At 41.3% G+C, this 121,896-nt stretch overlaps 1 protein-coding gene across 10 annotated transcripts; it reads left to right on the top strand.

Annotated features, from left to right (window-relative positions):
- The first annotated feature begins 298 nt into the window (after window positions 1-298).
- On the top strand, window positions 299-95,693 carry ZNF644 (zinc finger protein 644). Of its 10 annotated transcripts, none has more exons than XM_089668917.1 (9): window positions 313-428; window positions 5,328-5,391; window positions 33,579-33,625; window positions 42,047-42,095; window positions 67,628-70,556; window positions 71,038-71,634; window positions 82,362-82,484; window positions 87,922-88,024; window positions 94,397-95,693. In XM_089668917.1, the coding sequence occupies exons 5-9, from the start codon at window positions 67,655-67,657 to the stop codon at window positions 94,587-94,589; spliced, it is 3,918 nt and encodes a 1,305-aa protein (XP_089525043.1). In that variant the 5' UTR covers window positions 313-428; window positions 5,328-5,391; window positions 33,579-33,625; window positions 42,047-42,095; window positions 67,628-67,654; the 3' UTR covers window positions 94,590-95,693. The 10 variants fall into 10 exon arrangements, with proteins under 10 accessions (XP_089525046.1, XP_089525050.1, XP_089525043.1 ...); XM_089668918.1 differs by lacking the exon at window positions 313-428 and adding an exon at window positions 820-872; XM_089668922.1 differs by lacking the exon at window positions 33,579-33,625.
- Window positions 95,694-121,896: the final 26,203 nt, after the last annotated feature.

Raw genomic sequence — 121,896 nt, 5'->3', positions numbered from 1 at the left:
GTGAAGAAGGCCTAGTGCTCTGGATTGAGAGGGATCTGCTTTGCTCATATTTCAAGGCATGAAGTCACTGGGCTCGAGCAGGCTTTCATAGGCAAGCTGTCCCTGTGCAGCTCTCCTGTTGGGAAGCCCTCAGAATGTATTAGGAGGGCACCGAGCATCCCCTGTACAGCTCTTCATTACCGTCCACGCGCCCCATATCCCGGCCCCCTCGTTGGTGTAACCCCTGCGCGCGCACACGGCTCTATCACACAGCAGGCAGGCGCGCTCCTGCACCTCTGGCGCCACGGGGAACACGGGGGAGGGAGGAGGAAGAGCCGGTCACGTGACGGAGCGTCTGTCTCCACGTCTAGTCCTCCTCAGGTTTGAACTGAAGAAAAAAAAAAAAAAAAAAGTGCAGCCGGCGGTCGGGCCTGTATGTGGGCGAGCAGGTGAGTGAGCCCCGGGATATCCGCCGTGCACAGCTCGTCATGTAGCGGCCGGGTGTAGAAGGGGTTAATGAGGCGGCGGGCGGCTCCTCACACAGCCGGCTTACTGAGAAAGCTTATGTGAGGCTTCGTGCGGCCCACCGGAGAGTAGCGGCTGACGTATTTTCTCTCACGGGGGGGAACATGGCGGGTTGGAGAGTGTGTGAGAGGAAGGAGCATTGTGTGCCCCGGTGTGTGTCGGAACTCCCCGGACACCCCGCCATGCCCCTCCGCCTCACACCACAAAAGGCAGCGCCAGCAATTATCCGCGGACAAAGGGTTCATTTTAGGTTTAGCTGTGACGGTTTTGTTTAGTCACGTGAGGCGGCGCAGCCAATCCCGGGCCGCGCAAGGAGAGAAGGGTAGAAATACCAGGCGGACGGGGAACCAGGCGGCCGCCATTGCTAGGTATTTGGGGAAGGTCTGGGCATGGGAAGTGAGTGGGGAATGGGGCCGCTCTTGTGGGATTGCCATCGCTGGGGTTCGTCTAGGCTGGATGCCAGGCGGGGGCCCTGCCAAGAGGCTGTCTGGCAGCTTCTCAGTGCGGCCTAGTTTGGCCTCCAGTGGTCATCCCAGCAGACAGGGTGGGGGGAGGGGGTGTGCTGCTGGTCTCTGGACCTCCACACTGTTGGCTGCCTTGTACGATGGCTGTTGGCCTACTAGTTATAACTCACATGGGAGTGGACTTGTGTGTCTGCTGCTCCAGTTGGGAAGGTCTGCCATCCAAGGCCACCTTTGCTCTGCCATTCTCATGGCTGTCACTTCTCTCTTCATTCCCAATGAGAATGATGAGGGGCTTCCAGTCATGACAGTGGCGGGCATGTACACCTGTTGTCAATTGCTAATGTTCCAGGGCTTGCCGCTGGTTTTAGGGCCTTTTTACACTGATACTTTTTTTTACCTTGCATGAAAAATGTTACCCTTTAAATCCTATGGGACTCTTCACACCACTGTGCTGCGGGTCCTGTGCGACTTTAAGAACCGCACCAAAAATGCAGCTCCCTATTGTACTGCACCAAAAATGCAGCTCCCTATTGAAATGAATGGAAAACGCAACAAAAACACACCATTTTGTGTTTTTATTTTTTCACAGGTGCAAGGAATCAAATAACTTACCAGAAATGCATCTGACACGCAGTAAAACTGAAACCACAATTTTGCTCCAGAGCAGTGTGTGAGAGGGCCCTTATTCTGCAAAAAGCACCATACACTGCAAAACTATACCCCATGGAAACAAAGGAGTGGGTGACAGGTGGGCAGACCTGTTGGGAACTGCTGTGATCTCACACCAGTGCATGTGATTGTACAGCAGTGCAGTTGGAAAGCTCTCGAGAGCAGGGCCATCCTAACCCTCCTGTCTTGCATTGTAACTGTATTGCTGCCTTTATTTTGCCAAACGCTGTGTAAACTGTTGGCTTTATAAGAATCCTTTTATAATATATAATTCATTATCATTCAATGTAAAACAAAATGGTGCAGATGTCAGGTGTGCAGACGATACAAAATTATCAGTAATCCAAAGTGTTTTTATTGTGATGCCAGCGTCACATAAGGTATAAAGCTGATGTTCCGGGGGCACTTTCTCAAAACAATATGAACAGTGAGCTCACAATAAACATGTGATGTGCTAGGGAAGTTACATGTGTTTGCGTATGGTTCTGGCATGAGACTCACTTTGAGCACCCATCATTGAAATAATTCTAAAGATTGTACTTAAAAAAAAAAAAAAAAAAAAAGTATACTTGCCTGCTCTGTGCAATGGTTTTGCAGCCTGGATCATCCTTTTTTTTTTTTTTTTTTTTTGGTCCTCCACCAAGTGCTCCCCAATAGCAAGTCTCTTGCTGTGGGGGCACTTCAGCAGGCTCACTTCTGTGAATGGACTTTGCACAGCTTTGTGCCCTCCTCCTTCCCCCCATGCCATTCTCATTGGCTCACTGGCTGTGATTGACAGCAGCAGGAGTCAATGGCTCTCAATGAGGAGAGGGAGACCCAGGAGAGCCGCGGCTCTAATGCACATCGCAGGATCAAGATGGGGCTCAGGTAAGTATTAGGGGGGAGCTGCCTTGCCCAACCCAGGCATCAATCCTTAATCTTGACACACATGCAGAAAAAAAAATGCTTCAGAATCACCAGGAACCTGCTTTGCTCAGGTGTAAGTGCAGCATAAAAGACTGAGTGCTGTGAAGAGTGCAGCTTCTATTTGGACGTTATAGGAGTGTGCAGGCCAGTCAAACTGCTAGCATTTTACACCAATGTGCGTGTTACTGTGCAAGAAACATAATCAATGCATGACCATACCAAACAAAAAATCAAAAGATGCAGATGTTAGGTGGTAGACCTGCCGAGAACTGCTAACCATTTATGCCAATGCAGGTGATTTTACTGTGCAAGAAACTACGTGCAATGTATAACCACACAAAAAGATTGTAAGTGACTGATACTCGTGCATTAAAGTTCACCTGATTTAAAAAATAAATGCACATTTTTTAACAGGTAAAAAAAATGTCCATTTAATATTTTTGACTGCAGGAGCCTGTAAAGCATTGTACCAGCGATTAGCAGATCACTGGTGCCATGCTGGTCTCTTGCAGATCTGTCAGTATATCTGCTTGCCCATGCGGGATGTACGAAGAAGTAGATAAACTGGCAGGAAGATTCAATGAACTACAAGCTGACAGCTGCCAAGACTCTCAGGATTTGTAGTTTCTCATTTACAGAGGAATGACACGGCTAGGCAGGCGTAGCCCCACACGGCCACGGATTTTAGGAAATTTGACAGCTAGCTGGGGGGGGGATCCCCCATTAGCTAGTAGTACTGCGTTTGGGCAGCTATTGCAGAGCAGTCCCACCACATGAAAAAGCAAAATGCCTTGTCTCCGTTGTGCTTCTTTCACACCACTGCATATAGTACTTCTTTTTTTTTTTTTTTTTTTTTTTTTAGTGCATTGCAGTTCAAGACAATCCAGTGCTTCTCATTGCGTGGCAGCCAATTGAACTTTGTGAAATGTCTGTGTGACATTTCCATAAGGTTTGTTAAAAAAAAAAAAAAGAGAGCAAATGGACAGTGTAATGTGCTGAGATCGGCGCATCAGCACTTTGGTGATCCTGCCAGACCACACAGCACACTAGCCACTGCTTTGTAACACAATGGCTGGTGTGACTTGACCCTAAAGTATTGACATTTGGGTGATATTTTTAACCTTTATGGCTGATTAGGCCTGGCTCACAAGGGCTTTAGCTTGTATAAAAGCAGTGTGAACAGCATGCTTTTACAGAGCATATGGAGAGCTCTTGGCAAGCTTTACTGAAACGTTTAAAGTACCATTCAGCTCCAGTTTAAAATGTTAATTTTACATTGATGTTAACGTGTGTGCTGGCTTTCACTTTAAACCTCGTGCTAGCAGGCTTCAGCATGACTTAAAGCGGAACAATACTCCCCTCCAATCGTGATGTGCTGTCCACCGCCTGGCCGATGACTTCTTCGGGCAGACAGTTTCGAGTCCCTAACACCAGCCTCCGTCATTGGCCGGGCAGGGAGGACGTCACTCCTGCGAATGCGATTGAAAGGCAAGTGGGTAGCTTTAAGGCAGAAGGGACAAAGCTTGTCTTTTCTGCATTAAAAATCTTGCCTGCCCGCCCATTTTTAATTATTACCTAAAGTTCCACTTAAGTCTTTCTGAAGCCTTCTAGCGGCAGATCTATGCTTAAAGTGGAATTTTACCCATAACAACTTCATACAAAATAATGTTCTTTAGCAAGAAACATACATTCCACGGTAATATTTATTCTGTAAATTGCCTCCAGCATTGTTCCTGTTTCTTCTTCTGCAAGCTGCCTTTTTGCTGAAGCCCAGAGTCCGGAGCAGCAAAAAATAGAGCGCAGCTGATCATTGGCAGAACATGTACAGAACAGGGTGAGACTGTATTACTGGATTTTAAACAGAATAGGTATTTATCAGGTGGACAAACCTGGGATGTTTGTTGCAGAGAACTCAATGCCAGAGTACCTGAGATGTACGGGAACAGGTGGCTGATTTAGTCCAGCAGCATTTACCTATAGCGATTGATTATGGCTGACCAGTACTGTTATATTTTCTCTTGGTAAAATCTTGCAAAATGCTATAAAAGCTTTACTTAGGCTTTACTTAGGTGGTTATATGTGCTGGATAGTGTTCAGGCCTTGTTGGGAAATGAAACACTAGTTCAGGTATGTAGCACAGTTTAAGTATCTAAATCCTGAGCTATTAAAAGAAATAATTCAATCTCCAAATTATCTAATGGTGGCACTATTCCTGTGTGAAATATTTTTTTTGGGAAAGACAGCCACCACACTCCATATTGGGTGATGAAAACTGCATTTACTCATGGATTTTGCGATTCTGCATCACTTCTGCTCAAAGATTGTCCTGGAGTCTTACTAAAATTGCCAGTGGCAGTGTGAGTACCTGCTTTCTGCATTGGGGGTGGCTTTAAAAGTGCCTTGTGCAGCATCCGTGGGTACCCCCTGGATACAATGTATGCTTTTTTTTGTGGAGGCACCAAGGGACCCTCTGGTTGCCGAGAGTCACGTTCCTGTCGAGGCTAACTGTGCATAGGGACATAGGGGGATTCGGTGGTGCGTGCATGGGTTCTGGTGTAGTAACCAACCTGGTGTCGGGTTCACATCTGGGTTGCATGGGTCCAATCAATAGTGCACTTCTGGTTCGTGTCTGGAAGCGTCGTGGCAAGTCTATGACCTCTTAGCTAATGGGGATAGAAGGAAGCAGGAGGCCAGGAACTTATTCAGGTGGGGACAGAGCCAAGGCGTGGCAGAATGGGTCTGCCGCTTTCAGCCAGCATGTGATCCCGACTTTCTCTGTTGCAGGCTGCAAACAAGATGTCGGAAGGCTGCTGCAGATCTGGCTGATCCTTACCATAATGGCTCTAAGGTAGGTCAGAGAATGTAATTTTTGCTAGTTGCTTTCCTGTCACTTTTTATTGTGTGGAGAGGGCACAGGACAAGGTAATTTGTGGGGTTCATGGTGTAGGTGAGGGAGTCGCTTTTTTTGTTCTTTTCACCCTTTCTCCACTGGGTGTTATCTTCCCAGCATAGTGTGCTCACGTCAGTTTGTGTTTTAGGCTTAAGCCCCAGAAGCTAAGAATTCAGAGGAGACCTCCCATAGGAAGAAGTGTGCTTAGTGTAAGTGATCAGTTTCCTGGTCAAAGCCTCTATGTGAGCGATGTTTTGATAAATGTGAAGAGCGAGAATCTTCTTTTCTCTTTTAAAGACTTTATGGATAGTAAGAGGGAAACCGTGTCAAATGTTGTAATGGTCCTACTGGTGTAATCTTCCTATGGAGGGGATAGATGAGCTTCTAAAGGTCATCCACGATACCTTGGGGATTAAAGAGAGGGAGTTACCAGTCCATGATAGATTATATATGGGTCTACGAAGAAAGCAAGCATGCACATTTCCAGTACGTCAGGCCTTGAAGGAAACTCTTACTGCACAATTGGGAGACCACAAAAAATGTTTGGTTTTTTTTTTCTCTTTTGACCAATCTTAAGGGAAGGGTCTCTTTCAAGGACGAAGCTGTCAAATTATGGGAAATGTGTACAGAGTTGGATGCTTCACATTCTAAGGTGTCTAGGAAAAATAATTGTCCCAGGACACAGGCGATAGAACATGCTGCTTTTTCCTGCACAGAATTGTACTGGAATGCAGTAAAGAGCATCAAAAAAGCACTGTACCCCAGTTAAGCAGGGGAAAAAAACAGGAAAAGGAAGCAAAGTAAAAATAAAGATTTTGCAGTTGAAATGACCCTAAAAAAAGCATCTGGAACGTGTCTGGAAACCCATCAAAAATGCACTGGAATGCCTTAAAAAAGCTCATGCAGAAATGTGTCCAGAATGGATCAGGAGGTTGTTTTTGTGGTGTGAACTGGCCCTAAGGGACTTGCTGGACCTCATAGATGTGTATTGGCATCCCCATCACAGGTATGTCAAATGCCTGAGTTTGGCAGGGAAGGGTCCCAGGGAAACATTGGATTGTCAATTTAATGCCCTGCTTTTTGGCCTCCCATCTGCTCCAAGGATGTTAGGAAGGCTAAAACAGGAAATAGAAATAGTATCATACCTGGATGATCTTTTCTTTTCAGACGGAACAATGGAAACCAATCTGGGGATGGTGGTAAACAACGTAAAAGTCTAGTGTGGCTCGTAAACAAAGATAAGTCCTAATATAAAAAGGTACACATTGCTCCTGGTCGGTCCACTGATCTTCTTGCCAACAAACTACTAGGTGCTGGCCCAACTCGTAACTTTCTTTACAGGAAAGGTAAAAGTGGTAGTTAGCTGACTAGCTTTTAGATGTGTGGCCATGATTAACCACTGACTAAGCGCAAAACATGTTGGCTGTTTTCTGTATTCCTTTGCTGTAGCTTGTGGTTGTCTGTTTTAGTTAAGCATCTACAATAAAGGTGGCTCTAGAGAGGGCTCGACAAATTCCAGATTTCAGGTCACCATAGCGACTAGAAAAGTGTGTCCTGGCGCCTGGGCTTTTGTCAGCCTATTCCCAGATACCTAGTTGCCGACCGCGCTATATCCGAATGACAGCTACCGCACAGTCGTCTAGTACTGGGAGATCGTCGTTTGACATCCTCCCAGAACCCCACACATCGGGCACTCTCTGTAATCACTGTGTCCTTAGGACACAGCTGATCACAGTTCGAGGTAGAGGGCCAATCACAGCAGTCCTTTACCATGTGATCAGCTGTATCCAATCACAGCTGATCACTTTGTAAACAGACTTGCCGGTTATCGGCAGTCCTTTCTTCAGCGTGAGGAGAACCAGTAACCAGCAATTTTGAGAGGCATATTTACACTGATAATCAGGGCCCTAATTATCAGTGCAGCCTCAGCAGTGCACATCTGTGAAAAAGAAAAATTACTTATTTGCAAAATTTTCTAACGGAAACTGAAACATTTTTTTTCAAAATGTTTGGTCCTGGTTTTTTTTTGTTTAGCAAAAAATAAAATTCCAGTGGTGATTAAATACCACCAAAAGAAAGCTCTATCTCTCAAAAAATGAACAAAAAAAAATCATATGGGTACAGTGTTGCATGACTGCGCAATTGTAGTTCAAAGTGTTACATCGCTGACTACCATTTTTACCTTTCCTACATGTCCTACTTGTTCCCTTCACAAAGAGCAGGTTTTCTGGGGTATATACAGTGAAGGAAATAAGTATTTGATCCCCTGTTGATTTTGAACGTTTGCCCACTCACAAAGAAATAGTCTAAAAATCAAATGGTAGGTGTAACACTGAGAGACAGAATAGCAACATAAAATTCAAAAGAAATGCATGTCTAACAAATGATGCACTGATTTGCATGTTCATGAGGGAAATAAGTATTTGATCCCCTATCATTCAGCAGGATTTCTGGCTACCAGGTGTCTTTCATACAGGTAACAAGCTGAGATTAGAAGCAGTCTCTTAAAGGGGGTGCTGCTAATCTCATTTTGTTACCTGTATAAAAGACACCTGTCCACAGGAGCAATCAAACAATCAGATTCCAGACTCTTCACCATGGCAAAGAGCTGTCCAAGGATGTCAGGGACAAGATTGTAGACCTACACAAGGCTGGACTGGGCTACCAAACTATCGCCAAGCAGCTGGGTGAGAAGGTGACAACAGTTGGTGCAACCATTCGCAAATGGAAGAAACACAAAGCAACTGTCAGTCTCCCTAGGTCTGGTGCACCATGCAAGATCTCACCTCGTGGAGTGTCAGTGATCATGAGAACAGTGAGGAATCATTCTAGAACTACACTTGTCAATGATCTCCAGACAGCTGGGACCACAGTCACCAAGAAAACAATTGGTAACGCGCTACGCCGACAAGTATTGAAATCCTGCAGTGCCTGCAAGGTCCCTCTACTCAAGAAAGCACATGTCCAGGCCCGTTTGAAGTTTGCCACTGAACCTCTGATTGATACAGAGGAGGACTGGTTGAAAGTGTTGTGGTCAGATTAAACCAAAATCGAGCTTTTTGGCAACTCAACTCGCCGTGTTTGGAGGAAAAGGAATGCTGCCTATAACCCCAAGAACACCATCCCAACTATCAAACATGGTGGAAACCTGCTACGGGGACAGGACAACTGCACCGCATCAAAGTGACAATGGACGGTGCAATGTACCATCATATCTTGGGTGAAAACCTTCTTCCCTCAGCCAGGGCATTGAAAATGGGTCGTAGATGGGTGTTCTAGCATGACAATGACCCAAAACACACGGCCAAGGCAACATAGGAGTGGCTTAAGAAAAAGCACATTAAGGTCCTGGAGTGGCCTAGCCAGTCTCCAGACCTTTAATGACTTGGAGAGGATCTGCCAAGAGGAGTGGGCCAAAATCCCTCCTGAGATGTCTGCAAACCTGGTGGCCAACTACAGGAAACGTCTGACCTCTGTGATTGCCAACAAGGGATTTGCCACCAAGTACTAAGTCATGTTTTGTGAAGGGGATCAAATACTTATTTCCCTGATGAACATGCAAATCAATGCATAATTTGTTAAGACATGCATTTCTTTTGAATTTTATGTTGCTATTCTGTCTCTGTGTTACAATACACCTACCATTCGATTTGTAGACTGATCATTTCTTTGTGAGTGGGCAAACATTCAAAATCAGCAGGGGATCAAATTCTTATTTCCTTCACTGTAGGGCTAGCTTGGCAAAATAAAATTTTGTGGAATGAACTTCACAATGGCATCCTCCATGTTTCTGTCAGGAAAGGCTTTTCCCTAAAGGTAGCTGGAACTGTAGTGGAGAATTTTAGATGACTGTCATATAAATGCGAACGTTTTACACAAGCATGGGCATGTTTTTGGATTGGTGCCACAGCTGTTTGTCTAGGAAGCTGTTGTAAAGCTGAAATATCTCATTACCTTCCAGTTCTTTAAATAGTAATTGTTTAATGGCAAAGCTGTATGTGACCATCAAAGTTCACTTTACTTAAGAGAACATATCATTCCTCCCAAATATTACATGTTGGACTAGTGATCATCGTTTCAGTTGAACCCATTTCCATTATAAAAAAGTAAATATATTGCAGCTTACCAGTGCTTATACAGTGGGGATTGAAAGTTTGGGCACCCCAGCTAAAAATTTGTATTAATGTGCATAAAGAAGCCAAGGAAAGATGGAAAAATCTCCAAAAGGCATCAAATTACAGATTAGACATTCTTATAATATGTCAACAAAAGTTAGATTTTATTTCCATCATTTACACTTTCAAAATAACAGAAAACAAAAAAATGGCGTCTGCAAAAGTTTGGGCACCCTGCAGAATTTATAGCATGCACTGCCCCCTTTGCCAAGCTGAGACCTGCCAGTGTCATGGATTGTTCTCAATCATCGTCTGGGAAGACCAGGTGATGTCAATCTCAAAGGTTTTAAATGCCCAGACTCATCTGACCTTGCCCCAACAATCAGCACCATGGGTTCTTCTAAGCAGTTGTCTAGAAAACTGAAACTGAAAATAGTTGATGCTCACAAAGCTGGAGAAGGCTATAAGAAGATAGCAAAGCGTTTTCAGATGTCAATATCCTCTGTTCGGAATGTAATTAAGAAATGGCAGTCATCAGGCACAGTGGAAGTTAAAGCAAGATCTGGAAGACCAAGAAAAATATCAGACAGAACAGCTCGCAGGATTGTGAGAAAAACAATTCAGAACCCACGTTTGACTGCACAATCTCTTCAGAAAGATCTGGCAGACACTGGAGTTGTGGTACACTATTCCACTATAAAGAGATACTTGTACAAATATGGTCTTCATGGAAGAGTCATCAGAAGAAAACCTCTTCTACGACCTCACCACAAAAATCATCGTTTGCAAATGAACATATAGACAAGCCTGATGCATTTTGGAAACAAGTTCTGTGGACCGATGAGGTTAAAATTGAACTTTTTGGCCGGAATGAGCGAAGGTACGTTTGGAGAAGAAGGGGCACAGAATTTAATGAAAAGAACCTCTGTCTAACTGTTAAGCATGGGGTTGGATCAATCATGCTTTGGGATTGTGTTGCAGCCAGTGGCACAGGGAACATCTCACGAGTAGAAGGAAAAATGGATTCAATAAAATTTCAGCAAATTTTGGATGGTAACTTGATGCTATCTGTGAAAAAGCTGAAGTTAAAGAGAGGATGGCTTCTACAAATAAATAATGATCCTAAACACACCTCGAAATCCACGGGGGATTACATCAAGAGGCATAAACTGAAGGTTTTGCCATGGCCTTCACAATCTCCTGACCTCAACATAATTGGAAATCTATGGATAGACCTTAAAAGAGCAGTGTGTGACAGACAGCCCAGAAATCTCAAAGAACTGGAAGACTTTTGTAAGGAAGAATGGGCAAAGATACCTCAAACAAGAATTGAAAGACTCTTGGCTGGCTACAAAAAGCGTTTACAAGCTGTGATACTTGCCAAAGGGGGCAGTACAAGATATTAACTCTGCAGGGTGCCCAAACTTTTGCAGACGCCATTTTTTTGTTTTCTGTTATTTTGAAAGTGTAAATGATGGAAATAAAATCTAACTTTTGTTGACATATTATAAGAATGTCTAATCTGTAATTTGATGCCTTTTTGGAGATTTTTCCATCTTTCCTTGGCTTCTTTATGCACATTAATACATATTTTTAGCTGGGGTGCCCAAACTTTCGATCCCCACTGTATGTGGTGGCTGCATTAAATTTCTTTAAGCCTCTTTTTTTTTTTTTATCTTTGACCACCAAACCCCCCCAAATGACCCCTTTTTGGAAAGTAGACACTCCAAGGAATTTGATAAGCATGGTGAGTATTTTGCAGGTCTCGTTTGTTACCACAAGTTTTTTGGAAAACGAAGAAAAGAAAAGAAAATCCTTTTTTCTTTTCTATTTTTATATTTCAAACCCTTGTGAGAAAAAATGAGATCTGCAAAATACTCACCATGTCTTTTTTAAAATTCCTTGGGGTGTCTACTTTCCAAAAAGGGGTCATTTTGGGGGGGGTTGGTGCTATCCTGGCATTTCAGGGGCTCCGAAACTGTGATAGCTAGTGAGGAAGTGAAATGAAGACGTTACGCACCTTCATGCTTTCAGAGTGGTCATTGGATTTCAGGCTCCTGTATGTGGCTAGGCTTCCAAAAGGTATCCCCATACTCGGTAGAAGTAGCAGAATATATTTTGGGGTGTAATTCCACATAAAACCCATGAGTTGTGTGAGCAATATATCATTTAAATTACAACTTTGTGTAATAAAAATGTTTTTGGCATTTTTCCAAAAAACTTGTGGAAAATAAAAATAAATCTTCCATGTACTCAATATGCCACTCAGCAGATAGCTTAGGGTGTCTACTTTCCGAAAATGGGTCATTTGGGGGTATTTGTACTTTCCTGGTGGTTTAGCACCTCAAGAAATGGGTAGTTAGAAAGTAAAAGCTGTGTAAATTCCATTATCTATACCATAGTCTGTAGATGCTATAACTTTCACACAAAGCAATCAATATACACTTATTGGGATTTTTGTAACCAAAAACATGTAGCAGAATACATTTTGACCTACATTTATGACGACATTTGCGGGTTTTGGATATTTTTTATGACAGAAATGAGAAAATATCGGTTTTTTTTTAACAGGTGATCAAATACCAATAAAAGTAAGCTCTATTTGTGTGGAAAAAAAGGACGTAAATTTAATTTATGTACCAAATTGTATGACCGCACAATTGTCAGTTAACTAGTTGCCGACCGCAGATAGCCGAATGACGGCTGCACTGCGGCCGGCCAGTTCTGAGTGGACGTCATATGACGGCCTCCCAGAACGCGCTCGCGCACCCGGCGATCTCCGTGATCGCTGTGTCCTACGGACACAACTGATCACGTGATGTGGTAAAAGGCCAATCACAGCGGCCTTTTACCACGTGATCAGCGGTGTCCAATGACACGCTGATCAGAGGGAAATGCAAGTGCCGGTTCTCGGCTGCACTTTCCTCATGCTGTCAGATCGTGAGGAAAGTACTGCCGAGAACCGGCAGTTGTCAGAGCGGGGATCGGCACCGATCATCAGGGCACTGATGAACAGTACCCTGATGATCGGTGCCCAGCAGTGCCACCCGCAAGTTCCGCCCACCTGTGCCCAGCAGTGCACCCACCTGTGCCCAGCAGTGCCACCCACCTGTGCCCACCAGTGCCACCCACCAGTGCCACCCACCAGTGCAGCCCAGCAGTGCTGCCAGTCAGTGCCCAGGGGTTGTGCCAGTCAGTGCCGCCAGTCCCCAGCAGTGATGCCAGTCAGTGCCGTCTATCAGTACCCATCATCAGTGCCGCCTATCAGTGCTGCATATTAGTGCCGCCTATCCTTGCCACCTCATTAGTACTGCCTATCAGTGCCCTTTAGTGCCGCCTATCAGTGCCCATCAGTGCTGCCTCATCAACGTACATCAGCGAAGGAGAAAAAATACCTGTTTGAAAAATTTTATAATAGAAACAAAGAAACTTTTTTTTTTTTTTATAGCGCAAAAAGTAAAGCGCCCAGCGGCGATTAAATAAAAAAATGATCAAAATTTCATATGGGTACAATGTTACATGACCGCGCAATTGTCAATCAAAATGCGGCAGTGCTGAAAGCTGAAAATTGGCCTGGTAAATAAGGGGGTATAAGTACCTGGTAGGCAACTGGTTAAACTAGTGCAGCGCTGCATAGCAAAAAAATTACGTAAATTGCAGTATCTATACCATAGTTGTAGACGCAATAACTTTTACACAAAGCAATCAATATACACTTATTGGGTTTTTTTTTACCAAAAATATGTAGCCGAATACATTTTGGCCTAAATTTATGACCAACTTTGAGTTTACTTTATATTTTTTATAGCCAAAAGTAAAAAATATAGTTTTTCTTCAAAATTTTTCAGTCTTTTTTTGTTGATAGCGCAAAAAATAAAAAGCGCACAGGTGATCAAATACCACCGAAAGAAAGCTCTATTTATGTGAAAAAAAGGACGTAAATTTTGTATGGGTACAGCATTGCATGACCGCGCAATTATCAGTTGAATTAGTGCAGCGCCAAATAGCAAAAAGAGGCCTGGTAATTAACGGAGGTAAATCCTCAGGATGGCAAGTGGTTAAGAAATGTTGGACTGTCACTCGCTAGTTTAAGGCCTTTGTCCAAGGCTTGGCTTAAGTTTCTCCCTCTGGGCGGTCTACTGTTGTCCCCTTGGAACTCAGTCTTGTTCTCACAGTGCTGCAGAAGCCACGTTGGAATTTATTAGGAGTATTTCCTTGTCTGACTGTAATCGTAAGGTTTTCTTTATAGTTGCCATCACTTTTACGTGGAGAATCACTAAATAAGTAAGGAGATTTTCTTAGTGCTGCGCATGGACAACTTTGCACAAACCAGAAGTGGTGTCACCAGAAGTACTTTTCCACTCCGTTTCGTCATTACCGTGCAATGTCACATAGGGTGGAACTTCTGGTGATGTCACTTCCAGTTTGTTGTAATGGATGCTGTGGAACCTGCAGCACCTCCTGTTTCTATTCTATGCATACTCTGCTACATGTGAAATGCTATATATGCAACGTTGTTGAAGTTTGAGATACATAAATATTTTTGCGCTATGGGAGTCTTCTGTTCTGTTTTTTTTTTTTTTCTAATGTAGTCTTTATTTCAAAATAAGTGTTTCATACAAAAAAAAATAAAATGGATCATAACAATCATCGTAACAGAAAACAAGTCTGTGCAGTCTCTGGGGTCAGCAAGAGTGGCAAGCCTAGTGCAATGCAAGTGTTGCGACAATCAACGAAGGTAACAGTAAGCTGCAGCATCTTGGGGTACAGCAAAGCGAACTAAAATAACGAAAAAAGGGCCCATCCGCTGGTAGACGATAGCGCCCTCCAGCGAGATTGCCCTACAACTTTAGAGGTTCAGGGCAGCAAAACTGTGAGTGCCAAGGTCAAGGTGCTGAAAAAAAGAAAAACAAAAAGGGATTGGGGGGGGGGGGGGCACGCAAAAAGGAAAAGGGGGCAACAAGTAAGGAAGGGAAGAATTAACATACCTCTAGCATAAGTGCCAACTTATAGCTTATCTGAGCCGCAGTTGTCTCCAATTAGCTGGCGGCTCTTTAATAATAATAATAATAATAAAAAAAAAAAGAAGTGCTGATTCCAAAGCTGCGACACAGAGGGGAAAAAGAGAGGCACCAAAACCATGCAATGGAAACACTGAGGTATTCTTAACAAGGGCTCTAACTCCAACAGGGCAATATCCAAGCTGGATGAAAAAATGTGAAAATAAAAAAGCTGATGTGATTTTGCCAAGTTGCCCAGACGCCTTTTGAAACGTTCTCGTGTGCCCCTGCAAGTTGCTACCCAGTTCTTGGCCTCCATTATCTCATTCACTTTCCCAATCCATTCCTCCCTACTAGGAAAACAAGCCTATTTCCAATATATAGGTATGAGTCTCTTAGCCGCATTCAGGAGGTGTGGTAAGGAACATCCCTTGTAGTGACTTAGCGGAAGAGTAAGGACATTGAGCAGGAAATGGACCTGAAACAACGGAACATCTATGTCCCCAACTTTTTATTTGGTCATTAATATCAGTCCAAAATGGGAGAATCGAAGGACACTCTCATCACATGTGTAGGAGCGTGCCTTACTCACCACATCCTCTCCAACAAAGACCCAGGACTGAAGGGTGGATGAACGACAATGCTGTGGGCACACGATACCAACGTGTCAGTAACTTATACTTTATTTCCTGAGTCAATGGAGCTGAAGTGTGCCAATTTTAAAATGTGCGCATGTTCGTCCGATGAGAACTCCACCCCAAGGTTATGTTCCCACGCCCGAACAAAAGCAGGTTTTACATCAGCAGAAACCAAGCTCAGCAATTTATACAGTTCTGATATCATATAGGATAAGGATTCTTTTGCTGTAAACATTAGTTCAAACAGGGTAAGTGTAGACAACGCCCTGATAGAGCGGCCATGAGTAGCAAAGAAATGAAGTAGCTGATTGTAGCACCAGAAATCCATGGGGAAACACCCAAAACGGTCTCTAAGGGGAGTAACCTACTCCCCTCCATGAACTTGCCGTAACTGAGGTTACCATCTATAACCCAGGATTTAAAAAAAAAAAAAAAGTCAGGTTTTTTCCAGGGGGGAACCACAAGTAACCACCCAACAGAGCTAGTGGTGATACAGAGGGGGCCAGAGTTACGTTTGTTAAAGCTGTCCCAAATGTGTAAGGCATGGGTTGTCAGGGGAGACATGATGTCAATAGCCCTCTGTATTCACACGGCAGCCATGGGGCTGATTGCGTCCTGCCAGGGATTTCTCCAGGGAAACCCAGAGTTTAGTATGGGTGTGAAAGCGCCAATTTAGAAGCTGCTGGAGAGCAATAGCCCTGTAGTACCTCCGAAGATCAGGGGGGCCCAGTCTCCCCTACCCGTTTGGACCACTGGCACGTTGGAAGTGCCTTACAAAAGTGCTTAAGAAAAGCATAGGAATGTATGGGTAGGCAGTGGGACATGTCAATGAGGAGGTCAGGGCTAACATTAAAATCACCCTCTAAGACTAGAAGGCCTTTTCTGAAGTCTGCCAGCCTGTCAAGGCATCCAAGAAAGTGAGTTAGTGGGTGTTGGGCGCATAAAGCGTTGTAAACGTGAACAACTGACCGGCAATGAAGCCTTTTACAAAAACATAGTGGCCCAGCGGGTCCACCAAGCTATCTGTAAGTTTGAATGGGCAGGATTTATGTATAGTAATCACCGTACCCTGATATTTTGCAATGGGAGAATTGCTAAGATATTGTTGAGCATAAAGGTGCGTGGGCAACTTGGGGTGGGATTTTCGTGTAAAAGTGCGTTTCTTGTAAGAAAAGCATGTGGGCCCCCAGTCTTTTCAACTCCAACCACAGCTTGTTACATTTGTAGGGAGAGCAGCGACCCCACACATTGTGAGTACCTTAAGTGAAGCCATACCAGATAGGAGAAGCGGTCAAGCAACCTAGCAGTTCCAAGAGCCCAGGTAAGGGCAAGGCGGCTCAGGTGCGCCCTAGAGAAAAAGGGAAAACATTAAGTAAAGAACAATTAAGCACTAATGTCAACGAACAATGGACGGATAAGGATCACCAGATCCTTCTGTTAGCTACAACAGGTCAGGCCTCGGGCATTACTCCACAAGGGAGAGGTGTCCAAACACTGGCCTGGTTCCTGTCAGTATGGTGACAACCTATATAAGTGGGGGGGGTAACCTGTGCAAACGTGGGAGACGTGATGGCTCAGCCCCTATCCACACCAACTAAATAAGCTGAAGGTGAGGGAGACATACAAAGGGTGGTGGGGGAGGGGCAAGGGTCGGTGATGGGACACAAATAGTAATAGGTCAGGGACAGTGTCCAAAGAGAGAAGTCCGGCATGGAGGAAAAAAAGACGATCACCCAGCCCTATCAAACTTAAAGCATCAGTTCAAGAGGCCTAGGTGACCCAGAATCACAAGGTGAGGTCAACGAGAGTCTCCAAGGATAACGAGAAAAAGAAGCCTCAGTACTCTTCCATGCTCAGGGCATCAAGGGCCCAGGGCAAGAACCAGAGGAGGGTCATTTGCAAAGATTGGCCCTTCCCCTCGCAGGGAGCCACGGTTATGGTAAAAGTGGGACAGGGATCTCCTGAGAGCAACACCAGTCCGGAAAATCCACAGTTGCCAACTCTAGTGCTTGTAGGAAGCATGTTAGGTCATCTTTGGAGCGCAGTATGACCTGTAAGCTGAGCAGAAAGCCCCATCGATATAGGAGATCTGTGCCTTGGATCGCAGCCAGTAGGGGGCGTAAGGCCCTGCTGTACATGAGGGTGCGCCATGAAAGATCTTGATAGAGAAAAAGGTGGGCCCCATCAAAATCAAATTTCAAAATTCAAATCTTTTGCATGATGCAATCCTTAAGCTTGTATTTGTGGAGCTTACAGATAATGTCCCTGGGGCTCTCTGGATCCTCAGATGGGAGCTGCAGCGCCCTGTGAGCTCTGTCAATCTCCATGGAGGTCGTATCAGGGAACTCTAGTATTTCATGGACTATGCCACGTAGAGCGAGGACAAGATCCTTAGGGGTTGTAATTTCAGGCGAGCCGCGTATGTGAATATTCGCTCGCCTATTGTGGTTTTCAAAATCATCTAGCTGACAGAGGAGGGCCTAAATCCTCTGGTTTTGGACCGAGCATTGGTCCTTCAGCTGAGAGAGAGCAGGCAGGGCCTCGTCAAATTTTTTTTTCAAGCGTCTCAAGTCTATCCCCCAGTTGCGTGGTGTCTGTTTTAAGTTGTCCTGCTTAAAAGCCCGTTCTACCCAGCTGGTGAAGTGCTCCAAGTCTTCCTTGGTAGGGAGAGACCATAGGTGTTGTCTAATGTCTCTATCTCCGCAGAGTTCAGCAAAGTCAGGGCCCTGATCTTGAGAAGTGGGGGGAAGCCGGGGGCAGGGGGAATCACTTACCGACTGGGGAGATGGTATAGGAGACACCGTAGGCTGGTGAGACCATACCTCATGGTGATGTGAGGCTGCGCGATCCGGCGCCATCTTGGATTTCTCGTTCTGAGTCCTCCGGCTCTCTGGGAAGAAGGATTCCAGCGTTTCCTGGGAGTGTGGCCAGATCTGCGTGGCTGGGAGGATGTCTGCCGGCGCTGGGACGTAGCCAGTGGCTTTGGTGTGGAGGGATTGGCCCTGTAGCTGTTGGTAAAGCAGCATTGTGGACAGAGCTGCAGAGCCGAACGTCCTCACTCCTCCATAGTCAGACCATGCCCCCTTCTTATGTTCCTAGTGTTCCCCCTATGTGGATTCAGGCGCTTTGAGAGGTTTTGAAGAGGCATGATAATACTGGTTGGAGGAACATTCAAAAGTGACATTTCCTGACTGGCAACATAATATTCCTGGCTTCTATTCCTGATCCAGTGGTGCTTTTTACAACAAGCGCTGTTTGACTTTCTTCTTAACACAAGAGGTCAATCCAGTCTGATGAGTACGGTGTGTTTCCCTGGGCACATGTTGTAAAGGAGCAGGCATTTGTTTGGATACTTTGAGCACATGGGGAGCACTGAATATTGACTTTTATGTTTATTTTCATATTTAACCTTTTGATAAATTTGGCCATTTGTCATATGTGCTTCATATTATTTGATATTATTTTATGTAAGGTAAAAATGCATTTTGGTTTTAGTTTAACACATTAGTGTTTGTAGCAGCAGCTGTACATTTAATTTGCATAAACGCAGGTGTTTTTGTGTAACTTTCATATGTCACTTTTATGCTCACAGTTTTTACTGTGAAAAAGCCTTTTCTGTATTTGGATAATAAATCTCTTGTTCTCCAGATGTAGAGCGTGCCCCTTGTCCTCTGTGGTGACCTTAAAGTGAACGACTCAACACCAAGTTCACTATAGGAACCACTTATGTACTGTATTTATACATGGTGATCATATCCCCCTATTAATCTCCTCTTAAGAGAGAAATTCTTTTCAGCTAATCTTCATTCATAGCTGAGCTCCTCCATGCCTCTTATCAGTTTGGTTACCCTGGTCTGCACTTTGTCCAGTTCCACTATTTTTTTTTGTTAACTGGAGCCCAAAACTGAACTGCATATCCTATATGAGGTATACTAATTATTTGTACAGGGGCAAAATGATCTCTCTGTCTTTCTCTCCCTCTCCTTTTTTTTTTTTTTTTTTTTCCCTCTCCCTCGCTCGCCCTTTTTTCTCTCTCTCGATTTTGCTCGCTTTGAAAACTGCAGCATGGCATTGCATGCTATTATTGAGCTTATGATCTACCAGAACACCCAAATTCTTCTCCACCATTGATTGCCCCCGTTGTACTACCCCTAGTATGTATGATGCTTGCATATTTTGTGACCCCAAGTGCATACCTTTACATTTATCAACCTTAAACCTCATTTACCACACAGTTGCCCAGTTAAACAGTGCATTGAGGTTGGGTTTTAAGTTTGAGACATGCAGTAGGGATGTCATTCCACTGCATAGCTTGGTGTCATCTGCAAATACTTTTAATCCCAGACACTATCATTTTCTAAATATCTAAAAAAAAAAGTAAGTAAAGAAATCAGATTTGTTTGACAGCTTCTATCATTAGTCCTTGCTGACTATTGCTCAAAATGGTGTTTTTTTTTTTTCCCCTAGCAAAAGCTCATCTAACTGGTCTTCTATTAAACTCTTCATTATGTTTCCAGCTATAGAAGTTAAATTAACAGGTCTGTAGTTAATCGGTAAAGACTTTGACCCCTTTTTAAATCTAGGCACTACATTGGCCTTATGCCAATAAAAGGACATACCTTGTCATTTTAGCCGGCTTCATATACCTGATCATATTCTATCCTGGTATAGGAGATGGCAGGCACTTCTACGTTCTGGCTCTTTGCTTAGAGTCAGATTTATGATGGACACTTGGACATGGCTATACTGTTAGCTGTATTACAAGTTAACATTGGGTTAGAGAATCCTTCCCATAAGACATCTACTTTTAGGCTAGGTTCACATCTATGCAGGTGCAGGACTGCATGTAAATTGCACACTTTCCCACACCCACAGATAAGCTGCACTGCTGTTAGCAGACACACGGGCATGCCATTAATTCTTTATGACACCGCCGTGCACTTTTCTCATGCTGGGATACGCATGGCACTGTGGTTTTCCTGTGGCTGTGATTTTAGAAAAGACGCAGGGACCTTTCCCTGTGTTTCCCACAGGTACAGTTGTCCATTCAAATGAATCAGCTCCTGTGCTCACACAATTGCAGCCACAGGGAAACCAGGCTAGTGTGAACCAAGCCTTAGCCATTTACCTCCGAAAGCTTTTATTCCCCCCCCCCCCCCTTCAAGGCATTGCTTACTATTCAGCACTGTGCTACTTTACCTGTCAATTGTTCGGTCATGCAACACTGTACCCATATGAAATGTATATAATATAATTTTTTTCACACAAATAGAACTTTCTTTTGGTTGTATTTGATCACCACTGGGTTTTTTTAATTTATAAATCAAAACAGTTTGAAAAAAATATTTTCTACTTTGTTCTAAAACATATCTGTTAAAATAAAATGTATGCATACATATAGGCCAAAATGTATTCTGCTACATGTGTTTGGTGGAGAAAAAATCCCAACAAGTGTATATTAAGTGGTTTGTGTGAAAGTTATAGCATCTACAATCTATGGTATATATACTGGAATTTATGCAGCTCTGACTTTCTGGTTGCCTATCACATTTTTTGAAGAGTTAAAATGCCAGGACAGTACAAACACTCCCCAAATGACCCCTTTTTGGAAAGTGGACACCCAGTGTATTTGCTGAGAGACATGTTGAGTCCATGGAAGATTTCAGTTTTTGCCACAAGTTTTTGGAAAATGCAAAAAAAGTTTTTGTTTTTTTACACAAACTTGTAACTTACTCAGAGATTTCTTACACGTCATAGGTATATGTGGAATTACAATTCACATTGGGCATACCTTGCACAATTAACTTCCTTCCTGCCTATCACAGTTTTGGATGCCCTAAAATGTCAGGTATTTGATAAAAGGCATGGTGGGTATTTTGCTGATCGAGGTTTTGAAAAATAAAAATAGAAAAAAAAAAAATTGTGGCAGCAAAATGAGATCTTCAAATACCATGCTGCTGCTTTAAGTTGAATGCATGTGTGACATCCCCATAAATCAAAATATTTGAACAATTAGCAGCACAAATATATCTAATGGTAAACATACCGATGAAATTAACCACTTGCCCTCCAGAGAATTTACCCACCCTTCCTGACCAGGCCATTTTTTGCGTTAAAGCACTGCGTTAATTTAACTGACAATCGTGCGCTCATGCAACGCTGCACCCAAATTGACTTTACGGCCACTTTTTTTCCCCCCAACAAATAGAGCTTTCTTTCGGTGGTATTTGATCACCTGTGTGTTTTTTTTTTTTTTTTTTTGCGCTATAAACAAAAAAAGACCGACAATTTTGAGAATATCCAATAAAATAATAAAAATCAAATTTCAGCATAAATTTAAGAAAAAATGTATTCTGCTACATGTCTGCTAAAAAAAAAAAATCCCAATGTGTGCAAATTAATTGGTTCACATGAACATTATAGTGTTTACAAATGGCGGTGTAAATATACTGGATTTTTTTTTTCACTAGTAATGGCGGCGATCAGCAACTTATAGCGGGACTGCGGCAGGTTTTTTGACACTGGGGGGAACTGACTTGGTGTCACTGTCATGCACAGTGACACCAATACAGTGATCAGTGCTAATAAAAAGCACTGACACTGGGCAGAAACATCTGGGGCGATCAAAGGGTTAACTGTGTGCTGTGTGTGTTTTTACTATAAGGCTGTGTCTGTGCTTTCCACTGTAAGCACATTGCTTTGTATGGCTCTGCTATGCACAGCCATACAAAGCAGTGTGTTAGAGCTGACATGGGAGAGAACTGTATTGTTTACAGACCTCCCCCTAGTCACTGACACCAGAATATATGGCTTATCTTAATACTGATAAGCAAGCACACTTGTAATAAATGCTTCTTATTAATACACTTCCTCCACATCAGCTATAATAGTTGGTGAACATGAGCCCATATAATGGACCCTCTGATAAAGTCACATGGCGAAACGTGTCAGAGTTGGACTGCGCAACATATGAAACAACCGGAATCCACCTTATATCCCCCTTCTGGAAATGACGTTCTGCTTGAAGAGCGAAGTTGGTCGAGTAAGAAGCCGGGTGAAACGCTGGTCAGGCGGCATACCAAGCCATTGCGGGATAACCTACAGTTGCAAGAAAAAGTATGTGAACCCCTTGGGATTACGTGGAATTTTGCATGAATTGGGCATAAAATGTGCTCTGAACGTCAGCTAAGTCACAACAATAGAAGAACACAGTCTGCTGAACATAATACTACACAAACATTAGATGTTGCCATGGTTTAACTGCACATAACATGTAAACATTCACCGTGCAGGGAGGAAAAAGTATGTGAACCTTTGGACTTAATAACTGGTTGACCCTCCTTTGGCAGCAATAACCTCAACCAAATGTTTCCTGTAGTTGCAGATCAGACCTGCACAACGATCTGGAGTAATTTTGGACCACTCCTCTTCACAAAATTGTTTCAGTGTAGCAATATTCTTGGGATGTCTGGTATGAATCGCTCTCTTAAGGTCATGCCACAGCATTTCAATCGGGTTGAGGTCAGGACTCTGACTGGGCCACTCCAGAAGGTGAATTCTGTGCTGTTGCAGCCATTGTTTTGTTGAATTACTTGTATGCTTTGGGTCATTGTCCTGTTGCATCACCCATCCTGTGCGGAGCTTCAGTTGGCGGACAGATGGTCGTACGTTTTCCTGCAAAATGTCTTGATAAACTCTGGAATTCATTTTCCCATCAATGACAACAATCCGTCCAGGCCCTGAGGCAGCAAAGCAGCCCCAAACCATGATGCTCCCTCCACCATGTTTTACAGTGGGGATGAGGTTTTGATGTCGGTGTGCTGTGCCTTTTTTTCTCCACACATAGTGTTGTGTGTTCTTCCCAAACAACTCAATCTTGGTTTCATCTGTCCACAGTCTATTTTGCCAGTAGTGCTGTGGAACATCCAGGTGCTCTTTTGCAAACTTCAAACGTGCTGCAATATTCTTTTTGGACAGCAATGGCTTCCTCCGTGGTGTCCTCCCATGTACTCCATTCTTGTTTAATGTTTTCCTTATTGTAGATGTGTCAACAAAAATGTTAGCATGTGCCAGAGATTTCTGTAGGTCTTTAGCTGACACTCTGGGATTCTTCTTTACCTCATGCAGCACTCTGCGCTGTGCTCTTGCAGTCATTTTTACAGGACGACCACGCCTAGGGAGAGTAGCAACAGTGCTAAACTTTCTCCATTTATAGACAGTCTGTCTTACCGTGGACACATGAACATCAAGGCTTTTGGAGATACTTTTGTAACCCTTTCCAGCTTCATGCAAGTCAACAATTCTTGATCGTAGGTCTTCTGAGAGCTCTTTTCTGCGAGGCATAGTTCACATCAGACAGTGCTTCTTGAAACCAGTAAACCCAAAACAGGTGTGTGTTTTTTAAGGGCAGGACAGCTGTCAGCAACACATCCACTATCATCACACTGATTGGAGTCAAGGTTGGCTCACTCCTGGCTCCAATTAGCTCTGGGAGAAGTCATTAAGCTAGGGCCTCACATACTTTTTCCTCCCTGCACTGTGAATGTTTACATGTTATGTGCCATTAAACCATGGCAACATCTAATGTTTGTGTAGTATTATGTTCAGCAGACTGTGTTCTTCTATTGTTGTGACTTAGATGACGTTCAGAGCACATTTTATGCCCAATTCATGCAAAACTCCACGTAATCCCAAGGGGTTCACATACTTTTCCTTGCAACTGTATGTTGGGCATACCTTTTTTAACATTTTTTTTTTTTTTTCTTTTGAGTAGTTTACTGAATATTCAGTAAATGGTGTTTTAACAATAATACACTATTCGTTCCTTTTTGCTTCCTTTCCTGTGGCGAAATGGCCATTAGAGAGTAATCCCCACCGTTGCATGGGCTTATGTTCACCGGTTAATATAGCCAATGTGAGGAAGCACGTTAATGAGAAGCATTTATTACAGACATGCTTGCTTATCAGTATTGAGATAAGCTATATATTCTGGTGAGTGCCAGTGAATAGAGGGGAGGTCTGTTTCAAGCAGATTGAAGATGCACTATATTGCCAAAAGTATTGGGGCGCCTGCCTTTACACGCACATGAACTTTAATGGCATCTCAGTCTTAGTCCGTAGGGTTCAATATTGAGTTGGCCCACCCTTTGCAACTATAACCGCTTCAACTCTTCTGGGAAGGCTGTCCACAAGGTTTAGGAGTGTGTCTATGGGAATGTTTGACCATTCTTCCAGAAGCGCATTTGTGAGGTCAGCCACTGATATCGGTCGAGAAGGCCTGGCTTACAGTCTCTGCTCTAATTCATCCCAAAGGTGTTCTATTGAATTGAAGTCAGGACTCTGTGCAAGCTAGTCAACAGTAGTCAAATATTAATATGTTCACTTTAAAAACTGCTTACACCACCAGAATTGCAAATGCCTTTTTACCATAGACAAGATTTTGAGGCTGTCCTACTGATGGCACTGTGATTTGACGTTTTGGTGTACTTGTCCAAAACAAATAAAGTTTTGGTTCAGTTTTGTAGTTATTTTTACAAAGTCTGTTTGGTATTAATACCTAAGGATTGTGGACTGCTCTACTGCATTTTCCTTCAGACAGTCTGACAAGACATTAATAACACCTCAACCATATTCGAATACCAATAAAACAAGTGATAGCAAAGGTTTGGTGAGTAAAAAATCCTCAATCTCTATTTGGGAAGTTATGACTAGATTATATTAATTCCTAATAAATAAAAAAAAAAAAAAATATTGACCAGATTTTTAAGATACCCACAATAAATTCTTGCAGGTAGGGCACACTGGATCACATATGTCCATTCTTAAAACAAGTTTTAACAAAAAGATCATGGTCTAATCTCACTTTCCCTTTGTCATCCCTCTCTCTTTTCCTAGTCTTTTTTTTTTTTTTTCTGTTTTTCCTATTTAACAGGAACATGATTCTCCCCTTTGCCATCAAACTGTGCTAATCTCTGAATATTGGACAAGTATATCTTAAAGTGTTACTAAACCCACAACAGTAAAAACTAGTCTATATCTGCACTAAATCATGCTTGTTATACTCACTGTGGAACCAAAGGGGTTAATCTTTCACATTGTGTAACAAGGCTGTTTGATCCGGTCTTCTTTGATCTTCCCCTTCTACCGTCCCCAATCCATCTGCTGATAGTACAGAGCTCTAGGAGTCACTCTGCCATGCTCAGTTTAGTGTGTATTGCTAGTTTTTTTGTCCAGACAGAGGGTCAGGGGCTATGCAACCTCATAGAACAGTCAGAGCAGAATGAAAACTCCTTCTACAAGCTTTAACCAGCAGTCACAAGACTGCTATATAATGCTGTCAAGAAACTGTATTTAGCAGTTTATATTTACTAAAATAATTGCATTTCCATGTTCTGTGGGAGACCATATATAGTTAATGCAGGGGCCTGGTTTTAGTAATACTTTAATACTTTTTTAATGGTATTAACTTATAGCTGAATCGCCATAAACAAACATCCTGCATCATTTGACTACTAGAAAGACTAATGTCATTATCGTTACTGGCCAGCTCTGGTACAAGACATCCCTGATACCCCTATCAGAACAGATTCACACACATGCGGTACTGATTGAAGCTCAAGTTTCACAGCTAGCTGATACAGAAATTGTTCACCGGTTCATGCCATGTTTACGTCAAGTTCAGGACTGGATTAGCTCAGGATCTTATCCTGTTCACATATGCGGTTTATAAACGGTTCCCATAGAAGTCAATAGCCTGTAATTCGCACCTGAACCGGACCGCACTACTCAGAAGTTGTACGTAACTCTTTAAACCGCACTGAATCCACACCGCTAGTGCACCGGACATATGTGAACAGGCACCATAAGAAGCAATGTTTTTTCAGATGTCATGCAGCTCAAACTGCATCCAATCCGCATATATGCTTACTGGCACTCAATGCTCATATACTCATGTAGGCTATGGGTTGGCAGCAGGTTGGCCTTGTAGTTTTTTCACAGATTTCTGTGAATGAATGACGCGGCTGCGCAGATGGAGCCCAATCAGTCGTGCCAATTTTGAAATGTGACAGTGGGTGTAAGTGGGAAGATCCGTTGCCCTCTGTCACAGGGAGGATGTTAGGGCGGTGAACACGGCACCAGCTGCAAGATGTTACATATTACACCCTAAACACAGATGTGACATGTTCCAAAGGTGAATCTATGCTTTAACTTATGCCAGTAAGCTCCTTTCTGAACATGAAATGACCCAATGTGCATAGACACATTGGCCAACACAGAGCTACATGCAGAGGCGTAAAAAAATGCCTCTACAGTGTTTGTTTTTTTTCTGCCCCTATGCATGAGGCCTACTGTTTTGATCCTAATCCTCCTGCCTGAGAAAATTATAAAAAAAAATTCTCATATACTTCTGTGCAAATTTTCCTCTACAGTTTCTCTTCCTGCGTGAGGACCTGAAAACCCCATTTGCTTTTACAACTGGTTTACTGTTATTTATTACAAGTACTTTATTTTGCGCTGTCAATTACGCAGCGCTTTACATATATACACTGTATTGTGAAAACTATTGGGACACCCCCCCAAATTATTGTATTGAGGTGTTCCAATCACCTCCATTGTCACAGCTGTATAAAATCAAGCAGCTAGGCGTGCAGACTGCTTCTACAAACATATATGAAAGAATGGGTTGCTCTCAGGAGCTCAGTGAATTCAGGCATGGTACAGTAATAGGTTGCCACCTGTGTAATAAGTCCATCTGTAAAATTTTCTTGCAACTAAATATTCCACAATAAACTGTTGGTGGTATAACAAAGTGAAAGCAACTGGGAACAACAGCAACTCAGCCACGAAGTGGTAGGCTGCATAAAATGACAGCGGGGTCAGCGCATGCTGATGTGCATAGTGCGCATAACTTGCCAACTATCTGTAGAGTCAACAGCTAAAGACCTCCAAACTTCTTGTGGCCTTCAGATAAGCGCAACAACCGTGCATAGAGCGCTTCATGAAATGGGTTTCCATTGCCGAGCAGCTGCATCCAAGCCTTACATCACTAAGTGCTATGCAAAACGTTGGATGTAGTGGTATAAAGCACGCGGTCACTGGACTCCAGAGCAGTGGAGACGTGTTCTCTAGCCTGACCTCACAGATGCGCTTCTGGAAGAATGGTCAAACATTCCCATAGACCCACTCCTAAACCTTGTGGACAGCCTTCCCAAAAGATTTGAAGCTGTTATAGCTGCAAAGGGTGGGCCAACTCAATATTGAACCCTACGGACTAAGACTGGGATGCCATTAAAGTTTATGTGCGTGGAAGGGCAGGGGTCCCAATACTTTTGGCAATATAGTGTATATATTGCACATTCACATCAGTTCCTTACCCGCAAGGAGCATACAAGCTAAGGTCCCTAACTCTCATTCATGCATACACATACTAGGGCCAGCTTAGACAGGAGCCAGTTAACCTCCCAGCATGTCTTTGGCACATGGGAGGAAACTGGAGTACCCGGAGGAAACCCGCACAAGGAGAACATGCAAACTCCAGTTAGGTGGTGCTGTGGTTGGGATTCGAACAGACGACCCTAGTGCTGTGAGGCGAAAGTGTTAACTATTATATTGTAACATACAGTGTATATGAAAAATAACGGGGGGGGGGTCAGGGGTCAGTAATCACATTTAAACAAAACAATTACAGACTGGTTGTACCCAAGTTGATCGATGGATAGTCCAGGCAGCAGGCAGGAACATAGTCCAAAAAAAGTCCTGGGTCATTGCAGGCAGGGGTATGGTCAGCACAGCCAAACTACTAGTTCAGGTAGCAGGCAAGAACATGGTGCATAAAAACTCCTGGGTCATTACAGGCAGCAGGCAGAGGTATGGTCAGCACAGCCAAAGTACTGGTTCAGGTAGCAGGCAAGAACATGGTCCATAAAAAGTCCTGGGTCATTACAGGCTGCAGGCAAGAGATATGGCCAGCACAGTATTGGTCCAGGCAGCAGGAAGGAACATCAGACTTAGGGCCTCGGTCAAATAAGATCTGGCCACAGGGGTAGAGACTTCGTCCGACCCAATCTCTTCGAAGTCTCCAGACTAACGGACCCTGATCTGGGAATTACAAAACCCGGTGAAAACCAAAAACTGTTTTTCTCTACTCTGAAGTCTGTCACGTATGTGAGACCCCTGTGTTCTCTTGCATCTCACTACTACAGTAGCAGGGCAAAAGATCAGATCAAGCTGCAGGCAAAAAACATGGTCCATTAACAGGCCGAGGTCAGTGCAGGTAGAAGGCAGAAACATAGCTTAGAAACAATCCAGACGGCAGGCAAAAGCATTGTTGGTAAACAGGCCAGGGTCAGTTCAGGTGGAAAACAGAAAAGCAGTTTAGAAACAATCCAGACAGCAGATAGAGGCATCGTCGGTAAACAGGCCAGGGTCAATTAACGTGGAAGGCAAAGGCATGGTAAATCAAGGCAGCAGGCAAATGATCAGCACGGATTTTAGAAACTGGGAAATGGCAGGCTGTTAAAAATAAGGGGAACTAACATTTTAGTGACGTGATAATGTTGGAAGCGGTCTCCGATGCATAGGCCTGGTTGGGAGGGACACTGTGGACAATGAACACTGGTCTTTCCTAACTCCTCTTCTGCCGCATACTCCAAAATTTTTTTTGGGCTCTCCAAGATCGGTGTGTGAGGAGAAGATGGTAACAGTGAGTAATCACTGTGTGTTTACACTTATGATCGGCTGCGACAGGTCACAGCCGATCGTGTAGACACTTATGATCGGCTGCAACAGGTCACAGCTGATCACGTGGTAAAAAGCCAATTTCACTGGCTCTTTACCTCCAGCGGGGAAGCGCTGTGTCCGAGGGGCACAGCCTGACAGGAATGGCCGCGCTAGGCGCCCCCGGGGGGCGCATGCGCAGTGCAATCCACAGGACGTCATGACGCCCAGTCACAGGAAGAAGAGGACCGCCGGCCGTCAATCCGCTATAGGCCGGGCGGCAACGTGCTAAATAGAAGACATTGGAGTGAATTCATGTATTGCATTTATCATTTTGATTATATTCTTGTTGTACTGTTAGATCATGAATGAGTATACAGAATAGATGGCTTAAGAGTAAGATGTCTGTGGCTACTGAGGCTTTCTGCTCTGACTTGGGCTCCCTTTGAAATTCACAGCCTATTTGTCTGTGTGATATTTCTGATGGCCTTCTTTTGGGGCATAGGTCTTGTAAATTTGCTGCCGGATTTGTTTACTTTTTGTTGAATTGATACACTTCTACACTGGCCTTGTTACTTCTACAGTATGCTTTACCCTTATTCATTAACTTGCATGCACAACCGAGTCGGTTTCCTTTATGAATTTATTTTTTTGGTTATATTTAGGTTTTTTGTCCAAGAATATGTACATGAAATCGCTTCTGGGTTTTGTCTGCGGTGGTTTCATCAGCAGAAAATCAAATCCCGGTGCAAATTTCCTCACCTTTGGGCACTGCCATATACATTCCTTGTGCCTGAAACTGGTACTGGCACCAGCAGCATTCATTTACATGCAGTTTGATTTTATGGTTTTTGTAAGTAGAATATTTGTGTTTATTTAGCAATAAATTGGCGATATCACACTATGGTGGATTTCTTATGAGTGCTCTTGGCGGCAAGATAAAGGACAAATTATCGTGACATTGGAATATTTCATCAACCTCTAATTACACCAACAGGATGTATGCAGCTTCATGCCAAATAGACCGCCTATAATTTGGGGTCTAGGAATTTGATAAGAGTCTGGTTAAATCGGTGGTGGATACTATTCTCACAATGCATTGATTGTTGAAGTTGATGAACACTTCTTTCACGGGAGAACTTTAATGATTTCGACTTTTAATTATATGCCTCGTTAGGATGTATGAAACTTAAGTATTTACTATGTTGTTAGTTATTCACTTACAACTGTATCTCCTCTGCTTCTCTTCCTCTTTCTGTTGGGGTACACCAAGGCTCTGTCATTGGGCCCCTCCTATTCTTTCTCTACACCTTTCTAAACCTGTCTAAAACTGAGCTTGTAACATTTCCTCCTCCTCAATTCCCTCCCTCCCTCATGACTATTATTGAGATAAATGGTAGAATTATTAGTGACTCCACACATGGAGTGTTAGCGGTGATCCTGACATTTGTAATCCTAGACTGCTGCCTTAACCTCCAGAATTCTCCCCTTCTTAAATAAAACCACAAAACAACTTATTCACTCCTTGGTTATCTCCTGCCTTGACTGGTTCAACTCCTCTTCGCTGTCCTACCTTTTACGCAGGGTATCCCACCTTCAGTCTATTATGAATGCTGCTGCTAGACTGATACACCTTACTGACTGACCTGTGACTGCTGCACTTCTCTGCCAGTCCCTTCAATGGCTTCCACTAGCCCAGCGTATAAAATCCACAATGTAGCCATCCACAACACTGCCCCCAGCTGTATCACCAATCTCATCCATGGATATTGCCCATTTTGTCCTCTATGTTCCTCCCAAGACATCTTGCCCTCTGGCTGCCTTGTTATTTTCTCCCATGCTCACCTCCTGGACTTCTCCAGAACCTCTTCCATCCTCTGGAACTCACTATCCCCAGTGGTTAGCTCCTACCCCATTCACTTTTAGGCAGTTCTTGAAAACTCATTCAGGGAAGCCTACTGCACCTCCACCTAAAAACGTTTTACTTGAGTCACCTCGATCAGATCATCCCCCTCAGCTATTACTTTTTGTACCATCTCCCCCTTCCTTTAGATTGCAAGTTCCATGAGCCCTCCTATTCCTTCTGTATTGAACTGTATTGTAATTATACTGTCCCCCCTATGAATTGCAAAGTGCTGCACAAACTGTTGGCACTATATAAATTAGGAATGCACCGAAATTTTGGTGGCTGAAACAAAAAACAAAACACCAGTACAGGTGCCGAAAAAAGCCCGCACGCCGCTGCTGCCAGCGGCCACTGCTCGTTAGTTCTCAGCCTTACCTGAGAAACCATCGATCTCAGGGCTGGGCATAGAGATGAGTGAAGGAAAGATGGCTGCCACTCATCTCTATGCCCTTGGAGGACCGGAGCGATGTCACTTTCCTTTCCGGCCATTTGTTTTTGTTTTTTTTATAAAGCACTAGATCAGTGGGTTTTTTTTTTTTTTTTGATCCAATGCTTTACATTGACCCCATATCTCTCCATAAAGAGGACCTGTCACTAATTATTTCTATCACAAGGGATGCATGCATTTCTTGTGATAAGAATAAAGTGATTACATTTTTTTTTTATAAAGGGACAGTGTCAAAAAACCCCCCAAAAATTAAATTATTTAAAAAAAAAAAAAGTTGATCCCTTGGCGCCAGCGCCTCCCAGCCCTTTAAGGGTTTCAGAAGGCGGGGTGGAGTTTAGGGTCATGTGACCGCCGTGACATGCTGAGGTATCACCACGAACGTCAGAGCAAGAGCAATAATTCTCACACTAGACCTCCTCTAAAAATTTCTACAGGCTAGCAGTGTAAATTTACAAAGCATCACCCATGGAGATTTTTAAGTATTGCAGTTTCACATCATTCTACGAGCGTGCGCAATTTTAAAGCATGACATGTTGGGTATCTATTTACTCGCCGTAACATCCTCTTTCATATTTTAGAAAAAAATTGGAGTGTGTCTATATGTGTGTGTATGTATGTATGTATGTGTATGTGTATATATATATATATATATATATATATATATTTTAATCTGTATTTTTTTTTCAAAAATATATTCATTTTTAAAAACTGCGCATTTCGGTTTTCAGCCAAGTGCATTTTGAATTTAAGGTTTCGGCACCAGAATTTTCATTTCGGTGCACCACTAATATAAATCTTTTAGTATAGCATCTCCTTCCCTTTTAGGAACAATTACTGGAACTTTCTAAATATTCACAGGACCACTTGCATACAGTGCTTAGTTGGTGTCAGAGTGCTGGGATGATGGCCTTCTGCGTATTTGCAGGAGTGAGGTCATCCCCTGCTGGTGTTTGTGTTTCAGTAGTGAGGCGGAGCTTCCCGTCTAACTCCAAGAACAAAAGTGCTGCTCCAGCCATTCACATGGAGTTCACTATTGTATGATGTTATCCACCCACCTGTCCTCTTCAGCCAATCAGAGGAAGCTTTGTATTCATTCATAAAATACAAAGCTTCCTGTGAATGGCTGCTCAGCACTCATCCCAACTTGATTGTTTCGGGAGTGAGATGGGAAGTTCCTATACTGGTATGTAGCTCAAGCTGTATACAGCGCACACAACGGTCTTGTCTAGTCGTAAAAATACTGATTTGTTTGGACCAGCTTGGTCCAAACTATTTAAACTTAATTTAAAGCTGGAGATCAGTGTTAATGTGCATTAATGCATTGTGAAGCAAAAATACATTTACCCATGTACGTCTGTTGTGAGGTGACAAACCGCTTTCTAAAGAATGGTATTTTGCATGTATCTTGTTAATGTGTATTATAACTTGCCCTTAAGCAGAAATGATTGGAGCCAGCTATAAGTCTTTGTATATTAGATAAAGCTCCTTTCACACAAGCAACCAGGGTAACAGTAAAAACAAGCGGTTGATCTTTAATCACTCCCTCAGCCCCCTCCACCGCACACCTACAAACCAAAATGATGCTGTTTGGGTGATTACTAATTACTGTGGTGCAACAATTTTAATGCAGCATGCTGAGTTTGACAGTTGGTCAAACTCTGCCATGTAAAGCAAATGGAACAGTACAGCAACTGCAAGTCATGCTCTTAGCTCACAGTTGCGACATGATCCCACAATGAAAATATGCTGTTTGGCAGTAAAAAAATTAGAGCCTGGCTAATATTCATTGACAAAAATTTAAGACAGTTCCTGAGTGGTGGAGACACAGGAGCGGCAATCCACTTTTGTTCCCAGCAGCAGAGAGATGTCGCTCCTGCCTCTCTCCAAGGAAGATGACAGGTCTTATTGTATGTAGCCACTGTTCCCAGCAGCCAGACCATCATAGCATGTGATCCATCTGATTGGAACAGAGCTGGCCCAGGGTGAGTGTATTATGTTCATATATTCCTGGAGTTCAGCACTAAATAATCATGGCTTTTTCTTGACTTGCTGCTCTCCTGTCCCACAGTACCTAATATGGTTGGGATGTGATTTCTTATATCAACAACTTTGAACTTGGAGACATTGCAGTGTGCAGTCACTTTTTATTGTATGCTGTGTAAAATGCAGGCTGGTAACACATTTGAAGTGCGTGTGTGTTTTCCTTTTTGTTTTTTATAAGTATATATCTCATACATAAACACCAGGGGGAAAAGTCTTTTATTTGATGCTGTTACCAATAGCAACTAATCAGCTTCTATCTTTCATTTTTTTTCCACACAGCTTAGGAAATTAAAGTTTACAAGCTGATTCGCTGCGCTTCAGTTGAGGTAAAGTTTATCACGGACACTATTAAGTGTGTGTGTGTGATTGGGCAGACCACCTCTGATCTATGCTGCTTTTTAGTGGAGATGCACTCTAGGAAGAAGAGTAGTTACAGAGGCCGGGTAATGTAATCCCAGTTGTAACAGACTTGGAATTAAAGAGGCTTTACTAGAAGCCTTCTATGTGCTGGCACAGGCCAATATGTGGTCAAATTTACTATTTTGCACCAGCAAGTGGCTTATATATTGTAATTTTAATAGACCTTGCAAATTGGATAAGCTGTAATTTTAAAATGATGTGATTGGACACTGCCAAGCTTTTGAGGACATGCCCACGGGGCGCCTCCCCTATAACCATGCCTCAGTCTGCAAGTGTTCAGTTGTTTTCTTGTCTTGATATGATAATCTCCTTCACAGAAAAAACACTTTGCTTAAAAAAAAAAAAAAAAAAATCCACCTTCTATAACCTTTCCCCATCCACACACTTACCTGACACGACTCTCGATCCAGCACTGTCCCTGCCGCCAGCCACACTCTCCTCAATTCCTGTATTCATGGGCTTTATTGAGAGCAGCGAGAGCCGTTGGCTCCTTAGGCTGTCAGTCATATCCTGTGAGGGGCAGAGTCAAGCCTCTTTGTTTGTGTTTATGGTTGTGCACAGCCTTGGTTAGGACCTCTGAGTGCTTTTACAGCAACCTGCTTGCTATAATGGCACTCGGAGAAGAGGAGGAACGGGCAACGCCGGCGGGAAACCCAGTAGAAAATCCTCAGGGCCTGTGCAAAACCATTGCATAGAGCAAGAAGGTATAACATGTTTGTTATCTTAATTTACAAAAAAAAAATAGCTTTAGAATCACTTTTAGTTTCCTTTATTATTTTATCTTTAAATTCTTCTATTAACTCCCCACTGTCTTCTAATGCCACAAAGAGAAGCAGTGCGGTCCAGTTGCTGCGACCTCTGTAAAACATTGAGAGTTGTACCTGAACCTCACACTGTAAGGACTCCGAATCCTGCACGGATTCTCACCTCAGCACTTAATGCAATGTGTGTAGTAGGTCGCAGAGTGCTGTACAGGTCCAGGGCTGTGGCCCATTTTTATTTCAATACAGTTCCTGAAGACCTCTTTTGAGGTATGCCCACCATGACAGGCAATTTCTGGACTTCATATGCAATCCAGCATCGTGGACATGTAAGAAAGGGTCACCCTGTATCACTGCCCATTACTGAAAAAAATCTGGGGCTATGTTTGAAAGGTATTCACTTCAATGGTAACTTTTCAAAATGAGTCTAACTTAACCAATCAGAGCTTAGTGTCAAGGTCATGTCCAGGTGTTACATCACACCACAAATCACACAGTTTACAGCTATGTCTGCTTAGAGCCATTATAAGGTACTTGGAAGTTTGTGCCTACCCATCGGCATGGGAATTTGTTACATGACAGTTTACACCTGGGTTGCTGATTTCTCCCGGTGGACACGCTTGCCCCAGATACTGCGTCCATCTCTGTGAGTACTCCGCAGGGGAATGTCCTAACCCAGAAAGCGAACATGGCAAAAACCTAGGTGAACAGTTGCTTTGCCAGGAGACATGCACAACACCCAACCTCAGTTGTGTAACACTCCTAGCACTGCAGCAGGAACTGATTGTAACACCAGTCTCTGCATTCCATTCTAGCTCTTTCTGGCACGCAACGAGCGGCCTACCTTATAAAAGCAGAATTATTTGCATCTACTACACAATTCTTTGAAAAAATAACAACGTTAATACAATTGTCAAAAATGCCAGGCCTCTTCTCCACTTCCCATTTCCCAGTGTGTCTGCCATAAACGAGGCAGACGCAGAAGAGAATGAAAGGGACCTAGAGGCAGTACTGTGGAGGTACCTGCAGAAGGTTGTTCTTCACCAGACTGACGCTCAATTGAAGACGAAGCTTGATACAGCATGCTTGCTAATGTGGAAAAGCTCTCTATTGACACCCACAAAATACTTGGCATTGTTCAGATTGAGTCTCCTCCATCTCAACATGCCACTTTAGGTATAAAGAGCAATGAAAAATATTTAAAGACATTCATTGTTCATGAACAAATACAGTGTGCAATCTGTGACAATTAGCTCACTCCAGAAAAGATTATCACTTCTTCCAAAATCTTTGCCGAACTCTGTCCAGTGGAAAAAGATTTTGCTTACAAGTGGTCTATTCCTGTTCTTGATCCTGCCATCTCAGTCTTAAGGATCTCACTGTACCTATTAAAGATACTCCTGCATTCAAGGATTATGCAGATTGAACACTTTAAGGCTCTTTACTCTTGAGTCTGTCATTCCTACCTTACTAAAAGCAAGAATAGTCACTTTCATAAAGATGTACTGACACACTTGCAAATGTTTCTATACCTGGTGTGAACAAAGGCACCTCAATCCTAGAAACTACTTCTGGATGTGCTCAGGTCTTGACCAGAACTTGGCCTTAAGCACTCTGAAAGGACAGACTGCGACCTTGTCCATTCTTTTTCAAAAGCCTCTAGCTTCCTGTTTTCATGTTAAAACCTTTTTTCAAGATGTATCTTGCATCAGGCCCCCGTTAAAGCACCCAGTGCTCTTTTCGATCTCAACTCTGTTATTTCTGCCCTGCAAAAGCCTAGATGACCTTTCCTGCAAAGTGGCCTTATCGGTACCTATGAAGTCTATCAGACATGTCTGAGTTATCAGCTTTCTTGTAGTGAGCAGTTCCTCATTCTTCACAATTACAAGGTAGTCTTACGCCCAAGACCATTCTTTATTCCTATGGTGGTATCACTTCTAACTTGTTGAAGACAATCTTACCATCCTTATTCCCTGCTCCAAAGAATCGAAAGCAAATCTTTCTTTATTGCATTGTGTCCAGAGCCATTAGACTACCTCAAAGCAACAGCCTACATCAGGAAGACTGATTCCCTGTTTGTCCTCTTCTCAGGTTCTCGCACAGGACATCCTGCTTCAAAGTCTACTATTCCTTAATTGATAAGAACACTGGGCACCAGAGCTTACACTCTAAAGAACAATTATCCTATGCTTTTACCCACTTATTCCACCAGGTCAGTTCTCTGGGAACTTTTTGGGCTTTCCGGCACCAGGCATCTTTAGCCTAGCTTTGTAAGGCTGCCACCTGGTCCTCTGTTTATACCTTTTGAAAGTATTACCAGACTAACATCCAGTCTTCTGTGGATTTAGCTTTCAGCCACAAGGTTCTTGCAACTGCACTCTGAAGGTGTTTATTTTTTTTTTTAAGTTTTCTTCTTGTAGTTCTGATGGGCCGGTTCTGTTTGTGTAGTTGTTGCCCACCATTCTCATTGTGTGTTTGGGGACGTCCCAGGGTCTTTGAATACTTTTGCTTGTGTCCTGTACTGTGTGATTAAGATAGGAGGAATTCTTACTTACCTGTGAATTTCATATCTTGAAGTACAGTACCAGGCCACCCTCCCCTCCATTCCTTGATTACTTTGCATTGCTTGCTATAAAACTGAGGACTCACGGAGTAAGGTAGTGTTATAGGAGAGGCACCCAGTGGGCATGTCTTTGAAAGCTTGCCACTGTCCAATCTGCTGAAGGTATGAGCCTATAACCTGGGGTCTATGAATACTGTGTACTGTACTTTATTCCCAGATATGGCATTTACAGGTAAGTCAAAATTCCTTTTTCATATGCATGTGTGACCTATGTAGTGTAGTGCAGTATATTTTGGGTGTCTTAAGGGCTTTTTCACATCAGCTGCCTTGGGTCTTTGCCGGCTGCTATTTCCTGAACAGCCTTGATGTATAAACAAGGGAAAATGCCTTGTTTGCAATGTTGTCAGTTCGCACCACGGCATTGAAATGTGACTGCAGTGAATAGACAGTTGATGTTTGTACAGTGAACTCCCCTGCTGTTCTATTGTGTGCTGACAAGGGGGACTTTCCCCCCATCCCCTAACAGCCCCCCAATCCCCCCTTCAGAACACTCTAGCTGATTGGGAGCCGATCGGTAGACCTTTTTTGGTCATGCCCCTTCGACAGCAGCCAGCCCAACAGACTGTCTGAACTGCTGCCGTACACACAAGCTGAATGTTGGCCGGTTTCTGTTGAACTGGCCGATTTGGCCAGTGTATACTAGGCTTTAGATGCAAGTCAGATTTTAGGCATCTCCTGCAACAAAAATGTCATTTTTGGTGAGATACTCCCAATAGGAAATCACGTCTAAAGGGATGTAGACCCTGCAGTTATCCTCATTAGAGCCCTGCAGGTGCAGTAGTTGATTGATAATTATGAAACCACTCCCATTAGATTCCCTCTGCACATGGATGCAGACAAACAACTATTCTTTCAGAATAACAAAAGGTAGGAATCTGCGACAAAGTTTGTTACAAATCCTTGCAATGTACACTATATTGCCAAAAGTATTGGGACACCCCTCCAAATCTTTGGATTCAGGTGTTCCAATCTGCTCCATCACCACAGGTGTATAAAATCAAGCACCTAGGCATGTAGACTGCTTTTGAATTCAAGCGTGGTTCCGTGATAGGTTGCCACCTGTGCAATAAGTCCATCCCTAGAATTTTCTTGCTACTAAATATTCCACGGTCAACAGTTAGTGGTAATATAACAAAGCGGAAGCAACTGGGAACAACAGCAACTCAGCCATGAAGTGGTAGGCCACATAAAATGACAGAGCGAGGTCAGTGCATGCTGAAGCGCACAGTGCAGAAGTTGCCAACTGTTTGCAGAGTCCATAGCTAAAGACCTCAAAACTTTGTGTGGCCTTCAGATTAGCACAACAGTGAGTAGAGAACTTCATGGAATGGGTTTCCATGGTCAAGCAGCTGCATCCAAGCCTTACATCACCAAGTGCAATGAAAAGCGTCGGATGCAGTGGTGTAAAGCATGCCTCCACTGGACACACTGGAGCAGTGGAGAAGTGTTCTCTGAAGTGACGAATCACGCTTCTCTGGCAATCCAATGAATGTGTCTGGGTTTGGCGGTTGCAAGGAGAACGGTACTTGCTTGACTGAATTGTGCCAAGTGTAAAGTTTGGTGGAGGGGGGGGATTATGGTGTGGGGTTGTTTTTTAGGGGTTGGGCTTGACCCCTTAGTTTCAGTGAAGGGAACTCTTAAGGCATCAGCATACTAAGAGATTTTGGACAATTTCATGCTCCCAACATTTTGAGAACAGTTTGGGGATGGCCACTTACTGTTCCGACATGAATGCACACCAGTGCACAAAGCAAGGTCCATAAAGACATGGATGAGAGAGTTTGTGGTGGAGGAATTTGACTGGCCTACACAGAGTCCTGACTTCAATTCGCTAGAACACCTTTGGGATGAATTAGAGTGGAGACTGCGAGCCAGGCTTTCTCTTCCAACATCAGTGCCTGATCTGACAAATGCACTTGTGGAAGAATGGTCAAACATTCCCATAGACAAATTCCTAAGCCTTGTGGACAGCCTACCCAGAAGAGTTGAAACTGTTATACCTGCAAAGGGTGGGCCAACTCAATATTGAACCCTATGAACTAAGACTGGGATGCCATTAAAGTTCATGTGTGTGTAAAGGCAGGTGTCCCAATACTTTTGGCAATATAGTGTACATAGATCACCCATAGAGGAAAGGTGTTTTGTTTTTTTTTCCTCAACAAAAGTGGAGTTACTTTTAAGTTTCCTTGGCTGACCGCTGCGTCTGCGGCCCTAAACGTTGCCCACTTCTTTGTGCTTCTTCAAAAGAGCTTGAACATCACATCTTGAAATCCTAGTCTGCTTTGAAATCTGTGCCTGGGAGAAACCTTGCTGATGCAATATAACTGCTTTGTGTCTTTTTGCTGTTTTGAGTCTTGCTATGGTGCTGTGGTGTGTGACATGAAACTGTCTTCCACAACCTCTCCTTAAGCCAGCCATATAGGAGTCGAATTCCAAACAAATTTTCTTTTGAATTTCGCACCATTAGTGGGCCCCAGCAAAGGCTTATTTTTGTGCGACCATCAAATGTGTGTGATCAGGCATGTTGGAAATTTTTTGAAAAACTAATGAATTTCTAGTCAATGATGGAAGAATTGTGCAAGACAAATAAATGCACATGAGCTGCCACATGGAAAGAAAAGAATGTTCCTTGCCAAAAAAATTATTTTCAGTAGCAACATGAGGTGATATCAAAGGCTTGGTTGGTTGAATTTTGAAGTCAAAAATGGCACAAAGCACACAAACTTTTTGAAACAAAATTCTGAATTCAACCCATGTACAGCTGCATTAATACCAGAGTCTGGCTGTTCTTTGACCAGTTTTAAGCCTCCTTCACAGCTGTTTCTGTTTGTTATTGACTGTGTTTCAACCTACATATGAAACTGATGGTCATTAGCACCATGTTGGTGTAATTGGTTACTCATACTGCTGACTCTGCTCCTACAAAATCCCTGACTGTGTAAGGATTGATACTGGTTTGACGCAAATTGGTAGTCACACCAAATATTGATTTTATTTTTAAATGTTTCTTCTGTTTGCTCACTTAATTTTTTTTTTTTAGCAATTTTACAACATGCAATTAAAATATGTATTTTTGAAACTGATTTTACTTTACAGCATTTCACCGCACCTGCCTAAAACTTTCCAACAGGAATACACACACCATCACTCACTAGGGAGATTCCTCTCGCTGTCCAGGTGAAAAAAAAAAAAACAAACAAACATGGAGAATAGATGCCACACTACCATTTTCTTAATGCCATCCATACTCAATTGTGGTATCATGACCAGTGGGATTTATGCCATGCTGCTGCATACAGCCAATATGCAGTTTTGTGCTTTGAAATCAAACAATTGATAACCCCTGGCACTGTCACTGTGCTGTCACTGATTGCTCCCATCACACAAGATCTGGCGCTGCTAGGATGGGCTCTTGATCATGTGATAACTTTGGGAGCCAATCAGCGATCACATGATTAAGAAGCCAATGTAACAACCCTGACAGTATTATATCCATAATAGTCTGACTGAAAAAAGTTCTTCAGCAAGGAATATACATTTCACATTAATTATGCTACCAAAATTGGTGTGTACTGTAAATTGCTTACAGCATTGTCCGTTTGATTTTGCTGGAAGCTGCCATATTCCTGAAGCTCAAAGCCCCCGAACAGCAGTAAATCTTTAGGTTGTCAGCAGATCAGCCTCCAGTGGCTCTGATTTTTTTGCAAAATGTTGAAAATGAAGAGCAACTGAACATGTGCAGCGCAGGGCGAGACAGTGTATTAATGGACTTTAAACAGTATAGGCATTTATGGTTTTACATGGCTATACCTCCTAAAGTGATCTGTCAGAACTTAAATTTCTGACTAATGTTCCACTAAAACTGTTGGTTCCCACCAATGGGAAGGGGTTGGAAGTCTGACAGATGTTCTAATACTGAGCAGATGATGGACAATACTATGTTTAACCACTTCCCAACCGCCCTATAGCAGAAGTACTGCTACAGGGCGGCAGGGATGCACAAAATTACGTGTGTGTATATATATATATATATATATATATATATATATATATATATATATATATATATATATATATATATATATATGCAATTTTGTATTGGGGGGTAGGAGTTCCTACACGCGCTTCTATTTGCTCCTCGGTATGATCATCAGTGGAGCTGACAGGGGAGACGTCTCTACGTAAACAATACAGATCTCTCTCCTGTCAGCATAAACAGTTGTTTCCATAGTAAAACACATACAGCACACGGTTAACCCTTTGATCGCTTCAGATGTTAATCCCTTTCTGCCCAGTGTCATTAGTACAGTGTCAGTGCTTTTTAATAGCACTGATCACTGTATTAGTGGCAGTCAGTTCCCCCGTGTCAGAATGCCCGCCGCAGTCCCACAATAAGTTGCTGATCGCCCCCATTACTAGTGAGGAAAAAAAAATGCCATTTATTTATACCACTATTTGTAGATGCTGTAACTTTCACCTAAACCAATTAATTTACACGTATTGGGATTTTTTTTTTTTTTTAGCAAAGGCATGTAGCCGAATACATTTTGGCCTAAATTTATGACGAAATTTTATTTTAAAATTTTTTTTACTAAACATGTTGGAAGAGTAAAAAGTGAAATATAAATAAATATATATATATATTTTTTTATTTATAGTGCAAAAAATTAAACCCGCACAGGTGATCCAACACCACTGAAAGAGAGCTCTATTTGTGGGGGAAAAAGGACTTAAATTTAATTTATGTTCAACGTTGCATGATCGGCGCAGTTGTCAGTTAAAATAACACGGCGCTTTATCACACAAAATAATCTGGTCAGGAAGAGGGGTAAATCCTCTGGACGGCAAGTGGTTAAAGCTTAGCCACCTGAGTATGTTGAATATGTTTAAAAATGTTAGCTTGTCAAAGTTAACTTTTTTTTTTCTTTTTTTACTTTTTTCAGGATCTGTAAAGATTATCCTGATTTTCCTTGACTTTGAGAAAACAAACTTGTAAGTAAAACGTTGTAACCCAATCTAGTTTCTGTTATGTAAAGTGTGCAGAAGTGCAAATTTAAAATTGTTTGTCTCTTCTCCAGGTTTTACCCCATTTGTGACCAGGACATGTTTTGCTATTCAGCACTGTGCTGCTTTAACTTGCAGTTGCTTGGTCGTGCAACACTATACACAAACTATATCAATATAATTTCTTACACAAATAGTTTTCTTTTGGTGGTATTTGAATACCACTGGGGTTTTTTTTATGTTTTATTATATAAACAAAAAATACATTGAAAAAAACTATCCTTTCCACTTTGTTATTAAACATACCCAATAAAATCAGATTTTCATAAATTTAGGCCAAAATGTATGCTGCTACATGTCTTTGGTTAAAAAAAAAATCCTAATAAGTGTATATCAATTGGTTTGTGTGAAAGTTATAGTGTCTACGAATTATGGTGTATATATACTGTAATGTAAACAACTCTGACATACTGACTGCCTATCACGTTTCTTGAGATGCTAAAATGCCAGGACAGTACAAACACCCCCCAAATGGTCCCTTTTTGGAAAATAAACTCCCCAAGATATTTACTGAGAAGCATGTTGAGTTCGTGGAAGATTTTATTTATTTTTTGTCACAAGTTTTTGGAAAATGACAGTAACCGCAACCCCCCCCCCCCCCCCACACACACACACACACACACACACACACACACACACACACACACACATACGCACACTCTCAAACTAGTCACTTTAACTGCCTCCTGCACGCCATATAAGGAAATGACAGGCGCAAGGCAGTTCTCTTGTTCTGGGAAGACGTCATATGACGTCCTCCCACTCTAACCACACGTCCGCGCCCAGCGTGGCGATTGGTGGTGCGCTGTGTGTGGATCAGCAATCAACGTAAAGAGCTAAAGACGTCGCCTCTGTCATGTGATCAGCTGTGTCCAATCACAGCTAGCCGATCGCATGTAAATAAGAAAATGCCATTTATCGGCATTTCTCTACTCACGAACTGTCATGCTGACAGCTCGTGAGGAGAGCCGGTAATCGGCATTCCTCAGAGGGGACATCTACACTGAGCATCAGGGTTATATGTGGGATTAAACCCAAAAACACATTATAGTACTTCTCCCAAGTATGGGGATACCACATGTATGAAACTTTTTGGCAGCTTAGCCACGTACAGGGGCCCAAAATCCAAAGAGCACCTTCAGGCTTTGTAAGGGGCGGTAATTATGCATTGGATTTCCTGACTACATTTCACATTCTCTGATGCCCTAAAATTCCAGGACATTGCAAACTTTTTGGAAAGTAGACACTGCTGAGAGGCGTGTTGAATCTTTTGGAATATATATATATATATATATATTTTCCAGAGTTGTTACTTTAGTGAGATATTACATGGCAGCATACCACAAAACACATTATGTTACTTATCCTGAGTATGGGGATACCACGTGTGAGACTTTTTGGGAGACTAGCCGCATACAGGGCCCCAAAATCCAGTGAGCACCTTCAAGCTTTCAAACTTGCGCATTTGATTGCCAGGATAGTACAAACACCCCCCAAGTTCTGGCATATTAGTGGCTCAGGAAATGAGATCGGCCATCAGTTCATCAGGATTGATCAGTTTTCTAAAATATATCCCATAGTTTGTAGACTCTCTAAGACTTTCTTACAAACTAATATACACTGGTTTGGGTTTTTTTTTTTTACCAAAGAAATGTAGCAAAATACATTTTGGGCAACATTTAACAGAAACTAAAATCTTTTTTTTTTTTATTAAAATTTTTTGTTTCTTTAAAACCAAGTGGTGAATTAAATACCACCAAAAGCTCTATTTGTGCGAAAACAAAGTTATACATTTTTTTTGGGTACAGTGTTGCATGACCGAACAAATGGCAGTTAATATAGCACAGTTATGAATACCAAAAAAAATGGCTTGGTCACGTAGGGGGTAAAACCTTCTGGAGGACAAGTGGTTAATGAAATATACCAGCCCATGTTATGTTACAATTTTCTTCTGTTTATTAATTTTACTTGAAAATGTGAAATTAGACTTTATGAAATTTTAGGCAAAATTTATTCCAATCATCTCTCAAATCAGAAAGATATTTGACTAGATGCTCTCTATGGGATTTTACCAAGATATAATTATACTTGATATGTATGCAGAGCTACTTCTGATATTGGAAGCATGCAAAACTGATCTGTAGTGACCTCCAGTGGTGCAAATAAATGCTGCACTTGTGTATGCAAAGTGAAACACATAGGACAATAGCAGGAAAACTGGGTAAAGTGGTGTGATAAAATGTACGTGCTTAGCTTTTTTTTTTTTTTCCTTTTTTTTTTATTGAAAGGATGTTGTAAAAAATGGGTTTTAACTAATAAAAACTTCCGATGTAATTAACAGTCAAACAACTTTCTGTTTAACCACTTCAAGTCAGAACACTTTTACTCCCTTCCTGTCCAGGCCAATTTTCAGCTTTCAGCACTATCACACTTTGAATGACAATTTTGTGGTCATGCAACACTTTAGCCATCTGAATTTTTTAGCATTTTTTTGAGACAGATAAAACTTTATTTTGGTGGTATTTATTCACCACTGGGATTTTTATTTGTTTTGCTATATAAATGAAAAAGTTTGGGAAAAAATGTGTTTTTCTTATAGTTTATAACCAAAAATTATAATTTAAAAAAAAAATTTTTTTAATTTTATTTTTTTATAATACTTATGTTTTTTTTTTTGTTTTTTTTTAACATACTGTCACCCTAGCAGTACAGTGTCACCATAGTGACAATGTACTACTTGTTTGGGGTGATGAAGATTTTTTTTTTTTTATATACACTGATTGCTTTTACACCCATAAAGGCTGTAAAAGCAATCATTTCTCTTTTTCTCTGACTGCATTCTTGCAGCCATTGAAAAATACTGAGAGCTGTGATTGGTCACAGCTTGTTACATGGTACAAGGCTGTTGTGAATAGCCTTATACCATGTAATCTCTGATCATTCACAGATATCACACGCAGTAAGCAATGATGTCAGAAGTGACATCTTGCTTACTACTACTTATGTGATCACGGATTGGCCAATCGCTGATCACATGATCGGGACCTCACACAGAGGTCCTGTACAGCGATCGGTGTTCCGCGCGTTCCCAGGGAGCGCGCACAGGCTAAAATGGCGGGCGCCGTTTATAAACGGCGACCTGCTCCTGCACTGCTCCTGTCCAGCCGATTATATACATGGGGCGGATGGGAAGTGATTAACAAAACTTGCAGTTAAAGCTGTCTCCCAGAATTTCTGCGACTAGATAGGTCTAGAATTTGAGAAGTTTCTGCACTCTTAGAGTTTTTGTGTGTGTGTTTGTTTTCCACTCTCATGATCCCCTGCTGTTGCTGTACATTCCAAAAAAGAACATATAAAAATTGACTTATGGCTCATTTTTATGATATGATCTTTTTTGAATTATGGGTATGTGGACTGTTCCCACCCAGCTACTTGATAATATAATGTGCATACACATTTTGGCCTAGTAGGATACTCCCTTTGTTTCTTTTTTGGTGTTGCTGAAAAAAATCACCAGTGCCCAAGCTGATGGCCTGGTAAACTGTGGTTTAAGGTTAGATAATGGTAAAGGGTTAGAGCCTTGGTAAGCTTGTTATTATGGTGTAGGATCCACAGTAGGAAGAATGCACGCCACTTGCTATCCAAATGACCCCATAAAAACAAATGAGGGTAAGTTATGTCTCTGAACCAGTAGTAGACCATAATCAAAGCCTCAGATGTTTTCATTCTTCCGCAATTTAAGGCCTTGTTCACATGGTCAAATGTAAGTGTATACTCATGCAAAGGGCTGTGTTCACAGACACAGGATGTACAGGCAGTCTCAATTCATGTGGAAGCAGCAGCTGCACAGACCTCTGTATGGGTGCGGTTGGGTGCAGGTGTGTGTTCTGGAACTCATACTGTCTGTGTTTGGGCATCCGCATCGTTGTCAGATTTTGAAAAGTAACTGTATCCATGCAGCCGCAGTGTCCCAGTTGACGTGAATGGAACTGCCTGTATACAGTTGCATGGAACCTTCTGTGCATGCAAACATGGCACGTCTCACAGGTATGCTTAAGTATGCCCGTGTGAACGACCACTAAAAGAAAAAACAAAGATTTTGTTGCTTATTGCTTGTTTTCTTACCCAACATACTATGTGCAAAGCCAGGAAAACCTTTTTGATTGGATTTTTTTCTGTATAAGCAAATATGTTTTACCAGAAAGAGTAAGTTCCACTTAAGACAGGCTTGAAAGCAAAAGTCAGACACAACTGGTTTTACCCTAGGTTCACACTATTGAGGAACATGCGGTCCATGTTTGCTCAGGCATGGCAGCCCATTCATTTGGTCTGCTGTGCTGCATTTCCCGCATGAAAAATGTTCATGCCCCTTTCTGAAAATGCAAGCGCAGGGAAACCACATGATCTTTTTTAAAATAAATTCTGAGGGAAAAAATCCCTGTGTGTAACACTTGCAAGTATTACCTCTCAGTGAGAATTCAGTACTCTTCATGTCGGTATACTTTTATCTGATGATACGATGCAACTTAGCCTTTAATAGCTAATTACTTTTGGTCCCTAACAAGTGGGAGGCACATATGCAAACTGTTGTAATTCCTACACCGTTCACCTGATTTGGATGTAAATACCCTCAAATTAAAGCTGACAGTCTGCAGTTAAAGCACATCTTGTTCGTTTAATTTCAAATCCATTGTGGTGGTGTATAGAGCCAAAAATGTTAGAAATGTGTCCATGTCCCAATATTTATGGACCTGACTGTAACAATTGAGGCCCTCCCCCCACATGAAAACCACGATTGCGATACACGTTACATATCGCCGCGCACGCCAGTATGAGAGCAATAATTCTAGCTCCAGACCTTCTCCGTAACGCTAAACTGATGAACTATAAGGAGCTTTAAAAGTGTTGCCTATAGAAAATATAGGATACTAAAGTTCGTTGCCATTTCATGAGCTCACGCAAATTTAAGGTTTGAAAAGTTGGATATCTGTCTACTCGGTGCAACCTCATCTTTTTTATAGTTTGCAAAAAAATAGGATAATTTATTTATTTTGTTTCCTAAAATTGACTTATTTGTATTTTTACAGAAATTTTGCGGTAATATCATGCAACATAAAATATTTTGTTCTCTAGGGTCTCTGCTTTCAGAGAATATATCATGTTTGGAGGTTTTGTGTAATCTTCAGCCCTAAAATGATTTTTTAAACTTGTGCAAAAATACACAAAATCCGCTCTGGCAGTGAAAGGGTTAAAGAATAAGCCCAACACTCCCCTTTCCTGATGAGCACCCAATCAGTACTCACTATACTGCAAGGTCTCTCCCATCCCTGCTAGTCCCCAAGGGCGGGGCTGAAGGCGGGCTGGGAGGTGAGCAGATAAACCGCGCAATGTTAAACATTTCACACCTTTAAGTCACCATAAAGCCCCTTTGGTTTTTAAAGGCCCAGACATTCCTAAAATCCCCTCCGATTTAAATATGGTTTTGGTTAAAAAAAATGTTATTGTCATGAGGGACAAGTAGATTGGGGCACTGATTTAGTCCCTGGACAAGTAGTTTTTTCAAAAATTTCCACACCCTTGTTTTCATACATTTTTGACACAGATAATCCCCCTTCTGCCAGCTCTCGCTTTGGTGACGTGAGGAATTTAGTCATGCAGACTTGTGAAGATACTGAACAATCTATGGCTGCCTGGAGTATATACATTACTTTTGTGGATTGATAGGTGAAGAACCTGGCTATTCCCCACAAGCCTCACTTTTGGCCCATGACTGGGATGGCAATCTCACTGTCCAGTAATGAGGCTTATAAAGTGGGAGGGGGCAGGGACAGGCTTGCAATCAAAACTTAAGAAGTTTGTACATTTTTAAACATTTGGGTGTTTCGAGAACCTAGGATGTTTAAACTGAGAATGGACTGGTCGTGTCTGCTTTGTGCTGAAAGAACTATAAAGTTGGGGACGTATGGATGATTTTCTCTTTAGTGATGATAAACATGCAGTTGCATGCAGTGGCAATTGACCCTCCAGATTTGGAGTTTTCTGTCACAACATTTGCCATTTATAACCTACAAAGGTGACAGCATTTTTATTTTCATTGTCCACATGGTGTCAGTATAGTCTAGTGTGCAAAAATAAATGATTGATTTTGTTGTTTAGAGCATTGCACATAATTACAGAGCTAGGTAACCTCTGATTAATTTTCCAAATGCTTCATCTAGTTCTATTATTATGCAGTGCAGTGTTGTCCAACTATTTGATGCACCTACAACAATTATCCTTATTTCAGACTGTAAGTGAGGGAGATCCTGCAACAGTGATGGATTGCAAGTGTGACGAGCCAAAATGAGGAAGCATTTTACCAATCTTTAAATGTAGTTTCTTGTAGTAGATTCCTTTTTTCAAGCTTGGGCAGCAGGATTGTGGAACTGTGGATTTTGGTTAGTAAAATCCATTTAAATCTGCTAGCTTATCTAACACAAATAAAGCCAAACTCCAATTAACACTTTTTTTAAAGCAGTTACAGCAACCCTTTTTTCCCTTTTTGGAATTAAGGTTTTTCTAAAATGAATAAAGGCTGACCATTGTTCACACACCTGCCAGTGTTAAAGTGGAACTAGTCTGCAATATTTACCTCTGCTTCAACCATCTGATCTCCGAGAAGTCCAGCGCCAGCAAACAGGGAGGTAGGTTTTATTATTTCATGTCTCTTCTGCAATACAGAGCCTGCCTGCTCGCAGTTTTTTTATTTGAGACTTTATATCCCCTTTAAATAATTTGTCTCAACACTGACACTTTTTAGAAAAGTTGAAAATTATCAGACTTATTGGCTGGATCGCCTGGTGAAAATAAAGGATATAAAGCTTTAAATAGAAAACAAATGCAGCTAACATTCAAAGCTGAACTCAGCAATTCAGTCGCTTTGTAAAATGTGCTTGCTTACTATGAGTTCAGTCCAATGAGGTACATGACACCTCAAGAGCTTCTCTCCTTTATTTACTGACAGATTTGTGGAGCACCAGGAGTACACCTATCGCTACACTCCCGGCTCTTTGATAGGAAAGGCAGTGTCTTTTCACACAACCTCTCTGTCCGGTTCACATAATGCCAGTTATTCTGTAATTAGGCAGAGGAGGGGAGTGGCGGGTACTTCCGTTGCACGTGACTCTGTAGATGCTGGAGCTGAGATCTGAGAGTCCAACGGCAGAGTGCAGGAAGCGCAGCGATAGCTATGTTCCTGACACTCCGTAAAAATGTCAATTGTAACTAAACCCCTAAATCCAGCATATTTTGCAAAGTGTATGAACTCCTGGAGTTCAGGATTGGTAAACTGCATTGTATTGTTTGCTTTTCGGTTTAGATACACTTTAACAGAGTCCTGGATTGCAGTAAAAACCAGATAGGTTCAAAATGTTTCTCATTGTATCCAAAATTTTTTAAAAAAACCCACACATTAAAATGGGAATTTTTGGCTTTAAAAGCAAAGTTCACCTTTTTCAAAAATAACAAATGCACATCTTTTTGCAGGTAAAAATGTTTATTTGTAACTTTTTTTTTTTTTTTTTTTGCTCTGCAGCCTGTGGGCATTATACCTGTGATCTGCAGATCTTGGGTGTAATGGCAGGCTCCTGCAGACACTCAGTACAGCTGTCTGCCCATACCTCGTATGGGTAGACAAGGATGCTCACCAATGCCTTCACAGTTTGAGAACTACAAGCCATCAGGCATGGAGTCCAACAGTAGATGTAGTTCACTTATTCACAGAACTCTATGAATGCATGACCCGGCCATGTGGGTGACCGCATTGTTTTTAAATTCTGACGGCAGATACTGAGAGGATGATCTCTCATTTGCTGTCACCGGGAAGGGGGATTAGGGGTGAGAGGAGGCAGGAGCTGGAGCATGTTACATACAGTCAGGTCTATAAATATTCGACACAATTCTAACATTTTTGGCTCTATACACCACCACAATGGATTTGAAATGAAACAGACAAGATGTGCTTTAACTGCAGACTGTCAGCTTTAATTTGAGGGTATTTACATCCAAATCAGGTGAACGGTGTAGGAATTACAACAGTTTCCATATGTGCCTCCCACTTGTTAAGGGACCAAAAGTAATGGGACAATTGGCTTCTCCACTGCCAGGTGTATGTTATTCCCTCGTTATCCCAATTACAATGAGCAGATAAAAGGTCCAGAGTTCATTTCAAGTGTGCTATTTGCATTTGGAATCTGTTGCTGTCAACTCTCAAGATGAGATCCAAAGAGCTGTCACTATCAGTGAAGCAAGCCATCATTAGGCTGAAAAAACAAAACAAACCCATCAAAGAGATAGCAAAAACATTAGGCGTGGCCAAAACAATTGTTTGGAACATTCTTAAAAAGAAAGAACGCACCGGTGAGCTCAGCAACACCAAAAGATCCGGAAGACCACGGAAAACAACTGTGGTGGATGACCGAAGAATTCTTTCCCTGGTGAAGAAAACACCCTTCACAACAGTTGGCCAGATCAAGAACACTCTCCAGGAGGTAGGTGTATGTGTGTCAAAGTCAACAATCAAGAGAAGACTTCACCAGAGTGAATACAGAGGGTTTACTACAAGATGTAAACCATTGGTGAGCCTCAAAAACAGGAAGGCCAGATTAGAGTTTGCCAAACAACATCTAAAAAAGCCTTCACAGTTCTGGAACAACATCCTATGGACAGATGAGACCAAGATCAACTTGTACCAGAGTGATGGGAAGAGAAGAGAATGGAGAAGGAAAGGAACTGCTCATGATCCTAAGCATACCACCTCATCAGTGAAGCATGGTGGTGGTAGTGTCATGGCGTGGGCATGTATGGCTGCCAATGGAACTGGTTCTCTTGTATTTATTGATGATGTTACTGCTGACAAAAGCAGCCGGATGAATTCTGAAGTTTTTCGGGCAATATTATCTGCTTATATTCAGCCAAATGCTTCAGAACTCATTGGACGCCGCTTCACAGTGCAGATGGACAATGACCCAAAGCATACTGCAAAAGCAACCAAAGAGTTTTTTAAGGGAAAGAAGTAGAATGTTATGCAATGGCCAAGTCAATCACCTGACCTGAATCCGATTGAGCATGCATTTCACTTGCTGAAGACAAAACTGAAGGGAAAATGCCACAAGAACAAGCAGGAACTGAAGACAGTTGCAGTAGAGGCCTGGCAGAGCATCACCAGGGATGAAACCCAGCCAAGTATTAAAAAGTGAAAGTTTGATTTATGATTATTATTCTGTCCCATTCCTTTTGGTCCCTTATCAAGTAGGAGGCACATATGCAAACTTTTGTAATTCCTACACCGTTCACCTGATTTGGATGTAAATACCCTCAAATTAAAGCTGACAGTCTGCAGTTAAAGCACATTTTGTTTGTTTCATTTCAAACTGTATTTCACCATGTTCCAAAGGTGAACTTCTCCTTTAAGAGTACTTAAACCCCCCAGAATATGATATATTTTCTGAAAGCAGAGGGTCTTTAGAATGTAAAGGAGTTAAGCCTGGATTTTTATGCCATACAATATTTAAACAATGGCTCAGTAAGAAATATACTACTGTTTATTTTAGTGCACACAAAAAAAAAAATTGTGTCAAATAAATGGCAAACTTGTCACTTCTAAAAATTGTGTGTACCAATGAAACGGACAAAACTATGGTACCCAATATTGTACACAGGAGGCACCTTAAAAATCCTTAGAGTTCATCAGTTTATCGGTAAGCATCAATATTATCTTTAGAAGTATTCCTCGCACTCTGCACAGTGACATCCAATATGTATTACATAATTGTAATTTATGTATCTGTCGAAGGTACACCTCTTTTGTGGGATGTTCAGCTCCCTATGTGATGGTATTGTGCAATCACAGGTTCTATTTAAGGAGACATTGGGGTCTGTGAGAACCAGTGCCCAACACAGCAGCAGCTGGCTGTCAGGTGACTGCCACAAACCTGTAAGTGCTCAGGGCAGAGCATTTCCAGGTTCAGTGTACAGAGATCAGATGTGTGACCAAAACTTTACTTCTACTTTGTAGCATGCTAATGAAACATCTAAAGGACAAATTCACACTCTAAGGAGAGTTGCCTCAGCACTTTACCGCTGCGACAGCTCTTAGTTTCAGGCGGTGCTAGAGGGCAGTGTGGTGTGTGATTCAGTGCGTCATATGGCTCAATGTTTCTGTAGGAACTTTATTTGAATTGTACAAAATGTACACTTCATTCGCCGCAGTGTTGGGCAGTTTGCAATACCGGAGCCCAATTTTGATCCATCGCTGTACACGAAAGCAGTGGCTCTTGGCTTCTCTCTCCTCATTAGACAGAGTGGCAGCAGTGGTGCCATTGGCTCCTGCTGCTGTCAGTGACAGCCATTGAGGGGGGGCAGGGCTAAGCCATTCTCTGTGTCAATGGACACACAGAGCGCTACTCGGTAGCTTGCACGCAAGTGCTCCCAAAGTAAGTGGTTTGCTAAAGGGGCAATCCGCAACGGAGAGAAGCCAGGAATGCCGGCGGGAGTCCCAAGAAGAGGAGGATTGGGGCTTCTCTGTGGAAAACGTTTCTTTTTTTAAAATAAAAATGTATCTTTTAGAATCACTTTAAGGAGTTTTTTTGGCAAAGCCTTGTCTTTGCTTTAACACTGGAGGCTGTGGTTAATGTGACTAAATTATATTATATTATACTATATTATAACTGTGTGATTTGGTGATTGTTGAAATGAATACTAAACAGATATACTGTATCTCTGCTGGTAGATGTAGCTTTAAAATTGAGCAGTAATAAGCAAAAACCTGTTAGCGGGTTTAATGAGCGTTGAATCACAGCTAGAGGAAACTGCTAGTTATTTGCAACTGCAAAAATGTATCCATTTGGTAAGATAGTTGTGATAAAAAAATGCATACCAATGTTTCAACTCAAGTGTAAATGTATTTTTGTTTGTTAATCTTTTATGTATACAAAAATAACATGCACAGTTTAATATTTTTTAATGTTTTTTTTTATATATATATATACTTGTCTATTGCTTAGTAAAGAAAATTAAAATTACTTTTTTTTCTCCAGCAGACTGGCTAAAATAAATGCAAGCATGTTAGCTATTTTAAACTTTTAAAATCCTTTATGTGACCTAAGGCCCCATTCACACCTGAGCATTTTGTAGCTTGAAGCTTTAAAATTATTTATTATAATACAGGGTTTATATAGTGCAAGCAGCTTATGCAGCTTTACAATAAGGACAGACAGTACAATTACAATACAAATTAATACAGAAGGGATCAGAGCGCCCTGCTCCTTATTGCTTATAGTCTGAGTGCTGAACATCCAAAATCTCATTGTTTTCAGTTGCACCTGTTCACACCTGAACGTAGTGTCGCTTGTAGCTTAAAAAAGTACATGAGCTTTTTTTTGAGCTACAAGCTTCAATTGTTTTTGTCCCCAATAGCCGTCAAAGGGAGCACCTGAAAAACACAGAGAAACAACCAACATGGTATTTTTCCTTGTAACTAGCTTTCTTTTGGCTAAACCCCCCCCAAATATGAAACCAAACACCCAAGCCTTAGTATCCCACAAAAACGCCCATTTAAATGCTATAAAAAAACAAAAAGCCTGCAAAATGATCAAAGAAAGCTCAGGTGTGAATTCAGTCTAGCAGTCTATAAGCAGGCATTATGACCCTCTTCTATGCACCATTATAAGAAAAAGCAGATGGACGGTACTAAGGACCTAGCTTCTCTGGATTTGGGACTAAGGCGAACTATTCCCTTGCTAATAAAAAAACCCTTATTTGCAACATTTTCATTGGTTGGGGGGCAGATTGAGATTGTGGCTTGTAAGCTCGAAAGAGCAGGGCCCTCGATCCCCTCATGTTTTGCATTGTATTGGTATTGTTCTGTCACATGTTCTGTCCCCCTTTGTAATGTACAGCGCTGAGCGAACTATTGGCGCTTTATAAATACTGTATAATAATAATAATAATACCAATTTTAGGGAAGTTAGGATCATGTTAAAATATAACTGTGTCCAGGCTATGGGACATCCAAGTATGTACATATTAACAAATCAAACTTGGAAATAAGCCCTCACTGACCTTTGTAGCTTCAGGCACTGTTGAGTAATTCTTTATAGAACTTGCGATTTTTAAGTGTTAATAAACCCACAACAGTAAAATCAGTCTGTATATGCAGTAAATCATACTTGTAATACTATGGAACTTAATCCTTTGCATTGTGTAGAAAGGCTGTTCGATCTTTTCTGATCCTCCCATTCTTTTACTGTCCCCAATCTCTCTGCCATAGTACAGAACAACAATGGCAAGTATGCACATGCTCTGTTTGGTGTGTATTGCCAGAGGGTTTTTTTGGGGGGCGGGGAGTGTGAGACAGCTGATTCTTTAAAAACGATGCACTCCCTTGCTTGCAGATGTGCTTTGTTCAAAACAAGGTGTGTAGCTTAACCAATTCAGCCCCCAGCCAATTCTCTCCTACATATAGAAAATCTGCATTTTTTTGCTTAAATATTATTTAGAACTCTGAAACATAGAGGCCCCAGAGAATAAAATGGCGGGTATTGCAATTTTTTATGGCATACGGTATTTTCACAACTGATTTTTAAACTGCATTTTTATGGAAAAAGTACACTTTAAATGCACAACACAACATAATAGCCAATTGTTTGGTAAAATATAAAAGATGTTATGCTGAGTAAATGGACACCTAACATGTCACGCTTTAAAATTGTGCACACTGGTGGAATGGTGACAAACTACGGTACATAAAAATCTCCATAGGTGACATTTTAAAAACCTTTACAGGTTACTAGCTTAGCGTTCCACAGGAGCCCTAGTGCTAGAATTATTGCTCTTGCTATAACGGTCGCGGCGATATGTCACATGTTGTGTGAACACTGTTTTATATGTGTGCACGACTTGCGCATGCGTTCGCCTTTGGGAATGGGGGTGGGGGGGACTTTAAATTTAGTTTTTTTAATATTTACACCATCTCTTTATTTATTTATTTTTTTTTTTCATCACTTTTATGGCCATCATGAGAGAGAGAACATCCCTTGTCACAGCTGGAGCATTGACGGGTCTTCTTTATGGAGAGATCTGGGGTCATCCCAGTATAAACTCTTCAACCTGGCTACATATGGGTATGTCGTGGAGGCTGAAGTGTTTAAAGTGGTTGTTAAAGCTCAAGGTTTTTTACCTTCAGGCATTCTATGCCTGAAGGTAAAAAAACCTTTGGTGTGCAGCAGTGCCCCCAGCCCCCTCAATACTTATCTGAGCCTCATCGTAATCCAGTGATGTGAACAACAGCCTCAGCTGTCCCGGGTCTCTGCCTCCTCATTGGCTGAGACAGCAAGCGGGAGCCATTGCCTCCCACTGCTGTCAGTCACAGCCAATCGGCCAAGGAGGAGAGAGAGGGGGCGGGCCAAGCCGTGGCTCTGTGTGTGACTGGACACACAGAGCAGCAGATGCCCCTGTAGCAAACTGCTTGCTTTTGGGGCACCCGACAGGAGCGAAGGGCCAGGTGGGAGCAGGATCCAGGCTGCTCTGTGCAAAACCACTGCACACAGTAGGTAAGTATAACATATTTGTTATTTAAAAAAAAAAAAAGGGAACCTTTAGATTTGCTTTAAACTATAGGGGTTCATAACCACAAGAGGGCTTTAATGATTTCACTAACATTGTTAAAATTGGTTGGCAGCTTGTTTTTAGAGTTGTAAAATGTTGCTCAGTCACCTTATGCCTGATGGTTTATAAAACTATGTACTTTTTGCAGTCTGTACGTGTTCAGTTAAGTGGACAGTATATGGCTGACTATAAGAGGTTAAGCAAAAGCGGAGTCTAAGTGGTTTAACAAGCCTGCTTGGAAGAATTATAGAATAATTATGTTAATATGCAATTATCACCTCATTTCTTTTGTAGTAACCTCAAGATGCAGAGTACAGGGGTGTTATATCAAGTGCTGATAGTTTGCAAAAATACGAATTTTAAAAATCTTGTGCATAAGAATAGCTTGGGGCGTTTAGTGATTGTCACGTTTTAGGAAGTGTTTGACCTTTGTTGCTTTTTCTAAATACCTCATTTTTCAGTTTAAGATGTAAATTAACTGGTCTGACAATGTCTTGCAGCAGCTGATCTCTGTTACATAAGCAGGTAACAATTTTTATGGATACTGTAGATATTATATTGGATAAAGCAGCACTCACGGGGCTTGAAAGGTGAACACACAGTGATGGAATTTTATTTCAAAGAGGCAGAAGCTTGTCTTCCTCAGCACTGTCATGAGGTGGGGGAACTGTGTGTGACTGGAAGGGGAGAACTGGCTGCTCACTGCAGGCAGTGTTTACACTAGAGATTGCAGTGATTGGCCACAGCAATAGCATGGTACAAAGCCACTCTAATTGGCTCTGTACCTTTTGCATGTAATCTGCACTGTTCAATCATAGTGTGATCACATAACTGTGTCTGAGGGGTTTAATGAATAAATGAATTCATTAAATTCTCCTTTCTCTCTTTTTTACATTTGTATTCACTGTGATTGGCTATTACAGGGTAAAGAGCTGTTCCATGATGCAATCTAGGACATATGTAATAGTATTTATTTTTTTTATATATATTTTTAGATCTATACAGTGGGGCAAAAAAGTATTTAGTCAGCCACCAATTGTGCAAGTTCTCCCACTTAAAAAGATGAGAGAGGCCTGTAATTGGCATCATAGGTAGACCTCAACTATGAGAGACAAAATGAGAAAAATAATCCAGACAATCATATTGGCTGATTTGGAAAGAATTTATTTGCAAATTATGGTGGAAAATAAGTATTTGGTCAATATCAAAAGTTCATCTCAATACTTTGTTATATATCCTTTGTTGTCAATGACAGAGGTCAAACGTTTCCTGTAAGTCTTCACAAGGTTGGCACACACTGTTGCTGGTATATTGGCCCATTCCTCCATACAGATCTCCTCTAGATCAGTGATGTTTTGGGGCTGTCGCTGGGCAACACGGACTTTCAACTCCCTCCAAAGATTTTCTATGGGGTTGAGAACTGGAGACTGGCTAGGCCACTCCAGGACCTTGAAATGCTTCTTACAAAGCCACTCCTTCGTTGCCCGGGCGGTATGTTTGGGATCATTGTCATGTTGGAAGACCCAGCCACGTTTCATCTTCAATGCAGTTGCTGATGGAAGGAGGTTTGCACGCAAAATCTCACGATACATGGCCCCATTCATTCTGTCCTGTACACGGATCAGTCGTCCTGGTCACTTTGCGGAGAAACAGCCCCAAAGCATGATGTTGCCACCCCCATGCTTCACAGTAGGTATGGTGTTCTTTGAATGCAACTCAGCATTCTCTCTCCTCCAAACACGACGAGTTGTGTTTCTACCAAACAGTTCTATTTTGGTTTCATCTGACTATATGACATTCTCTCAATCCTCTTCTGGATCATCCAAATGCTCTCTAGCAAACTTCAGAGGGGCCCGGACATGTACTGGCTTAAGCAGGGAGACACGTCTGGCATTGCAGGATCTGAGTCCCTGGCGGCGTGGTGTGTTACTGATGGTAGCCTTTGTTACGTTGGTCCCAGCTCTCTGCAGATCATTCACTAGGTCCCCCCGTGTGGTCCTGGGATTTTTGCTCACCGTTCTTGTGATCATTTTGACCCCACGGGGTGAGATCTTGCGTGGAGCCCCAGATCGAGGGAGCTTATCAGTGGTCTTATATGTCTTCCATTTTCTAATTATTGCTCCCACAGTTGATTTGTTCACACCAAGCTGCTTGCCTATTGCAGATTCAGTCTTCCAAGCCTGGTGCAGGTCTACATTTTGTTTCTGGTGTCCTTCGACAGCTCTTTGGTCCTCACCATAGTGGAGTTTGGAGTGTGACTGTTTGAGGTTGTGGACAGGTGTCTTTTATACTGATAACAAGTTCAAACAGGTGCCATTGATACAGGTAATGAGTGCAGCACAGAGGAGCCTCTTAAAGAAGAAGGTACAGGTCTGTGAGAGCCAGAAATCTTGCTTGTTTGTAGGTGACCAATACTTATTTTCCACCATAATTTGCAAATAAATTCTTTCCAAATCAGCCAATGTGATTGTCTGGATTATTTTTCTCATTTTGTCTCTCATAGTTGAGGTCTACCTATGATGCCAATTACAGGCCTCTCTCATCTTTTTAAGTGGGAGAACTTGCACAATTGGTGGCTGACTAAATACTTTTTTGCCCCACTATATGTGCTAGCTGTCATATAGTACACAACCCAAGTCTGTCATGCTGTAAATTATACCCATGCAAGATGGACTGTGAGGGTGGAATAAGGTAAATGTTTTTTAATTATCCATCACCTCCTGGGTGAATTAAGAAAAATTAGCAGATAAAGGAAACTGTGACTTTGATACATTACACTGCCGAATGGGTTGGGAAGAGTTGTTTGCAATTCAGACTGAGGGATAAGGTAATTGATGCTCATTGCCCTTTTGTACATTTCATTTTTGCCTGGCATTGGGCTTTAAATAAGCAGCTTGGCCCCTTGCTTGAAATCTGTAGGTGTTGAGATTTAAAAGGAAATTGAAAACTTTAACCTGTACTTTTAAGAACATTAGCACTTTTAATAAATCCACATTTCTCCAAGCATCTTTTAGAATATAACCTATTGCATTTTCTTTCCCTGTGCTTTGAGAGCCGATAGCACAGGATAGCAGACATTGTTGGGTCAGTATAGATTTGTCTCCAAACCAAGAGTGAGAAAGATCTGCTTCACATGCCAGTTTTGAATTATTGGGGGACATTTATCAATCCTGTTGCAAGGCCAAATAATGCTAAATTAGGGCAGTGAGATGCATTGTGCGACAGATACCAGGGTTAGACAAAAAATGGAAACCCGAAATGATTTGCAGGTGTGGAAATGAAGTAACATTCTTTTGCTTCCGCTGTATAATGAGACACCTAGCTAACAGGCGAGAAGCCTCACTTTTGTCATTCACTGTGTGCGCTGCTAGTAATATGAAGTCATGTCAGAGCTTATGGAGCTTCAAAGAGGGCAAATTACTGGTGTCCGCTTAGCTGGTGTCTCTGCGAAGTTGCCAATTTATTTGCCATGTCACGAGGTACAATATCAAAGGTTATAAGTGCGTTTGACGTGGTCAGCTCACTGAAAGAGAGCAAAGGACATTGCGCAGGATTGTGACCCGGAATAAGAGAACAACTGCTGCAGAAGTGACTGCAGAGCTCAATCTCAGTCTTCACAGGTCTGTTCAGTAGTCTTGTTTCCCAGTGATAAATCTGCTCCTTCATAGAAAGTTTGGGGGAGCATTGCCACTCTAGAAACAGGAGGTTTGTTGTTGGCAGGATTACCAGGTAAAAATGGAAAATGTTTTTTAAAAAAAAGTACTGGTAAGCAACAGTTTTTGTTAAATTTTTATTTAATAAAACCAGGATTCACGTATTTTCTAGTTGGTGAAATGTGTGAATCCTGAATGAAATGTGTGAATCTTGTGTGAAAACATTTATAAATAGACCCCAAGTATTGCTTTAACCTCTTCCCAACCGCGCTATAGCTTAAAGATGGCTACAGCGTGGTTGTCTAGTTCTGGGAGGACATCCTCCCAGAATGCGCTGCTAGTGATCACTGTGTCCTTCAGACACAGCTGAATACCTGATGTGGTGAAAGGCCAATCACACTGGCCTTTTACCAAGTGATCAGCTGTGTCCAATGACACAACAGATCACCGGGTAAATACAGTTGCCGGTTATCGGCTGCACTTTCCTCATGCTATCACAGTGTTAGGAAAGTACTGCCGATAAACGGCAATTGTCAGAGAAGAGATCGGCACTGATCATCAGTGCCCTCTCTTTAGTGCCGACAGTCAGTGCTGCCTATCTGTGCCACCTCATCAGTGCCCATCAGTGCAGCCTCATCAACGCACATCAGTGAAGGAGAAAAATTATCTGTTTGCAAAATTTTTTAATAGAAAAAAAATGTTTTTTTTAATTTTTTGCTCTTTTTTTCATAGCACAGCTGTTATTAAATACCGCCAAAAGAAAGCTCTATTTGTGTGAAAAAAAATGATAAAAATTTCATATGGGTACAGTGTTGCATGACCACACAATTGTCATTCAAAGTGCGACAGCGCTGAAAGCTGCATATTGGCCTGGGCAGGAAGGGGGTATAAGTGCCCGCTAGGGAAGTGGTTAAATTAAAAAGGTGCTTCTAATTAGTTGACTTAGACATTACAAACTTTGTGGTGCCTGTCAAGGGAAAAAACACCTTGATATAAGCTTCTGCTTTAGTCAACAGACACACTTGTTTGGCCCGACACGTGTTCTTCATTCGATCTTGCACATCGCTGGATCGAGATCGAGACTCGGGCAGGCGAGGGGGCTGGGGGCACTGCTACACACAGAAGATTGTTTATGCATGAAGGTAGAAAACCTTGAGTCTTTACAAACACTTTAAGCAGGTCATACATGTGGCAATTTGATATTGATTGAATTTCTTATTCCATTTCTATCAACATCACGAAGCAACCCAAGACTTAAAAAGGTGGTTTTGATTGCCAACCAGGACAGTGTGATCGAAATTGCCTCATCGAACACATACAAAAAATCTAATTTGCTTTCTAATATAATGTTTTTACCCATTTCCATTCTATTGCAACTTAATGTTAAACTGTAATAAAGCTGCCAATTGCACAGTCACTTCACAAGTGAATTCTGTTAGCCCATTAAGATCAGCAATGATAGTTTGCTTATTTTGTGGTAATTACTTGTATTTTGTTTCCTGGTGGCTTGAAAGTGGTTGAAATGATGTGTTTGACGTGTTTTGTTTTTTTGTTTGCTTTTGTTTTCTTTACAGTGTAGTATTCAGTGGGTCAAATTACAAATTCCTCACGTTGATTATTAAATTAAAATGCTTCCACGTGTTTGGGGTTTTGGATGACTGGGCTATACTAAACTGTTTTGAAATACCTAGATCTACATGCTTTATTATACTTATGATATATACTTCTAAATGATTGTTGCCTAACACGCATCTGTGTTTAGAACAGGAAAGGATCAGGCATGATTATGGAAAGTGCTCGTGTGAAAGGTGATTGGATCATGGCTGGGGAAAAACTATTTAAAGCTGAAGTTTGATCTGCTTATTAACATGCTAATTAAATTATTTCGATATCCTTCAAGTTTTCATTACATACCTTATTTTAGAGCCAGTGATATCACAAGATTTTTGTTGTTCCCTATATATTGCAGGCAGATTATGGCTGGTAGAAGGGCCACTACAGCTTTAGGCTTTAGTGCTTCTGTGAGTGCCCCCATAGCCAGCTGCTTGCTCTAGGGGCACTTGTGCATTTTCACTCCTAAATCCCGCCCTGTATGCCCACGCAGGTGGGAGCTGCATACTGGTTTCAAACTGACCACACTAGGCATGGAAGCACATCAATCCCAGCATATGGTCAGTTTGGTTCTCCACATTCTTTTTGGGAGCACAGCCTGCCTGTACTCCAGTGGTCAGACTTCTGCTGACACTACCCCCTGCAAAGCTTTTCATTGGGAAGATCACGTTTTGTATTGCTTTATTGGGTTAGCACCAACGTGTCTTTGTATATTTTAGGAATTTCCAGGATGTTTGTTCTTGTTGTGCAATGTCTAGAAAACAAATGAACAGGCACTACAAAAACAATGCAGGTAAAGAGCATCATCTTAAAATCTTTATCCATGTAGTTATAAAATGCTGCAAAACAAAAAAATAAAAATGCATAAACCGCATCACAAAAAAGCAAATGCAATACAATCATTGTGGACATGTCATTTTATTATCGAAAATAGTTAAGAGCAATTGCCAAGTATTTAAGATTCCAGGTTTTTTTTGGATTTCTTTATGTTAAGTTTACATAATATTCCATTGCTGTGCAGATCTCAAAAAGTGTGTTTTCAAAGAAAACTCTGGATTACTATAGTTTGTCACCCTGCTGTTCAGGGGCACCAGTAAACTTGTTTTAAATGGGAAGCGTCTGTTCTTTCTTGAAACCTCTAACACCAGAACAGATGGATGAAGCATGTAAGGTTTTACCTCTGAGGTGGTAACAGTGAAGCCACTCATTAACACTGAATTTACCACTTCGTTAGCAACATTGCTTCCTGTTGAGAAACGCTAATATATAATCTCAAATGGAGTTAGCATACATTTGTCTACCTCTGGCTTGTAATCAGTGGCAGCATAGCCTTGATAGTTACCAGTTTACAGAATTTTCAATGTCATTTTCTTCAGTCTTTTTGACCAAAGTAGTGTCTTTGCTATAAGCCTTTTACCTATGCTATCTTGAACCTTGTTCTAGTGTGACCCATTTATAGCTTTGCAGGCCATGCTCGATGCTTCTTTAGCACCATTTTGGGGTGCTAAAATTAACTTTAACTTTTTTTCTGGTGCTGTGCAAATATGCCCCCGGTAAACTTCTGCAAGTCTTGAATCATTCAAGGGGACTTGAAATTAGTATGTGCATTTAGTGTGTTTAATTAGGGCTAGATTGTAAATATATGTAGCCACGGCTTCACCATGACGAAGTATTTTTAATGACACAAGGCAGGTTTAGGTCACATCTGTTATTTTAGTAAGTATTTTAATATAACGTAGTTGGAAGTAGGACTTTTTATTAGGTTTTGTACGCAAATATGTATTTATTTATTACAGGTACTTATATAGTGCCGTCGATTTTACGCAGCACTTTACATATATATATTGTACATTCACATCAGTCCCTAGCTCTCCAGAGGCTTACAATCTTAGGTCCCTAACTTACATTCATACATACACATACTAGGGCCAATTTGGACAGGATCCAGTTAACCTACCAGCATGTCTTTAGAGCGTGGGAGGAAACCAGAGTACCCGGAGGAAACCACGCATGCACAGGGAGAACATCCAAACTCCAGGCAGGTGGTACCATGGTTGAGATGTAGGCTTCCAATGGCAACCTTGAAATTGAAAATTGCTTGGCTGTCATATTGATCACTTGGCTTTGATCCTTGTTTGATGCAGAACAAGCATGCTGCCAGTAAATTCAGGACTTATGCTTTGTGTTTCCTGCAAAAGGCTTTCTACCATCACATCTAGGTAGACGAGCCTTGTGTTAACATTTGCAACAAAAGACCTTCTGGAAGTCATTGGAAATTGCCTGCAGAATGTTTTAAAGGAACACTGCGTTAACATTTGTAGCATAGTTACCAGCCCTGCCTGATATCTGTGGACTACAGAACATCCCCTCTGTTGGGGAAATGGGAGAGAGGTAGCATGTAGACCTAACACTCTTTCTCACTTAGGGTGACAACATGGATCTTTTATAGATACAGTGAATGTTTTTACCCTAGGACAGAAAGTGTGATACTGGCCTCTTGCTATGGGAACACTCAACTCGCTTCCGAGCCACCTCTGTGTGTCCATTTACACAGAGAGCGTGGCTCGGTCCTGCCCTTGCTCTCTCCTCATTGGCTTAATGGTTGTAATCGATAGCAGCAGGAGCAACTGGCTCTCACTGCTGTGTGAGCCAATGAGGATAGAGAGACCCTGGAGAGCTGCTGCTCTAATGCACAGCGCTGGAACCAGCTGCACCCAGAAGGTTTTTTTTACCTTAATGCATAGAATATATTAAGAATACATTAAAGTGTTACTAAACCCACAACCGTAAAATCAGTCTGTATATGCAATAAAGCATGCTTGTTATACTCACTGTGGAACCTAATGGGTTAATCCTCTGCATTGTGTAAAAAGACTGACTCTTTCTTTTCTGCCCCTCCTCTTGTTGAAATGACCACCTGATACAGACTGAACCTATGGGCACATGCTCAGTTTGGTGTGTATTGCTAGAGTTTTTTTTTTTTTTGGTTTTTTCTTTTAAGGGTGCATGTGATCAGCACAGGGCCAATCTGCACTGTCCAGACAGAGGGTCAGAGGTTTCACATCCTCCTAGAGCAGAAAGAAAACTGCTTCTACAAACTTTAACCAGTGCTCTACTGAAGTCACAAGACTGCTCTAACTGCTGAGTAGAAAAGGTATTTAGCAGTTTATATTTACTAAAATAATTCCATTTTCTGTGTACTGTGGGAGACCAGAAATAGTGAATGCAGGGTCCTGGGTTTAGTATCACTTTAAGGTAAACACCTTGAGCCTTTAGAACCACTTTAATTTATGCAAGTTTGTTAAAGGAAAGAATTTCTTTAAATGCTCTCCTTTTTAGGAAAAAAATGATTTCTAGTGAATTTTGTCTACGACCCCACTGGAGAGAATTTACTTGTCCCTGTGATTTTGGCACAAGAAGTGGGACATGTGGCAGACAATATAACAAAAAGGGAAGATCAGCATTAAAAACTGTCATTTCTAACCCTTCACTCAACTAAAATACGTTTGTTAGAGCCCTCATTGACACAGTATCCCATAACTTTGTGCTGATAGAAAGTGAAGGGAAATTCTACAGGGAAAGAATGCCAATAAAACCTGACTGACAGGGATCTATCAATTTCCTTCTCTTTCCAGAGCAAAATAGTGTTTTAATGCAATTAGGCTATAAAGAAGTGTCTTTAAAAATACCTATTTTAGTTTGTCGTTAAGGATTTAACTCAGGGGTCGTCAACCCCCGGCACGTATGCCAGACATATGCCAGAGAATGTGCAGGAGAGATCTTTGTACTGCACATAGCTGAGATCAGATTGTCTTGCAGACGGGCTCCATCTGCACAGTGTTTAGTTTCCTGCTATTTTGCTGTTCTGACCTGTGAAATCCCCAGATTGGAACAGCAGCACATGTGCAGTAGTCAGTTACACACTGTGCAGGTGAAGACTGTGTCTGTAAGAGAATCTGATCTTGGCTATGTGGGGTCAAGGAACTCTTAAGAATGCCCTGATAGCAGTGACCTTAGGCCTCTGCCCTGTTCACCCCATCTGCCCTATTGGCCCCTCTTATCTGCCCTGGTGAACCCTGTCCTATGCTCTGCTCATCCTTGTTTTCCGCCTTGCTGATTCCTGTCCTCTGCCCTGCTGACCCCTCTTTTCTATTCTGCTGACCCTTGTCCCATGCCCTGCTGACCACCCATTTTCTGCTCTGCTGACCCCTGTCCTCCAATCTGCTGACCCCTGTGCACTGCCCTGCTGGCCCCTGTCTTATGATGTACTAACCCCTTTGCATTGCCCTGCTGACCTTCCATTCTCTGCCCTGCTTACCTTGTCCTCCCACCCTATTGAAAGCCCATCATCTGCTTTTCTGGCCCCTGTCCCTGCTGACCTTTGTCAGCCCTGAGGATCCCTGTACACTGCCCTGCTGACTGCTCTACACTGTCCTGTTGACCCCTGTCCTCCACCCTCTTGCCCCCTGTCCACTGCCCTGTTGACCTCCTGTCCTCTGCCCTGCTTAACCCTGTACTTTGCCATGCAAACTACTGACACGGTTTTCTTCCCTGCCTCAGATCCTCTGCCCCCTGACATTTTTTCCTACACCCTCACATCAGACAGGCTAGATACGGCCCTGGTGTTAAGTCGGATGCCCCAGGCTGCCTGCTCTCATTTTGAACTGATATTTAACCAGCTTTTGAGAATTAATAATTTAAAAATACAGGAATTGGGCTGATCTGAATTGTGAAGGTGCGAGAACTGGGCTGATTGGAGGCGTGAATGTAATTGCATTGGGATTTATTTGAGATTTAAAGGTACAGAAATTGGGGTGATCTGAGGTGTGAAGTTGCAGGAATTGGGGCTGACCTGAGGTCTGCTGGTGCTGGAATTACAGCTGATCTAAAATGTGATCGTACAGGAATTGGTCTGATGTGAGAAGTTGCAGGAACTGTAGTGATCTGTGGTGTGAAGGGGAAGGAATTGGGGTGATCTGAGGTGTGAATGTAATTGCATTGGGGTTTATTTGAGATCTGAAGTTGCAGGAATTGTGGTGATCTGAGATGTGAAGTTGCAGGTCTGGGACTGATTTGAGCTGTGATGGGGCAGGGATTGGGATGATGTGAGGTGTGAAGTTGCAAGAATTGGGCTGACCTGAGGTCTGTAGGCGCAGAAATTGGAGCTGATCTGAAATGTGATTGTGCAGGAATTGGGGTGATCTGAGGTGGGATGTTGCAGGTATTGTAGTGATCTGAGATATGAAGGTGCAGGGATTGGTGTTGATTTGAGTTGTGGAGGTGTAGAAAACAGGGCTGATAAGAGGTGTGAAGAGGCAGAAATTGGGTTGATCTAAGAAGTGGAGGTGCAGGAATAGGGGTGATCTGAGGGGTGATGGGGCAGGTACTGGAGTGATCGAAGTTATGTAGGTGCATGAAATAGGGTTCATATAACGTGTGAAGGTGCAGAAATTGAGGGTGAGCTGACAGGAAAAGGTGCAGGAATTGGGGCTCATCTGAGGCATGAAGGTGCAAGAATTTGGGTGATCTGAGGTGTAATGTTGACGGAATTTGGGGTGATCTGGGGTGGGAAGTTGCATGAATTGTAGTGATCTCAGATATGAAGATGCAGGAATTGGGGTTGATCTGAGGTCTGGTGTTGCAGGAAACGGGGCTGAACTGAGATGTGAAGGTGCAGGAAATAGGGTTATCTGAGGAGTGATAGGGCAGGAATTAGGGCAGATCTGAGAGAACTCTATTAAGCTGTTAGCAACTCACACTTTATTTCCAACTGTATAGTGGAAATGAATATGCCAGCCGGGTAAGGGTACCACTTACCATTTGTTTTACCACTTACTATTGACCTCTGAAAGCTCAGTGATAATTTTGTACTATTCTTAATGTCGTTTACAGCATTTACATTATAAAAAATCTGGCACTCTCAATTTCTTTGAAAACATTTTGCGGCGCATAATGCTCAAAAGGTTGCCTACTCCTGATCTAGCTTCTTAGTAAAGTTAGATTTACACCAAGAATTTTACACCGTTCAAATACCCACTTTTGTAAACCGTGCAACAGTTTATGTAACACATTGGAGGAATCGGTCATTCTGGTGAATCAAGAGTGGATAGAATTTTTAGTTTTCCTGCTTTCTGCAAAATCAGTTTATGATCCAGGAGGTAAATAGCTCTCAAAACCATTTTTATGTTGATTTGATCACGTTGCCTTGATCCTCACAGGAATCAAGCTGTCTTTGTATTTGTGTTTGCTTGGGGTCAAAGAGCTCAATGACTACTGCGGTCCAGCTTGTGCTGGTATTGTGCAATGTGTATAAAGTGAAAGGATACGCTTTCTTTTCTTACAAAAATGTACTATGCTATTGGCACAACTGATGTATATATAGGTCACCTTGCTCGAAATACTGGACAGGTGCGCAATTTTCACATATTCTCAGAATTTGCTTATATGTAGTAATAAGATGTATTGGAGGTTTAATTTCAGCATTTCTAAGATTATGTATTCCAATTGTTTTAAAGCAATAATATATACTTTATCCTTTTCTTTCTGTTTTAGAGATTGTTTAATGGGAAGAAAAACAGTATGGAGGAGTCCCAAATAAGTGCTGAAAGTACTGATGCTAATGAGCTCCTCAAAGAGGACATCAATTTCAACTCTGTTGAGGAAAATGTAACATATAAGAAAATACAAGCCTGTGAATCTGTTCAGAAAAGTAGTTCATTGAATGTGCCTGAAGAACTATCAAGGGACAGGCCTGAGAAAGCCTTAAGCAAAATCCAGGGTGCTCTACTAATCCACGAAGGTGCTACTACTGTCTCTAGTGAAAATCCTGTTTTGCCTAAAGAAAATATTAATGGACCAGTTTCATACTCCTCAAATAAAACTTCCATCCTGAATACAGACAGTATTTCCTTATCCACAGACCACCCTGTGGGTCTGCAAACAAATTTGTGTTCATCTTCGAAGGTAGTTTATGATCTTCATCCACCTACAAAGAACTCTGTACAAATGTCAAGTCAGCAAGTTTTATTCTTGATACCTGATGTAGCACATGCCAAGAAAGAAACCCATTCCAACCTTAAACATCCTACCTCCTCTTCAGTTGGTTGTGAAATATCTAATGGGAGTAATGCCAGATTGGATAGCACTTTAGTAGGGCCAATAGATGAGTGCAATGATAGGAAAAAGTTACCTGCGAATGAGATACAAAATCAGATGGAAGGTTGCTCTATTGCTATTGATTCTGTAGGAGCAAACAATGCTAACTTCAGTACCGAGAGGGACTCTGTAAATAATGATAAAATGGAGGAATTAGAAAAGAACTGTGTTGTAAGGGTACAAAAAAAGCGTAAACGAAAAATGGATGGCAGTAAGATAACTCGTTGCTATTCCGAAGATGCTTATAATGATGTCAATATTTCCAAGAAATCAAAGCTATTAAATGTAGATATGATGGAACAGAGTGATGAAGAGCAAGTGGTAGCTCCACATAAGTATGCGTTAATGAAGATAAAGTCTGAATCTTCTCTTGATGACACGGAAGAACATCTTCCAAAAGAGGCTATAGAGGCATTCAATCATTATATTTATAACCCTGTTTGTGATTATTCTGGAGAAACCTCACCTGTTCATGTTGACCCATTCTTTTCCAGTGATGTACAAAGTTGTGGGTCACAGTCACCACCGACATGCACTAGTGATCAAGAGCCATCGTTTTACCCCTGCACAAAGTGCAATGTGAATTTTAGGGAGAAGAAACACCTTCACAGGCACATGATGTATCACCTGGATGGGAATAATCACTTTCGACACCTTAATGTTCCAAGGCCATATGCTTGTAAAGAGTGTGGGCGAACTTTTAGAGACCGAAATTCACTTCTTAAACATATGATTATTCACCAGGAACGACGACAGAAACTGATGGAGGAAATCCGTGAACTCAAAGAGCTCCAGGATGAAGGTAGAAGTGCCCGTCTGCAGTGCCCACAATGTGTGTTTGGAACCAACTGCCCAAAGACGTTTGTTCAGCATGCCAAAACCCATGAAAAAGACAAGCGATATTACTGCTGCGAAGAGTGCAACTTCATGGCTGTTACTGAAAATGAATTGGAGTGTCATAGAGGTATTGCTCATGGGGCTGTTGTAAAATGTTCCGTTTTAACTTCTGATCTACCCCAAAGGAAATATCAGAAAAAGACATTGAAAAATTCATATTTCCTTTCATCTAAAAAGCCTACAACATTTATCTGTAAGATGTGTTCATTTACTGCACCAACCCGCTATATTTTAAAAAAGCACATTGAATATGTACATCCGTCATCTACTTTAGACCAGTTTAATGGTCCCCTTGTAATTAAACAAGAACGTTTTTCAGATAATGAACTTGAATCTGAGAGTAAAGAGTTTGCGAAACAGCCCCCTTTTCCAAAGAATTCTGTCTTAAAGCAAGATATGAAGAGACCGTATGGATCCCTTGGTCAAAGTAACAGTTTTACAAAGTTGTACAGAAAACACAAGATACAAAAAGCTCGAAAAAGTGCTGCTCAATCTGTTGTCAGTGGTCCTTCAATTTCCCCAAATAAATCTCTGCTTTTCACTAGCAATGACCAAAAACATAGGTACTTTAAAATGAAACAAAAGCATGCAAGGATAAATCATGCCTACATCTATAATCAGAAGTGGGATGGCTACAAAACGTTGAAAAAATCACACATTTATCCACTGAATTTAAAAAAGGAAGAAGGTAATTCTTCACATCAGCTTTCCAGTTCACCTGATCCTGATCTTCAGGAAGAATGCTTGATTATGGATCCTCATAACCGTCACCCAGGTAGACTAGTTGGTTTCAAAGACAGGGTAGCAGTCAAAAGGGTGCGGAGAGCAGACCTGGAAAGACCAGTGACAGAAGAAGATATGGATAGCTATCCAGATTTCCTTCAAAAAGTGACTTATGTTGTACTAAAAAAACTTGACCCCTCTGATAAAAAAGACGATTATGATTCATGGGACAATAGTGAGATTTGCAATTATAACACAGAATCTCCAGATGATGCATACAACAGTCCAGCAAAAAAAGCAGTTTACCCAATTTTTAAAGACAAAACTAAAGATCTTCAGCTCAATGAAGACCAGGGCTTGCATTACAATAGTAATGATGGCTTTTACTTTGAGTATTATGAAGATGGTGAGGGAGATGGTTACATGCATGAAATGTCTGATGTTGATTTGGAAAATGCAGAATCTGCATTGCCAGGCCACAGTATATTCCACTGGAGTGATTTAGCTCTTGAAAAGAAGTCTTGTCCATACTGTCCTGCAACCTTTGAAACAGGTGTTGGGTTATCTAATCATGTTCGTGGACATTTGCACAGAGCGGGACTAACCTACGAAGCTCGCCACGTGGTGTCTCCAGAGCAAATTGCATCAAGTGATAAAATGCAGCACTTCAGGAGGACAGGAACGCCAACAAAGCGTGTAAGGAAAGGTGGGTTGTGTTTTTGTAACTTTTAGTAAAACTCAAGATTGTTCTGCAAAGCTTGCATTGCTTATTTCACTGTGATAAAGTACAAATGTGTATTATCTCTAATTAATTTTATATTTCATATCATCTAAACTTTAGAGCATGCTCCTCTTCCCCCCCCTCTCCTCTTCCCCCCCCTCTCCTCTTCCCCCCCCCTCTCCCCCCCTCTCCCCCCCCTCTCCCCCCTCTCCTCTCCCCTCCCCCCCTCTCCCCTCCCCCCCTCTCCTCTCCCCTCTCCTCTCCCCTCCCCCCCTCTCCTCTCCCCTCCCCCCCTCTCCTCTCCCCTCCCCCCCTCTCCTCTCCCCTCCCCCCCCTCTCCTCTGATATCTGACATATTCATATTCAGATTGGTAGGGGAATGGATTTAATAATTTCCTGGTTGTATTGTATGTAACATGTTCTGATAAGCATTCCAATTTTGACATTTTTCTCTTTATGCCAATAGTAATAGAGAAATCAGAGAGCCCTTCTGAGCACACATGTGCTCTGTGTGGAGGCTGGTTTGATACAAAAATTGGATTATCAAACCATGTTCGAGGTCACCTGAAAAGACTTGGGAAAAATAAATGGGATGCACACAAATCGCCCATCTGTGTTCTGAATGAAATGCTGCAAAATGAAGAAAAGTATGAACAACTTCTAAAGATCCTTAACAACAGGCGCCCATTTCAAAGACCAGCTCACAGACCCTTCTCAGCACACAGGTCTTCCCGAAATGACTTTTCAAAGACCAGTGTTGCACCTACCGAAGAACACTGCAATGGCTTAAAAATGGACACTGCATCTGAGCAAATATTACAGGAAGGGCTGTGCCCAAGTGAATGTGATGGAACAAGTCTACTTGGGGACAAGGATCAACTTGCTTTTTTACCTGAATTTCTTAAAGTAAAAAAATCAGGCGAAGATAAAAACTCAGAATCTTTTCAAAGGGTCAATCAAACTGCAAGAAAGAGGTTGACGCAGAAATGCCTTCATCCTTTAAACGAAGATTGTTCGCTGATGTGCAATTCACATAAAAACATTGATTTCGTCTTGCAGTCGGGTAAGGATACTTTTTTAATATCCACACTAGTTGTAGCTATTTTGAACCAATTGTGTACTATATAATGTTGCTGTTTTTCTGTTGTGTAACGCATTGATGCTGTAGCTAAGTATAATAAAGTTAAAGCCTGCATTTAGGGAGTTTAGGGTTGATCAAACCCCTTAAAGTAAAGTGGACGTTGGGAAGACTAAAACTTGCGGTCCCGTATATCAGGTTATTGTCCTAGTGTGGCATTAGATATTTTTCTTCAGAATGGAAAATGTTGTAAAGTACTTAGTGGTTGTAAAGGCTCAAGGGTTTTTTCCTTCATGCCTTCTGAGCATGAAGGTAAAAAATCTCTGTGCAACATCAACTGTCAACTCACAGCCAGTGAGCCAATGAGCAGAGGGGGCGTGGTTAATCCGTGACTCTGTGTGAATGGACACACAGAGCAGAGGGTGCCCCCAATAGCAAGCTGCTTGCTGTGGAGGCACCTGACTGGAGGGAGGGGCTGGGAGCGCCAACGGGGGACCCAAGAAGAGGTGGATCTTGGCTGCTCTGTGCAAAACCACTATACATAGCAGGTAAGTATAGACATGTTTGTTAATTCTTACAAAAAAAAAAAAATTAAGCATTTAGAATCACTTTAATGTTTTTATCAGTTGTGTTCTTGTTGGAGAGTTACTCATTCCGTTCCTATTTCCTTGACACCTGCTGCTCCTATGAGACATAGGGTTAAGGAAATCTCTCCAGTGGGGCCATAATAGTAAAATAAATTTATGTTCTAACCTGTCTCTTTCCAAGCAAAAAGGTTGTGTCCATAGTTCCACTTTTGTTGAGACAAAAAAAAAATCTTTTTTGGGTGATAAATATACATTGCAAGGATTTTAACAAACTTTGTTGCAGATTCCTACCTATTTCTGCTCAGAAGAAAAAAGCTTTTTGTTCTACTTTGTCTTTGGATACTGATTCTGAATGGACATTACTAATTCACTTTGGTTCTGATGAGAGAGGTTTTAATGTCATCATCCCTTTAGAAGTGATTAACAGAAAATGACAGTTATGCAGTTTGGAAGGGAAAGTTTTTCATAACATCAAATTATAATATGACTTATGTAGCAATTGTATATGCTATAATTTTTTTTATTTACTATATTTTTCCATGAATTTTCCCTTTAAAGCATAACTATACTTACTCACCTTGAGTCCAACAATACGCCGTCCCCGGAACTCCCCTGCCTGCCGCTGACATCTTCACGCAGTCAGCTTCTGGGTCTCGATTGCTGGCCGCTGTCATTGGCCAGCCCGCAATGACTTCATTCCAGCACGAGCAGGCGTTCCATTAACTTCGGCATTGCTGAATTTGTACAATCACCTGCTCTTACACAGCTTACTGTACAGGGGCGGGAAGGCACTAAGTAGCTTTACTGCAGAAGAAAGTAAGCATGTCTCTTCTGTATTAAAAATCCTGCCTGTTGGCACATTTTCATTTTCTAGCATAAAGTTCTACTTTAAAAAAAGGCCAAATTAGAGTTTGCTATTTATTCTGCAGCATATGTGAAAGCTGCAGTGTATTGTATGAGACCAACAAAAGATACCCCCTGTCAATTTCCATGTGAATGAAATACATTGGCACTGTTTTACAATTTGTGGAAATACCTGTGAGGTAAAGCTCTTAGAAGCACCATAAATGTGCTCCAAGGTAATGCAAATTGATTTATTGTGCCTGCTTGATTACTGCAGGCAGATGTGTAGGTGATAAGTATGCTTTAAAATAGTACATTAAAATGCTGGTTTGTTGTGCATCTTTTGCTTTTTTTTATAGAAATAGAGATCAAGGCTTATGAACGGTAATTGTTCTGTGGTTTACCTCTACAGAATACAGTATAGATGCTTGAACTGTTATGTTTCTGTCTCGGGTTTGAGGTGATCTACAGACAGACTTGTCAATATAGTAAAGCTGGGTACACACTATAAGAAAATAGGAAGAAAAATTCTGTATGAGGAACAATCGGCCAGTTATCTGTTCGTTAGTATAGTGCTTTCGATAGCAATTCCGACTGTTTGGATGAAAAAAAAAACAAAAGTGCAAGCTAGAAAATTTTGATTGTACATGAATTGTACTGTCCATTTTTTGCTCAATGTGTACAGTAGTCATATGGAAATCGAATAGAAAAAAAGCAAAGAATGACCCAGAAGAAGGTGGCAACGAACATTGAAATCGTACAAAAGAAGGACCATTTGCCTTTGTCTGGGAATTTTCATTCAAGTTAATACCATTGTTTCTCATAGCATGTACCCCACTTAAGAGTTGCTAAGAAGCTACAGGTTCTATAAAGTGATAGAATTGTCACATTAGAAAAATGTTCAACTTCACAGTTTTGAGTTCAGATTTAAAACTAAAACTGGAAAGTCTTGTCGTGTCCTATAAATTTACAAAAATATGTTGATGCCTATAAAGATGTTGAGTTTTCCACATACATAGGGCAGCCTACAAAGTTCAAAGGATGTTAGGCTTGTGCCCAAATTGTAGATTAATCAGGAAAGTTGTCCAAACTATTAGTGTAATAGCCTCTAAAATTGCAGAATTATTGCAGGACTATGTGCATCACAAGATAAATAATTTTCTGTACTTTAAGATGATAATGTTTAGATTACCGAGATCAGTATCATAAACAAAATGAAATCAAATACCTTTCATTGCCCAAACCACCAGATCTTAATACCTATGTCAACCCAAAAAAGAAGAAAAAATAAAAAACTTGTTTTCTGTAACATGGAACTTTCTAGGTGCAAAATGAGACAGTAACCAAATATTTATTTATTTTTAATTTATATAAATCTCTTGTTAATAACATTGTTTATTTACAGAGCACTGATCAGTGCATTCTGACGGTGGGGAAGTTTAGCAATCTGCCAGAAAAAATGCTCTCAAAATTGCAAAACAAGGATTTTTTCTTTCCCAGCCCCTGAATGCTGAGCTTGAAAAGCACCTCTAGACTACCTAACGTGCATGGACACATAGGATAACAGTTGCTTCTACAGGCTAAATGCATGCATAGAACCTAAAGATATTTGGTTACTGTCACATTTTAGACCTGGAAGTCTGATGTTACAGAAAACCCAGTTTTCTGGGTTTTTTTTCTCCTTTTTTGGGTTGATATAAATATTTGTGTGGATGTAGGTCAGTGACTGTCCTAATATACACTATATTGCCAAAAGTATTGTGTACTGTGCTGGCTAGTCGAGTTCCTCCACCCCAAACACGCCCATCCATGTCTTTATGGACCTTGCTTTGTGCACTGACGTACAGTCATGTTGGAACAGGAAGGGGCTATCCCAAAACTGTTCCCACAAAGCTGGGAGCATGAAATTGTTCAAAATGTCTTGGTATGCTGATGCCTTAAGAGTTCCCTTCACTTGAACTAAGGGGCCAAGCCCAACCCCTGAAAAACAACCCCACACCATAATCCCCCCTCCACCAAACTTTACACTTGGCACAATGCAGTCAGGCAAGTACTGTTCTCCAGGCAACTGCCAAACTCAGACGCGTCCATGAGATTGCCAGACAGAGAAGCGTGATTTCTCGCTCCAGAGAACACGTCTCCACTGCTCTAGAGTCCAGTGGCGGTATGTTTTACACCACTGCATCCAACGCTTTGCATTGCACTTGGTGATGTAAGGCTTGGATGCAGCTGCTCGGCCATGGAAACCCATTCCATGAAGCTCTCTATGCACTGTTGTGCTAATCTGAAGGCCACATGAAGTTTGGAGGTCTTTAGCTATAGACTCTGCAGACAGTTGGCTACTTCCGCACACTGTGTTTTTCAGTGCTCTGTCATTTTACGTGGAGTTGCTGTTGTTCCCAGTTGCTTCCACTTTGTTATAATTCCACTAACAGTTGACCGTAGCAAGGAAATTTCACGGATGGGCTTATTGCAAAGGTGGCAACCTATCATGGTACTATGCTTGAATTCACTGAGCTCTTGAGAGTGACCCATTCTTTCACAAATGTTTGTAGAAGCAGTCCGCATGCCTAGATGCTTGACTTTATACACCTGCCGCCATGGAGGTGACTGGAACACCTGAATCCAATGACTTGGAGGGGTATCACAATACTTCTGGCAATATAGTGTAGAGAGTATTCAGATTTTAATATCATTGAACCTTTATGGGGCAGGTGTCATTATTTCAAATGTAAGATTACATTTGCTTTTCAGTTACATAAGATTTAACTGAAAACCTTAGACAATGCTTTTGTGAGATATAAAATTGGTTGCAAATACCTCTGTACTTCAGATTAGCATTGCTTTTATCTGTGACACACTGAATCTAGTTTGTTGATCATTTGCTTAGCACAAAGATTTTTGCAAGAAACTTCAAATCATTAACTTTCATTATTGGTTTCGCATCCAGAGTAATAAACATAAGGCACTGAATAAAATGTTTTGTCTAACAGCTGTTTGGTTGTGTGTTTTTACCACCTTTTCTCCCAGCCTTCATCAGCAAACTAATTTAGTACTGTGCCTTTTTACAGTCTTATGGGTAAAACACTTTAATTACCACTTTGTTAACCAGATCTTTATTCTGTTCTGAACATTTAAATATTGTATGCTAATTGAGAGATCCTATAACTTAGTCCATGCACGACTTTAGTCATATATTTAGACCTCTTTGTATTCCATTTTTCAGCAAATTCAGTTTTCGTAAACAGTAATTTTGTCATTGTTTGTTTAAGCTGGGGATACAACTAACTATTATTTTCACAATCGATTAGTTGGCCCATTTATTGTTTCGATTTGTCAGATAAAAACCTCAAAAAAAGTTTGGCGTATAATTTGGTTAACGGATAACTCCACTTGGGTGGGAAAAACAATTTGCAAAAAAAAAAATATAGTGTATACAATTATAACACAAGTCCTATTGTAATTAAATGTTATCAAACATTACCTTCCATTTTCAATCTGCAGTGCTGTAATTCTCTGTAGATTGCAATGTGGCTGCCTGCACGTGTTTTGTATGTAGATTGTGTACAGAATGCCCCCCAGGTATATAATTTCCTGCTTGTGTTATTGGCTCATTGATTTTTCCTGAAGTCTGCACTATGATACAAATTAGATTTTGAGCATCCCCTGCAACAAAAATAGCATTTTTGGTGAGATACTCCTAAAAGGGAAACACGTCTAAAGGGATGCAGGCTCTGTAATTTTCCTCATTAGAGCCCTGCAGGTGCAGAAGCTGTTTGATAATTACAAAACCACTCCCATACAGACTCACTCTGCACATGGACACAGACAAACAGCTATTTCTCCAGAATAACAAAAGGTAGGAATCTACAACAAAGTTTGTTAAAATAATTGCAATGTACATAGATCACCCAGAGGGGAATATTTTTTTTTTTTCCTCAAAAGTGGAGTTACTCATGTACAGTTTAAAAAGACAGTTTATTCTTGAATATCTACTGTATATGCAGTGGTAAATATAAATAACCAGCTATATCTTCTAGATTGTAATCTCTAACGAGCAGGGCCCTCTGTTTCCTCTTGTACCAAGTTGTATTGTAACTGTAATGTTGTAAAGCGCTGTGCAAACTGTTGGCGCTATACAAATCCTGTATAATAATACTAATATGGTTCAGGAACAAAATACTGTATCTAATCTACTCTGAGAATAACAGAAGAGATATACAGTGTGTGTGTTATCAGCATTTTTTCTGCTCTTAGAAGCTAAATAGTGCTCTCCTATGTGTCCATGCATACTATTTTAGGCTTGTAGCATTATTCAAGCGTTTAGGAGCAGAAAAAAATTTTGTAGAGTTTGGGAGCTTTTTTCCGTATAAAAAAAAAAAACAAAACAAAAACTGCTAAATGCTACTTTTTTTTTAATCTAGCGGGTTTTTTTTTTTTTTTTTTTTTTTTTTGCAACTGTGTGTGGAGCCTAAGAATAAATATACTCCCAGGTAGGATATATGGGTTATTGTAACTGGGAGTCAGACCTGATGCTATATGAAGTGTGGAGAGGGGGTGTTTAAATATTTTATACACTGCTCAAAAAAATTAAAGGAACACTTTGAAAACACATCAGATCTCAATGGGGAAAAATATCATGCTGGATATCTATACTGATATGGATTGGGTAATGTGTTAGGAACGTATGGCTCCGCCATCGTTTGATGGAAATAAAAATTATCAACCTACAGAGAATTTGAATTCAAAGACACCCCAAAAAAGTGAAAAAATTATGCAGCAGGCTAGTCCATTTTGCTGAAATTTCGTTGCAGCAACTCAAAATGATACTCAGTAGTTTGTATGGCCCCCACGTGCTTGTATGCATGCCTGACAATGTTGGGGCATGCTCCTAATGAGATGATGGATGGTGTCCTGGGGTATTTCCTCTCAGATCTGGACCGGGGCATCACTGAGCTCCTGGACAGTCTGAGGTGCAACCTAGTGGCGTTGGATGGACTGAAACATGATATCCCAGAGGTGTTCTATTGGATTTAGGTCAGGCGAGCATGGTGGCCATTCAGTGGTATCAATTCCTTCATCCTCCAGGAACTGCCTGCATACTCCCGCCACATGAGGCCGGGCATTGTCATGCACCAGGAGGAACCCACTACCCACTGCACCAGTGCAGGGTCTGAGAATAGGTCCAAGGATTTCATTCCGATACCTAATGGCAGTCAGGGTCCCATTGTCTAGCCTGTAGAAGTCTATGCGTCCCTCCATGGATATGCCTCCCCAGACCATCACTGACCCACCACCAAAACGGTCATGCTGAAAGATGTTACAGGCAGCAAAACGTTCTCCACCGACCCTTTCATGTGTGCTTAGGGTGAACCTGCTCTCATCTGTGAAAAGCACAGGGTGCCAGTGGCGTACCTGCCAATTCTGGTGTTCAATGGCAAATGCCAATTGAGCTCTGTGGTATCAGGCAGTGAGCACAGGTCCCACTAGAGGACATCGGGTCCTCAGGCCACACTCATGAAGTCTGTTTCTGATTGGTTAGAGACATTCACACCAATGGCCTGCTGGAGGTCATTTTGTAGGCCTCTGTCAGTGCTCATCCTGTTCCTCCTTGCACAAAGGAGCAGATTCCGGTCCTGCTGATGAGTTAAGGACCTTCTACAGCCCTGTCCAGCTCTCCTAGAGTCACTGCCTGTCTCCTCCATGATCTTAAGTCTGTGCTGGGAGACGCATCAAACCTTCTGGCAATGGCACGTATTGATGTGCCATCCTGGAGGAGTTGAACTACCTGTGCAACCTCTGTAGTGTCCAGGTATTGCCTCATGCTACCAGTAGTGACACTGACCCTAACCAAATGCAAAACTAAGGAAAAAACAGAAAATGAGTAGGGAAGAAAATGTCAGCAGCCTCCACCTGTAAAACCATTCCTGTTTTGGGGGTCTTCTCATTGTTGTCCATCTAGTGCACTGGTTGTTAATTTCATTAACACCAAAGCAGCTGAACCTGATTAACAACCCCCTCTGTTACTTAACTGACCAGGTAAATATACCAGGAGTTTAATTGACTTGATGCTATACTCTGATTAAAAAAATGTTCCTTTTAATTTTTTTGAGCAGTGTAATATAGTAGTACTAAAGGCTGAATTTTTTTGCATGGATAAAATCATTTTAAATATAATGCACAATACTGATAAACGTATAATTTATATTTAATTGTAATGCCTCATATTACCTCCAGTCTATCAGCCTCCAGTTTCTCTGGGTTCACATGCTGATCTTCTCTTCACAGAGCCCTTAAAGTGATTGTAAGTGTTGGATATTTTTTTTAACTGCAAACTTGTCATATTTACCTGTTCTGTGTAATGCTTTTGCACAGAGCAGCTCAGATTCTCCTCTTCTCGGCTCCCCCAGGGCGCGTCCGGTTCCTCCTGCCTTCAGAGTGCCCCTATAGCCAGCTGCAAAGTATAGTATTGAGTGCTATACCTTCACTGTTTCACATTATAAATTAACCCCTTATAGTACTTTATAAATTAACCCCTTATAGCAATGATTATCTGCAGCTGAGCTGCAGATATGTTTTTGTACTGTAATAGGGCTATTTTTTTGTTTAACACCATCATGACTGGTGATACAAAAAGCATGCTGCTGCTACTTGGAGACAGCAGACGCAGGTAATTTGTATTAGCGGACTCTGTCATGCATACTATTATATTACAGCCATGTCTGAAATTCTGCAAAACTGTGTTTTTAAGCCTTTTTTAAAGTTTTATTTTTAAATAAAAATGTTGATTTCTGAGTCTCATGATATGTACCACCTCTGTACTGTGTACCTCTTCTGTTGTTCTGGGAGTGGATTAGATATTTTGTTCCCTATCCATATAGCTGGTTACTTATATTTACCAGTGCATATAGATATTCAAGAAAAATTAGTTTTTTTTCTGTGTAATCTTTATGTAAATTTTACTTTTTTTTATTCTGCAATTTGTGTGTAACACTGCGTTTGTTATTATTTTGTTTGTTATTATGTAAATTAAACAAAAAATGGCATATTGAGGTTTTTATCTGATTAATAGAAACAATAATCGGCCAACTAATTGATTATGACAATAATCATTAGTTGCAGCTCTGTCTGTGATATTCTTGCACCAGAAACAGATGGATGACAGGAATGTACCCATTTTATATCACTTTGTAAAAAAAGATTTTAGTTGTAATGACTCTTTACTTAACTATAATCAAAAGGTCCAAAAAAAGATAATTTGTTTACTATACTCTTGATAACGTATTACCATATTCATGGTCATTAAGTTCTTGCATAAAGCACTGTAAATACTGTACGTCCCCACCCAATATGAGGAGGATGTCCTGAATAAACCTTTTCACAAGTACCAGTTGGAGTATAGACATATCATAATATAAGAGACCTCCTTCCACTTGATCATAAATGTGCCATGCTTGGGACATGTTTAGCCCCCATAGCAACACTCCTAACTTGGAGGAAATGTATGCTATGAGTAGAATTGGGACAGGTGCTTTCACTAATCCTGTATGGGGATAATTTTATATATAAGTGTGGTTTTATCTCCTAAATCCTGAAGTCCATCTATGCGGTAAGAGCTTTTGGTGCTTTGGGTGGTGGAGGGTATATCACAGAGGAGGCTCAGTCATTGTGCTGCAGCTCAGTATAACAGATTGGAGGGCTTTGAAGCCTACTTCACTCATATGTTTGAAATTATCCACTGGAAATATGGTGGAAATTGTTTTATAGAAGAGAGACCTATATTTCATGTTCTCTTGTCTGACCTTACCTAGCAAGATCCTGGGAGTTTTTCCAGTTGGGCTTTGTGGTAGGTAAATAACCTACTCCTATAGTAGGGGCATTATTTTTGGTGAAAGCTGCACAGCTTGTTTTCATCTGCAGACATCCCTTATATACTTGGGAATCTTTTTTGGTAAAGATGAACTAACCCTTTAAAAAAAAAAAAACCTTTATCCTGTACTTTTAAGATAGGGAATATAGGATTTTTTTTTACAGGGCACAGGTCTCTCCTTTTTGCTGTTATGATCTCCTTTTTGCTTGCTACAAATCTAGCTGGAAGTGGGAGGGGATGTACAGGGGGAGTCCCTACGAGCCTATTTTTTTTTGCCAGTGCCAAATCACCTAAAGATAGCTGTATATAACAGTTATTTTGATTTATCCTGGAGTTGGGCTTTAAAAGTAGCTTTGTAATTCCATTATTTGAAATTCCAGTTAAAGCTGAATTCCTGGATAAGCAAATATTGTCTAAATACATGAGGCATGTGTATTTTTACTTTTATCTTGGTGTACTTAGTACATTAATACGGTGTGAAACTTTGCCTCTGTGAAGGAGCATCCTGTAATAAATACTGGTCAATGCTGCTCACTCTCTTCTTGTGTAGGGTGACCGGTCTGGTCTCTGCCCTCTCCTGTAGTTTTCTACAGATAGCTTGTAGTGACTGGGGTCTCCTGGGCTCCTCCTATAGCTCTGCTCTCTGCGCAGGTTATGTGCAGCACATTTATAATGCCACTGCTATTTTACAAGGCAATGCAGGCCATAGACGGGTTGTTTATCGGCCGAATTTTCGTCCGAACGAAAAATCGGCCGATATTCACACCGTTAGTGGGGCAATGCTGTTGGACATTTTTTGCGGATCTTCTTGTTTCTTTTTATCGTTCATGCTGGAAAATCCATGAAAAACGACCGTTTTTCATAAGCATTGGTGGCAGCATCCATGGCAGCAACGACAGTTTTTTTTTTTGTTTTTGTTTATCGGCCGACAATTCGGCCGATAAATGGCCCGTCTATGGCCAGCCAATTATCTGTTTTCAAATGCATTTGGTGAACACAAACTGGACTCCTATAATTTGTGGCTATGGAATATATGAAATATGGATTATATTTAAATTCTTGTGCTCTGAGTTCAGTTTTAAGTCCACAGGAGGTTACAAGCGTCCGAGATTTCTGACAAGATGAACAGATATTTTCTCTATCTGCAGAAAATGTACTTGGCTTTAAAGAAAGAAAGCTTATGGCGCCACCACATCTATAGACATGCACTGCAATTTAATTTTGAAGTCTATTTTGGCATTCAGTTGTACTGTGTATATGCTCAAATGTAAGGATATCCTATTGCAAAGGTTTTCTGGATAGATTTTGTATTTGCATCATTTTTATTTTGCATATTTTATCATGTTATAGATGTTTTTGGGATAAATTTGTGTTTACATATTTTTTTGTTTTGTATAATTTTTCATTTGTAGGTATGTCGGCAAAGCTTAAGACTTGCGTGAACTGTAATACAACCTTTACAAGTGCAGTTAGCCTGTCAAACCATATGCGTGCATATTCCCGAAAGAAGAGTGCTGGTCTTTTGACTGGGACAGGTATGTCTTGAAAAGAAAAGTTTTCTGGCATAAGTAGTAATTTGCAACTAAGAACCTGTCAACTCGAAGACTGCATTGCTGCATAAAAAAATCAAATTTTCCAGTAGGCTAGGAGAAACAACTATACTAAATATTATGCACAGGGGTGTGGAAGTTTTTGAAAAAACCTACTTGTCCAGGGGACTAAATTGGGGTCCCAATCTACTTGTCCCTCATGACAATCTGCTTGTCCAGATAAAAATTAACCAAAACCGTATTTAAATCTGAGGTGCTTTTAGGAATGTCAGGGGCTTTTAAAATCAAAAGCGGGTTTATGGCAACTTAAACATTTAATATTTTTAACATTGCGCTGTTTAACTCCTCCCCACTCTGCCTCTCTCCAGCATTGCACCTGGACACTAGCAGGAAGGAGAGAGAGACCTTGCAGTGTGATGAGCACCGATTGGCAGCTTCTCAGCATTCGCTGCCAGAGCTGTTTTTTTGCACAAGTTTAAAAATTAATTTTAGGCTTGAAGATTACACAACATTACAAGCCGAAACCCTAGAGAATAGAAGTTTTTATATCGCATATTATCACAAGATTTCAGTAAAAAATACATGTAATACAAGTTAATTTTAGAGCGCACAAAAGCAATTAATTACCCTGTTGAAAAAAGACCAAAAATTTTGAAAAAAAAAACTACAAAACTTTTTCTTCATTTGTTATATATATATATATATATATATATATATATATATATATATCAATTTTGCAACAAGTAATTTTTCTTCTTCACTGATGTGTGCTGATGAGGCTGCACTTATCATTGTAAATGTCCCTTGTCACAGGAAAACCAGTTACTGACTTTCCTTCCCTCAGACAGTGACCGTGCCGAGGAAAGGAAATGCCGATAAATGACCTTTGTTTACTTGTGATCAGCTGTGATTGGACACAGGTGAATACATATTTAACAGGTTCCCGCCGGCCTATAGCCAGATGGCAGCCTGCAAAACCCCTCGTCCCTCTGGGTGGACGAGGGGTTTTATGGCGTCCCTTCAGGCATGCGCAGTTTGCATGCCCACAGAGCCGCACAGCTGCGCGATCTGCCAGCGGCCGTGTACCTCGGACACGGCCGATGACCGATCTGAGTACCGGCCCCGTTGCCGGTACCATGTGACCTGCTGTGACCAATCACAGCAGGTCACATGACAGTTGTATACAATGAATGGCTTCCTGTCATGCTATCCATTGTATACTAGTGTGTCTAGCTGTGAATGGTCACATGCACAAGCTGGGCCAATCACAGCCCAGCTGTGTCATGTGATTAGCCGTGGCCAAATCACAGCTAAGCACAAAAAAAAAACCTTGAATGAATCGATGTCATTCAGGTAATTCTGTGCAAATTGTGTAAAAAAAAAAAAAAAAAATACTGATCACTTCCCCAAAGTAGTACAATGTTACTATGGTAACATTATACTACTTTGGTCATAGTGAAATATGAAAAACAAATCTTAAAAAAAAGAAAAATAAATGTAATAAAAAATTAAAACTAAAAAAAAATGTTTTTAAAAAATTATAATTTTCTTTTCATACTGTCACCAGTCAGTGTCCTTGATCACCGCCATGCCAGTTATATGATGACGCTGTACTGCACTGGTGACAGTATGTAAAAAAAAAACAGTGAAAATAATTTTTTTCATTTTTTGAAAAATGACAAAAAAAATTACAACTTCAAAAAACTCGCCATGCCTCTTATAAAATACGTCGGACTGTCTCCTTTGCAAAAAGGGGTCATTTGGGGGATATCTGTACTGTTCTGACATTCTTGGACCTCAAGAAATTAGATTGGCTGTCAGTACTTCAGGATTGATCAATATTCAGATATATCCCATAGTTTGTGAACTCTATAACTTTCCTACAGACTAAATTATACATCCTAATTTGGGTTATTTTCACCAAAGACATGTAGCAGAATACATTTTGGCCTAAATTTATCAAGAACAAATATTTATTTGCAAACTTTTATAACAGAAACAAAGAAAAAGTTTTATTTTTTCAAAATTTTCGGTCTTTTTTTGTTAAGCAAAAAATAAAAACCCTGGTGATGATTAAATACCACCAAAAGAAAGCTCTAGTTGTGTGAAGAAAATAACATTTTAGTTTGGGTACGATGTTGTATGACCGCGCAATTGTCATTCAAAGTGTGAGAGTGCTAAAACCTGAAAAATGGCCTGGGCAGGAAGAGGGTAAAAGTGCCCAGTATGGAAGCGGTTAAGAGCCATTGTCATTGGATCTTTACTCTGATCAGTGATGTGCTGTGTCTGAGGGACACAGATCACCACCGATCGCCACTCTGTCATCAATTGGAGGATGTCATATTACGTCCTCCCAGAACAAGACCGGTCCTGCCCAACATATTGTACAAGTTAAGTACGAATTAAGGAAGGGTGGGCTCCCTCCAGGCTTACCTGCTCTCAATCTGTCCATTATTTTATATGTACTCCTCCTATGGAAGCTCTCAAAATGTATAGATAGGACTGCAGATAATACTGGAGTGCTGTGAAGTTGTCTCTGCAGCTTATGCTTGTATTTGCTAACAAAACCCAGTTTTTTAACATGAACTGTTAGACAGAACAATTCAATTTGTTGCAGGCTGGTTGGTAAGTTGAGTGGGGAATTCTTGGGATTTTTCTTGGGGCCCTTCCATGTGCTCCTTTCTGCAAAGGCCAGGTGTCGGTTGGGGCAGTTGCTGTTTGTTTGTACTGTTGGTTCATTGGTGCGGAAAAAAATAGAGCACGTGCATTAAAATCTGTGGTAAAAGCACACATAATTAAATTTTTATTTTCTGCCTTAAGAAGAGGCGTTCAAAGGGGCTAAGCAGATGCCTTGTGTGCATGATGCCTTAAAAGTGTTTTTAAAGCCATCATTTACCTTTTTCCTTTAAACCCCTGCCCATTTTATTGCTAAGTGGTTCAAATTCTTTTTTTGCCCTGATAAGCATTGTCACCTGGTCTGGAAGTGTGGGAAAATTCACAATTTGAGTTTCCACTTGAACACAAATTGAAGGGAAATCTTCCATTGGGGACACTTCCAATGACAACCAAAAGGACATTTGTATCACTTTTTTTTCATGGAATATCACAGAATCCTATCTGCACTCCGGGAATGATCTTTTTTGCACATTTACATTGGTCCAAATTAATTTGAAATATCTATATCTGATATGTGGAGGATCATTGGGCTTGCTAAAAATTCACTGTAGTAGTCCACGATACATACCGCAGTAGTCGTGATCTTCCGGGTGCAGCTTTCCTTTATGCACACTAACCACAGGGAGTCACTTGCTCTGCACCACTGCCACTAAAAAACTGCTGTTTATATTTTTATTTTTTTCGGTGAATTTGTTCTGTAAATAAACAATCTGGAGATTGTAATGTCATCTGCCCCTCCTTTACACCTTTTCCAAGCAGAAAGTGCCTTTTATTTATTGAAAAAAAAAATAGAAGGCGTGTTCTCAAGGGCGGCGGTTAGTCTGCAGAGGGAAAGCAGCTAGAGCAGCACCTGGAAGGTGGCTATTACTGTATGTAGTGTAGACTAGCACAGTGATTTTCTGCCTCTTACGCAGCCCTTCAGATATGAATGCTTAATTCAAGCCAAGCTAGACCAGTGTTTGTAAAAAAAGATTATTCCTTAAGTTCTACTTTAATTGCAGTACTAGTTAAATTAGTACCTTTATTTTACACATTTTCAGTTGTTGTGCTTTACCTTGTTGACTGAAAAGGGGCAACTGTAGCCTTGGAACAAACAATCTTTCTCTTATGGGGCGCATGCAGGCTCAGTGGTCTAATCCAGACTCCCAACTCCCCCGTACCCCCAGTATACATTACTTTTTTGGGTCTTCTTGCATTTTCAGTTCCTGATGATGCTAATTTTATAGAGTTTCTTTCATGTCTGCTAGACACAAGCAAGTACCTCTCAAAAGCAAGCAGGGACTGCGAATGGCAGCCCTGCCATTCTTTTACTAGTGGGTATTCCTTTTAGAACCTTAGTTCTGGAGGCAGTGCCATATTAAGGCCAATGACTGAGTAACTCTCCAGGAGTTATGGCAAAGCTTGATAAGGTAAATTATCAGACTACTTTTAATCTTTCATTGAGTAATTGGCAAACATATCCTTTTTTTAAGGTATCTTTGAATGCTGATTAAAGGCCAAAAATTTAACAAACAAAACTGATAGCATTAAAATGGGTATTATATTCAGTTGGGACAAGATAAACAGATATGGATAAATTCCATGCAGATCTTAAACTAATACCACCGCTACAAGCACTCACATTTAGTTTTCATGGGAACTCTTGTAATTCTGCTTACTGCAATGTTCATTGTATTTTCCTTTTGTTGCTTTTTCTAGAAATACACTGCTCAAAAAAATTAAAGGAACACTTTTTAATCCGAGTATAACATCAAGTCAATTAAACTCCTGGGATATTGATCAGATCAGTTAAGTAGCAGAGGGGGTTGTTAATCAGTTTCAGCTGCTTTGGTGTTGATGAAATTAACAACAGATGCACTAGTTGGGCAACAATGAGACGACCCCTAAAACAGGGATGGTTTTACAAGTGGAGGCTACTGACATTTTTTTTCACTACTCATTTTTTCTAATTGTTTTTCACTGGTTTTGCATTTGGCTAGGGTCAGTGTCACTACTGGTAGCATGAGGCGATACTGGACCCTACAGAGGTTGCACTGGCAGTCCAACTCCTCCAGGATGGCACATCAATACGTGCCATTACCAGAAGGTTTGCTGTGTCTCCAAGCAGTCTGAAGAGCATGGAGGAAATTCCAGGAGACAGGCCGTTACTCTAGGAGAGCTGGACAGGGCCTTAGAAGGTCCTTAACTCACCTGCTTACAGGTACTGCTACAGGTATCTGCTCCTTTGTGCAAGGAGGAACAAGATGAGCACTACCAGAGCCCTACAAAATGACCTCCAGCAGGCCACTGGTGTGAATGTCTCTGGCCAAACAATCAGAAACAGACTTCATGAGGGTGGCCTGAGGGCCTGACATCCTCTAGTGGGCTCTGTGCTCACTGCCCAGCACCATACAGCTCGATTGGCATTTGCCATTGAACACCAGAATTGGCAGGTCCACCACTGGAGCCCTGTGCTTTTCACAGATGAGAGCAGGTTCACCCTAAGCACATGTGACAGACGTGAAAGGGTCTGGAGAAGCCGCGGAGAACGTTATGCTGCCTGTAACATTCTTCACCATGACCGTTTTTGTGGTGGGTCAGTGATGGTCTGATTGTAAACTGCTATGTAAAATGCTTCAAATTGTACAACATTAGGTGACCAAAGGATTTATCCCGATTACATATAAAACTGTATTTTCATTTTTCAAAGATGTGTTGATGTTGTGGAGATCTGTCCCCATTCTAAATGTTATGTTTTGTGTACTAGTTTTGGACTGCAAGCAAAAGAAGTCAAGATCACGATCTGGAAGCAAGAAGAAAGTGTTACCTTTACCACACAGTGCAGATGAAGTTTATGTTCTGAGATGCAGGTACATTTTACGGACATGTACAATATTCATAGGTCGATTAGAAATATTTGAACTACCCTTTCTATCCGGCTTTCCTTCTTAACTATTGACTTAGCAAAAGTATGCAGAAGCACATACTTCACTGCTCCGTTTACACCAGTGCGTTTTTTAATGCTTTTTGCAGAGACACACTACAGTCCATTTAACATGGTTTCCTATGGAACATATTCACTTCTATGTTTTTGGGTTTTTTTTGTTTACAAACGTTTTTATTAAGGAATAGGCTGCAAAAACAGCATAACAACATAAAGTATAATATACAACAGAAAAAAGGCACATCTATAATATTCATTCCAATAAGGTACAATCATGTAAAGCTTAAAAGTTAAGTACATGAGCAAGGTAGGCAGAGCAATAAGGCTACCAACAGAGAAACGCTATCAATTAAATCATAAATATTAATTGGTCCGACATTAAATGTCTGAGTTTTCCAAACATCCCATATTCTGTCAAATAAGTGCATCCTGTCTAGTAACGTATAGTGAATATGTTCCATGAGCATCACCACATCGACTCTTCATAGAACTGAGGCCAATGGTAACATGGGCGACTTCCAATGAAGGGCAATGGCGCATAGGGCTGAGACACAGATGGTGTGAATCGGCCTCATAGCCTCAGTCCGTATTCCCGAGATATGGGCTCCCAGTAGGCAAATCTGCATAGACAAATGCAATGGGGCATCTGCCACAGCAGAGGCCATTTCAGAGATTTTGCGCCATACCAATGAAAGGTTTGGACAGGCCCAAAATATATGCACAAGGGTACCAGCAAGGCCACAACTCATCCAATCCCTACGATATGTGAAATAACATTACTTCCTATGGTGCCTGTTCACGTATGTCCGTTGCACTGGCGGTGCGCATTAAGTGCAGTTTGAAAAAGAGTCATGTACGATTTCTAAGCAGTGCCTTCAGGTTCAGGTGCGGATTACAGGCTATAGACTTATATGGGAACCATTTCTAAACTGCGTATGTATGAACAGGATTAAATCCTGAGCTAATCCTGACCTGAACCTAATGTAAACCTGACATGAACTGCTGAACGACAATGGTGTCAACCTGAACTTCAATCTTCACCACACCATCAGCTCTTAGTGTTCCTAAATTATTAGATATTCAAAGAAAAAACAAATAATTGTTGTGAATCTTGTTTATAATACAAAATGTCTTAATGGGTTTCAGTAGAAAAGCTCATTGGGCCGAAAATACAAAGAACCAAATTCCAATACAAAATAAAATAGAAAAAAAAAATTTTTTAGATGTCAGCACACAGCCATAGTGATCACTCCATTTGCTGCACCATTCAACTGATGCTTTACTCATGTGGTTCACTTAAAATTCACACTGCTGTGTAAAGGTTAGGAGGGATGATCGCTGAACCTACAATTGTTTTATGCTCATATACACATAGTAAACACTATCTTTGTAAACAATAAAAACATAAATTCCAGTATAATCCCAGAAAATATGAAACATTTTTATTTCTAACATAATTTTACCTTCAACGTAGAGCCAACTAAAAACATTTAAAATGGTCTACCACATATTAGAAGGAGAAATCAGAAATGTATTTATTTATTTTATTTATTACAAGCACTTCTATAGCAACATCAATTTACGCAGCGCTTTACATATATTTTGTACATTCACATCAGTCCCTAACCCTCAAGGGGCATACAGTCTAAGGTCCCTAACTTACATTTAGACAGGAGCCAGTTCACCTACCAGCATGTCTTTGGAGTGTGTGAGGAAACCGGAGTCCCCGGAGGAAACCCATGCCGGCACAGGGAGAAAATGCAAACACTATGTGGTGCCGTGGTTGGAATTTGAACCAAAGACCCTAGTACTGCCAGGCGGAAGTGCTAACCATTTAGCCACTGTGCTGCCCTTGAAATTATGTCAAAGGAACAAATAGGTTTTGTTTATATTGCAGTTTATACAGTTATCTATGTCAGAGGGCTGGGAAGGCCAAAGACTTATTGACTTGTAAGTCCACATCTAAGAGCAAAAACAAGAATAGAATTGCAAGGGTTCAATCAAATTTGTCACCACTGACAGATTCCATCTTCCTCTGGCCTTCCTTACGGATTTGTGGGCTTCGGGATTTGAGCCGCGATGACGTCACTTCTGTGCATGCACACAGGCGCATGACCATGGCACAGTGCTCTGAAGGGACTGCATGCCGTCCCTTCAAAGCTTAGTGTGCATGCATCGGTGACGTCACCGGCAGCAGAAGTAGTGAATATCTCCTAAACAGTGGAAGTTTAGGAGATATTTCTTGTACCCACAGGTAAGCTTTATCATAAGCTTACCTGTAGGTACAAGTGAGCAAACGGTGTTTACTTCTGTTTTAGTAATGCCACTTTTATTCCGGTCCAGGGCTTTCTGTCCTTTGAAGACTTAAGTGGCATTCATGAACCATGTATTCAGTCACTGGAGCTTTGCTGTGCACAGTTTTTGTCCTTGTTTTAGTTACTCAGGTAGTGACTGAATGAGCCAAACTTCATGCTGCCGTGGCCAACGATATCTCCTTTTGCCTGTATGAGACTTGCAGATCATTTGTGTGGGGTGGGGGGGCATTCAGTATCTTTGCAATACTTCTTTAGGTGCTAGACCCTGGGTCTGCAAGCTTTCAGGGTCAGCGATGGTTATCCACAGACTTGTGGCTCAAGTGCTAGGCTGTGTTAGCTGAGAACATCATCGGATTCAATAGTACTTTTCTTCCTCGGGCCAAAAAACCATATTGTATATCGGTCTTTTAATCTTGGTTCACAAGTGCATTTATTGTTCTTATGCTTCATCTGGTAAAGGCAACAAGTCACCTAAGTCCCCCTTAGGTGTAGTCCTTGAAGTCCACGCGTCCCTGGCAGCAACAGTCGTCCATGTTCACCGAGAAGGCTTCCACTGTATGAAGGTTTTCCGCTACCAGCTCTTTTCAAGGTGGGGAGGGTAGTGTTCTGGGTCCTTGGCTGTCTCAGGTTTCAGATGAGTTCAAGTTCTGGTAGGTTACAAAATAAGAATTTCAGTTTCCTGCTCACTTATTTGCACTTAATTTTCTGTTACCTCAACTGTTTCAGCCTCAATCCCCTTCATAACTCTTAGGGGGTTTTGCTCTGGTCTTTTCACAGTTCTAAGGAGGACAGGATTTGCCCCATTTCCAATGTCAAGTCTCCCAACTTGTATGTGTTGGTGCGCAAGTTCAAGGTGTAATCAGTCTCTTATGTTGTAGCTTTCTTACATTAGGGAGATCTCCTTGCGCCTTTCAATATCAAAGATGCCTACCTCCTTTTGAGGTATTCACCATCTCTGTTTTGTTTAGTTACAGAGGACACTACCAGTTTGTGGCTCCCCCATTCACCCTGGCCTCAACCCCCCAGTGTTAAACCAAGGTGCTGGCCCTACTACAGCTATGTGGAATCTGCATAGTAGGCTCCCTGAACAAATCTGCTTCTTTGGGTAGAGTAGCACTCTGAGTTGGAGACCACTCTATCCATAACTTTGAGCACTCTTCAGGATTATAGCTGGATCCTATAGCTGAAGAAATCCCAATTGGTTTCTTCCATCTGGGATATCTATGCTTATTTCTGGATGCTAGACTTACAGTTCCAAGGTATTTTTTCTGGCAGTGAAGCATTCCTTTCTGTCATGTTCTACGCACTCCCAAATGGGTGTCATGTTTCATCTGCATGTGGTTCCTGGGACTGATAGTGGATTACTTTTAAAGCAGTTTCCTTTGCATAACACCATACACAGATCCTTAAACGGGAGATCTTTCCAATTGGGACATTGTTCCTGGAGAAGGAGATGTACTTGGAAGGCAAGAGTCTCATTGGTGTGGCAGAGATGCTCCATGCTACTATATGGGAAATTGTTGGACAGTGGTGACAACACATACCAGTATTTTTTTGCTGGGGAGGAGTGCTGTGATATCTCCTTGATTCAAGGACACTAGAGGAGTCGCCATTGCCAAATAGTATGTTGGAATGCAGGGCAAACCATGTTATCTCTTCTACACTGGACCAGTCATTTGACAGGTCTTCTAAACAAGATTTAGTCTGACAATGCCTTGGCTGTGGCTTACGTCAACCATCAGGATGATGCCAAAAAGTTTGCTGCCACCCAGGAACTGTCAAGCGTTTGTTGGGAAAAGAGACGTGTTCCAGCTCTCTCTCTGGTCTTTATTCTGGTTGTCGACAACTGGCAGGCAGGGTACCTTCACCCTAAGGTCTTTCATCTTCTTTGGCTAGCTTGGGGTTTCTGGATGTGTATCTTCCAACATCTCAATTCAGTTGAAAAGTTTATTGGTTTGTAGCAAGGATTCAGGATCAGTGGGCAGCTGCAATGGTTGCCTGATAAAGCCGTGGTACAGTTAGATTTATGTTTCCACTGCTGAAGCTGTTGTTCTTCTTTAGAGCAGGATCAAGTCAAGAGGGATCCCAATGATTTTGGTGGCTCTGGGTTGTCCCTTCAATTGGGCATCCAATTTTAGCCTTCCTGTGCTGTACCCTTAAAAATTAGTCCAACATTGCTAAGCTGCTTTTTGTGGCCTTTTAAGGCCTAATGAGGTTGTCGACTACATAAGTCTATTAAAAGAAGTGGCCATACTTCTCTTTTGGGTCATGTCCGTGCACTCACATGAGTTCTCCTGTGACCCAGAATTGGCCGATAGGATACATTTAATTGTCGGCTGAGGTCACAGAGCCTCCACAGTCTCTAGAAGGGTCCCAGAAATAATGTAAGAATTCATCCAGATACATGACCTGCAGCTGACTTGGCCTCTCAGTGTGCCACTGACAACCTGTGCGAGCCACGCCCTCCCCTTCTCTAACCTGGCGATCCACTGAGAACTGGAGGGGCAGAGCAGGGAGCGATGACTTGATAGTCACTGCTCTCTGGTCAGAGCTGATCAAAAACTGAGCAATAAGTGGTCATGTGATTACTCAGTTCTTGGTGTTAGAGTTGTGGGGGACAGCTGCAACATCAGACCAATGCTGCGGCCATATAGGTAAGTACATATGGGTGTTTTTTTTTTAATGTAGTCCACACTTATTCTTTTAAACTTGGCTTCTGTATCAATTTGGGAATTCTAAATGCATAAAAAGGAAAGGATTTATATCCTTCAACGTTGTTCCAGAGATTGTGATTAAGCACATTGAAGGTTACTTGCACCTTGGAATATTTTTCACTTCCACTTATAGAGGCACAACAGGAATTGAGGGGAAATAAATAGTGAAAAATGCAGTGCAACAATAAAATACAATGGTGTCAACTGCAACCTTCTAGATGTGTATTGATCAATAGTGACAGTAAATAACACTCCTCCATGCTTGTGAATATTTAATAATCAATATATGCTGCTGATGATATATTTCAATGGATACATGTAGACCCACACATAATCTGTAACATCCACAGTGCTTTGTGATATAAATGCAACATAAATCGTGCAACTTAATATAATGTCAATTGTGTACTGTCTCTTTAAATCCGCAGTATGTGTTGGAAGTGGAAGAGCACTAAGGGGTGATACAGGAGCACCATACACTTGTATACAGTAGTGTGACAAACACTGGTCTACGCGAAGTTTCTGCCGATTTAAAGGGACAGTTCACAACGATTTGACATTCTATTAAGTTGCACGATTTATGTTGTATTTATATCACAAAGCACTGTGGATGTTAAAGATTGTGTGTGGGTCTACATGTATCCATTGAAATATATGATCATCAACATATATTGATTATTAAGTATTCACAAGCACGGAGGAGTGTTATTTATGGTTACTATTGATCAATACGCATCTAGGAGGTTGCAGTTGACACAATAGCACCATTGTATTTATTCTCTTGTTGCGCTGCATTTTTCACTATTTACTTTGTTATATTTGGAACACATTACATGCTAGCTGCACATTTATTAGGAGGCATTTATTGCGCTAAACGTTTTTATATACATATAGGAAGTGAGGGGAAATTGATGAGGGTAAATCAACCATGGACAGTTGTCACTAAATTTGGTTTCCTTATTGGAAGGTTTTCCCTCTACCTTTGTTCCTGCCACAACGATAACATTTTAAAACTCCAGTTCCAGTTTTTTGTCCTGATGTAGAGAGTAGATTTTGACAGTGGAGAAAAACAATACCAGTTGATTTAACACTTGCTTGCTATACCGAAAACTAGGAAAGAACGTTTTTGCATACTTTTAATCCTTATCTTCAATTTTGCACAATTTTTATTGGTTATATTTTGTCTGAATTGTAATTGCAGTGTGTATAACTTGGTTTTGAAGCATTTATATTTAAAACATATCATTAAATGGCATGGTCTTTTAACAGGTTCTGTGGACTAGTCTTTCGTGGACCTCTGTCTGTACAAGAAGATTGGATAAAACATTTACAACGTCACATTGTCAATGCAAACCTTCCACGGACTGGAGCTGGAATGGTTGAAGTGGAACCGCTACTAAAGAAATCCCCTTCCATCACTGAAGCAAATGTCCCTTTATTAATGGCTGAAGCTGCAACATAAAACCAATTATACAAGACAATGCAGTTACCATGGATGTATATTTAGGATTTTTTTTTCCTTTTCTACGATTGTTTATAGTACAAAGGACAAAGAGATACTGATGTGCCGCAACCTTGAGCTGAACTATCACAGATCTAACAGTCTACACTTTTCTTCCTGCATAATGTGCTAAGCTAAACACCCATGAATATAAGCCTTTTGAATAGTTTAAATCTGGTATCAAATACTAAATATCCTTCAACCATGGAAAACCATCTGCTTTAAATTATAAAAAAAAAAAAAAAAATCTAATTGTGTTTATACAATATATTTTCTAAAGACAATTCCTAAAACTTTATTGGTTTGTATAGGGCATTAGGTATTACCATTATACTGCAGAGTTCCAAGACTGTTCATTTGACTAGGGCAATCAGTGCTATTCTGTACAGAAGATACCTGTGTTGAATTTTTTTTATTATTATTATTATTATTACACAAGGCTTTTGTACTAAAAAAGTGGAGGGTGGATTGTTTAACCTATTTCTGAAAAAAAAAGTGTAAATAGTACTGGAATTTATTTGTTGTAAGAAAATACACTCTATTTCAGTTGCATTTCTCACTAACTGGTGCATCCATGCTACCTCCTACTTTGTCAACAAAGATGTATTTACCCGTGACATTTCTTTATGTAGGTTTTGAGCAAGCTTATTTTGCTTGGCAAGAAATTCACCTGTTATGTTTCTTGTTTTTCCTTTTAAAGAATGTTCTTAGCCATTTTGTCTACTTAGTATTTTATTAAACCCCATTTCTGTACTAGTAGATTTTTTTTTTTTTTTCACCACACAGTTTTAAAGATTTTCAGTTACGCTCCACACTTGAGCATTTTAGCAAAACGTTTAATATTTCAACATATGAGAATGTTTACAATTTTAGAAATCTTTTGGATGTGATTGTGTATGACAATTGTGTAACACTATGCTCGTGCTAAGGGCCTACTTACAGAAATAAATGTGTTGTGAGGATGGAATTTTGTCATTCTAATGCCTTGGTGGGTAAGAAGTCATTCTTGGATTTAAGCTTTCAAAATTTTTCAGTTTTGCAGTAAAACTTGTACATTATACTTCACCGACAGCCTTATTCATTTGTGTTTTTCCTTTTTTTTCTCTTTAGAACATAATTTTTCTGAAATGACAGGGAAGATGAAGAATGTATTTAAGACACCAGCCAGTGGTAAGGTACATACATGGTACAATTTATAACGCAGAACCGTTGGTACACAACACAATGACACCCAATGTTACCACAGCCATAATCCATAAACTTGAGCATCCGAGATTCCAAAATTAAGCATGAGAATCCAGTCCAAATGTCTCCGCCCCATGTATTTTTGCATGCCAATATTCTTATCTCTCTTTCATAAACTTAAAAAAAACTAAAGTAAGTATCACAAACACCAAGAATAATGCTGTTGGTCTTTACTCATGGCCAAGATGTGTAAGGAGCTCTTAACAGTGGGACCCCAGTCTATTTATCCAGAGAAGTGAAGTATTTCCTAATCACCCAGATATGCTAGAGAATGTATACTATTGATCCCTCAGCCTTCAAGTCCTTTGCTCATTCTCCATGATCTCACTTACTTAACCACTTACCCTCCTGAGTATTTACCCCCCTTCCTGACCAGGTAATTTTTTGCGTTACGGCGCTGCGTTACTTTGACAATTGTGCAGTCATGCAACACTGCACCCAAATTAATGTACACAGCCATCCCGAGCAGTGTGCCCAAGCTGACAGGAAGATGCTCGGTAATCATTGGACTCCGGCAGGTAATTACCAGCAGGGGCCCGGTGATTGACAGCAGCTGCCGCAAATGGCAGTGCAGGTAGGGCGCGCGCCCCCACCTGGAAATACAACATCACATATATACATGATTTTTCTCACCTGTCCTGCCCTGTAGCAGTTGGGAAGCGGTTAATAAACCAATTTTTCAGTGAATGCACACTGGCATTCTTCTATAGACTATTACCTGCATTTAGGAGATGAGGTACTAACAACTTTTTGTACAGTTAATGGAAGGCAAGCGGGGATCATTTGAGATGTGTAGTTGAAGGTTTTGAGTCCCTGCTCAAGACAGGACATGTCCAGGCCCATCTGAAGTTTGCCACTTAACATCTGAATGATGCAGAGGAGGACTGGTTGAAAGTGTTGTGGTCAGATGAGACCAAACTCAAGCTCTTTGGCATCAACTCAACTCGCCGTGTTTGGGGGAGGAGGAATGCTGCCTATGACCCCAAGAACACCATCCCAACTGTCAAACATGGTGGTGGAAACATTCTGGTTTGGAAGTGTTAAGGAGACAGGACAACTGCACTGCATTGAAGGGACGATGGACAGGGCAATTTACCGTAAAGTCTTGGGTTAGAACCTTCTTCCCTCAATAGGGCATTGTTGATGGGTCGTGGATGGGTGTTCCAGCATGACAATGACCAAAAACACAACGGCCAAGGCAACAAAGGAGTGGCTCAAGAAGAGGAAGCTGAAAGTTTGAGTTGCCAAACGTCAGCCACCAAACCTAAATGACTTGGAGAGGATCTGCCAAGAGGAGTGGGCAAAAATCCCTCCTGAGATGTGTGAAAACTTGGTGGCCAACTACAGGAAAAGTCTGACCTCTGTGATTGCCAACAAGGTATTTGCCACCAAGTACCAAGTCATGTTTTGTGAAGGGGATCAAATACTTACTTCCGTCCATGAACATGCATAATTTGTTAGACATGTATTTCTTTTGAATTTTTTGTTGCTATTCTGGCTCTCAGTGTTACAATACACCTACCATTTGATTTTTAGACTGATCATTTCTTTGTGAGTGGGCAAACATTTAAAATCAGCAGGGGATCAAATACTTATTTCCTTCACTGTATTTCATATTTCTGGGTGTTTTTGCATATCCACATCTCGCTCAGTGACTAAATAAGGATTTGTCTGTGTCTCCAAACCAAGAAGTAAATTGTAAGAAAAGAAGGGGTTGATATCTGAATCTCTCAAGAAGTTCCTTTTGCATACTCTGTCAACATCTATGGTTCTACAAGGCCTTCCCAGGCCATGAAAAGTATCATCCGAGCATGCTTCTAGGTATCCATTGGGAGTTTTCCCTATTCTTTTTATATATTTATATATATATATAGATATATATTCACACACACAAAGTTGTGTTTATTGAAGTTTGTATGAAAAGTTGCAAAACAGCTCAATATAAACAGTTAACAAAACATCCCAACAGTGGCTCCCTAAAATGGGTTAGGGCTTTAGCTTGCCATCCACTGTAACTTTTACTCTGCAGTGTATACCCATCTATACACCAATCCCTAAAGAATTGCAGGTCTTACCAGGACTAAACCATGTGTAAAGCCTCCCAATGGGACCATACTTGAATTCTCTTGAGCCAAAGAATATTTACTGTTCGTTCCATTCCACACCCTTGAAACCACGAGTTGGAGAGGAAATGTTTATAGACCATCTCCAATACTGAGAGGCCAGCCAAGGAGCATAGGCTAATTTTTGTCCTGCCGTGGACATGGAACCAATTAATTATGTGCAACATCATTATTGCTCTGTAATACAGCCCCAGTGGTTTTAGTTATGTGCAAAAAGGAGAAACCCATCGGAAAGATTTCAGACTCTCAGAAAAGTTTAATCTTATAATTGAAAAGATCATGAAATCTTTTCAACTCCAGCATAATATATGGGAGTGTGAGTCCAAAGCTTAGTCAAGCATAAAATTTGCAGCTTTTGTGGATATTCTGTTCTTTATAACTGAGCTAATAGAGACATCAGCTATGTCTGGGTTATGTTTATTTTTTCCATTTAAAATAAAAAAACTTTCAGTAATCGCAAAAAAATTCAAGGGGGAGGGAGGATGCCCCTGTTTTGTACTACTTTTGATCTGAAAAGGAAGCCAAAAATGAGTTACTGATCCCTAATCTTCACCAAGGGCAGCTATATAAACTGTAATAACAAAAACGTGCTGAAATCCTAACTTTTTGCTAATCCCAAGCAGCTGGAAAATTCTTGTCCTCCTGGATCGGAACTAAAATTTTCAATTCAAAAAGTGTCAGCAACAGGTAAATACAGAGAAATATTATTATTAATATTTATTGTATTAAGGAGTAAAAATATTCCATGGCACAGTAACCCTAATGTGTTGCAGTCTAAAAAAAAACCCCCAAAAAACCAGACCTTATTCATAGCTAGAGACTGAAACACGTCAACGTTACTGTGCCATGGAATATTTTTACGCCTTAATACAATAAAGATGATTTCTCTGTGTACATCTGTTGCTGACGCTTTTTGAATTGGGCATTTGTGTACAAGCAGATGGAGACTGCTGGTTGGACACGGTGAGGTTATATGCTTTAAGCCTAATACACTGCTCAAAAAAAAAAAATTAAAGGAACTCTTTTTAATCAGTGTATAGCATTGTCAATTAAACTGGGATATTGATCTGGTCAGTTAAGTAGCAGAGGGGGTTGTTAATTTGTTTCAGCTGCTTTGCTTTAACAACAGCTGTACTAGATGGGCAGCAATGAGACAACCCCCCCAAACAGGAATAGTTTTACAAGTGGAGGACACTGACATTTTTTCCCTGCTCATCTTCTCTAACTTTTTCACTAGTTTTGCATTTGTCTAGGGTCAGTGTCACTACTGGTAGAATGAAGCGATACCTGGACCCTAAAGAGGTTACACAGGCAGTCCAACTCCTCATCAATACATGCCATTGACAGAAAGTTTGCTGTGCCTCCCAGCACAGTTTCAAGAGCATGGAGGAGATTCCAGGAGACTGGCAGTTACTCTAGGAGAGCTGGACAGGACTGTAGAAGGTCCTTAACCCTCCAGCAGGACTGGTATCTGCTCCTTTGTGCAAGGAGGAACAGGATGAGCACTGCCAGAGCCCTACTAAATGACCTTCAGCCAGCCGCCAGTGTGAATGTCTCTGACCAAACAATGAGATACAAACTTCATGAGGGTGGCCTGAGGGCCCTGTGCTCACTGCCCAGCACCATACAGCTCGATTGGCATTTGCCATTGAACACGAGAATTGGCAGGTCCGCCACTGGCGCCCTGTGCTTTTCACAGATGAGAGCAGGTTCACCCTAAGCACATGTGACAGACATGAAAAGGTCTGGAGAAGCTGTGGAAAAATGTTATGCTGCCTGTAACATCGTTCAGCTTGACCGTTGTGGTGGGTCAGTGATGGCCTGGGGAGGCATATCCATGGAGGGACGCACAGACCTCTATAGGCTAAACAATGGCACCCTGACTGCCATTAGGTATCGGGATGAAATCCTTGGACACATTGTCAGACGCTACGCTGGTGCAGTGGGTCCTGGGTTCCTCTTGTTGCATGACAATGCCCGGTCTCGTGGCGAGAGTATGCAGGCAGTTCCTGGAGGATGAAGGAATTGATACCATTTTTTGAGTATCATTTTGAGTTGTTGCAATGAAATTTCAGCAAAATGGACTAGCCTGCTGCATCATTTTTCACTTTGATTTTTGGGGTGTCTTTGAAGTCAGTCCGCTGTAGGTTGATAATTTTTATTTCCATCAAACGATGGGGCATTCTTACATTCCTAACATATTACCACATTACATTACAAGTCCATATCAATATAGATATCCAGCATGATATTTTTCCCTATTCAAAATCTGATGTGTTTTCAAAGTGTTCCTTTAATTGTTTTGAGCAGTGTATATCCGATCAGGTAGTAGCACCCCACCTCTGTCTGGTTTTGTATGAGAACTAAAATAATATTTATTTTTAGAGCTGTATATAGAATATAATGACAAAAACTCATATTAACACAATATGCCACATTGTCACCGTGTAGTGTGGCACATTGAGTTTTTTATGTACTATGTCATTTTAGCAATGGTATATTGGATGGGCGGCACAGTGGCTTAGTGGTTAGCACTTCCGCCTGGCAGTACTAGGGTTGTTGGTTCAAATCCCAACCATGACACCACCTGCCTGGAGTTTGCATGTTCTCCCTGTGCCTGCGTGGGTTTCCTCTGGGTACTCCGGTTTCCTCCCACACTCAAAAGACATGCAGGTAGGTTAATTGGATCCTGTCTAAATTGTCCATAGTATGAATGTGAGTTAGGAACCTTAGATTGTACACCCCTTGAGGGTTAGGGACTGATGTGAATGTACAATATATATATGTGTGTAAAGCGCTGCGTAAATTGACGGTGCTATATAAGTACCTGAAATAAATAAATAAATACAGCTATATAAAGTGCCAATCCAATGGAACATCACCAAAACCCAGTCAGTGTAAAACCTTATTAAAAATCCAGTTTTATCAAATGCATTTTCAACATCCTTAACCACTTCCTGACGCCGTATAGCAGATATACTGCTACAGGGCAGCACAGGTGTGTAAAATCACGTGTATATATACACGCACGTGATTTAGCATTTCCGGGTAGGGGGCACGCATTAGCCCTCTGCACTAAGCCATTCGCAGCCACGTCTGTCAATCACCAGGTCCCAGCCAGTGATTACTCACTGGCTCCCGGTGATTGCCGAGCATCTCCAATAGGGTGGAGACCTGTATGTAAACAAAACGGTTCTCCCTGTCAGCTTGTGAGCAGCGCAGCCATGCAAAGCAGTGTGATTACAGTGTAAAGCACACAGACACAAGTAAAACAGCGCACAGTTAACCCTTTGATCACCCCTCATGTTAACCCCTTCCTGCCCAGTGCCCTTAGTACAGTGTCAGTGTTTCCCCCCCCCCCCCTTTTTCTTTTTAGCACTGATCACTGTATTGGTGTCACTGGGGATGTTAGTGATACCAAGTCAATTTCCCCCACTGTCAGAATGCCCGCCGCAGTCCTGCTATAAGTTGCTGATTGCCGCCATTACTAGTAAAAATAAAAATTCCAGTATCTATACTGCCATTTTAAAATGCTATAACTTTCAAGTAAACCAATTAATTTACACATATTGAGATTGTTTTTAGCAAAGACATGTAGCGGAATACATTTTGGCCAAAATTTATGACGAAATTTGATTTTTAAACTTTTTTTACTGGACATGTTTATTAGCAAAAAGTCAAAAATATTGTTTTTCTCAAAGTTATTGCTTTTTTTTTTTTATAGTGTAAAAGATAACAAGTGCACAGGCAATCAAATACCACTGACAGCTCAATTCGTGGGGAAGAAAAGGATGTAAATTTTATTTGGGTGCAGCGTTGCATGGGCGTGGAATTGTCAGTTAAAGTAACGCAGCTCCGTAACGCAAAATATGGCCTGGTCAGGAAGGGGGGTAAATAAACAGGAGGGTAAGTAGTTAGTTAAACAGGGAAGCTGTCCCAGTGGATAATAGAGTGCCTGCTAAGAATTATCTTTGATTTTCTGTGCAGCACAAAGCCGACTTGATCCCACTGAACTACCTTTAGCAGATATGTTTTAATCTTGTCAGCAAGAATTTCAGCCAACATTTTTGTGTCAACATTTTAAAAGTGATTTAGGTCAGTAGTTTTGGCATGTGGTGACATCTTTGCAATCCCTTGGGGTAAGCATTATGTGTGCCAATAGGGTATCGGGCTACCCTCTCATCCTCAATTTATTAGAGTAATTATTAATAATTGCAAATTAGAATTGAAGTAAGCACATAAGGACCTAGAAGACGCACTAAAAATTTAATAAGCTCTAGTGAGGCCTAGACCTTTCCCCCAAAGCCACTGCTTGCAAAGTTGCAGCAATCTCTACACAGCGATATCCCTTGCCAAGGACTGAGAGATAAATTTGGCCAATCTGGGATAGATCACCTCCTCTAGCTAGTTCCTAATCTTTAATCTCTTCTCTTGTGCCACTGGAGTGTTGTCCTTTCTTATGCCCCGTATAAGGGCCAAATATCGAACGAAATCAGATGTTACAGTAGAAATCGGCTGACTTTTAGCCTGCGTACAGCTGCTTGTATGGTGCATTATGGAGGGGGGGATGAAAGGTCTCCTTGCAGAACACAATAGCACAGCAGTGGAGATCGCTACACTAACATCGTTTGTGTTAGTACAAAGATCTGCCAGGTTTTTTTTTTTTGCTCAGCTCACTGGGTTGAACAACAACAAAAAAAAACTTCCCCTGTGTACCAGGCTTTATATTATGTAATGATACTGACAGCCCAGTAATTCCTAGACTGCTATGTGGGGGATTTTTACAGTGTTCAGCATAAATGAGTACACCCCAACAGCTTTGTCAGCAAACCTTTACTTTCCTTTCAGAATCAACATTTTCTATGGGACAGCATACTACAAAATACTCCCACAAATGTGGGCCATTGATTGCAAACAAGATTTGTTAATTTGCACACACAAAGTATTTTTCCTAACAAATTTATTCAAGATCATGTTGCAAAAATGAATACACCCCAATGAAAGTCTTAAAAGCAAAGCTAAATTTTAGACAATAAATTTGTAATTAATTCAACTACAGGTGAGTCTATTTATTAAACAGGTGTCCAGCAGACAGTTGCATTACTTAGCATGAAATGGGAAGGGCTTTTCTTTGTTGTCAGTCATGGCACCACATGGAAGAGAAATGTCACAAGTCCTGAGAAAGAAAATAATTTCTTTACACAAGAAAGATGAAGGCTACAAGAAGATCAGCAAAGCTTTACTTATGAGTCAGAATACTGTAGCAAAAGTGATACACAAATTTAACAAAGATGGAACTGCAACCATCTCACAGAGCCATCCAGCCCGTCCACAGAAGTTACCACTTCGACAGGAGTGTCTTCTGATGAGAAGGGCTGAAGAAAATCTCCATGCAAGTTCACTGCTGTTAGCTAAAGTTGAAAGCCAAACTGGGGGTGATTGTTTCCCGTGACACAATACGGCATATGCTGCAGAGGAATGGCATGCATGGCTGTCAGCCATGAAGGAAGCCTCTCCTAAAGCCAATGCACATAAAATCCTGCCTAGAATTTGCCAGGACCCATGCTGATAAAGGAGACTACTGGGACTCTGTACTCTGGAGTGATGAGAGCAAGATAAATGTTTTTGGAACTGATGGCTTCAAAACTGTGGCGTTGCAAAGGTGAGGAGTACAAAGAAAAATGCATGGTGCCTACAGTCAAACATGGTAGTGACCGTGTCCTTCTGTGAGGCTGCTGGTGTCGGGAAGCTGCATATCATTGATGGCATCATGAATTCACAGATGTGCTGCTCTAAATTGAAAGAAAAGATGCTACCATCACTCTGCTCTTGCTCGTCGTGCGCTTTTCCCACATGACAATGATCCAAAACACACATCTTAGGCCACTGTTGCATTTCTGAAGAAGAACAGGGTCAAAGTGATTCAGTGGCCAAGTATGTCTCTTGATATGATGCCAATCAGTGGCCAAGCATGTCTCTTGATCTGAATCCAATCAAACACCTATGGGGAATTCTGCAGAGACAAGTTGAGCATCACTCTCCATCCGGCATGCAGGCTCTAAAAGAGGTCGTTTATGAAAAATGGAAAAAGATGTTGGAATATGTCGTCAACTTGTTCATTCCATGGCTAGAAGACCTGTTACTGTCCTTACAAATGGAGGTCATACAAAATACTACAGTCCCTTGAAAAAGTATTCATACCCCTTGAAATTTTACACATTTTGTAATGTTACAACCAAAAACGTAAATGTATTTTATTGGGATGTTATGTGCTAGACCAGCAATGGGCAAACTACGGCCCACGGGCCGTATACGGCCCGCGGAGCGTGATACTGTCAGGATGGCTGACAGGATGTGTGTAGGCGGGGCAGCGTTACGAACGTGAGGGGAGCTAGGCTCCTCTCACAGTCCACCCTGAAGACCGGAACGGCGCGGGAACACGGCGAGAGGAACGCGCGGAGCAAAGGTAAGTAAATTGGCACAGGGGGGACTTGGCTTACTACTTGGGGGGGAATAGTACTATGGGGGATGAATTACTATATGGGGGATGAATTACTATATGGGGAATGAATTACTATGGGGGATGAATTAATATGGGGAATGAATTACTATATGGGGGATGAATTACTATATGGGGGATGAATTACTATGGGGGATGAATTACTATGGGGGAATATTACTATACTTACTATGGATGACACATACACATCATTCATCTACTCTTGGTCCGGCCCCCGGGTCCAATATATGAACCCATTGCGGCCCTCAAGTCAAAAAGTTTGCCCACCCCTGTGCTAGACCAATACAAAGTGGTACATAATTGTGAAGTGGAAGGAAAATGTTAAATGGTTTTCAAAATTTTTTACAAATATCTGAAAAGTGTGGCATGCATTTGTATTCGCCCCCCCGAGTCAATACTTTGTAGAACCACCTTTCGCTGCAATTACAGCTGCAAGTCTTTTTGGTGTCTCTAACAGCTTTGCACATGTAGAGAGTGACATTTTTGCCCATTTTTCTTTGCAAAATAGCTCAAGCTCTCTCAGATTGGATGAAGACCATCTGTGGACAGCAATTTTTAAGTCTTGCCATAGATTCTCAGTTGGATTTGGGTCTGGACTTTGACCGGGCCATTCTAACGCACGAATATGCTTTGATCTAAACCATTCCATTGTAGCTCTGGCTGTACGTTTAGGGTTATTGTCCTGCTGGAAGGTGAACCTCTGCCCCAGAGTCAAGTGTTTTGCAGACTCTCGCAGGTTTTCTTTTAAGATTGCCCTGTATTTGGCTCCTTCTGTCTTCCCATCAACTCTGACCAGTTTCCGTGTCCCTGCTGATGTTTCACGGTAGGGATGGTGTGTTTAGGGTGATGTGCAGTGTTAGTTTTTTGCCACACATAGCATTTAGCTTTTGGGCCAAAAAGTTCAATTTTGGTCTTATCTGACCAGAGCACCTTCTTCCACATGTTTGCTGTGTCCCTTACATGGCTTCTCACAAACTGCAAACAGAACTGCTTATGGCTTTCTTTCAACAATGGCTTTCGTCTTGCTACTCTTCAGTAAAGGCCAGATTTGTGGAGTGCATGACTAATAGTTGTCCTGTGGACAGATTCTCTCACCTAAGCTGTGGATCTCTGCAGCTCCTCTAGAGTTACCATGGGCCTCTTGTCTGCTTCTTTGATTAATGCTCTCCTTGCCCCGCATGTCAGCTTAGGTGGACAGCCATGTCTTCGTAGGTTTGCAGTTGTGCCATACTCTTCATTTTCGGATGATGGATTGAACAGTGCTCCATGAGATGTTCAAAGCTTGGGATTTTTTTTTTTTCTATAACAACCCTGCTTTTAAATTTTTCACAACTTTATCCCTGACCTGTTTGGTGTGTTCTTGGCTTTCATGATGCTGTTTGCTCACTGTTCTCTTTTAGAAACCTCTGAGGGCTTCACAGAACATTATTGTATTTATGCTGAAATTAAATTACAATTAAATTAAATTACACACAGGTGGACTCTATTTATTAATTAGGTGACTTCTGAAGGCAATTGGTTCCACTAGATTTTAGTTAGAGGTATCAAAGTAAAGGGGGCTGAATACAAATGCACGCCACAATTTTCAGATATTTGTAAAAAATTGAAAACCATTTATCATTTTCCTTTCCACTTCACAATTATGTGCCACTTTGTGTTGGTCATAAAATTCCAATAAAATACGTTTACATTTTTGGTTGTAACATGACAAAATGTGGAAATTTTCAAGGGGTATGAATACTTTTTCAAGACACTGTACATGGAGTAGTTTTTGTTATGGGGTGTATTCATTTTTGCATCAGCTAATTTGAGCAGAAACTGAAGATTTTGTAATCTAAGTTATATTATTTAACATTTCTTTTGTGTAATGAACTAAACAAATGTTCTATAAAACTAAGTTTTGTGAAAATTGTTGAAATTGTTCTTGTGTTCTTTGAGATATTGATTAAAATCTTTCTTTTGAAAGGGGGTGTACTCCTTTATGCTGGACACTGTATATACATTTTATCCACTTGTTTCTTTATTGTCCTTGCTAGCGCCCTACTGGTTTTTGTTTCCATATACATAAAATATTTGGGCCACGAGCCTCAATTTTCTGTTTGCCTGACAATCCAACTCATGCAGCTGTATGCGCAATTGGGTTATTTGTTGGCTCTCCTGATCCTCCTTTCCCTGCTTATGATGTTTCTGTCCTCCTAGCATTTAGTTTAGTAGTGCGAGCCGATCTCTCCTTTTTAAGTCTTTCTCTATGAGCTGAGTTCACCCCGATCCCAGTTTGAGCTTCCCAAAGAGTGCCTTGCGAGTTCTCAGAGGTGTTTTCTTTAAAGTAAGTCTGCAAGGCCGATTCCACATGAGCCTCAACCACTACATTTAAAAGATTTTCATTCTGTCGTGAGGGCCATTCCCTAGACTGTGCATCAACAAATTTCAGGTAGAATGAAACTAGTGTACAGTCCAAAATTTTGATTGAGTGAATATTCTATGATAATTGCAAAAGATAATTTACACTCAAAAAGGAAGACCGGAAAATGGGGATTTTTTTTGTGCCAATTGCATACATAAGATAAAGTACAAACGTTATTATAATGTTAAAAGTAAATGCCAGATCCAACAGAAAAAAAACAAAATTTTATGCAAATTATGCTGCATTGAAACAGTGGATCAATGTGTTTCACCTTTAGGCTGCTTCCTCAGGATCCACTTGCTTGTAGTGTCTTAGGACATGGTAGTTAATAGATAAATAGGATATCATAATGACATTCATCATCATATAGTAATCACACAAAACATACAAAAAAAAAAAAACCCCACACAATTTCTGTATATAATCTCACAAAACTGTTGTATCCCAGAGGAAGTGGATGGAAAAAGAAGGGGAAACAAAGGAGAGACGGAAGAAAAAAAACAATCCACAACCACAGACACTTGAGGGATAAGGGTCACAGACGAAGGAGGGACAAAAAGCAGGCCCAACCCCCAATCTTACCTGAATACCCAAATGAAAACATCCAGAGACCACTAGTATTGCAACACAATACAATGGCATAAAAAGGAAAATGTACCCAAAGGGAGGATCTAAAGAGATGATATTCACAGGAATATAATATATACCATAAAATATAACAGGCACTATACAAATTAGCTATATATACACATACCCTTTAGAATATCCCCCAACATATATCAACACCCCAGAGTGATGGGTATACTTTTATAATTGCAAACAAATGCTGGATGGGGACACTTGAAAGCTTTGATAACTCTGAGACAGAAAAGCCAAAGAGATCAAAAGGCCAAATTCACACCAACCAAACTGAAAAGCTATATACATGACTGTAGAGAAAATACAAAAGGGGGGAAGGAATTAAGCATTAAACACTCACCCACAATCAATATGTTAATCAGCAAGATGGGTTCACAAGACAAATTTCTCCAATACACTAAAAAAAAAAAACCCCAGACATAATATCCAACCATTAAAAGCCCATATACTGAGTCAAACATACTACCTTACAAGTTTAGAGGCCAAGAAGGAGTACATACCAAACACAAAAGTCTCTGCAGACTGACATTCCTATTCTCACTGCTCACATGTCAAAAACATGGAAGATCATCATCCCTGTCAAACCTAACAAGACTTAATAAAGAAAGATGGCCATGCCTCTGCTCATTGTCCCCCCATGCTCTGGGGAATCTCATCACCCAATGATAGCAGCCTGTTGGCAGGACATTCCCTTGAAGATCAAGTGCCCATCCAGCAAGTCCTGGACATAACGTCATCTCCCCGCATCTGTTGTCAACCTGAAACTAGAACCGGACGCAGCACAGGCTTGCTCTCCAATGACAGGAACCTGGACCTCAGGAAGAAATAGCACTAGGAGAATGGCCCCAAAAGAAAAGGCAGCAACCAGACAACAACAGAGTAATCCAGCAGCACAGAAAAAGAGAAGGCAACCAACAATCAAAACAAAACTATATTGCCCAAAACACAGCCAATGGCTCCCGCTGCTGTCTCATCCAATGAGGAGGGAGAGTCCCTGGAAAGGCGAGGCTCTTGTGCACATTGCTGGTTTGCGATGGGGCTCGGGTAAGTATTGGGGGGGGGGGGGACTGCTGCACACAGGAGGTATTTTACCTTCATGCATAGAATGGATAAAAGGTAAACCTTGGGCCTTTACAAGCACAGGGACCACTCTAGGGTTTTCTTTAAAATAGGTCTGCAAGGCCAATCCCACATGAGCCTCAACTGCTAGATCATTTAAAAGATTTTCATTCAGTCCATTGAGGACCATTCCCTGGAATGTGCATCAGCATATTTCAGGTAGATTGAAACTGGTGGTTCAAAAAAGTAATCAAGTGAATATTCTCTGAAAATGTATCCAGGGACATAAGGCCCTGGTACATCAAACCACTTCTGGAGTATGTAGAATAATATAAAGTCTTTATTAGAAGCATGCAACAACCTCCAGCAGCCTTACTTTTTACAAGGATTTTGTAGTGTTTCAGGGCCACTGAGGTTATAACAGACTTACCCAAGAAGGTATTAAGAGATGGCTCGGGCCTCGCAATAAAATTTCGCCCATATGTTATTACACCTTTGATGAATTTCAACAATTCACAGACAACCTTATCCATGAAGATAAGCTAATGTGAATCGGGGGCATAAAGTGTACCCATTTTAAAGTGCCTCTTACCATGAGATCGCACCCATCAGAAATCCACTTTCTGAGACATAAGTTTGAAGGGGCAAGAGATATATACAGTAGCTGTGAGTACTCCTTTTGTTCTTTTGGTTGGAGAATTACTTTAATGGGTAAGTTAACTTTTTCACAAAAAATTAAAAAGTGAACAAACTCCAAATATCCTGGTCACTCCTCTGGACCCTAATGCACACAGTCTCCCTGATGCTTCATGTTGCCGGTGTAGCGGTCCATACACTTCTATACAACACCCCCAGAGCGAGTATCCATGATAATGCTTGCAATGGTAAGCACTGGTTGGTCAGTGCAACCACATGACCATGCTGACCATAAAGTACATCTGAGGCTTCTTCCGCTAAGGTCCCAGAAGAAAGAAGCACAACACGGTATCATGGCGGCTATGTGCTGCAGGGTTTAGAGCAGTGACCAGAATTTTTGGAGTTCACCTTTTTATTTTTTTGTGAAAAAGCTGAATTTACTCTTTAACTGCTACTGATTGTAAGGGTAGTGTGGCAAACTTGGGCACAACAGCAGCAAGAATTGTGTTTCTGGTAAAATTAACACCTGAGATTTCAGACATCTGAGTTCAGCCTTGTATTTTAGCCATCATTGATAAATAGGGTGAAAACCTGATCATTTGAGATAGCACACTCTGGTGGATGGTGAAAAGAAAACATCCCAACAATCAAACGGTGAGCCTTGCATACCGTCAGTGACCCCCCCCCCCAGTGCAAGAGTTGTGGTCGATCACAGGTGACCTCTCCAAAAGGTAGTAGAATGTTCCTAAGATGCAGGAAAAAGTGGGCAACCATTCATATGAACAGACATCTTCTTGGCTTGGGACATAAAAACATCTTCCAACATTTGAACCATGGGCCATACTGCCACTGGAGCCAAAATTACCAATTAAAAAAAAATCTTGGAGAAGCCTGAGCATGGCGGTGTGGAGAGCGTGATGTGAATGCTCTCCGCAAATCAGCCTCTGCACCTCGCCATGTGCCCGGAGATGCTGCCGAATAAACCCGTGGAGCCTTACCTGTGAGTGCGGTGGACTGGGGGGGAGTCAGTGAGTGCTGAGGTGGGACGGCTGGAGCAGAGGACCGAGCATTGAGTGGTAGCAGCAGCGGGACAGCGGTGGTGTGCTTCTGGAGCAGAGGGTTGCCTGGTGACTGGAGACGTGGGGGTGACCACGTGACCTCCCGCTGGAAGCATGAGGAGGAGAAGCCAGCTGGCAGTCCCAGGCAGAGGGAAACGCCGGTTCTCCCACTGACTGCTCCGGAACTGTGTCATAAGGAGCTGGAACCAGCTGGGTGAATCTCCCCCCAAAGGAAAAGGAGCTGCACAAGTGGAAAGAGGCTGTTTGAAATTGCAGCCCACTGAAGGAGAGCCTGAAGCCACCTCACATTAAGAGAAAAGATGGCAGGAGGGTGAGTGAGGCAGGCATAACTGCATATCTACATTGTGCTGCACAAAATGAACTGACATACAAGGGAAATTAAGAGGAGAGACCACCCAGATGGACTAGTTGAAAAAGAGGATACAGTTATATAGTACGGGTCCCCAGAAGAGAGAGAACTTAACGGGGGAATTTAAGGGGACAATACGGGACAGTAAAATTAAGTAATCCCCCCCCCCCCCCCCATAGCTTGGATAAGTGAAATAAGTCTCGGACGGCATGAAAAACAAAGTTACCAAAGGAGGTGGGCCCAAGGTTCCCCAAACAGGTACGATTAAAAAGTATATACCCTCACAGGGAAATCTGACTCCGGAAAGACAAGGAATGAGTGAAAGGAGTGAGCTGGAAATCAGTATGGAAGATAGCCCTAGATTATCCCTGGGAACGGTCAACAAAGGAAAGAAAGATTGGAGGCGGTAGAACAAGAAAAGGAATTACTAATGCCAAATAAAAAGAAATAGCAGAAATGTTTAAAAACATTGAAAAATCAATAAAACAAGAGATGGCGATAATACAGAAAGATCTGGGAAAAATGATATCTAGAGTGGTAGAAATGGAGGGAATAGTGAACAAACAAGCCCAAATTATTTTGAAACTAGAACAACGGATGGCAGAAATTAGAAAAGAACAAAGAAAACTGCTATAGAAGATCAAGAAAACAGGGATAGGAGATGTAATCTAAGGATACGAGGAGTACCAGAGATTGGTAGAGGACCTAATAGGTTCAATATGTAAAATGCTGAATAATATAAGGGACAGATCTGCTTCAGACACTCTTAAATTGGACTAGTATAGTAGTATACAGAATAGGAAAGCGGCAACAAGAAAGGGGTAAAGAGAAACCGAGGGATGTAATTGTGCAATTCCATAATTATGGGGATAAAGAAGAGATATGGAAGAAGATCAAGGGAAGATCAGATATTAATTATGGAGGAATAAAAATCCAAATTTTCACCGATTTAGCAGCTGAGACTCTGACAAGAAGATCCCGGAGACCACTATTAGAACAGATGAAGTGGAAAAATGTGCAATATAGATGGGGTTTCCCGGCATGTTTAATCAGGTGGAAAAATGGACGAACAGCAAGAATGAGATTTCCAGAAGATATGAGAGACTTTTGTGAGAGACTTGAATTACAAATAGCGATACCTGAGTCGGAAGAACAGGCAGGAGAGATGGGGGATATTGAAAACTATGAATGGCAGGTAGTTGGAAGGGGAAATAGAGAGTAGAGAAAGAGAGGGCGTGGAGGGAAGGGAGAGGAAGGGAATTGTTTTTTTTTGTTTCCCCTCTTTTTCTTCCCCTCACCCTCATTTTAAAACTCTATAATCCTTCCATTTAAATGGGTCGCTGGAGACTCATTTGATATAGAGAGTAGTAGGGCACGGAGGAAGACAGGTGGCTGGTGAATCGCACATGGTCGGGGATTCACCGCAAAGTTGAATCAAAAGTGGTATTAGGACCACAAATGATTTTTCGGCAAATAGGTAGCCTAAGGGAGGGGGAGGGAAATGGGAGGGGGGGAGTCGAAGGGCTGGTAGGGGATATGGGGAGGAAAAGGAAAGGTGTGGGAGGGGGGTGGGTGGTGTTCGGTGGGGAGGCGGGGCGAGGGGTACAGGGGGGGGTAGGTCAAGACTCAGCAATATAGTAGGAGATACAATAGTTTGGAAGAGCTTGAGGGAACAAAGGAGAAGTTCTGGACAAGATAGGAGGAGAGTGGGGATGGAGGAAAAGGATAGGAGGAAATGGGAAGAATGGAAGAAATTCACTTTGTGACTTATAATGTTAATGGTTTGAACAGCCCCAGGAAGAGATTTAGGATATTTAAAGAGATTCAGCATAGATTGTCCTCAGTGGTTTTACCAGTCGCATATAGGGCCAGAAACAAATGTGAAATTAAATTCCAGATATTATCCAATGTGGTTCTATGCAGATTCCCCAATTAGAAGAGCCAAAGGGGTCCCAATAGGTTTTGCAAAAAATATAAGGTTTAATTTAGAAGAGAGTTTGGTAGACCCCGAAGGCAGATTTTTGTTTCTGAAGGGAAAACTACAAGAAATAGATTGCACATTAGCAAATATTTATTGCCCGAATAAAAAACCAGAGTTATTCCTAAAAGTTAGTCTTAAAAATGTATTGAGTGTTAAAGAAGGTAGTTTAACCAATACACGTCCGGCCAATAGCCAAAAGGCGGCCGGAAAAATGTATCGGATTTCCGGGTTGGACGCCCTCCCGCACATGCGCACTTTTCGCGCTTGCAGAGCCGCGCAGCGGCGCAATCTGTCACCGGCCGTGTACCTCGGACACGACCGATGAAAATACTGATCACTTCCCCAAAGTTGCACAATGTTACTATGGTAACATTATACTACTTTGGACATAGTGAAATATGAAAAAAAATCTTAAAAAAAGTAATAAAAAAAAAAAAAATTTTTTTTTTTTTTTTCATACTGTCACCAGTCAGTGTCCCTGATCACCGCCATGCCAGTTATATGAAGATGCTGTACTGCACTGGTGACAGAATGTAAAAAAAAAAAATTGAAAATAATTTTTTGCATTTTTTCATTTTCCGAAAAATTATGACAAAAAAAATACAACTTCAAAAAACTCGCCATGACTGTTATGAAGTACGTCGGACTGTCTACTCTGCAAAAAGGCATCATTTGGGGGATATCTGTACTGTTCTGACATTCTTGGACCTCAAGAATTTAGATTGGCCGTCAGTACTTCAGGATTGATCAATATTCAGATCTATACCATAGTTTGTGAACTCTGTAACTTTCCTACAAACTAAAAAATACATCCTAATTTGCGTTATTTTCACCAAAGACATGTAGCAGAATACATCTTGGCCTAAATTTATGAAGAACAAATATTTATTTGCAAACTTTTATAACAGAAACAAAGAAAAATGTTTTTTTTTCAAACTTTTTGGTCTTTTTTTGATAATTTAGCAAAAAATAAAATCCCCGGCGGTGATTAAATACCACAAAAAGGAAAGCTCTAGTTGTGTGAGGAAAATGATAAAATTTTAGTTTGGGTACAATGTTGTATGACCGCGCAATTGTCATTCAAAGTGTGAGAGCGCTGAAACCTGGAAAATGGCCTGGGTAGGAAGGTGTAAAATTGCCCGGTATTCAAATGGTTAATTGTGGCAGGAGATTTCAATCTTTGCATGGATCCTCAGATAGACATGACGTTTCCTGTGCAGAAAGAAGAAAGTAGATCTCTGAGACCCATGAAAAAAATGATATATCAATGTCAACTTGTGGTTATATGGAGAATTAAGCATATGAAGGACAGAGATTATATGTTTTACTCACATGCACATGAGAAGTATTCAAGATTGGATTATATATTGCTGGAACATCGACTCCTTGAGTCTTTGGTCAAAGTAAAAATAGAAGTGATGTCAATATCGGACCACTCTCCTGTCACGATGCAACTAATATGGGGGAAGGAGCAGAAGGGGGGATATGGATGGAGATTAAATGAGACACTCCTGCAGGATCAGGAGACGGAAGAGAAAATGAAAAAAGAGAGCAATTCTTTGAAGAGAATGATTCGGAGGAAGTGTCTTTGGCAACGGTCTGGGAGGCTCATAAGGTGTATATTAGAGGAATTCTGATAGCGATAGGAGCAAAAAAGAAGAGGGAAAGAAGAGAAAAAATTAACAGGCTTCTTAGGGAACTCTGTGAGCTAGAACAGACGCACAAACATAGAGTAAAAAAAGAGATTATGCAGAGGGTAACAAATAAAAGAGACGAATTAAACAATTTCCTGGAAGAAGAGAAGAGTAGAGTATTCAACAAAATGATAAGTGAGAGATATAGATGGGGAGACAGGCCAGGAAAGTATTTAATGAAAGCGCAGAGGAAAAAGAAAACTAGGAACTATATAGAGAAAATCAGGGATCCCAAAGGAGAGTTAGTGTACTCAACTAAAAACATAGCTAGAGTATTTAAAGAATATTATAATAAGCTATATAACATTACTTCCCACAGATCTAGAAATAGAGAAGAGGTATGTAGGAAAAATAGAAAAAAGACGGACATACCTACAAAAAGCGGGACTACCGAAATTAAGCGAGGAACAGTTAAAATCTATCGAATTCGAAATAACGCAGGAAGAAATATAAACAGCATTAAAAAGTACAATAGCGGGGAAAAGCCCAGGACCAGATGGATATACTGTGAGGTATTATAAAAATATAAAGAACTATTGGTGCCTAAATTGAGGATATAAATGAACGCATTGGGAGGAGAGATGGAAATGAGGCAGGAATCCTTATTGGCACATGTAGTTCTCATACATAAAGAACGAAAGGATGATACTCACTGTTCAAGTTATAGCCCGATTTCCTTATTAAACACAGATACTACATTATATGCAAAAGTCCTGGCAAATAGGTTAAAAGATCATATGCCGGAATGGATACACATAGATCAAGTAGGTTTTGACACAGGGAGAGAGGGTGGAGACAACGGACTGAGATAATTGTTTCTCATACAAAAAAGCAGACAAGAAAAAACCCCTCTCGATAGATGCCGAAAAGGCTTTTGATATAGTAGACTGGGGATATATGTTGAATACACTGGAGGTACTGGGGATGGGTCCGAGAATGAGAGAATGGATAAGAAAATTATATAGTCAACCCTCTGCAGCAATCATGGTCAACAGGGAATTATCAGAGTATTTTGGGATGCAAAACAGAACAAGACAGGGGTGTCCCCTGTCTCCACTTCTGTATGTTTTGTCATTAGAATCTCTATTAGCTACAATAAGGAAAAATATAGATATAAAAGGAATCTGGATAGGAGACACACAGTATAAGGTGGCAGCTTATGCAGATGATATGCTGTTCTATGTGGAAAACCCAGGGATAACATTACCAAATTTAATGAGAGCATTGAAAGAGTACAGGGAGATATCAAATTTAAAAATGAATCCAACAAAAACAGAGATTTTGAATGTAAATCTTCCAAATAGTGAGAAAAATAGATTACAGGAGGAATTCCCCTTTGTTTGGCGAGGAAAAGAACTAAAATATTTAGGAATAAAACTAACTGTATCTCCCAAGAACTTGTATAAAATGAATTACATCCCTTTGTTAAACGAGATTAAGGATGAACTAAAGGAGATAGGAGGGGGTACCCCGTCATGGATAGGAAGTAGAAATTTGATAAAAATGGTGATTGTTCCAAAAATTCTATATAAATTTCAAATGATACCAATTAAATTACCAGAAGTATATTTTAGAACAATTAAAAAAATTTAAGATTTATTTGTAAGAATAAAAAACCTAGGATAAACTATGAAATTTTAAGTAGAAATAAAGAGAAAGGTGGACTGGGAGTACCAGACTTGAAAAGATACTATAGCTCAGTAATAATGGCGAGAATTTTTGACTGGACACATAACGCAAAAGGTAAAAGTTGGGTTAAAATAGAAAACACATTAAGTGGTACCAACTTAAGTAGAATTGTATGGTTACCTCCACAATACCGAGGATTAGTAGATAGCACAAGTGGGTTCACATTAAATGTTTTAAGAGTGTGGGATGTTTTACACAAACAGATGGGATGGGAATTTAATTTGTTATTTATAGCGCAAAAAATAAAAACCACAGAGGTAATCAAACACCACCGAAAGAAAGCTCTATTTGTGGGAAAAAAAGGGCAGTTGTCAGTTAAAGTAACACAGTGCTGTATTGCAAAAATTGGCCTGGTCAGGAAGGGGGGTAAATCCTCTGCAGAGCAAGTGGTTAATTTCAGCAGTGCTCCAGTGAAATGTAGTTCCTCTAAGCATGAGATAGATGCTTCTAGCTTTCAGGCCCCCATTAGAAGGTGAATTCTTAAGGATCTGTCCAATCTCATTGTAGAACTGTCAGTTGGTCCCTGTTTGCACTGCACTGAGTTCTAGAGACCTATATGGGACCTCTGATCAGGTGCAAGGCTTTTGCCAATGATGCTTTTGTCCAAAGCTGCAGCCCACACATTATAAAAAGTTGCTGACCCAGAAGAAACTGCTCCAACTATCAGGATGTGCAGCATTCCAATTCACAGTCCAAATTAGTGGCGTTGAGTGCAGCATCTGGAGGAAGGGCAGTTGTGTCCTTTTTTTTGTGGCAGCCGGCATGCTATATACCCACATGGAGGAGGTGGTGGAGTGACTAACCAAGCATTCATCATCCTCTTCCCTTCTCACAGGGGCAGAGTAGCGTGAAGCCATCAGCAGCTGCTGAAGCAATCTGTTCTTTCTCCCCATCTACAGCTACACCTGTCATTTCCCCACCAACTGGAACAGAGTTATCGACAGAGTTTTATGAATTTAGTATCAGCCTCTACCTGCCAGAAAATGTGGTTCAGGAGGAGAACAATTGGAGCACAGATGGAGGTGACAGCAGGCAGGGAAAACAAACTGGCACTTATGTTTCTGCATCTGGAGCCTACTGCCAGGCTGGTTCTGGTGATGAGGAAGGGAGTGAAGATGAGATCTTCAACACTACGTGAATTACTCTATAGCAGAGCAAGAAAGTGATAGAGAGGCACAATATCAGCAAGGCAAGATGCCATCCAGTGGCAGCCTGCAGAGGTGTGGAAGGAGTAGCTATCCTGTTTCACTAGGTGGCAGAGCTACAGGAAGGTACTGTTATCCCTCGGTTCACTCCACAAAGCAAAGTGCAGTAGACCACACCATAGTCATTTGCATTCTCTACCTACAGTGTATTAAGTGTGGCCAGGAGTACCATGTGTATAAAGAGACACATGACTTCTCATTAGGAGCAGCACCTGAATACTAGCCATTGGTAGGAAAAGGGTCACATTCCCCTTTGTTCTAGCTCTTTACCCCAACTATACAAGATTTCCCATCAACAACCTCCAGCAATAGGGATGAAAGTGTTTCAAGTGGTGTCAAAGGTTTAACCTTATGGTTTTTACATTGGGAAGGAGGGTCAGCATGATGTAATGCAGAATAGGGGTAGGTTTAGACTGCAACCTTAATCAGAGTCTGCCAAATACAACCTGTTATCTCCAGCTATAGTTTTCAGCAGGCACATTTTCTCTGCCCCAGCTGCTAGAACAGAAGAGGAAGTATGCCTTCAGCCACTCCCATGCTCAGCAACTCAAAGCCAGTCTGGAAAAATTGATAGCTTTACAGCTCTTGCCTTTCCAACTGGTGGATTTAGCTAACTTTTTGTGAGTTTGTAACCTGTAATGTACTGCAGTGGCAGGTTCTGTGCCACAATTTCTTTACCTGTGAGGGCATTATATATTGTTCACAGCCCACTGGATAACTCTGCTGGCAGCTGAAAAGAATGAAGGACAGGGAGCGCCATTTCAGCTGGTTGTGTCATTCCACATACTTACAACTAATAACAGTGATAGCACAACCGCCTTTATTTCCTTCTCAATGTCGTCTATGTGTGAGTCATTGTGACGGGAGTCACTTTGGGTGGGGGGCCCATGGAACCCAGCTCACTTTGGAGAGGTGGGGAGACCACTGTCTCAGCTCCCCATATCCCTCTTATGTGTAAATCACCCTGTGCCTGTTAGGGGTACAGGGTGATCTGTCCTAATATTGTGTGGGCTTTGTCTCAGACTCTGTAGACATGTTTAGGAGATAGGTGGGGTGGGGGTTGTTGATTGTTTAATGTCATGTGGCTTCATCCTATTCTATTGTTTGTCTGGCTTGGGAGCAAACTATTATGGGATGTATGTGTTTATGTGTATTAGCTTAGTGGGGGTGTCTCCAGCAGCCCTCCCTCCTGATGGGACTGTCTGCTGGTTTGAAGTTTGAATACCTGTGTGTCTGTTGTTACTAAATGTAGATTGCTTTGTCCTGTGTCATTATGCAGGGAGTAGGATTGTCCCCTGAGTGTATATATCTTGTATCTGTGTTCAAATAAAGTAGTCTACCTCCTGGTTTACTTCAAGAATGGTGTCGTGTAGTCTTGTATGATCAGCTGTGGGAAGCTGTATTCTAATGGAAGTACTCGAGCGCAGTCTGGGTCGGTTCCGTTACAGTCATCAGAACCACCAGCCCCCCACAAGAGGCTATGCAACAGCTTAAATTGGAACTTCAGTCAGGAAATTAAGTCCTGATAGATTACTTCGTGCTGGCCTCGTTTGTAGGTATACCTATGCAAAACATTAAAAATGCCTATACTGTTTATAATCCAGTAACACACTGTCTTACCTTGCTCTGCACATGCTCAGTTGTTCTGTATTCTCGGCACTGTGATTAAAAGCAGAGCCACTAGAGGCTGATCAGCTAACAGCTTTAAAATTTACTATTGCTGAAGAGGGAATAAAGCAACAGGAATGACACAAACTGAACCAAGGGAACATAGATTGGGGAGGGAGAAAGAAAAGCAGGAGAGGTGAAAGGACAGAATCTGCTTACAGGGGGACACTAAAGAGTAAAGTATCCTGCCTGATGTTCCCTCCTTTCTTTCTCAAGGACAGTTTTCGATCATCAGCACTGTCAACTTTCCTCCCTAGCTTAAGCTCAGTACACATGGTCTGAATAGCGTCTGGATTCAGCAGGAACCATGTGTACAGCTGTCCTGACAGAAGCAGGTCTAAGAACTGGCTTTTGTCAAAGGGATATGCTGCAAAACCAGCATCCAATCAGAGCTTGCAGCCAATAGGTTCTACCTGCCAGCGATGGAGGAAGGTTACACCATAAATTATTATTATTATACAGGATTTATATAGTGCAAACAGTTTGTGCAGCTGTTTACAAAATGAATTACACTTGCTCTTAATTTTTTTCAAAAGTGATACAAGATTTAGCGGGATCTAATTTTGATTGCACCTAGTAATATGTATTTCCAAATATTTAAATTCTGATATGGGACATAGGACCCTTTAACTCCATCGATAAAGACTATAGGAAGAAGTACAGACTTATCCCAGTTAATTCATGCCACCCAGACTCCTCAATCGTCGATATTGCATGTTCAAGAGAGGACGAGTGTCAGCAAATATTATCAGCATGCATAGCCAATCTATCCTCTTCACCCCTTCTAAATCCTATATTATGAGTCAACTGTTGAATCAGCTCTGCAAATGGCTCTATTGCTAAGCAGAATAGCAATGCAAAAAGGGAGAATACATTTCAACACATGTCTGAGGAAGTGTATACAACCATTTACAGTACTACTGTGAGACCAAAAATCAAATCTACCAAAAATTGGCCAAAGTTAGTTCCATTCAATACTATTAAATGCATTTGCCGCATCCAGCAACAGTAAGAATCTATTCCCTCTATCTTATTTCTATTTTCCACAGAAACCTGTATGTTCAGGAAGCCTGGTTTCAGGATCTTCTGAGAGCTGTGACAATGTGGGCATCAGCATCACTATTTCTGTGGTGTTTCTGCTGGAGCAGACACTGCTTAGCAATATAGAGGGGGCACTGGAGGCACATCAGCAGGAGGAAATGGGGGACTTCCTGGTGTCTCAGGACCCCATATATCCAAACACCATCCCTGTGAGGCTTCAGCAGGTACAGCAATAGCATAAGGAGTATGGTTGCTGGGGTGGCAAGATGACAGGGATGGCTGTTTCTGGCTATGGTATGTGATGGGGAAGGTTTCTGAGAACAATATTGTCCTCAGTGACCCCAAGGACTCCCCAAAGTTCTTCTGCCTTTGTTAACCTGTGGATTTGCTCATTCATGCTCCAGAGCCTGCAAAAGGATCCTAGGATTCCTGGCATCAGTGACCATTACTGTGTTAGAATTTCTATGAGAAAAAAAACAATTTAAGCATTTCTCTGGTTTGACCCATGGAAGTTTTATAAACCAAATAAGCTCCAAGAGACAGGGTCATTTTCAGGTCTCAGGACCCTCCAGAGACACTCTTTATTTCTCAACTGAATCAACTTGGTCTGTGAACAAACTTGCTTACAGAACAAATTCTCTGGACAATGGAGTTTCTGTTATCCACACATAGGGATGGGCTGGATGTTCGAGTCGAACATAAGTTGGACTTGAACATTGTCCATTTGAGTTGAACATAAGTTGAACTCGAACATCGTCCGTTCGTGTGTTTGGCTGTTCGCACTCCGAGTGCCCTACAATGCACTGTGCTCTCACAGTGCATTGTGATTGGTCAAAGCAATGCATCTGACTGCAGGACAGGTACAATGCTTTGGCCAGTCACAGCACATTGCACTGTGAAAGTGACAGTGACTTTGGCCAATCATGGCTCACATCCCACGTCCCACACTATACTGTAGAAGGCTGCTTATACAGCAGTCTTCTGTAGAGTGTTGTTAGGTTAGTGGTGTGTTAGGAGTGTAGTGTGGTGAAGAGCAGTTTAGTGGTGTCAGTGAAGTGTCAGTGTGTTTTACAGCACTTCTGTGTCACCACTGTTCCGATTTTTTTTTCTTTGTTAAATATTTTTTTTTTTATTTATACAGGATCAGGTTCTGTTGCTTCATCATTAGTGTTACCCCTTCTGTGTCAGCAGTGGTTTTCTTTTTCTTTTTTTTTTGCTTTCTTAATTTTTTTTAAATTTAATTTATATTTTTGCCACAGCAGCAGCAGTAAAAATATTTAGGGCATAATTGCTGTTCCCCCTTCTGCATCGCAGGTGTTCCTCCTTCTGTGTCAGCAGTGGTTCCTCCTTCTTAGTTGCAGGTGTTCTTATTTCTGCATCACGAGTGGGTTTTTTTCTATAGTGAAAAGTGGTGGTTGTGGACTTGGTGCATCCTCTGCAGGCAGAACACGCTTGTCCTTTTTTTCCGGTGCTGGCCATGTTATTGAGCCACAACATGTAGAAGAATTGGTGGAGTGGATAACTAATCCATCCTCATCCTCTGTCACCCAGGTTCATATTAGTTCACATTCCACCACAGCTGCCAAAGCGGCCTATTCCACAGGCTCCTTGTCCTCAGCTACTCCTTTCATAGCTCCACCATCATGTCACCTGAATTATTGGAACATGGTATCAGTCACATGCTGCTGGAGGATGCACAGAAATTTCATAGCTCCAATGTTGGTACTCAGGTTGAGGAAGGGAGTGACGTAAGCCTAGAGAGAGGGGGTGCCAATGATGGACAAGAAATTGGCAGTCATGTTCCCCAGCCACAGCATACTGTCAAGTTGGCTCCAGTGATGAGCAGGGATGGGATGATGAGGTCACTGACTGTACTTGGGTGCCTAAAAGAACAGAGTATGAAAGTGAGGAGGGGGCACAACTCCAACGAGGCAGG

This window comes from Staurois parvus, unplaced genomic scaffold (genome assembly GCF_062004578.1).
Source record: "Staurois parvus isolate SC_StPar_1 unplaced genomic scaffold, SC_StPar_1.0 ptg000066l, whole genome shotgun sequence".
In the NCBI taxonomy this organism is placed as follows: domain Eukaryota; kingdom Metazoa; phylum Chordata; class Amphibia; order Anura; family Ranidae; genus Staurois; species Staurois parvus.
Note: the sequence above shows the minus strand (reverse complement) of the source record. Positions and strands in the feature narration are given on the sequence as shown.

Bases quoted from the DNA above. Each gene is read 5' to 3' on its own strand.
- ZNF644 (XM_089668920.1), top strand. From the start codon at position 67,655: ATGGAGGAGTCCCAAATAAGTGCTGAAAGTACTGATGCTAATGAGCTC. The intron at 70,557-71,037 runs GTGGGTTGTGTT...TTATGCCAATAG, and splicing joins AACAAAGCGTGTAAGGAAAG to TAATAGAGAAATCAGAGAGC. The intron at 88,025-94,396 runs GTACATTTTACG...GTCTTTTAACAG, and splicing joins GTTTATGTTCTGAGATGCAG to GTTCTGTGGACTAGTCTTTC.